General features: G+C 44.4%; 1 long non-coding RNA gene across 2 annotated transcripts; it reads right to left on the bottom strand.

The window, feature by feature from the left end:
- Positions 1–26,928: 26,928 nt before the first annotated feature.
- Positions 26,929–104,327, bottom strand: LOC308062063. 2 transcript variants are annotated; one of them, XR_013927459.1, is made up of 2 exons: positions 34,097–104,327; positions 26,929–33,578 (listed from the first exon to the last, which is right to left on the bottom strand). It is a non-coding gene; the product is annotated as an uncharacterized lncRNA (long non-coding RNA). The 2 variants fall into 2 exon arrangements; XR_013927460.1 differs by having other exon boundaries at positions 34,669–104,327.
- Between the last annotated feature and the right edge of the window lie 39,852 nt (positions 104,328–144,179).

The following is a 144,179-nucleotide window of genomic DNA, read 5'->3' as shown; positions in this document are numbered from 1 at the left end:
TGTCCCACAGACCCACCAAGCAGCAGTTAGTAGGATTGCTCTTCCCCATAATTGGCGCTTTTTTGTGCATGCTTTCTTACACCCCTGGTAGGTCTCTGCAGGCCCGAATAAGTAAGGGGAGTATAGGGGATGATGGCTATCAGGCATGCAAAGGGTTAATTGCTCCGTTGCCACATGCCTGAATGGGAATACACATTGATAGTTAAAGTCCCTGAGTTCCTCTGACCTTCTTCTCCCAAAAGACATAGCTGCCCTGATAAGCTTTTTGGGTAGAGAGGAGCAGCAAAGCAAAAAAAAACCAAGCTAATGTTCCACTTCAAAATGAATCCCCATTTTCCTACCCAAATACCAGAGAGAAAATGTCCTCAGTGTAGCCCATGTGCTTATCATTTTACAGCCACAACATACTTTGCTTTGTTGGCTTTGCCAAGCAACATGGCTGAGATGTAAATTGCTAGAAAGAAAGGAACAGCAGAAGGACTTTTTTTCCCCTTTTCCCTTCATTCAAATTTTTTTTGCTGTATCATCAACTTTAGGCATCCGGCAAAAATAGCCGTGAAATATGGAAATGTCTTGTTCATAGCACAGTGATTTTTAAAGGCTTCTGCTGTGCAAATGCAGCTGAGATAGGCTTCTATAGTCTCTTGTCATCTTCCACTGTAACAGCGCTTCCTTGCTATTTCACTGAATAAGCAGATACAACGGGAAACTATTCACCAAACTAAAACAACATCAAAAGCCCATTAAAGTTCTGATTTAAACTCTCCAAAAAGCATGGAAATTCACAGCAAAATAACAGGCACCCAGGATCTGTTCGCAGTTAGCCCTCACCCTTAATATTATACAACTGTGCTTGCATATTGAATGTTTGGCACTTGGCCATAAGTTTCCTAGATGCTCGTGGGTTTAAACCAAACTCTTACTGGCCTTTTCAATACTGCTCTGTCTTAAACACCCTGAAGCTTTCCCCTCTTCTCCCTTTCTTTCTTACCTGTTTAGCAGTACGTGGACAGAGCAGGAGGCTAAGACCCTCCCCTCACAAAAGCATCCTCAGCTTGCAGCACCAGAAGGGGCTCTGTGCAGGCAACATCAGTTACCCGCTCTGTGTTGCTCTGCCCTGTACAAACCAGAGATGAGACCCTTCTTTGCAACCCATTCACTGTTTGCTCTGTCAAGTTCATACTAGTTGTAGTAGGTGCTGTGGCTAAACACTCGCTACAGAATCTCTCCCCCAAGCCCACTTTGCTGAGACTTCTATGTATCAATCCAAAGTCTCTTTTGCCCATTCAAGCTGAATAAGAGACTAGGAAAGATACAGGTATCTGCAGGCAAATTAATACCACAGAAGTAAGGTGTGGCTATAAATTAATTAAACCTCATCAAGCCCCAAGTAGATGTGGCCATTCACAATTCAAGTGGCAGTATCATGTGATAGTAAACCAGCTGAAGACCCTTTTAATGTTTAATGAGAAAATCCAAATAAATAGTTAGTGCAGTTTCATCAAACCACTTTGCATTTACATTATAATTATCCTGGAGGAACTTTCTCTGCTGGTGCAATCCTGTGGCTGTTTCTCTAAATCTGCCCAGCTTTGCTGCTGCTCTGCCCCTGGAACTAGCACACCTGGTGCTCTGAGCCAGTTTGGTGAGCTGAAGTGGCACAAAAGCATTTTTTTTTTCTTTTCTGGTGTCTTGCTTCCCTTAACCATTTCACTGGATGTCTGCACAAGGGCAGGCAGGAACACGCTCATGGAATTGGGAAGGGCAGGACTGTGGCAGGGTGTGCTGGCATGAAGCAGCACCCTGTTCTCCCCAGGTGGTCGGTTAGGCAGGGAGCAGGGCAGAGTTTTACATCAGCCTCTCCTTGAAGAGCTGCTCCCAGCATCCTAACTGAGCCTAATGGGCCTCTGGATACTTTACAGATTCTATCAATGCACTTAACCAACTCAAACTAAAAATCAAGAAACTATATTACCAAAGCTAACCTGTTATTGATCATTGTAGAGTACCAAATGCAACTGTCAAATCAAAGTCAAAACAGCAAGCAAATCTCAGAATGAGACTGGAGCTATATTAGGCAAATCATCAACTACGCAGCAGAAATAACCTGTACTTATAAACCCCCAAAAGAATCTAAGAAATTGGTTCTATGTGTAGTTTAGCAGCAGGAAACCTGACTTTTTGCCTGGTGGTGTCCAGTGCTATTCCCCTGCCCTTTGCTAGGACTGAAAATATGCAGACTTTGAATCCAGGCACCTTTGAATTTGAAACAAGGGCAGATAATGAAAGACCAAATAAGCTTTATTCCCATCTGCTATCCCAAAGCAGAAAGAAGCTGTATTTTTTTATTCCAGCAGCAACACAAGAAAAACTTGCATGATTTCAGGTTCTCCCGCTTGGAACAAGAAATCAAAAGTCTGGGAGGTAGTTAGCTGTGTCTCCATTCCTCTTGTGCATCCTCTGTACTACGGTTTGACATCTCCAAATATCCTTGCTGTCTGCAGAGACAGCAGGCTATTTTGTGCTTCATTCACTGTAGGCTGTCAAAAAGGAGAAATCCCTGCCCTGCGGGCTCTGTCCTAGAGGATTTTATTTTGCAACTCAGTCTAAAGCAAAGCCTGTATCTGCCTCCTTTCTGCAGATCTCCTGCAGGATTCAGTGCCTTTCTCCTCTTCTTTTGCCTGTCGCTGCTCACCCTGCTGGCAGGGGCTTTCTCACTGCCTGTATCCCCATCCCTCTGAGTACAACCACAAGGAGACAAGAGCCTCATGTACTCAGCTTTTTTAAGGAGCCTGTGTCCATCATCAGTCATCCCAGCAGAAAATGCTTGGAAAGGGCATTAGTGTTATCACAGCCTTTGTTGTACTGACCTGTCTCTGTAAAGCATGGGAAAGGTGGGATGGGAAAGAGAAGAGGAAACTGCTCTGAGGACGGTTCGTCCCTTTGCCAGCACTTTTTCTGTGTGAAACCCAGTACTGCATGTGGAGTGCATTAGTACTGTAAATCCTTATAAATGTCTGATAAAAGAATCAACCTGTCAAATAAATGAAAGTCTCCATATGCTAGATACAGAAATGCAATCTGAAATCCTTTTAAAGAGAAGCTGATAAATAGTGGGAATTCAGGGTGTCAGCAGAGATAGAGCTCAGATCACCCTGCTCATTTTGATGTGATCTCCAGGAGAATCCTAGTAGGAAAGGTCACAGGGCTCACAGGCCACCGAGATGTCCCATCCCCGAGGTGAGAGGGCAGTGGTGACACAGGCATGCTGGCCTGCTGACTACAGCGCTGGGTCTACATAGGCATTAGAAAACTCCACTGTGCAGGATACATTTCAGTGAGCTAAAATCAGTTTGCCAGTGCCCAGTGACCTTCACACTGCAGGGAGACCCTTGTTACACATCTCTGGCCACAGCACTGGTGTGCAATGTTTGATAGGACGTCACTAAGGTGTATGAACAGAGACTGGGACAGGAGGACTGGAGCTGCATCTTTTCCGCCTCATGCCACGTCTCTCAGGCAACATTTTGCAACAGAGGGTAAAGTGGGCTGCTTGCTGTTAAGATGCTTGACAGCTGGCATCACAAAAGAGGAGGCATAATTTGCAGCTTGGTCCTTGTCCAACTCCATTGTCCTCTGCTGGATCAGCTGCACTGTGATGGACATCTCTGTGCTCTGGGCAGGGAGATGTCTCATCTAAGGGACACAGTCACAGCCCTGGTTTGATGCTGCCTGCTGAACGGTTGGGGCAGTTGTACTGGACCAGGAGAAAAACCAGATGAACACAGAAGGGGACCCAAATTAAAACTATATTTGGTATGTGAGTAAGGACTGGGATGTTGTAGCTTAGGTGGAAGGCAAAGGACGTGAGAAGCTTTCGCCATGAGAAGCGTAACATAGTAGTTGATTTATTTTTAAGGTTATTATACATCCAATGCACAAGGGTCATGATGGACACATGTTTCAGCAGAGTTTAGTTTTGCTTTTAGTATTTGTTGTGTTTGGAGCCCTCTGGAGTTATCTCCTGCTTCTTTCCTTGGCTGATGTGCCTTGTGAGTCCAGCCAGCTCCCCTGCTGCTCTTCTTCCATTCTTTCTTGCTCATACGTGCCCTTTTAAAGCTCACCCCCCCTCCCTTTTCCTGCCTTTCTCCTTGCCGTAGTCTCTCTGCAGGACCTCCTGCTATCAGCGCTGTGTAGTCCAAGCAAATGATGGCATCAGCCTGCAGGGCTGAAGAAGACCTCAGATGTTCATCTATCCCTCACCCTGCTAAATGCAGGGTCAGCTTTACTTATGCCTTTCCTACAAGTTTCCCATGACAGAGACTCTGCAGCTGTTGAAGGTAGCCTGCTCCAATGCTTAAATACCTGCAGGTTTATGTAAATTGTGTTCAATGGGCACAACTACATAGAACTGGACATCTTCAGATGTGCCTTTCACCTTCTTCCCAAGGGCTTGTGTCTCTCTGGTGTGATATTTTCACTGTCACAGAGCAGTTCCTCAGGACAGAAGTCCCCTGTGGCATCTGGGCATTGTCGCAGAGCCTGCGTGCCCTCACAGATTCTGAGGAGGGTAAAAATCCCATTTCTTGGTGGATTTTGAAACTGGGCCAGATACTCAGTCAGAGCAAATCCAGGAGGTGTCAGAGTTCTCTTCAGAGGAAACTAAGGGAAAAAAAAAGTAATGTCCTTTCAGGTAATTCAAAACAGTTCTCTTTTAACAAACAGAGATGTCATGCCTCAATTTGCCTTGATTTTTTGTCGTGTTTATAGCACATAACATAATGAAAAAAATAAATGGAAAGTAATTTCAAAATGAAACCCAAAAATGTTTCACTTCCAAAATGTTGAAACAGGGCATTTCAACCATTTCAAAACGATACTTTAAATCTCTTCTTTTTTTTCCAAGCCAAGAAATGCATTGAAAACAATCCTCATCTGCAGAATGTTTCAACAAATTGACATTTTTCACTGAAATCCACATATCTGTAAAGGTTGGGTTTTTTGTTTTTTTCTTTTTTAAATCCAAGGATCTTAAACATTAATTTGTTGTTAGGCCTCAGAGCACTTCTGAGAGGTAGTTAAGTGTTATGATCCTCATTTCGCAGAAAGGGAATCTGACTCATAAAGAAACATAAAATGCAATTGAGTTCCCACTTACTTCAGTAGAAGAATTGATGTGCCCAAGGTCAGAGAGAAAGTCAATAGCAAAGCTGGGGGAAAAAAACCCAGGAGTTTTGAAACCAGTGCTTTTTCTGCAACTACCAGACAGCCCTGCCCCGCAGAGTGATCAAACCCCAAAGTCAGCAACGTCTGCTCTACTAAACCCTGTCCTCAAGCTGGAAGACAAAATGGAAACTGCTCCAAACTTGGAAGGAGATTGAGATCTTCTTCTCAAAGATATTTGGAGCCGTGGTTCAGCTGCTGTGGGGTGGATCCCGTTTGGTTTCTGAGTAGTAGGAAACTCCTATTAACTTCCACAGGAGGTGGACCAAGCCCTTTGAACTCTCGTGGTTACCTGTTTCTGCACCAGACAGCTTTTCTTCTCTGCTTGTGCCTCAGGAAGAAAAAAAAGAAAAAAGCTATCAGAAGGTAGTCACATTTTATTACAATACCGAATAACTCGTTTCTGGATTAACTTTGAAATTTATAAAGCTGAAATATAGAATATACCTGGCATGGGAAAACAATATATTAGTGGGCGCAGCTGCTGCACACAAGGTTTTAAGATATCGTCTTGTCAGCCCTACATACTACTGTCCCTTACAGGCATGGCTATTAAATCTCTTCTGACCCTGGGCTGATGCACCTGTGTATGGTGACACAAATCCACCCAACTTCCCTGTGCCCTTACCTCTTCCTCTGTGCTGGTACCCATCCCACAAACCAGCTAAGGCTCATTTCTGTGCCAGCTAGTGATTGTGCTAGCCGCTTTCCCCATCCAATGGAGGGAGATGGGCTTGCAGATACCAATGTCATGTCCTGCAGAGGTAGCTCGAGGAGATGAGCTTCAACAGATAGATAGATACATAGAGAGAGAGAGAGAGAGATATTCCCACCACTCCCTTGTGTGGTCATGAGCATTTCCCTGACTTTTACAGTCCTGCACTACCTCCTCTCCATCCAGTGCTGTGCAGACAGCATTCCAATGGCAGCTCAACCCTTCTGCATTTACCTTTGCTCCGGCACTTAAATTGGTCACGGGTTACTGCAGTAAAGACACTTCTTATGCTCTCCCTTCCCCCACACCCATCATTTGGATTCACATAATCAAACGACTTGCAGCTGAAATTGTTCATAGAAAAATAATTTGAAATTGGTTCATTAATGCTCATTTACACAGAATTCTTAAATATGATAAGAACATGAGAGCAAAAGAGAATGGATCTGAATGAGAGTAGGAGGATGTTGAAAGCAACTTTCCAGTAATTGTGAAATCTGGTATCTTAATATGCTTAGACAATGTGAAAAGTCAGTTTAAGAAGCTATGATACTTACAGCGACCACAAAGTAGGAGATATCTTAGAGAATGCAGACATCCCATAGCTTAGGCTTTTTTTGTTTCCCTGGGTGGTACATGATTCTGATTTGGTGCAAAACTGAAGTATCACTGTGACAGTTTAGTACCTGCGGTCTGCAGCTGAAGAAATGGGATGAGAATGGTGCCTTTCTTAAATAAGCTCATTGTTCACGTGCCCATCTCTATTTGGCAACAGGAGAGGGCAAAATACCAGGAGGTCACCACCCAAACAGGTGGAGCTGTGCTGAATTACACCCACTGGGGTTCTTTGTGTCACCTCAAGTCAATGGACAAATGTGCTGTTGTATGTCACCGAAGGATCTGGCCTTGGAAATACATCAGCACGGAGGTGTTTGCCACTGTGGCAGCTGAGAGATGAGCTGCTATAGTAAGAGTCCATCCAATCCAGTTGCTCTCTTGTTCTATATCAAGATTAACCAGTGATCCTGTAAGTGCAGAATACTGTCCCTGATGGTGGCCATATGCTCCTCAGAAGTGCTGAAACACATCCAATTGTACAGTGTTGTAACAAAGAGCTCCTCTGGCAATTACTTCCTGAGTTAGCCACTGATCAACTTACACCGTGAAGCATGAGGATTGATAGCTCTTGTAATTTTATTTAATAAAGATCAATTTAAATAGTCTGCCTTAAAAACAAAAGGAAGGTTAATGAAGGTAGAGTCTTAAATTATATAGATCACAGCTCTGATTTTCATGCTAACAGAAAACAGATCAATGGCAACTGTGCAGTATAATTGGAAATGTAAGAAAACTGAAAACAGCCATACTGTGGAAAAGGTAATAAATATTGCTGGCTGACTGGAACGGGGGCTATCAGAGGTGGATAATACTGAACAGAAAAAGATGAACAAAAGTCCTGCCAGAGAAGAGGCAGGAGAGGTCAGACTGCAATTCAATCAATGGGAAGCATGGTCTCTTCTGTATTACTTTGCCAAGTCATATCAGGAGTTGTAGTGCACCAGAATCTACATCAGACCTGATTCTCCATTAGCGTAGTGAACCTCTGAAAATAAGCACACATATATCTTCCCCACGCATCGGAGTTAGGCTGGGGGAACTCTCTCACTCCTGGCATAATTACATTCCCAGGACCAAAACCCACAGAACTGCAACAAGGACTTGGGAGGGCAGACAGAGCATCACACTCAGGAGTGAGGAGCTGCAGAGAGCTGTGTTTTCACATGGACCTCAGCAAGGTGGCTGAGATCGGTGGTGGAGAAGGAAACGGTTCAGGTTAACATCACACCATGATGACATGCTGCTGTGTTAACGCAATGGCATTAAAGGGGCAAGTTTACAACTCGTAGATGTCAGGATGGTTCAGAGCTCGCCAACCTGCTGCTGTGCTTCCGTGTGCTGTTACCGCAATGGTGCCTGACTCCTGGGTAAATATTCCTGCATGCAGCTAATGAGGTGGCTCATTAGCAGCCTACACAGCCATTGGTCAGACTTGCACACATAGGCACAGGAACGATGCGTGTGTTTGGTCCTGTGCTAGGTTCCTCCGGCTTGAAGGATGTACCCATAATAGTTTAAGCCATCCTGCCCTGAAACGTAGAGGAAGAGTGATGGCTAATTACTAATGAAAGGAGCCTTCTGTCTGGCTGATAAACTGGGCACTGCTTATTTTTCTGGCTTGTAGAGAAATCTCATCCTGAATTGACTGTAACATTAATTACAGTTAGTCTTTGGACAGCTTGCAGAAGTCTTTTAAAGTCTTGTCGAAGCAATCTACAATATAGAGATGGTTGTCCAGTCTTTGAGTTAGAAGACACCTAAATAAATGCATTCATAAAATGAAAAATTATCTTTATCAAGGGAGCTGCTGGAGTGCCAGGTACTAGGGTGTTTCTGGCTTTTGGGGGACTGAGAGACAAATCACTGTGGGCAAACCTCAAAAGGTTAATGACTTAGAAGGGCCTGGCATGTGGTATGACTATCTCCCTGACCTCAAGGCAAGAAATAGCATGGGATCAAACCCTCTATTAGTATTTCAGCATAGACAGCCAAAACCTGACTGCATAAAAATAGATTCTAATGCTCAGTCATGTATTTTCTGATCACAGCAACCATTCATAGTTCAAGTTCAAGTTTAGACACAAGATTTGGGTTTGTCCTTATTTTATCTGGACTAAATGCTCAAGAATTCCTCTGTTTCACAACATAAAACAGCAGCCTTGTTCTTTAGCCTTTACCAATGAACACCAGCATTAGGTTCCCACTGCAGATGGATACCTGTGTAAGGGACTTTCTTTTTCTCAGTCACTTTATGATCTCTGAACTTGTGTGACATGAAAAACTCAGTTCTCCTCACTCCACAATTCCTAAGTATTTTTTGCATGTTAGCCGTCTGTAACATCCCCCATTGCCCTGCATGAGAGGTAGCCAAAACTTGAAATAAAATTAAATGTATGCTAGTTACATCACTCTGCTGCAGCTGCAGAAATACTGCTTCATCTTTTTACTGGTTATGGGTGTTGATAAAGAATGCAGATGTTTCCAAAGTACTGAGACAAGCTCAAAACACAGCTGCCTTTGGATCTTGACTCTGCCATCACTTGCTGTTCAAGGACTGTCCAGACTTAAGTTTTGGAATGTAAACTTCCTCAGAACATCCTGCTCTTTTATTTCAAGGAAAAATACATTCACATCTGAGGTGAGGGAGACTTTGGCTTTCTCCTTCCTGCTTGTTCTGATCAAATCTTGTTAAGTGCTTTTCTTCTTCCCTTTTTAATTTTTGAAACTCACAGTCCCCTGAATTGTATGCAAGCAGCCTAGAAATGCCTCCTCAGCCTGGCTGCCTCTGTAGTCAGGGGAAAGAAATGAGCACCTGCAGAGTATAATCAACACCTAGAATCGGAAGAAATGACAGAAAATGGGGGAAATATCTGCTGTTTGCTTCAGTTCACTAACAAAGGACTCTGCATTGTATCAGCTCTACTTAGCTGAATATCCCTGTTCTATCTGTGGTCTATTCTCACAACCACTAGGCAGCTGGGCAAGTTTTTCAGGAGACAAAATGTAAGCATGTAACCACAGGAGGACTTTGCCTTCCTTGCTCTACTTGATTCATCTTGAAGTTAGTCGTCTGTACCTAGCCTTGACACCAATGCACTCTTTTAGTCAATAGAGAACACCTCAAAGTGCTATTCCTTTCTAAGAGGCTGCCCAAGAAGGATGATGTGAATATCCTTAAACGGAAAAGTTAAATACACATCGAACAGGCACACATATATATTCCTATAGATATGAGGGATCCTACCACTTTTCCTGGCAGAACGATACAGTCTAAAAGATCTATTTGAGCTTTGTAGGCTAGACTCCTCTCATGCCTGCATAAATCAATGGGAATAAGTGCATTAAAGGGAAAGGAGTTATTCCAGTGTTAAGCAGTGCAAAAGCAGTACAAGCCAACTCTCTCTAATACATCTCTGTCTACTGTCCAGACATTATATATTCTTATACGGGTAAATCCTAATGGCTTTAATCTTTTCTGTCTTCCAGCACTGCACACTTCAGCAGTCCTGCCTGGAGGGTGGTGACCAGGGAATTCGGCATTTGGGCTGCCAGTTAGAAGCAGGTCCCACTCCTCAGCCAACGTGTGCTGCTGTTTATTTTGCCATGCTGGTGCCACTCGTGCCCTCTCACAGCATCTGAAAAGGTTCCTATTATTTCTTCTCGGTGTTTATTCTTTCCTACTACCAGCAGATGGTCATGTGCCATTCTCTACTCCTCTTTTTCTCTACTTCTGTCTGTCTCTGATTGTTGGCACAACTTCTCCAGCATTTCTTGGAAACTTTCAGCATTTAACTTTCTCAGCATGTCACCTGGTTTTGTCCCTTCAGAGCTGTAAAAGGAAATGATTGCTTGGGGGGCAGAGCTACATCTATCATCCAAAGTGTATCATGGTTAGGTGGATGTAGTGACAAAAATCTATCTGTGTGGAGGAGGGCTGTCTTTCAACACATCTATTTGCCAGGAAAAGAAATATGGCAGTTGGGCTTCTGAAAAGAAAATGAAGGAGGAGGAAAAGAAGCCAGTTAGCTGTGTAAGTCAGCTCTGAAGAAATAAATAAAGAAATAAAGGAGTTAACACGTGCACTTTAAATCCTGAGGCTGCTTCCTTGCTCTTACAGGTATATGTTTAATAATGCACAAATTTCTCACTCGTCGTGTTCTTGTGCTACGCCCCAAACTCGGTGGGACCCAGCAAATGGGCCTGACAGGAGGAGCAGAGGACACAGCATCTCTCCTATAACCATGCAGCAGCCCAGGAAAACCCCACAGAAAGAACTCTGAAGCATGTTAGAAAAGCCCAGTGGAACAGAGAAACACAAAACTTTCAAATTAGGGCATCGGTGTCCTTCTCTAATCCACATCGCTCCACACTGAGATATATTTGATTGCCTAACAAATTTGCAGGGATAGTCCCTCCTGAAATAATCAGCTGGTCTGGGAGATCATTTGCTGTATGCAATGCGGCAATAAGTGCATATTCTGGACAAACAGAGCTTGTTAAGAAAGACTTTTAGGTCTTCTTGCTGGCCTTGTTGCTAGGAAACTGGAAAAGCTACTGGAAAAGCTACTGAAAAGCTGCTTGGGTGTGGTGGAGTGTGTTGCTGGCACTTGCCCTAGGTGATAGCCTGCAGCCTTTAAAAATCCTGAAACATACCCCGATGCTGTCACATTAGTACTGGCGATGTTCTGAGGACACGCAGTTCATGAAGTGGCCTGTGTTTGTGTATTTGGAGCTCAGGAGTCCAGCATAAATACCACCGTTTAAAAGGCAGTGGAGGAATGTTTAAGACGGAATAGGTTCTATGAATTGCTGGCCTGGCTCATTAAAAGTCAAAGCTGATCAAGGTGTGAGTTTGCAGCAGGGTGGTAGAAATCTCTTGTGTGTTTTTGCAGTACCAACACAGCCCCCAGGCACACACTGTGCTTGGGTTTGGTTCCCAGTTGGAGCCTGGGAAGAAATTTCGAGCAGGGTGGCAGCTGTCCTCACTCAGTCACCACGCTTGCCCTTCAGGGGTGACCATCTTCACTCTTTATGCATCTCCAGGTCCTTCTCTATAGGATAGATATAAGATATATATACACTCCAATCTTATTACTGCATTTTTTCTTAAGCCAAATAAATCCCCAGAGTATTTCCAACTGTGAGGAGACACATGGTCTTGTGTGGCACTAGGAGTATGTAAGAACATGGGGATGAAGGTTTTAACGTGCCTTCAAGAGGGCGTTGGAGGAAAACTGTGAGCAGATCAAGGAGCATCCCCAATGGGCTGAACAGCCACGAACCCGCAGGAGCAGCCTGAAGGACACATACACCATGGCTCACACACTCCCGAGCCCAACACAGCTCTTGGGAGGGAGTTTTGATGGTTTGTAAGAGGACTTTTTTTGTCCTTTATGCCAGCTTGCTTTCCTGCAAAGTGGGCAAAGGCACTTTTTCATCGTAACTTTTCCATTTCTGTGGAAACCTTTCCTAAGAAAATGCTGTGGAAGGATTTTGGGGAAGGAGCACAAGAGCATATGGCACGTGGTGCTCGCTCTACCAAGCTGGGATGCTCCTGCAGCAAGCATGGCGAGCTCCAGCCTCAGCGGGGACCTTTCCCTCATCTAAAACTCCTTTCCTGTAGCAACATGTTTGAATAACTGTGTTCAGGAGTAGTAGGGGATTAACTTTGAAATGTCTTCTCTAGAGCAGAAGACATGGTTAGAATTTGTTCTTGAAGCTGGCTTCTGACTGAAAATGAGATTTTTGCCACCATAAATAATAATAATAAAAAAGTATTTTAGAGATACTAGATTTTGGGGTAATACTTGCGGGTTTTTTTATTGGCTAACAGAATTATGGCTAGAAGACACCATGAAGACATCCATGCTGTATGGCAGTATGCAAAAACTGCTATCCAGTTATACCCTGTCTTCACAGCAAAGACTGGTGGTAGGCAGAGGATGCTTCTGGTCTGGTATGGGAACAGTGATGGCTTCAGAGTCTATCCCTTCCTTCCTCTGCAGAGGTGAATCACAGCTGTTACTGCCCTAGTCCCGCTTAGTTGCCTGGAATTTAGGTTATGGCTATTTTTTCTTGCTGGGCCTTTCTTTAGTAGCTCAGACTCTCCAGGCCTTTCTCTGCACAGAAGCTGTCAGGTCGCTCTGAAGTGCTGCTCTTTTGTTTGCTAACCAAGGCAGAAGTACAACTGAAAATAAAAGCCCACAGGTTCCACACGGAAGATCAGCATTTTTTCGGACCAGCTACAGCGACTCAAATTGTTAACAAATAATGCTAGTTTGGAGATGCAGATGCTTTGTTGTGGCGACTTGCATGACCGAAGGGCTCCGTCAAGCCCATAATGTGTGATTTAACTAGATGGTGGTTTTCAGCCATTTTCACTCTGGGGATCCTGACTATTTTTCAAGCAGAGGTCTTTGGACCCTCTGTCCCCTCCCCAGGGTACACAAACTGCAGCTCGACACCCCAGAACTAAAGGAGCGTTTGATAAAAGCCATCCAAAACAGGTGGCGATCTTTCTGATGGTGGAAAACACATCATATCCATCAGCAGTTAAAACTTCGTATGGAATCTTCCCCTGCTGGTGTGGGGTGAAGGTGTCACACCCTCCCAGGCTGCCTACGTTCTCTCTGTGGCTTCTGCCAGAAAGCTTGGAGCTTGGTGGCATGAGGTGTCCTCCCTGTTCCTGGAAGGAAATTAAGGCTTTATTGCTTGTTCCAAGAAAATGAAAATAAAATACAGGTGCTATGCAGTAAAAGGAGATATGAGGAGGGAAAGTGTAGGATTCAAAGGTGTAATAAATGTGTTTACAGTTGTGCTGTCTGCTCCTAGGACTGAGTATCGACAAAGACATAGCACAAGGGGAGGAAGGAGAGAGATTGAGATGATACCAAATACAGGAAGGGATACCAGCCTCACCGCTAAAGGGGACTCAGCTGTGGTTAAGCGGAGCAAGGGGTGTAAATCCAAGTGGTTTCTATACCCAGATTCAAGCTCATGCAAGCTTAATAGACTTCTCTGTCATCCTCCAAGCAACATTGTTTGTCTAGTGAAAAGTTTCTCTCTCAAGGTCAAACTTATCCTGAAAGAAGTTGTGCGTGAAAAGTTGCATGAAGAGAAACTGCTGGAGCACTGCAGATGCCCTGCAGGAGTTTGCTCATTGTTTTTGGTGGTCCTCTAAAAGATCATGTAAAATAAAATAATAATAAAAAAATAATCAGCACTTCAGGGCATTAAGTGCCCCCATGTGCATAGCTCCTACTCCTGACGCTTTGTCATCCGAGAGGCCAGTGCCTCCTTAAGCCCTATGCTGATACTGTTGAAGGACAAGACCAGACGTGTCATTCTATCAGAGGTTTCATCTCACCCATATAAACATACTACTTGAAATTTTTATTCATGACTATGTTGCCTCTGTACCTCCAGCCATCCTCCTGGTGTTTAACATGATGTGTCCGAACTGAAATAAAACTGTCAGTATTTACTGTGTTCCCTTAGCTCTGCCTTTTTAGTGGCCAGGCTTTCCCTCACCGTGGTGTCTGGGAACCGAATGGTCATGACCAGGCACTGTTGCTGCAATGCCCCTGAAGGGAGACAGGCCAACACCGCACCGTTGTGTGACTGGGCACGTAGGCACGGAGTAGGTTTATCCACTTCCCCAGGATCAGGCAGCAAGCTGAAGTGAAGGCCAAAACACTCGAGTCCTGTCTTCCTTCAGGGCTGTTTTTCAAAGATCTGGATCCTGCAGGGATCTCACACAGCTGGGAGGGCGAAGGTGGGAGCAGAGACTAAAAACACCAGAAAGATCATGCCTGCCGTGTGCTTTTCTCCTGGAAGTAGAAGCCTCAAAGTCTGCCCCCTTTTCCACCTCCAAACCCTCAGGCTGTGGAAGAGCAATGCCTGGCTAGGCAACGGGCACACCGTGGGGACTTGCCTGCCCTTGTCTGTGTGCAAACGGACAGAGCCATTCCCCTCTCCCTGTAGCCACCAAGCAGGAGAAAGCTGGTGGCTGAATAGCAAAACTTGCCATCACCGCTTACGTTTCCCCACACGCCCTGTCCTGCTCAGCAGTTTTTCCATGAACTTATCTGAGCAGCACTCCATGCTTTGTGCTGGGAAGATCAAAGACTAGGTGTCCAGAATAAAAAGCTCACAGTTACCATGAGGCCTGTCTCTCAACATGCTGGGAATTGAAATGTGGCAATCAGACTTCAGGATGAAATCATATTGGACATGCTGGCTTAATCTCTAAAATGTGAAATTGTAAGGGAAGAATTACAGCTAAAAAGCATTTTACATTTTAGAAAGCTGCTCTGACCCATGCTAGATCAGGAAAGAGCAGGAGAAGAGGGGAAAAACCCCACCTGTGGGATGCAAAAGGTTATAGCCAATTGGGTTGGGGAAAAAAAAAATAATCCGTCATCAAATAAACAGACTCCTGCTCCTGTACTGTGAGGCGTGGTTATATCTGAAAAGGAAAGGGCTCAGTCTGGCTGATTTCAATTCTCAGGATCAGATTATTTGCTGTTTGCAAATATCTGGATGTTATTTGCAAATCTCCCCAAAGCTTCATGTATTTTAGCTCAATTTATACATTCATTTCATGATCACGTTTAGGTGGGATACAGTGCAGAATTGACTTAGCTGCTCTTCCAGTGTACCTTTATTTAGCCAGGCCATCAGAGAGCAGAAGCGATAGTCCATAGATAGCCAGCTGCAAAAGATGAATTACAAGCAGAATAAATGAAGACACAAGCAATTTGTGGGTTCCTTGTTGAAAAAAAAATTGCAACTTAATTAATATTTTCTAATGCACATAGAAGAACAGATTAAAACTCTCCTGTTCTGTGAGTTGAAAAAAAACCTTAAAAATTTTGGAAGTTTTGTGTTATTCCCATGTCATCATGAAGAAAGAACTGGGGTGATAATGACAATGATCTTGAACGATGCCACACTTGACAGCACACCTTGAACTTCTTCATTAACACAAAAGCGTAACAGATTGCTGTAACGATGTTTGAACTGCATCTTGAGTATATGGCAAAACTATCAAACCCAGAGATTAAAGAGACCTCTTACCTGCTTGACTTAGCAGTAAAAGTTTGCTCCCTTCATTGTTCAGTGTTATGTCAAGCAGTAAAAGTCCATAAATGTTAGTGCTTCTCTGCTTTCAAATATTCCACACGCTCATTATTTTTGCAGGGTCACGATTGTTTACGGGTGTCACATCAGGAAAAATTTTCCCTGAAATAGTTATAAACTACATAAACACTGTCACACGGCAGGCTATGGAGTGAGGTGTCTGTACTGCGAGCCTGGCCCTGGCCAAGGGCTGATGGACCGAGCCTTTAGGACAAGGGCATGTGAAAGCAGCATCAAGAGGAAGGACTGGGGTTTTTCTGTTCGCTTTCTCACTTTTTCCCGAATGCTGACTTCTGATCGCGGGATGATTTATCCAGCCCATCCCCATCTGTCCACCGTGCCTCTTTGCTGAAGCAAACACGCACCAGCCAGCGGGACCCGCTTCCCAGCCGTGTCCATCCCTGTCAGCACATTAGCACAGCTTCTCTCCTCTTCCTGCTCAAAAACCTGCCAGCCAGCCGGGAACCCACCTGCCTTCGGAGTCAGTGGCCTCAGCCCGACCCATTACCCGTGAAATCTGCACCATTAGGTTCCTCGCTGAGAGGAGGCTGTATTAGAGACACTCAGCAAGGCTCAGCGGGAAACTAAGTTTATTAACAAGAAGCAGGAAGCATCGTGTGTAAGAATATCTCTACACTTGCAGTACCTGGAGGGAACATTACCACTTATCAGCCTAATATTTCACCGCAGTCTTTCTTTCACAGGCTCTTGCTTCCTTCTCCTTGCACAATAGCCTAACAGACAATTGGCAAAATGTGCCAAAAATGTTTATAATTTGAATGATTTTTCAGGATTTTTCTGACCAGCCTGGTGAGAAGAGAGAAAAGAAAACAAAGGTAAACAGTAAGTGAAACACGGTCGGGCTAAAACCTGTGTATTAGGTCAAAAAAAGGAACAAATCTCTGCAGGATTCCAGGGGGAGATTGTATTTTATTGGTGTTTTTATGTACAAAGGGAAAGGTTAATAGAAGGTCTGAATAGAAAGGTTCATAGAAAATTGTCATCTGTATGTGTTTTCTTTTTGAAGTAATAGTTTGCAGGAGCCAAGGGAGGGGGTAAAACAGTAAAGGCCAGAGGTAAATTGAAGATGGAACGGTTTGGAAGAACTTTGACAAAACCACTTAAAACTGGGGAATGCAACTTTGTCAAGACTGGAATGCATCCCTGAATTATGCCAATTTTTGCCCAAATCCTGTTTTGAAGGAAAGGAAAGGGGAGAGAATTAATGCTAACATTGAAAATATCCCATTGGGATTAACATATTTTTATTCTTCTTCTCCAAATTAATTTTCGTTTAGATCTATTTTTCTAATTGAAATGACTTAATAGGTTGTCCATAAAATAACAATGACTATCAAAACAAACACCACTGATCTAGAATGTTTAAATTAATCCTAAATGAATCCCTGGGGTATGTTTTCTTTTGCAAGGAATGATGCGGTTTTTCATGCTTGGTTTTAAGGCAGACTGGAAGCAAAGCTACAAAAAGACAATGCTGGGTAAAGCACAATTTCCATCCCTTTGTCCAGTGATGGTCTCTGTGTGGAGCAAGACAGGAGGAGGCAGCTGCTAGGTCTGAGCTCCTCTCCAGTTTGGTCTCAAGAGGAAATTGCTGTCATGTTAAAAGGGCTTGTTTTCATTGTGATGTATGTTTTGTTTAACATAGTGTTTGTTGTACTGATCAGAGCAGAGGTCCACCTAAGCCAGGATCCTGTCTCAGCAGTGGCCAATAGAATGGATTTTCCAGGGAAAGGAGGTAAAAATCAATTCCTGGATAGAATGATTTTTCCTATCATATCAGCTCAGCCCTGGCAATGAGCCCTTTAGGAACTTCTTGTTTCATTGTTTTGCACATTATTTAAAAATCGGGATCTAATGGAAAGCCAGCAGATAATGGAGAAGTTCTGGGCTCTGTGGACCTCAGTGCTAAGAAGGAGCATTTTGGGCAGTCTGAGGACAGCGCTGGGCTGTCTGCAAGGCTTTTGGAGCATGGGCAGCATGAAAATAATGTTTCTCTGCCCCAGCCCTGTGGTCTGCTTTCAGCCACAGCCTCAGTAATTGAGAGTTTGTACCTGGTGGAAATTGCTGTGAAAAGACAGCCTTCTTGTCATCCCACCCATGTGTGGTGGGCTGGCCCTGTCTGGGTGCCAGGTGCCCACCAAAGCTGCTCCATCCCTCCCCTCCTCAGCTGGACAGGAGGGAGGCAATATAACAAAAGGCTCGTAGGTCAAGATAGGGACAGGGAGCCCTTATTCACCGGTTACTGTCACGGGCAAAATAGACTTGACTTGGGGAAATTAGTTGAATTTATTACCGATCGAATCAGAGTAGGATAATGAGAAATAAAACCAAATCTTAATGTTATGGTTTAACCTCAGCCAGCATCCAAGTACCACTAACTAGGACAGTTACAAACACCTTCCCCCATCTCTCCCTTCTTCCCCGGCTCTACTTCACTCCCCATTTCTCCCCTTCCTCCCACTGAGCGGCGCAGGGGATGGGGAATGGGGCTGGGGTCAGTCCATCACACCGTACCCTGCTGCTCCTTCCTCCTCAGGTCCTCTTCCCTGCTCCAGCGTGGGGTCCCTCCCATGGGAGACAGTCCTCCATGAACTTCTCCAGTGTGAGCCCTTCCCACGAGCCGCAGTTCTTCAGGAGCTGCCCCGGCTGGGTCCCCCCGTGCGGTGCCGTCCCTCTGGCACAGCTGGCCCCAGCGCGGGTCCCCATGGGGGCACAGGCCCTGCCAGGAGCTGCCCCAGCACCGGCTGCCTGTGTGTCACAGCCCCCTTTGGGCATCTCCCTGCTCCGGGGTCCTCCTGGAGCTGCAGGTGGGATCTGCTCCACCATCAGCCTGCACGGGCTGGGGGCACAGCCTGCCCCACCATGGGCTTCACCACGGGCTGCCAGGGAATCCCTGCTCCGGCGCCTGGAGTCCTCCTGCCTCCTGCACTGGCCGGGGGGGCTGCAGAGTGTTTCTCTCACATATTCTCACTCCTCTCTCCGGCTGCAATTGGCGCTGTGCAGCAACTTTTCCCCTTCTTAGATACATGATCCCAGAGGCGCTGATGGGCTTAGCGTTGGCCAGCGGTGGGTCCGTCTTGGGACCGGCTGGTATTGGCTCCATTGGACGTGGGGGAAGCTTCTGGCATCTTGTCACAGAAGCCATCCCTGTAGCCTCCACTGCTACCAGAAACTTGCCACGGAGACCCAATGCAACCATGGTCCCAAGCCTGACACTGGATCGGTTAGGCTTAATATGCAGGTGTGAGCAACAATGAGCTGCAGCAGCAGCTCTTCCCCCACTGGTGCAGGGGACGAGGACGTTGTAGAGGCTGAATCACTGCCGAGAAGGCTGTTGTCTCCAAGCCTGGCAGATCACGCTTCCCTCCCAGGCCTCAACTGAGAGGAACGTGATGAACACGGAAACTATTTCTGACGGAATGACATTCAGGTGTTCCTTAGTGCTGAACTGTACCCCTTTCTCCCACAGACCTGGTGCCCTGGGGGGGTTTATGAAGCAGATTCCATTGTGGGCTGGAGAAACTAGCGCTCCCATTTTCCTTTTTGGGTTTTGATTGATACTTAACCTGCCTTAAATCTATAGTCAAACTCTAAACTCTTCTGGCTGTGAACAATTTCCTCCTAACACAGGTGTATTAAGCCTAGAATTGCACTGAATGGCCAGGAAAATGTTTTCCTCAGCCAGGACAGCATTGCCCCAGGGTCTGCAAGGAGCACTGCAGGGTTGTTTTTGCTCATGTTTGACAAAGGCATGTATGTGTGACAAGATAACAATTAATCTTAAAAATTAGAAAGAAGCCTTAAAAATATCCGCTTTCAGTGAACGTAAGGATATGACTTGCCAATTCATTGTGATGGTGTTCTCTGTGAATGGGTACTCATTTTAGAAGCTGTGTGCTATATTTCTAAGATGTTTTATGCAACTTCCCAGGATAATGTGTTGTATCAGCAGAAATTCCACATTATGCAGCTCTTAAGCAGCAGAGTTTGACATTTCTGTTCAGCTTTCAAGAAAGTAGCATTGGTTCTTCTGATCCTCATACTTGCCAATAATTCAGGAAAAGCAGGCTTAGCCAAACTATAGATACAGCAGTATCCTAGCTACTGGCTAGGTTACTAGCTGAGCTTTTCAATATGTGCTCATGTGGAAAAAGGATGCTCTTCAATTAGTTGGCAAAGTGCCGCAAGAGGAACGGTGAAATGTTGAGCATAGATATTTATCTGATCATTATCAGGAGTGAAGGTAGCGGGAAAACCTGTGAAAAATAACGACAGGTTTGCAATTGAGTTTGAACAGAGAACACATTTGAACACGAGAACATAACCACTTTTGTCTCGGCAACATGGAGAGATTAGACAGCCTCAATAGGTGGATAGGTGGGTAGGTGGGTAGGTAGAGAGAAAGGAATAGAAAAAATCTGAACAGAAGCTGGAGAGAAATTAGGCTAGTGAAATAAAAGGTGGGTGTAAATCCCGTTTCAGGGGTTTCCTCTGCTAGAGCTCAGAGCCCTTAGAAAAAAACAGACATAAGGGTTTTCTCTACAAGGAGAGCTGCTAAGGCAGGAGAAGAAAAATGGTTACCCAAAAGGCCAGTGCTCGAATTAGGAGCAGGATCAAGACGTGCTGGCTGTGCTCAGCCCCACGGTGCTTGCCCTGCGATGGCGTCAAGCACATTTAGAAGATGGGAGCGCTCCACAGCAAAACAGGCAAAATATTTCTCCGTGAAACTGCTCTCTGAAAACCCAACACAGTAACTCATCTGGAGGGAGAGTGGTGGGGAACTGCCACTGCCAACTCACAGTGGAAAGATAAGTTGCTATGCTCGAAGACAGATCATCCCCCAGCTGTCCATTGCACTTTCTGCCTGAACTGCTGCCGTCTACAGAGAATGTCAAGTCCTTGGGGCCTCATCTCCCTGCATCTCCCACATGATATCGAGGGCCTGGCAAACACCTTCCCAATAAATTATTGTTATTGCAAGGAAGGGAACAGGCAGGGAAAGGACTTTGCAATGATCCTAGCAACATTCTGCCTCCAGAAAGCACATGTTGTGGGAGAATTTGAAAATGCTTCCAGGAGCCGAGGAGGCAGATGCAAGTTAGAAACCTTTGAAGGAGATGAATAGCAGGAAGCATCTCTAAAAGACCCACAGCGGCATTACTGCAGAAAAAACAGCTGCAAAATGAGGTAATGACTCTTCAATACTCTCCAATATGCTGGCACAAGTCCTCTGTGTTTCATCTCACTATCTATCAATGAAGCATTAGAAGATCTTAAAGTGTTTACAAGTGGACGCGGGGTTAGTCCAGTGGCCTCGTGGGGATGCTGACCCATCTTTCTGCAGAAGGCAAAACAAGGCAAAGGTCATCCTTCTCTGTGCACTCAGTAACAAAAGAACCAAACCCCACTGTGGGGTTTTCTTTTGAGAGTCCCCTCCTGGATACTTACTCTGAAATTGCCTCCTGCCACATATTTCTTTCTCCTTGGATATTAAAAAATAATTAAAGATAAAAAATAAGAACAGAGAAAGGCTGGGGGAGGAGGACAAAGGAGGGAAAAGCCCTGTCTCTCTGTGTCCCTCAAGAGCTGAACAGCACGTACAAAATCATTGCCGCTGGATGCAGAGGTGTTATCCTGATTTGTGAAGGACCTGGTCTGCCTCTCCCAGTGCAGCACGACCTTCCAGTGCTATCACGTCCCGCTCCTTTCCTGCCCCCCTGCAAGAGGGTGTTACCTGCTGTCATCCAGGGTGTGATAGTGCCCACCTGGAAAGGAAACTTCATCAGAAAAAAGCTTCAGAGGGGACTGACTCAAGCAAGCGCCTCTTCTTTATATAAAAGAGAGCTTTCTGCACGCAGGCAGCAGAAGAATAGATGGAGACCTGTCAAAAAGTGATGCATAGGCAGCTAAGTGAAGCTCAAGCATTCATAAAGAAACAATGTTATCAAAGATGAATAGCTTGAAAACTGTTTTTAGGAACATTTACACAGGGTTTCACCTCCTGGCAACACAGAAACGTCAATGCTGCTCTGGCAAGCTGACTCATAGCAGAGCAGGAGAGCTTTACAGAAGGCTCACGCTATTTTTTCTTCTGCACCAAGGTCTGTGCAGAGGTGTGCGTGCAGAGGGGTGGGGGGTGCAGCACTGAGGAATCACCCTAAATTGGCTCAGAGAGGAGTTGTTTTCAGACTCCTTGCCATGCTTTATTAGTGTGGAAATTCAATAATCTCATTAATTACAGAAAATAATGTAAGGTGGATCTGCTGGGCTCCTGAACAATTTGAGCTCTCCTTCTGTGGGTAATTGCCAATGACATGTCTGAGAGAAATATCACAAAGATACATAACAAAGGGCAGCGCAGCTTTACAGCATAGATCTTGTTGCTATGGGAACTTGTCTTTGCTCCTATCCCAGAGCTAGATGATTTATGTATGTGCAAGAGTTTCTTTATTTTAGGGCTTTTGCAAAAAAGAAAAAACCCTATCAGATCTCTATCCACATCTATCCATCCGGTTATCTACCCAGTTATCTAATAATTCTTTTTTTATTATAATTACCTGTCTATTATAATCTTTATCCATTGCCTCATTCTTCCACATATTCCACTCACTATCTACTTTTGGGGGCCAAGATACAAGACAAGCTGCGGGAAGAAAAAATGTGGACATCAGTTACTCTTTGTGCTTGCTGCATGGACTTGACCGCTGTTCGGAAGCTGAGGCAGAACAGTCAAGCTGTGTGTCATGAGTACCTACTGCCCTAGTGATGCTCTCTGTGCCCACATGCAGCAACGTGACAAAAGCATCTCCCTCATTTCTGAAGCAAAAGGGAATGGTGGAGCAGGACCACCCCCCACTCATCCCACCCCACCTGCAAGATCTCACTCCCTGTGGATGGTCAGAGAGCACAAGAATCTCCCACAGCTGTGCTGGGCATTGAAGGTGGAGTACTAGGAGGAAATGCTGAAAATCCTGGAATGACTCTCCAACAGATTGAAGCTGGAGCATAACTCTTGTTGACAGACCTCTTTGGTCTGTTCATCTTGCATAGCAAGTGTTTGGGTGGCTACCTTGGGTGGCCAGGTGGTGCTTGGCTAAAAGGTGGAAATAAAATGTCTTAATTCAGAAACAGTCAGGTTTGGCTGCAGCTGTCTGCTGTCTTTGTGTCTCGTGACTTCTTAGCAGTTTCCTGGTAAGCTCTTGGGTCAAGGTGTACCTGAATTGCATAGGACGTCTTCGAGCGGTAATGTTTCTGTTTGGGTCATTGGGTGCTCCAGTGGGACCGTATAAAAAACCTGTGCATCAGTAAGAAACTGCCCAAAGCTTCACACGGAAAAACAACTAACCTGCAATCACTGGAGACCCATCAAGGAAGACATTCAGATTCTGGTGTGCACAAGGATTTAGACGGTTCTGAGACACAAAGCTGGTCCTGGGAGCTTCTACCTCTAAATTTATTTCATTTCACATCCTCTTCAGTTATGTGAACCTCCTTTTAATATGTACATGTGTTTGTGTAGAGCATTGAGTGTAGCAACTTGCAAGTTCAAGATATGATATGGGAAACCTGGCCAGCAGCTATGTTCAGGTCCAAGTTCATCTTTAAATCAATCAAAGCAAGATCCTGAAGGACCACCTGACATTTCTGTTAAGTCACGACAGCATCTGAAATGCAAGTTTGCTCTTATTTTGCCACATGTTGTAGTGCCATTACTCAGGGCTATTTTACTGCAAGAGTGAACATGATGTGCGTGACTTTGTTCACTCTGTGGCTGGAAACAATTGTCTTCTTTTAAAAGGTATCAGAAAGTCAGTGTTTAAAATTCTCAAGGAAAAAATAATCACGTGAATCACTTGATCTTGAAACCAAAGAAAGTGAAATTCCATATTTATGAGGGTGGGTTTTTTTAGGCTGGAAATTCACTGGTCAGTGAAACCTCACTTTGCAAGTTCAGGGAGCTGATTACACTCCTGATCTAATCAGTTCCGTGCTGCATGGAAGCCTCCTCCATGTAGACCTCCAGCTTGACTTTCTCTGCCCTAGACCAGCTGTGGTCAAACTATGGCTCTGCCTACTTCAAAATGCTGAATCTCGAGATGGAAACTGCCTGTGAGGTTACCGACGGCAAGGCAAGCCTCACGACATTTGAAGCACTCTTGCTCTGTAATTTCTCAGGTCCTCATCATGTGGATGGCATACTTGCAGAAACCACTTCCCTAATTCACGTCGAAGATAAAAGTTAATCCCTCGGCACAGCTGATCGACTCTTCGTAACAGGGCTCCTGCTCCCACCACGAGTCTGTAGCCAAGAGCAACGGCTCACTCCTCTCCTGCTCCCTCCCTCCCTCCCCCTGAGTTTCAATTCCTTAAAGCTAATCAATATCCTTATTAATGTTCCAAAATCAATTATCCTAATAAAGCCTGGAGGGAGCTGAAGGGCTGCTATTCAGCACTCACCTTTTATTATCCCTGCTGTTTATTTCCCCATTGATAGAACTGTCTAACTTTATGACAGATTACGGGTGAAACTGCAGTACTCAACATACTTGTCAGCCCTAGAGATATGTTGTGTTATTATTACTATTTTGAGAGCTTTTTGCTTACATTTCCTGGTTGTATGGATGCTTTAGAAAGAGTCCCTGGCTTCGGTCTGCTGGAATATGATAGGGAGTGCTGCAGCTCTGTGCTGCACATCAAACAGATAATAATCTGTTCTATCTATTCAATTATAATATTGCCCTAGGCCATGGCACTTTGTTTATGCAGTAGACAGTGCTCTGTGATCTGCAGCAAGATTGCAAGACACATGCAGGGTAGATCACCTCCTGGTAATTCACAGCAGATTGGGTGAAGGTGCAGTCAGAGGCATGATCCCTAAAGCGTCAGGGGAAAACAGCATTTCTCATCCAGTTAAATCTCTCTTTTCCATATAGAAGTTGTGCCAAGAGCCTGGAAGAAGAAAAGAGAGAAAGACTACAACCCCTTGCAGAAGTGCAGCATCACGGGTACGTTCCTGCAGGGACAGCTCAGGAGCAGGGAGCAGGAGCAGGCAAGTGTCATGGGAGCGAAGCACTTGTAGATGCTCCTCAGTCTTCTGAGCACTGAATTCAATCCCTAGCTGCTGTACAAAGTCTACATGTATATTTTAAGGAAATTCAAGCACATGGTTGTTTCTTCCTTCCTGGGCTTATTGATCAACCATTTAAGAGCACAGAGTAGGAGCAGAGACTCCAGGTCAGGTTATTGTCTGAGATCATTCCAGCAAGATGCTGAGGTAGGAAGGGAAATGAAAGTCTGTAAATGAAATCAGCCCTTCCTAAGTGCCCTCCTTCACCTTGCGCTTCGCATCCATCCTGGCCAGCAGCCTGCTTTACTCACCAGCTCCCAGGGAGCCCCTGGCAAGCAGAGCTGGGGCTGGGAGCACTGGGAGGAGGTATTCAGTGGCACAGCCTCTCCCTGCTGGAAGACATCTCCTCCCTGCCTCCATTGTTAGACTAGCAGCTCTGAAGCTCCAGGGGAAAGTCTTTTGGCTGCCTTTGGCGGAAGGCATCTGAAATGCTTTTCTCTGACCATCCTGCAACAATTTCTATACCCCGTACAGGCAAGTGAATGGGGAGATTGACCCGGGAAGGACCAACAGCTAGGCAGACAGGGGCCTTTTTTTTTGGGGGGGGGGGGGGTGAGAGAAAAAAATGTATCACCTATTTCTTTTCAGTTAACCAGTATTAGATAAGATCATTCACACCAGTCATCAAACTGATAATGAGACAGGCCCCATTTCAGGGAGATTATTGCTTTATTATGGTGTGAGCATTGAGCAGATGTCTTAATTTTACAGAATTCATTTCACATTATCAAGATTTCTGTCTATCTTATTTGATTTAATGTTTGTTAAGAGTGATTTGTCTCTCTTTAATGCTTAAGACCAGTGCAGTCCAATCAAGCAAATTGTCTGTAATTTAAAAAGTTCCTGGGGGATTCATAACAGCAATAGGACTTTTTGGGTTTTCTTCTGAAAAAGAAAAAAAACCCCAGAAAATACATCCTGTGTTAATGATTTCTCTCATGCTAGTCTTCTTTTATCCCAGCCTTTCCTGCCAATATGCCCATATAGCACAACTCCAAATAAATCAGAAATGCAGTGAAAAGTGGCATGAAAGCAGCATCACAAAAAGAAAAAAAAAAACTTGATTGAAGTTGTGAGCTAGCGAGAGAAATGTGAGCCCATCCGAATCTGAATTAATTAAAGATTTTATTAGCATCTGATGGCGCCCCAGGGAAAAGTACTTTTTTTTTAATCCTCTCTCTGTTTTAAAGGCAAAATACCAAGCAAAAGCATCTATGGGTCATGCCAAAAAATTTGTTTTGAGGGTAACACAGCTCTCCTCTGGCTGTACCAAATTACTGGTGATGGTGTAAACAAGGCCAAGCCGGTTGGGTATTTTTCTGAGGCAAGGAACTGGCAGGCCTATGCTGATCAGGAGCTCAGCTGAGCGAGAAAATCTATGCACTTTCATATTTAACCATTTTTTTTTTTTAAAGTTTTTACAGTGAAAGTGAGCCCTGAAAACTCTGCGTAGGTAAATAGCCCCATGCCTGAGTCACATAGCATCTGGGATCTCCTGTCCCTCCATGTCTCATCACATTTAACCCACTAAGACAGCCGAGAGGATGAGCCCTTCACTCTGCCACCCCCTTAGGTACATTGCCTCAATCGCATGGAGCTGAGGGTCCTGCAGGAATGACCTCAGTTATGGAAAAGGGGGCCTGGGGAGTGCTTGAGGGAGAGGAGTTTAAAAACCATCACCCCCAAACAGCAGCACATTTTGCTAGCTCCACCTGAGTGCATCAGAAGCAAAAACACTGCCAGATTTACACAGCATTTGCCACTGAGCTGTGAAATCCAAGCCCCACTCCCTGGATATGCTCTGCTGAATTAAGTCAGGAGGAAGGGAGCGGATAACTCCCCCTTGCACCCTTCTCCCTTCCCTCCCCATCCCACTCAGAGCCTGGCCTTTATAACAAGGTATTTTCTTCCCAGGCAGAGAAGAGATTCCCCCAGACCCCAAATGCTACATGCAAGATATAGATGGCATGCTCACACGTCAGTCAGTGCTGGCAGTTGCTAGTGCAGCGATGCACTAAGGTTAATGACTAAAGCAGATCAGATATTTAAAGAAAACCAACCTATTCATAATTTATTAAAAAAAAAAAAACAAAAATAAAACATGTTGGCTCTGTGTTGCAACACTTAGCTGAGTCATTATATGTCATATTGAAAGGTGGATGCCGGTAGATGTGTCATCAGGGATCTTGCTTAAAATTCTAGCAGAGCCCTGAATAATCAGGAGGAGCAAGAGACCTGAAACAGTAGAAGACACTGCGTAGGGTATGGCCTGGTACAAGTCACAGCTCTGCTGAGACATTTCTTAGGAGACTGATTGAGTTTGCAAAGCCTTGGTGAGAGACTTGGCAGTGGGGCATGGTGGGGAGAACCAAAATATGAGTGGATCCCACGTGGGGTGTGAAATAGCAGGTGAAGATGCTCTTTAGGCCATTGGACTTTCTGGAAAAGGCAGTTTTGGGGGCTGTAAGCAGGGAAACTGCTCAATGCTGACCACGTTCTGGGAACTGTGATTTCCAGCATACTTGGTAAAGAACTAAAATCACTTGTCAAAGAAACAACTGTCTCCATTGTCAAAATCTCCAAAAGAAACAGTTTCCAAGAGACAGATCATTGGCGGACTTCTTGGGCCAAAGCATAGCAATAATCCAATCCAGCCATGCCAGCAATTGCCAGTCCCCTGGATGCACAGGTTTTAAGCCCTAGCAATGATTCATCCAAAAAGTTAGTCTTTGACCTTCCTGCTTCAGGTGCACACTCCAGCACCAGAGAAGCAGGGGACTATGCTACTTCAGATAGTCCTTCTTCAAAGCATTTCCCTCAAAATCCCACTCCTGCACTGTGTTTGAGAGCCTTGGCCCTTCGCATCTGGCGTGACTGATCCTGGCTTCGTGCAAGAAGCCTGGTACCCCATGAGAGGGATGCTGATAGCAGCTGGGGAAAAGAACCACTGTCCCTGTGAGGATGTGAAATGTGTTTCTGAATCCGGCCCAGGTGGATGGGTTTTATGGCAGGCACAAAGGGGAGGATTAAAAAGGCTGATCTGTTTGAAATGAGTAATCCTTGTAAAAAACACACTTCTCTTCCTCTAGTCAGGAGCAAAGCGAGACCAAAATCATTCTATCCACTAGTTTTAGAGAACAACAGGTAGAGACCTGACCTGGGAATTACCGTGCTGTGTTGCATAAGCTGAAGGGTCATATTTCAAAATATAGACTTTTTTTTTTCCAGCAAGTCTTTGTGACGACAGTAAACGAAAGGAGGATCCCTGTAGAGCCCAGTCCTCAGCCAAACTAACCACGCTTTCATGAAGTCCACAGCCCAAGCCTTAAAACTGCTGTATTAAACTGCGCAAGATAAAACCAACATGATAAAATTTGCTTTTGTGTCACAGGATCCTGTGAGATTCTGTAGGTGGGAGCAAAGGGTGGAAGAATAAGGAAGAGTCTTGACGTTAATTATTTTTATTATCATCTGCAAACCACACTTTTGGCTTAAAAACTGTGATCTGTTCAGCACCAGTGCTGTTGAGATATTGCTTTCATTCTTGTTTTTATTATTACTATTTTTAAGACTTTCCATCTTACTTGATTTCTGATTGTTCCCCACTTTAGTAGCCTGGCTTATTATTCTGTTATCTTCCTCAAGAGGCTTTTATCTAGGCTCTGTAGGAGGAGATGGAGGCTTCAAGGGGGAACTCCCTGCAACAAACCTTTTCCCATTACTTCTTTTCTGTATCTCATGCACTTCTTTATTTTGATAATAAACACATACAATATCAGGAGAAGCAAAAAATAAAGAAAGACCAGAAAAGTTAGTTTTGGTTCAAGAAGGCTTAAAGTGAACACCAAGATGTGAGTCTTGTTGTTTTAACTTGTGAGTAGCCAGGACAGTAAATGAGTTGCCATGCTTTTGCTGGACATCTTGATTGCTTTAGTTGCAGTGTGTCTAATGCAGGATGGCATGGAGAAGCAGTTTTGCAGACAACAGAGCCATGTCCTAGAACTTGTCTCAACAGATACTGGGGGAGGTGTCCTTTGCTGTGGGTACCTCTTTTCATGCCAGGATGGCTGGGCACATCTAACAGCATTTTTCTTTGAAGTCCCAGATGGCCTCAGTAACCAGCTCCTCTGCTGGCTGGGAGAAGGTATCCCTGGGAGAACAGAGAAGCAGCACCCCCATTTTACAGCTTAAAAGCTGAGACATAAATAGTTTATTTGTCTAATTTGAGGCAAAGCAAGAAACCTGTGGCAAGACTGGGGAGCGCCCTCAGATCCCAGCCCCAGACAGATGGCCAAGCCAGCAGCACCACTGTTCTTTCAGTCTGAGCTTTCAACAACAGAGAAGCATAAAATGAATTTACTTCTGCATATGAGCAGATGCTGGAGGGGAGATTTGTTTTCCTGTTCTTTTTGCAGTATCTGCCCAGCTCTGCTGGAGGCTGAGTAAATGAGATAAAATGCTGAACCAAAGCAGCAACACCCACTGATGCAAATTTTTCTTGGCCAGTGCTTATGGCCACCTTCATTTTCTGTAGAGAAGGGAGTGTCTGGTTCTCAGACACTAGAAAACCATGAGTTTTCTTCAAAGCCTGACAGTTTCCCACAGCCCAGCCTACACATAACAAGGAGCAGTCAACCAAAAAGTGGTTTTTCTAAACTTGCAATGCAGATGGACTCTCAGAAGAGGATGGGGTACAGTCCTACCTTCATCCTGAGCCTGGTGGCCTGTTGACCTTCAGTTGTTCTGAAAAGCAAAAATCCTCTCAGTTAGCACCAAGGCCATCCCTATGGGATAATGCAACAGTCACTCACTTTCACATTCTCAGCTTCGCATTAAATTGCAACACAGACCCCATTGACAGACAAATTAGCCAAGTCAACATTTGAAGGATTCTCACTGCTAATGATCTCTGGTCCATGAAGGCAAACCTAAAGACTTCAGGCTATACAAAACCACTGCAGATGAGGAACCCAGCTGTTGATACAGCTGGCATCAATAAAGCATTTGTAATGTAGAGTCCAAAAGAAATCTGTGTATAAAGCACACTGCTGTTGAGAAAGCATGTAAAAGTCAAGGGCTGTGCTGTTTACGTAAGCCTGGTAGTGAAATCTCCCTCAGCCCTCCTCACTGTACAGACAGGCCAGCCTACCAGGACTGAAGAGGTTGCAAATGCGCACTTGATACTGCACAAGGTTCCCTCCAGCATTGTTAAGACGGTGGGATTACAGCCATATGGAGGGTAACAGCCACAGGGAGGAAGAGAAGATGATGGTAAAAGCAGGATCCTAAAGCAAAAGCAGACCTACCCTGGGCAGGGAGGCAGGAGCAAACCCAGGATGCTGACTTAGGGGTATGTGACTCTTCAGTGCATATAGTTAAATAAAAGGGGTGGGAGCTTTCTCGGAAAATGGGTCTCATATGTTTTCAGAGCAGTGAATGCAGTATATGAGGAGGGGGGCTGTAAGTGCATTCCCCCCCAGCTGAGCTCAGGGCTCCACCACTGCGATCAGGTACTGCCAGGAAAGGGACCACTTAGGTCCCAGGACCCTGTCCAAATATTCAGCTTCACTGCAGAGCTGAGATGCTAAAGGACCCTGCTGGGAAATGCCTTGCAAAAATGAGCTTGACCTGGCTGGAGCAATTTAGAGACCCAAGGAGTGGAGTGAAGGAAACTAAGACAGGAATCAGCTCCCTTGGGTAGAAACCAAGGAAAGCCAGAGATGTGTCAACCCAAAGGGCAAGGCACAGTCAAAAACCAGAGACGTAAGGGAGATAGCTGGAGTCCAAGAAACCAGTTTGTAAGGTCAGGTGGTGGCTGTGGCAAGATTACGAGAGGAAAGGATCAGGTCTTGAACAGGGCTGGAGGAGGCAGAGACTAAATGCTGGATTACAGGGAAACTAGAGTGCCTGGGGCAAAATAGTCTTAGGCACTGGAGTCTAAAGCAACACTCTGCCAACAGTTATTTTAGGCAGTGGAAGTGCTGAGATGGATGCTGGAAAGCCTGTCTCCTCTGAGCTGGTGCAATTGTGTGCTTGCTCCTGTTTGACCTGCTTCCACCTGGGACCGGTGAGGCTGTGTTGCACTACAAGACTGAATCAGGCCCAGCAACATTTACTTGCTTAGTACAGAGAGGGATTTTTGAGGATTGATTAGCTAATATTTGCACAAAGCTTTAAATATGTCCAGGGATTGGTTTAACTAGGCTTTTCACTGCTGTACAGTGATCTGCAGGTAAAAATAAGAGGCAGATTATGTCTGCAAACAGGGTCTTAGTTTTCTGGGGCTACAGATCTGGACCTGTCCTCTTATCCAGCTTTGTAGGAAGAGTCTACAATGAAGCTTCAAGACATCATGTTTCAGGTCACAAAGCAGGCTTGCTACACCTTTGGAAACAGCCAAAGCTTTCTGAGGGCTGCAGGACCTAGGACACAGTGAGTCTGGTTCAGAGGTGAAGCTGGAGGAGCTGTACTAGGACCTTCTGGTCTCCGTAATGTGAACACTAACCCCACACAAGCTGTTGCAACCATAGGCAGCGTCCTATGCACACATGGATGGGAGGGAGCTGTATTTAGGAAGAGATGCAGAAAGAGCCATAAGAAAGCTTCAGGGCTGTTCACTGCCCTTGTACTGGCCAGACTGGATCTTCTCAGCTCTCAGTGAAAGCCTGTTTTCTCCTGCCTTTTCCCTCTCCATCTTCCACAGCCTCCTTTAGCATTGCTTTTCAGATCCCCTCCTTATTGCTTTCCTCCTGGGGCAAAAACCCCTCTCGAGGGCTGGGGTGGAAGCAGCCCTTGCTCAGCCCCTCAGGAGTGCATGGAGAAGGGCTCATTGCCTGCCCCTCCAGCTGCCTGCCTTCTCTGGGGACCTCCTTGAGCTGTTACCTGGGCAGGTCTGCATTCTGCCTTGGCCACCTGCTCCACAGCTATCAAACCAGAGATGGATGTTGCTAAACAGGATGGGAATCCCTCAGGCAGCAGTTGTCACAGCTAATGCCTGCTTTGTTATGGAATTAATTACCCTTCACCTTCCATAAAAATGAGGAACCTCTTACTGCACGCTGGTAATCAGGAAAGTGGGCCAGATTCGATGATAAACAGTGATGTCTGTGTCTTAAAGCAGAAATTACCACAATAAAAGAGGCAGTGGTGGTCTTCCAGGATGGTATATGCATTTTCCTTGCCCTTGCTGGTCTGTCCTGCATGCCTGTGGCATGGCTCCATCATACCAATGTTGCAGCTAGCAGACACGGTGAGCGGACAGTGCAGGGGGGCAGAGCACAGCAATACTGGGCTTTTAAAAGCTTCTTGGCTTGTCTTTTTCCTTGGCAAAGCCAGGCATCTTACCTGGATGCCCTGGCATCTGTCTCCATGCTGACAAACCTTCCTGAAACAACCTGATCTTCAAAGTTTGGTGGGAGCCCAATTACTTCCCCAGCACTTCCCAGAGGGACTAGGCTAGTTAAGGGGAGAGATGTCAGAACTGTTAGCAGAGGGCATTGGGTATATCTCACAGGGGACTCCTTAGCGGGGAAAGAGAGAGGGAAATATGGGCCTTTCTGTCTACAAGAAGATGTGCTGAGTATCCACTTCATCCCCTTGTCATCGGAGGGAAGAAGGGGTAGGGGAGAGAGAAACAAAGCTGGTAATTAGCTTCCTTGGGTATCCCAAGATGATTGCAGTTCAAAGTGTTTGGTCAAGACCTTGCTACACGCTTTCTTGCTGCACTAGACAGCGTGAAAGGGGACGAATGAGTGAAAAAGCAAGCAAACAGGAGAGTTCGTCTCATTGTTAATTGTCTGGTGCTTAGAGGAGCAAGTTCTCCAGCTGCCCCTGGATGGAAGAGGCACTTGTGAGCATTAGGAGAGAATGCAGGTAGCTGCATCAAGGAAAAAGCTGCATCAAGGAAAAAGAACAAGGAGGAGAGGAAAACGAAAAGAATTTTAACTTAGTGCCTCACTTGCAAGGCTAGAAACTGGCCCAGAAACCCCAGTAAAGCTATTTGGGCTAGGGCTCCATTTCCGTGGGAGGCAGCTGACAGGTGATGTCTGGCCAGGCAATTAAATCCGTTTCCTTAGAAATCAGAGAAAAGCTGTTCCATCTCCCACTCCCCTGCAAAAAAAAAAAAAAAAAACCAACCCCAAAACCTGACTGTGCTCTTGGCTTTGCCATTGTAGGTAGATGTTCTCAGGGCAGTGTAAGGGGGTAACCCTCCTGTGTCTCTCCATGGTGACAGCGCTGTGGTCTACCTACCACTGTGAAAACGGCATGGCAAGAGCGGAGCTCCCACCAGCACTGCTGTCACTGGACGATTGTGTACCTGGGAGCCGAGGGCCGGGAGCCAGCGCTGTCTGGTATTCCCTCAAAGAAAGCCACCTACCATCATGGCCTAAGTTTTGGCTGCTCTGCCTTGAATGACATCAGTCTTTTGAGACTGTCGGTGAGAGCCTGTGGAAGGCACAGAGCCCTAGCCTGGGATGGCCATGGCCATCGCCACTCTTCCACTGGCATGAGGAAGCAGTGAATTAGGTTTTTAGAGGCCCACCAGGGCATTGACCTGCCTGACTCCCATACAGGTGTTGAGCATCTGTGCAAAGCACTGGAGATTCAGGACATTGTTACCCTGAGGAGGTGATGCCATTACCGCTCGTGTCAGTTCGTAGCCTCAGCTGCCCCACTGTGCCTTGGAAAGGGGTACAGCTCCTGCTCCTCTTCCGTCTGGGTAATTGTGTGCTGCTGTGGGGCAGGATTGAAAATACATCAGTACATGTACATGTGGAGATGCTGTTACTCTGCTCCCCCCAGACCTGACCTGGGTAGGAAATGTGAGTGCTGAGCCAGCTGTGAAATCTCTCCTTCACTGCCTGCCAGAGAGCAGGAGCTGATGTAAAGTAAACAGAGAGAGGATGTCTGTAAATTAAGGGAACCCTGAGAAATGTTTTAATACAGAATAACAGAAATTGCCTTCTCCTTCATAAACCATCCTAAGATGTGTAACTCACAATGTGTGATAGAGACAGGTACAAATGCCTCCGTGCACTCTGGTTTCTAAGTGGCTCCGTAACAGGTGTTATCATTTTGTCTGCTCAGTATTTTAACATCATTCATTTGTGCCATTGCAACGTGCACAACAACACATCTAGAATAATTTACTGGGAAGAAGCAATTGCTATGAATCACATCATATTGTCATTATGAATAAAGTACATCTACATGCTGTGCCTTCAAGGAAAGCGTGGAAGAGACGTGCTCACCATTCAGCTTCTCACGGACCTGCATTTACTTTTCTCCTTTCATTTCAGTCGTTCTCAATCTGCCCCTGCACAAATAATCACATCCCAAGGCTCGAAGGGATTACTTCGCCTCCCTTTTATTCTTTCTTTTCTTTGTTTACCAGTTTCGAAGGCTGCCTGACCATGACTTGTGGGCTTTCTGGAACAAAGAGTACTGCTAGCTAGTGCTCGTAGATGGATGTTTTCATGACTGATGTTAACAGAATCACAGAAAAAGTCAGGTTGGATGGGATCTCTGGAGGTCGCCTAGTCCCACCCATGCTCAAAGCAGGGTTAACCTGCTTGCTATCAGCTTTCTAGTACGTCAGCTTGGGAAATTGAAACCTGCAGAGACTTGGAAAAGATGAGAAGAAGACAGAAAATTAGAAAAGCCCTTCACACTCAGCAGCATGAAGGTCAAGGTATTGTCCCTAGATTTGGGTATGCTGATCCTGTCTCTGCCTGGCTCACAGCGATACAGAATATGTATTTACTGATTAATTAATGAATGAATTAATTTACAGAAATCCCAAACCAAGAAATGCTGCTCTCACCCAGAATAGGAGTATGACCTTCAGACTACTAGAGCTTCAACTTCCAAGCCCCAGCCATCTTTCTTCACCGTGCACCCTGGTTTCTCAGCGCTTGGGCTTTAGTAAGAAACCAAGTGTTTTGTCCTGTGTGCATTTCTGAAACCTGTGTGCCCCATACTTTGAGTTTTCTCTGTCCCAGCTGGGAAAAAAAGAAAACCAAAACAGAACGCAAAAGACAATTTTCAGACCTCAGAAACTGACACAAAATGAAATTGCTATTTTCTCCTCCACTTTCACTTTCTTAAGTCATTGTTCAGAGAGATCCTCCAGATATTTTTTATTTCTCTCCCCCCTTCTTATTTCATTTTCAGTCTGCTCTCTCTTTCTCTGTTTCTGACAATTCTGCCTGGCTGCTATCCAACAGGCCTGTCCAGTTTCTCCTTGTACAAGCATATAACACAAAAGAATACAAAGAAGACTGGAAATGCAATTATAAAACTGTCTCTTCCACCCAGGCACAGTTTTTTTAGACAGCAACCTCCCTTTCAGCACAGTTGGAAGAAAAAAAAAATGTAACTAGAGCCCTTCTGAGCAATGTCATTATTTATTCTGGATGAAATGTCCTGCAGGAAGCTTTAATTAGACCACATGTATGATAAACTAACAGAACAGGCTGAAGGAAAAAAATTAAACAAATCAAAAGCTAATGGTGCAATTACCTATACTCCTTAAAGCCGTAACTCTTGGAGGTGAGCCCAGTTTATTCAGAGTTCAGCAGCTGAAACTGAGACTTGCACATTGAGGTTGAAAATGGTGCACACACATGTACACACACTTAAAGTTTTCACTGAAACAGCTTTTCACTGGATATTTGGGCTTTTCAGCTGAAAGAAAATATTGGAAAATACCTCTTCACAAACAAGAGCTGTCTGCAAAAGCAAAATGCTGGGGTATTCAGTTAGTACAAGAAAAGCTTGAAAATTACACAGAAGAAAATCTCCCTTGTCAGAACCACTGTAAGATGTACCTGCATGTCTGTGTGCCTGCCTGCATGTGTGTGTGTATGCCTATTGATACATGTACAGGCTTATGTGTATCTGTACAATGGAGTATTTATTTTATGAAACAACTTTTAAAACTGTCAGCCAAATTGCTTAATTGCAGAAAAGTAGGCAAAAAAATTTGTCATAAGATCAGCACGGTCTGAAAATACAGTATCAGCAATTAAAAGAAATAGCCAACCCACCAACTGCTGAGCGGCAATCTATAATCCATGGTGCAACATTCTGCTGATGCCTTGTGCCTCCTTCTCCAAGACTCATAATACAAAAAAAATATTTCAGACCTTAGGTGAATATCCTTCGAGTGTTCCGTTCTTAAATAGCAATATTTATAAGCACATATACAGCAAAAATATAGAAAATATAGAAGAAAGATGAAAAATCAGAAGGGGACTATGAGGTGGGCTGGGACACACTGGACCTATTTATTGATGGAGAGAGGAGTATGGAGAGTGATTTCTATTATATACAGCATTTCCTACATTCCCTTGGAGAAAAATGCGTCACTTCATTTTGCTCTTGCACTGCAAGCGAAGGCAGCTGCAGGGCCAAACTCATCTTCAGGTGTTCAGCTGCCTTTAGACGGGGGAGGGACTGGTGAGCACTGCAGCGTGCTCTGGCTGACTGCATCTCTCTGAGCATCCCGCATGGGCCCTGCCATGGGCCAAGAGGTCCAGCAGGAGAAGGAGAGTTCAGTCTCATGGTCCGTGATCTCTTGGAGATCTGTTGTGGTAAGATTGTCATCCAGGCACCTTTCTAGCTAGTTATCTTTCAGATGGAAAGAGGCAGGACAATCGTCACTGGATTTTAAGCTATTTTTTGGAAACAGTAAGCTTTTGAGATCCCCATTGAAGCTACTGCTGAGCTAATACAGTAATAATCTGACTGATGCCAGAGATCATTGAGGCCATCGGATTTATAGAGACAAAAGAGTAAGCTGTTACTAAAGACAAACAAACAAACTTCCACCATGACAAAATAATATCACAATTTTCCATAAATCGTCTCTGGTTTTTATTGCTTTTTAGGCATTTAGGGAATAGCAGGTAAAACCATAGCTGTTATTTCTTTCGTATGTGGCTTCTGACCATTTAATTGTGTATGGGATCGGTGATGTCCAAAGCATGTGGAGGAGTTCAGATCTCAAGTGCTTCAAATGAACAGAGGTATCTGCACCTTGGCTTCTTACTTCTGACTGTCTGCCACATTTAATGTACTAATACAAAGGTGATAGCCCCTTAGCACCCCATACGTTCAGCCTTTCCTGTAAGCATCTTCTTGGAAACATATCCTTTTGGGGATTCTATTTTAGCCTGTACAGCGCTGGGTTTTCTCTCTTTTTCCATACAAGAATTGAAGACAAAGTCATTATCATTTCCAGATGCCTCAGAATAGCTTTGTGCACCTATGGAAGTGCTTTGGAGACATCAGAGAGTCTATGCCTCTTGCAGCCTGACGTTCTTGTGTGTGCTGCACAGGCAACCTTTGTCTTTGTTTAACCAAGAGGCAGCAGTAGAGTAGAAGGACTCCAGGAAAGAAGGGCTCTGGGTTGCTTCAGATGTACTGCAGTCCTTACTCAGCACAGCATCTAAGCCTGTGCTTAAGGATAAACACATGCTCTAAGCTTCATTGCCTTACCCGAGATTTAATCCTATCAGTTTAAGCATATGCTTATGAACTCTGCTGAATTCAGTCCTTGAACTCACAAGCCTATTCCAATGGAGGAAAGGCAAAGATCACCAGTGCTTTAACAGGAGAAATACAGGGCTTCCAGCCTCCATGCAAATATCCCAATTCAAAGGGAAAAAGGGAGTTCAAAGAGAAGTTCGGAGAGGATCTGCTCTGTCAGCAACACTGGCTTCTGCTACCGTGTTTTTCAAAGTATGACATGAATGTGGTGTATTAACATACTGTTAACACACAGGCACATTCACTGGATGTATATGCAATGTGCCTTCCTACTACACATTGATTTCCATCTGATAAACATAATATGCACTGATGAAAGGTGGCAGAACCTGAAGGGAGCCTGGCTTATCAACCCCAAACGTCTGGAGGAATTAGAAGCTGAAATCAAGGGATAATAATATTTACATTTTTATATGGACCTGCCACGTGCATTAAATCACAGGCTGCGTCAATCTTGCTGCCATTGCCCCATAGTTCATCACATCTCACATTCTCAGATGTCTTCAGTTGGGGAAAGGAACCAAGATGCAGCGCGTTTGAAGGTTACTGCAATGAACTGACGTGTGCGTGCTGGGGGGGCAGCAGAGGCTGGGGCTCAGTGCAGTTTGCTCCCTCTGCAGAGGCACTGTGTTCACGGGTATGGACACATGCTCTGCAAGGTGGACCCCCCAAATCCCAGCCATCCTCACCCTCCTGGGATGACCTTTGGCTAAGCCAGCCTTCCCGCTGTGGTTGTGTCAATACAAGCATAGACCGGCCTGTGTGCCAGCATCCCTTCCAGCGGTCACAGGCACACCAGAGTGGGTGCCGTTCTGCAGCGATACGATATTCCATGTTAATCCACCTTGCAAGCACCTGAAAGGACTTAACCACGTGTACTATGCAAGCACCCCACTGAGACAGTGGGAATAAGAACAGACCTGTAATTACCAAGTAAAGACAATGAAATCACACGTACTCCCACCACCTGCGGTTCTAAATGAGGAGAAGTGTTAGTTACACTGTTGTATTTCTATAGCGTCTCAGGAGAAAAAACAGAGGGCGTAATGAGCTACTAGACCTGTGGCAAGCAGAATTAAAGTGCATTTACAATTTACCCCAATCCACCGCTCTGTGAGGAGGGATGCAGAGGGAAGCATTATTAAAATTTCACACTTCCCCTTTAATCTGGGGAATGAAGAACACCCCTGAGAACAATTCTGTGTTGTTTCACAGACCCCAGCCATTTGCCACCACCAAATGGAAAGAGGTATCATGAAAAAAGGAAAGATGCATGCTGCAGTGGCTGGAAATTTTGCCATGACATTGCAAAGGACCTGAATCTAGGCCTTAGGCTGAATTTCAATCACCAGGGACACGCTTTGCCCTAAGTGGAAAAGTTAGAGTTCACAGGACTGATAGGAGAGCTGCTGTTTGAAAAAGATCTACAGAAAATGTCCCTTTCTTCTTACATGGACTTAGGAAATCTTAAGAATATGAATATGAAAGTAGAATGGTGAGAGAAGCATATTCCCAGAGGAGCTTCCTCCATGAAGGTTCTCCTGAGGGGAAAACCAAGTTTTTTTTTTCATGTATTTTAATGCTCTATTGTCAGTACTTTTAAAAGAGTATTCATTCTGAAAGCTTTTTACTTTGTTCACTCCTTTGATTACTGTTGGTTTGGTGTTAGGTGGTTGGGAGTCCTTTTAGGTGAAAGGGTTTGACTGTTTTCTCTGGTGGGAAGGTCTTTTGTGAAGAGGATGTTGCTGCAGTATTTCCTTTGGATGCTCAAAGTTCCAAAGGAACCTGACAAGTATAACTGGAAACATCACTCAACAGTTTCACCGGGGACTCAGACTGAGGCACAGCTAATTCAAAAGCTTTCAAATATGCATTTTCTTGTGGGCAAGAGCGTGGGGCAAAATCCACATTATCTTACTAGTTTCATCAATCAGAGTGTTCATGTGAAGCACCTTCTTGGGTCAATGAGTAAATATTTTAATACTTTCTTCGGATGGAGCAGGTTAGAGAAGCCTCATTGTAAGTGCATTCTTAGGTAGATTTCTGAACAGAAAATTCTGTGGATTCAAAACTGAGCTCCTGACACTAAAGATCATGCTTTGGATTCATTCTAAGGCAAGAGACTTAATCTGTCCTGGACAGACAGGCCCCTTGGAAAACATTCACTTAAAAGGAGAAGGAAAAAACCACCCTGAAAGATATTTTCTTTATTCACAGAAAACAGAATGTCATGGAGAAAATGATGAGGGAGTGCGTGTGTAATCATGTATTTATTTATCTGAATCCCACACTGCAAATTTTCTAGGTACAGAAGATGATGAGAAAGATAAGGCACTGAAGTGATTGTTTAAACTGAAATTGAGTCTCACCCACTGCAGAGTTTGAATTAAACAAAAATAACCCAAAGCAGCAATGTAATAACCTTAAGTGAGCCACTTTTTTAAGCAGCTTATACATAATGGAATTCTCTCAGCTTTTTACAAATGTTCCGCATACGTTCAGATAATCATCGAACCGACGGGCTTTCCTCGCAGACAGCTGAAAATAAACACTGATCTCAAAATGTGAGCATGTCGTCTTTCTTTTTGCCATACATCCAGCTGCTATATGTTGTTCTTTATCAGAGTATCTAAGTGCTTTCAGTAGACCAAAGCATCCTGGGTTTATAGATATATAAATATGTTTTATAGCCACTATAGGGATTTCTGTGCTACAATACACTAATGGTTCACCCAAGCAAGATGCTCTGGCTATAACAGTGATCAGTACTGGGTGTTTCAGTGTAAAGAAGGGCTCTAGTGTCTTTCTGAACTAGGTAACCTATAAATTGTTTAACATTACCAGTGCTGACTCATTATTATTTTCTTCTGGTGAGTGCCACTGTAGAGATAATATGCCAATAAAATAATTATTCTTAATTGTTAACTACCGTTTTCAGTTTCAAAGACACAGGGTAAAAGCAAATAGCAACCGAGAAAAAAAATATTGGAAGATAAGGAGGAATGTTGCAACGGGGAAAAGGATATGAGACAGAAGTATAAACCCCATCACAGATGGGTCTGAAACGGGGCTACAGGCAAATCTGGTCTGTGTGGACATCAAGGACCTTTAGATTTGAATTTAATAAGGTGGAGCCTACCTATCATCTCTTTTGCCTATATACACAAATATAGCAGAACTATGTTGATTAGCCTAGATCTGAAAAAAACCAACACATTTTCTTTGGGTGGCCTGTCCTTCTGAGAGGCAAAGGAACCACCTGGATCTAGATGGCAACACTGGGGACGTTGCTGAGCAGAGATTTAAACCCTTCAGGTTTGCAGAACCAGGTGGGCGGCAGCAGCAGCAGCAGCAGCAGAGCTTAGAAATGTGCTCATCCATGTTCTGTTATTAAACATTTTCCAAGCACCACTGAAAGCTGCTCCTTCAGATGAGCTCACCACATCCTTGGCTTTGAATCTCACGTGCCACACAGCACAGCAGCCAGCGAGGTGCAGCATGGTGCCCGATGACAGAAGGCAAATGGCACATGTGCTGATGCAGTCTCTTTCTATCAAAGAGAAAAGTGCAGGGACTTGAAAGAGACTCCCCGTGACTGAATAAAACAGTGTCAGTTCCTCTAATGAATGCCAATCCTGAGTGCACGATGGGTAATTAGTGACTTTGATACCTGTGGGGAGCAGGCCATGATTTTGCTGTCAGGAGCTTCGGTGCAGGAGACACATCATTACTCCAGTCAGTGCTGATTATTACCATACCTTCTCAGTGCAATTTCCTATTGCTTTTGGGGTGAGAAACAAAAATGCTGCTTAGAGGTTGGAGAGTTTATCTCTCTTCCCACCCTCCCCACCCCCCTTGCCTCCCTTATTTCTGTTTTGTTAAGGAAAAGGTGAGCACCTCCGTGCTTTCGCGCAAAACTGTCTCTCCTATACGGACATGAAAATGGGGGAGGGAAGGAACCTGACAAGTATCCACTGAAAACAACTCTTTAAACCAACAAAGCACATCCGCAATGTGCCTAGATCAGTAGAGATCAATAGAAGATGATGTTACTGTGATGTCTGTGTGTGCATTTGCCCATCTTACTTGTCCAAGATAGGAACAACTCGTTCCTGTTAGATACATCCCAGGAGGCAAAGGAATTCAGCAGACCTCCCTGGTTCTCTTCATAAAATACTGAAGGAGTCAGAAAGATAGATGAAAAGAGAAAGAAGAAGTGTTAGAAGAGGGCTAAGTTACATCCTTGGGAAAGATGAGGTAGTTCCACTGGCCCCAGTTCAGAAAAACACTTAAATACGCAGGCTGCAGCTCTCTGCTGAGCCGTGATGGACCACCAAGCATCTTCTTGCCTCCTGGTGTCTGGGAAATACTGGCAAAGCTCCACCGGAGACGCACAGTGCACATAGAGCTGGGGATACAGGACACATGCCAGGCTGTGTTGGGATCTGTGGCTCTCATCAGGGTTAATGAGGGGTGGCTAGTTAAGTCACCGAGGCCAAGGGCTGAGTTAGTTATACACATAGTACAGTGTCTAATTCAGTAACTGCCAGTCAAGCTCTTTCTTCATTTTAAATACAGTAGATATGGTATGAGCCCAATCTTTTGCAAAAATGGGATGAGAGGGAGAAGGAAGAGATTAACTCAGAACTATTTGTGCATTTGCCATGGCTCACGCATGCTCGCTTTGTTAAATAGCTTTTCCTGGTGTGGAAATGCACTGGGTGATTTATTTCCTTTTCATAAATAAGAGATTTGGGATGGAAGAATGGCTATTTTCTTTTATACAAGCTATTACACTCTAATGGTTGAAGCGAAGACCTCGGTTCAGCTTCCTGTGGACAGTTTTAACTTGCTGTGATACCTGCTCTGCGGGGAGCTGCTCTTGGCACCAGTGTTTGCGCAGCCCCTGACCCGGAGGATTTGGGTACCTCAGTATCGCTGGTGATCATTTGACTCTCACAGGTCCCAGAAAATGGGAGGATAGGGTTGATTAAGTCACCTGTCCAAAGTTCAGTGTAAGTATGAGTTGGAGCTGGGAATGATACCATGATCTCCTGAGTCCCAGCAGAGAGCTGGTCCCACCAGGCCGTACTGCCCTTCTCCATACAGGAGCATGTTGTGGGCTACTCGTTGCACCTCATCCTTTCCAGCTATGCCAAAGGCAGCAGAAATGATTTCCCCAGGAGCAATACAGAGAAACAAGGAGTATCACCCCAACCTGCCTGTTCCTGGGCTGTCCCAGGGAGTCCTCACTTGGGGAGGACATGCCAGGTGAGGACTCAACCGTCCTCATATTTTTTTTTCAGTTAAAGCACATTGGTAGCAAAGTTTGACAGGAAAAAATCGACCTTCTGCTGTCCAAACAAACTGCAATTTCCAGGTTTGGAAGCTCTTACCAGGGGTACATTTCTTGTCTAGAAGAAGATTCTGTATCCCGGGTTATTCTCTGTGTGCACAGTGTAGTTACACTTTCAATTGGCTTTTTCTCCAGTGCATTCTTCAGTTATTGCTTATGGAGACATGAAACTTTTCCAATAATGATCCTAATAATTATAGCCATCTCATTCGGTCTTAACCAACTGGCGACTGTATCCTGATCAGGATCAATGGGAAGTTAAAAGAATATACTTATTAAACTCAATAAGGGTAAGTTACTAGTTAATGATGTGAAAATTATGTCACCAATAACTGTGTAATTACATTCTTATTAATGCATTCAAACATCTTGCCATTTAATTGGCATTTAACAAGCTCATTATAGCAAGATAATTAGATAGCCATTAATTGGTAAAACACTGATTGACGTGTAGTACGTTAATAGATGTCTAGTGTGTAGTTGTGTTGCTATATGGTAATTTAATGCTTTCATGCTCCTATCAATTAGGTCGTTTAAAATATACAAATGTTGTGTATTATAAAGTGATTGTATATTTATTGGAAAAGTCATCATGACTGAATCAGAGTCAATGTGTTACTTGCATACGTGTTTATCTTTCATTTCAATACAACCTCTGCTGGTACTTGTAGGAAGTACAATAAACAACTAAGTTCCTGGGACCTCCTTTAGTTGCTACGTTACAAAATGAAGCAGAAGTGGCCAACATGTGGTTGATGACCAGCGTGTGGCTCTTGACCCAAAGCTGAATCAGCTGAGTCCCCTGACCAAAATAAAGGCCCAGGTGGATAATCCTGAGCCTTGGAAGAAATAAAGCAGTACCAGTCACGGAGGATGGCATCATCAGTGTACCCAAGGGTGCAGCTATGTGTCCCATCCACGCCAGCATGGTGGTACCGTGTGCCCCATGGGGAGCTGTTGTCACCTCCCACCTGTGAGCCCCTGCCAGAGCATGGCTCTCTGACTGTGGTGTTGGCCACAGAAGGATTTTGGTATGCCACTTGTGGGATAGGAAAGTTCATGCTTCCCTTCTAAGAGCTGCAGTGCCTGAAGATCTTGTCATACATACAACGGTAAAGCCTAGGCTCCCTTATTCCGAAGTCCCAGCTACATGTGGCTAGCAAAGTGGTTTGAGGAATGATCTGAGGTCTGCCTCGAGCAGAGATTCTGTTGATGGCTGCTAAGTGATGTACAAACATACTGACCAACCCATTATCTTAATTATTCTTCCCTATGTCATGCCTGTGACAGTTTGGGGTTTTGTGACACTCAGAAGATGATCTGGGATTATGTGCTGTTCACTTGATGTTAGAGCTTGTTCACACACGCATAATACATACCTCTATTTTTGCAGAAAGGTTGTCAGATGAGTTGAAACAGGACAGATAGTTTAAAGATGTAATATTGTTATTATGTGCATTACAGTAGCAGCTAAAGGTCCAGCAAAAAATCAGTTTCTTTTCGTGCTGGGCACTGTATAGACACAGAGAGGGAGCTGCTGTTCTGAGGACCCTGTTGTCAAAATGGACTGGACTGCCAAAGGGCTAGTGGTGGAAAGTCCATGTCAGGAGGGAGGAGCAGACAGAAATTAATATTGCAATCTATGCTAACACACGGAGACAAACAAGGTTTTGAAATAGCGCTCTGAGATGTCAAAAAAAGCAGCAAATGAGTCTCACTGCTGCCCCAATTCTCTGCATCACTCTAAACCACTGCCATGAGTAGCCTGTTTCCGTGGCGTTTCTCACTTCTCCAAGTCATCCAACGCTCCCAGCCCTTGTATCTCTATTAACACCCTGGCACAGCCCTTATTGCTGACAGTGCCTCTGCAGCACAGAGGTGTGGAGGCATTCAGGTCTGCAGTGAGGGGCTTCCTGGGAATGATTTGTCTGTTCTCCGTAAGTTCATTGTGCAGAACAGGAGATCTCGATTAAGCATAGAATTGTACCAGAAATAATGAATTAACTTATAGTACATTTCCCCAGCTACCACAGGATTGGTCCCAGTAGTGTATTAAGTGGAAATGCTAATGTAAGCCTGATTGCAGTGATGACGTGAATATTGTTAATGTTGATATCCCCAAATTAGCTCAGAGGGGGAAATTTCAGTTTGAATTTTGCAAATGGTGTGTGGCTACTGTAACATTTAGAAGAATCCATTTAATTCTTTTCCCATTATTTTTAATTTTAAAGACTAGGAAAATAACAAGAATGATGGGTTCACTAAAAATAACCATTATGTGACCATGGAAATATGAGCTTTCCTTGAGGAGACAGTCAGCTCTGCAGGGTATACAACATTCTGCTATATTTTGCTTAGCTGTGCATCATTTGTTCAAAAGTAGGTAGTTCAAAAAGGCTTGGAAAACGTGGTGAGTTTTTATTAGGGGAAAGTTTTAGCAGGGTACTGAAGAGAATGTTTTGTTTCTTCCAGCCATTATGGTAAGAAAAGAGATTTAATGCATTGAGAAGTAAAGAGGGCAGATTGTTCTGAAAAACTTAGGAGTGGTAGAGTTGTGGGTCAGCTGAGGTGGTGCATGGTGCAAAGCAGTGAGGGTGGAAGAGTAGTTGCAGTGCACAGGGGTGGGATGTTCCTGTCTAGTTGAAGATTTATGGTTGTTGGGAGAGCTTTGCTTGGGTCCATGAACAGAATGGGTTGGGGCTGTGGAGCAGAACAGAGGAACATGCCCAGATTTTGGATGGTGGCCCAGGGGAGATGACTAGGTTGGGGAGGGATGAAACAAGATAGACCTGGCTGCCAGAGCTTGACCTGCACCGTATGAGTGGCCCAGGAGGGGCTTTGGCTGGCAGTGGAGCAAGGCACTCAGTGATGTGCTTAGGGATGCAGCTGTGGCACGATGGGAGAAGCCTTCTCGGCATTCTTTTCTTGTGCCCGTCTCTAGCAAGTGTAAATCCTTGTGCCATTATCAGCGGCAAGTCAGCGAGAGAGCATTTATCAAAATGCAAACTTGAGCTGTAGCAGAAACAGGCATCTCTGTAAGTACAGGTCAAATAAGCTCAAAGGACAAACTTTCCTACGGTCCAGGTAACTTGGAGAAGTGCCTTTGAATGCAGTGGGAACATGCGGTGATGAGCAGAACAGGTTGCTTACCCCTGGGCATAGTAATTCCTGTATTTTCTCCACCGAGCCTTTTTATTTTGAATTTGCAGCCAAAAGCAGGTAGGCAGCTCTTGAAATCATTTGCTTACAAGCTCTGATACCCATCTGAGATCAGGACAGAAATCAGATTAAGCTTGTTTGTGTGTTAAATGTTAGGGAAAAAATGACTTGTTTTAATAAGGGTCAAGGGCTGCAATGTGCTCCCCAAAGCGGACAGCCCTTGTGCTTATCTGCAGCCAGAGCCTGAGTAAACTCCAATCACATCAGACTCTTCCCTCATCACCATGCTGCCTTCCTACCCTCCCATCTTGCTCTTTACCTCCCACCACACAAAAAAGATGGGATTAAAGAAAAAAATAGTACTTCTAGCAAAATGCCAGGGTTTTAAATTAAATTTAAAACAGTTTAATTGCCTAATTGCTCAGCTATTTTGTGCAGTTTATTAACAGAAGCAATTCTTCGGCAGTCATGCCAACATAGCAGAAAATTGGCATTTGAGCCAGGGGGAATTAAAGAGGCAGAGTGCGGAACTAAAACAAAAAGAATGCCTCGAACCTAGTGGAACAGGCATTTGAGGCTTTCGTCTCATTTTTATCTCACTCCCTAATCTGCTGTAGAAAGATCAAGGCTTGGTTTTGCTTTTTAATGTGGGAATGACAGTTGCTCATCACCAGTGTCTTTGCGTTTGGAAATGTACTGCATTTCCAAAGAAATGAATGTCTAAGGAAGCAGCACATTTACAAAGAAAATAAAATGCAATTCTTGCCAATAATACTGGCATCTTTTAAAAGAGTTAATTTGATGGCATTTTTCATAATAAACCTTACTGTTAAATTTGCGTGTGTGTACTCAAACAAAACTAGCAAATCATCCATATAAATGAATGCATGCACTGACTGAATAGAAGAGATTAATATTCAGTAATAATACACCACAGTCATCATATGCTCTTTCCTTACCATACAGAAAGAAAAAAAGAAAAGAGAAGAAAGTAGAAGGCAGTCATGATGCAAAATATATAATCTAATATTTATTCCCTGTAAAAGAGAAATTCTGGTCGACTATAGATGCTGCTATTGCTCTGATCTTTAGGGCTGCATCCAAGTATCCATCTGTGGAGCTGTCAGCATGTCCTTGCTGATGTCTCCTCTCTTTTTTTGGGTAGGCAGCCACTTGGGAAGCTCTTGTCAGGTGTTGCAGAGCAGAGATATTAAGAGGGGAACCCTGGACAAGCTACTGGGACTTCAGTGTAAGTTTATTTCCTTTGTGTGTGGAGACAATTGACTGCTTTGGGGAGGATTTCTATAGAAACAGGTATAGCTGTGATGAACCTACTGTGTTCATCTCATGTTCTCAGCCTCAAAAAGAGAATTCCATGCACAGTGATGGTCAAGATGATATCCAGGGCGGTTTTTGTTACTTATATCAGTCAGAGTCAGAATTATACCCCAACGTATTTAAAGCAGTCCTGTTGGTCATTGTGTGGCTAACTGGCACATGCAATCACAGGAGTTACGTTCACGAACTAAATTTCCTGCTGGTGTCTGGTAAATTGGGGCAACTTGAGAGATGACACATTGCAGGTGAAAATAAGCCAGAGCAGAGCTCTACCTTTTTGTGTTGGAAATGCATTTTCAGATGCCCCTTTACATTTACAGGAAGGTCTACTTGAAATAACAATTCTGTCCTTCCAGCTGTACAAGTGCTTCACGGTAGACAGATTTTTCTAGACTGCATTCATCCCGTGCAATTTGGCAGGTTTCCTGGAGAAACCCAGAGCATCCCTCCTATTGGTACCCATCTCCGAGGCCACTGCAGTGGGGGCCAAGGCTGGGGATGGTGGTGAGCACAGCCCTGCCCTGCATGGAAGGGGAAAGACAAAACCTCTGCAGTGTAGCATCACACAAGGACTCCCATTTAAAGCTCTCTGTCTTCCCCCGTGCTAACACACACAGGCACCAGCGGCTGGCAAATGATCAGTGCATGACTACACCTGGGGAAAAAAAAAAAAGGGCAACAGTTGCTATATTTACTATAAGCAGTGTGCCCCAAAAATATGCTTCTTCAGTGAGATAATCCTGATGACTGCAGTGATGATTGCAGAGCAAGAAAGAGATGCCAGTCAATCTCACTGGGGCCAAAGGCTCTCAGAGGGCCGACTGAATGATAATGACTTTATCCAGAATACTCAAGGCCCCATTTCTACCCTAATTTTATCATTCAGATATCTCAGCTTTTTTTCCTGTGTGTAAAAAGGTGATGATCCAGTTATACACACACTATGGATTAAGCCAGTTGTAGGAGAGCTAGATACTATACAGTGACAGAGTCAGAGAAGTCTAACTTCTCCCTGCTTCAATTTTTGCAAACAACCCCACCTCAATTTTAGTTCAGACAAAATATCTTTGATATATTTTGACATATGACATTTTTATGTATTGCTTTATCTGAAAAGCTGACATTTTCCATGAGAAGCAGGTATTTCCTGTGAATAGAATTATTTAGATGTTAACTGTTTGTTTTGGAAAGCCAGTTTCAGTGGAAAATGTTCACACTGGTTCCGTTCTTTTATCACATGGAGAACAGGCAAATTTGCCTTCTCTTCTGGTGAGCTTTCATGACTCCATCTCTCATTCAAGGTCTGCTTGTTCCAGCCCTTGGCTGTAATTGTACAATGCAAGTACAATTGTACAATTTGTACAAGCAATTTAGGTGATGGTCAAATTTCCATATTTTCAGTGCAGAAAATTGGGAACCATCAAGAGCAGTGGCCCTGGTGATAGTCAAAGCAAGCGGGTGGGATTTCAATCTAGAGATAAAGGGGAAGCTCCCAGTCTTATCATCCATTTACTGCAGGTATGAAGGGATGGGGTGAAGAACTCGTTTCTTCAAGTAACAGACAACTGCAATTTCTTCTGGCTTTTTCGCCTCTCGTCTAGAAAAATGGTGAATGGAGCACTCAACTTCCTATCTGTTTGAAGCTTCTGACACTAGGTGATGGCCACACATTTATTTTCTCTCAGCCTCCCTGTTAATCTTGCTGTACTGAGATGGTTTATCTCAGACCTTGCCTTTGTTGCCAGGAAGAAGTGCATTTTCCCACAGGAAAACACATGTGCTTCAGCCAGTAAGCACCTCATGAGGGCAGAGAGATACAAGTGCAGCTAGGACGTGGCAAGTAAAGCAGCACAGGGTCGCTCTGTGCGCTGCAGGACGTCGCAGCAGCACCGGGCAGTGCTAAGAAACATGTAAAGGCATCCGCAGACCTGAAAGCTAAGCTATCTGATACCACTGACTGTCACCCAAGCTCTGTATGCTGTGGCATGTAGCACCTGTTGCCATCCTCCCCCTCCTGCGCGACCCTGCAGCATACAGTGAGCTTCCAGCTCTCCAGAGTCCCCGGAGCAGCTACTGTGGGAGATGGATCACGGATGCTTTGCATGATCAGGAATTGCTGCTGCTGCCTCAGTAGGACATGAAAGAGCACCTTGATGCACCTGAGAAGAGTTTACATTACAGTGAGCTGTGACCTACTTTTAAACTCTCTCTCTTATGGCGTAGTGCAGGTATTGAGCCTGTTCAGACCCGGTTGCTTTTGCAACCTGCACCCAAGGGAGAGCACTTCTCAAACACAGCGACAGCCTGGTCAGTGCTCTGGGGAGTTCCTAGCTATTGTATCTAGATCTATACAGCCTGCAAGCAGCCCCAAAGGTATCTGCTTCACACTGAATTTCCACTGATTTTGACTCCTCATTCACTTTGATTCTTTTAAAGATCTCAACTTCCAGCCTCTGCAGGTGGTGGCTGCTGGAGGATTCACACAGCAGCCTGGGACTCCTTATGGTCACCGAGATTTTCAGCTGAAACCGTGCCATTTGCTTTTCTGTGTTGCAGACCTTTTGCCAGGTGCATGCCCTAATTTTCTGTCCTCTAGGTCTGACACCACTCATCTGCTTACACATGCCCCACAGCACAAAGTCCACAACTTTTCTGTGCTCCTTCTGTGCTCTCTCTCCTTGGATGCAAATGCACGTTTGGCAGAAGTCAAACTTCTCTGCGCCTCCTGCCCCAGAGGGGTGACCTGGAAGAGGAACCGCAGGTAACCCCTTAGACCCAAAGCTCAGGGTATGGGTTGCTCAGATGGTCTTTATAGATCAGTGGGATAAAATGATATTTTAGCTCACTGGCAATAGCAAAGAATATTTATAAGACAGGTGTGGGAGATACATCCCACCCCTGCTCCTTCTCATAGCGCCTTTGGTGAATGGGGAAGTTGACATGCAAAGTAATATTTCACTTCTTTTTTTCAGCTTTATTTAATGTTTTAAAGCACGTAAAAAGAATATATAAACCCCAGAATTTGTATTTTTTTTTTTTTACTTAGTGATTTGAGGAAGACCTGGAGGGAGGAAGAAGGCATTACTTTTATTTATTAATTCCCCACCACCACCACTACCCGTGTTTTGCCAGCATCTGCATAGTGTTTCATTTGACCTGATATGGCCTTCTGGGCTGAAAACCACTGTGCTGGCCTGAAACATGTTGCTGGGCTTCCTCAGCTGGGTGCAAGGGTAACCACATCAAGCAGGCACATGTCTGGGAGAAGTTGCAACAAGGCATGTGGTGTCTGGGAAAGTCCTGGGGAGAAGCCAGCCCTTCGCTGTTAGTGGAAGAGGAGCAGCAGGAGGGGACAGCTCTGGAGGAGAAGGTCCATTGTGTTAGGTGCAGAGTTAGGAGCACGCTTTGCTTACTGTGCTGGAGGCACATTCAGAAGGTGTGTAGCATCATGGTGGGACACGCTAATAAGCAACATCATTAGAGTCCTCCAGAGCTTGGGAAATGCTGGGTAAAGACTGAAGCTGGAGGTATTGTCTCTCCTAACTTATGTTTTGCTGCTGTTTCTGAGTTTGTCTGGAAGGCGCTGCCTCACGTGGCCAGGATGGAACACCCGCCCAGGATGGTCTCCACCACCCAGCGAGAGGCAACAGGTGGGAGATGGTGGGTTTTGATGCTCATGCAAGTAGAGGTACAAAGAAGTGAGGTGTAATCTCCACTGCAAATCTGGCTGAATCTCTTTTAAGGATAAAAGGAATGTCAATGAAGCAGGGAAGATCAAAGTGCTGGTATTTAGATGTGGACTGGAACTGTGAAAAAGGTTTGGCCCTCAGGCAAACCCAGAATTAAGCTCTCATTTCAGGCTTGATGGTAACAAATTCCCACCAGTAGATTTGCTGAGGCATTCACTGGCCTGGAAAACACATGATCTGGTCCTGAAAATCCAAGTCTTTTATATGTGGGTTCCAAGTAAAGGATTAACACTTTGGAGGAAAAAGAAGTATTGGATCCAAGTACACAAATCTCCACCACCCACAGTCATATTAATATAGTTTATAGATCAGAGGGAGGTTACACTCAGGTCATGTCTCTGTTTTCCAATGCATCCATTGGATGCAGAACTGGGAAACTAACAGCACCTGTAAACTTCCCTGATCACTGAAATTAACTGGAAAAATCAGATGTGAATGCACGGCAGAACCCCCATCTTCCAAAGTTGCTGAAACTTCAAATCCTACCTGTATCCCAAGAGAAAATTCCAATATTGAGCCGATTTCCTAGATTGTAACATTTGTTTCTTTCATGTTTTTAAAATAAAAATAATAGACAGTAAATATGACAGCCCAGTGATTAAACATATTTAGATACTATTGAAAAGGAAATGGGTTATGACTCTGCATGCAGGCAATGTATCATTTCTTCTAAAAAAACAACAACCTCAAATGATAATTTCTCTTAACAGGAATGTTTTTTTTTTGGCTAATCCACTTCTTCAGTCTGCTCTGCCCAAATTGTTTTTCTGAGAGGACTAGCATATGATACAGATCTGATAGGATGTTTTATTTTGGACCAAGTAATTGCATTAATTAGTACAGCCAATGATCAATGTTAATTAAAAAAAAAAAGAAAAACTACAAAGGCTTACCATTTCAAAGCTTTCCAAGAAAATATTTGAGTAGTGAAGCCATTTTAGGCATACAGTTAACCCTTCCATCTGCATCTCTGTCAAATAAATCCTCTCCTATGCTTGCACGTGCACAATAGCCCCATTAATTTTAACTGGTACTATCATGGGACCAGCGAAAGAGAAGTGCAGCTTGTTACCATCCTTCTCTCCCTCCCTTCCTCAGCTGAAATGATGGAGAATGGATCATGACAGAAACACTCGTTACAACCTAATGGATGTTTTCGCGTGATACTACAGAGACACAGTGAACTGGAAGGCCCTCCTAGGAGGACACATGGGATGAGTCCTTCCTCTTGCTAGACCCACCGGCCAGCCTCCTGTTGTGCCCTGCATTAGGGCTTTCCATGACAATCTGTGACACAAAACGTGACTTACAGCAACGTGAACCGCTCAGGCCCAGGCTGGGATACATTTCCTCCACAGCTTTGAAGATAGCAGATTGGCAGATTAGCAATTAGCTGTGCTACATTTCTGATGGCCTCCACAAAGATGTGGTGCCTGTCCTGAAACACTGAGAATCTGGAAAGATTGTGGTTTGAACAGCTATTTAATGCAGACCCCTTTGAATCGGTCGTTTCCTCCCACCCCAATGACTTTCCTTGCTAGCAAAACCTATCGACTCTAACATTGTCAGGAGGGAGCGCGTTCGGTGGGAAGCCAGGGATGCATCCGTCTTCTGACAGTAGGAGCTGCTGTAGTATTGTACATGTCCCTGCAGACACCAAGATTAACAGTTTGACCTGGTTCCAAATGCAAAAAAGCGTTTGTGGCAGAGGCTTTGTCACAAAAGGCTGCCAAAATATTCTGCCAGACAGCAATAAACTCAATTTACATTATAACTTAACACTTCCTTACCCCTCGTCCTCTTGCCAAGTATGACAACATAACATGTAGGAGCCTGCAGCATGGTGTAGGGAAAAAAAGCCTCTAACGTTTTCAAGCAGAAAATTCTTGTGAAAGACCAACTCACTCTCTCGGAAAGCTGCCGGAAACTTCTGGAAAGCACCGTTAATAATGTCCTTTCCCCAGAAACTACCTCCTGCCTGGCTCAGGATGTGTACAGAAGATGCTGGGCAAAATCACTGTGCTGTGTTCCTGCAATATTGCCGTTGTATCAAGAGACATGAAGGTCTTGGCTGGTCTCATCCAACATGGCTATGGAATAGCAGCTCCATGGCTGTCGTTGGACCCAGCATCTTTAAGCATTGACCTGCTGTTGCTGGGGCCTTACCAAGGAAGACTTTTGTGCCCTGGTGTTGCCGTGCTTCTTGCTCAGAAAAGGCTCTGCCTTTTGCAGTCAAGCAAGAGCCAGCTTTTGCCCGTGCCTGTGCTGCAGAAAGCTGCTCCACCACCCTACGGAAACCTCCTGCCCGCTGCAGCCATCCACCTTCTCCTCTCGCTTTCCCTTTGCCAGCACTTTTTCCTCCTCATTGTCACCTGGGAGTGAGAGGATTTAAGGCTGTGTGAAACTCATGCTGTTTAAGAAGCGCAAAGGGAATTTCAGTCGATAATCAGTAGAGTTTCCACTTCGTTAGTGTAGGCATACACTAATGTTAAGAGCTGCAAAGCTTTACAAACTGTTTTGTTGCTTGTGATGTTAGCTGTGTTTAGATCTGACTTAACCAGAACTTCAGAGTATTTTTGAACTCGAGAATATTTTGCTCAGCTCCTGAAGAGCAAAGCCAACAGTCCCTATTAAGGAAGCACAACAGATGTCCAGAGGACACAACGAAGAGTGGTTCATGGAAGCGGTTCAATTGCTGCTGGAATTCTGCTGTCTTCACCAGTTGCTCTGCTACAGTGACCTCCAAAGTCTACTAAGGGCGTTACAAACACCAGAGCCAACTCTACTCAAAAAATATTTAACATGAAGGGAAACAGGTTCAAATGGAATGAAAAGCAGAGCATCAGCAAATTGCAGCAAAGCGCAGAATCTGCCCGTGTTTCCAGAATAATGAATGTATTCTGACTACATCAGCTGTGTGTATCCATGCGGTAGCCAGCCATATTCAATATTTTTAATGTATACAGCCATATTTTGTCTCCAGCAACAGACTAATGCTGTAATCTCTGCATTAAACCCCCAATATTTTCTAACAAAAGAGATCTGTCTTGGAACAATTCTGATGGAGCTCCTCCTTTTTTTTTTTTTTTTTTTTCCTGGTTCACCTACGTGCACATGGATTCTTATATGACCTCTTACTCCAAATGCTCAGCCTCCTCTGTCCCAATTTTGACAGCTAATGACAAAAACCTACCTGTTTCCCCCCCCTGCCCTCCCCCAGATGTGACACTGCCCCTGAGAAAGACCTGGCGACTGCTGTACTCCAGTATCTTTGAAGGAAGAACTCCTTGTCAGTATGGTTTTCTGAAACGTAGCCTGTTTGTTTATGGCCAGCTCAAAGGACAGGCAGAAAGGACACGCAGATTTCTGGTTGTGGAATAGACATACCAGTGTTTTCCAGTTGCTACTCCCAAGTTCACAAGCAGTTTGGAATGTAAGCTATGCTGTGCTATCGCGCTTTTATTTTATTATAAGCAGGTACAGAAAACGGTCTGATTTCCCAATGAGAAAATGGTGGGCACAAGCTTTCTGAGCTGGAAATGAAAATAAAGAGCATTCCCATGTGTGTAGTCTGGAACAACACCCATCAGTTTAACTCCAACAGGAAAACATGATGGTCTCCTGGGTGTCTGGAAGTGTCTCAGATAATCTACCCTTCTATTAGTGCTAGCGATTTGCTTTCCTTTTCGACACACAGATGCGGTTTTATTAAGCACCAAGGTTCAGTAACAGAGTGTAGTTATTCACTCCTGCCTCCAAATCAGCTGTCGTGGCCGTCACCAGGAGCTAACTCCATCAAAAGCATCTCTGGTGATCCAGGGGGAAGAGGTTAGCGGTGCAGCTCAGCTCCTGCTAGGGAGTGGTCTATGACAGAAAACAATATATGCCTGAGGCTAGGCTTGCATTGACCTTGCATTGACAAAGAGTAAGGACAGGCCCAGAGGACCGCGGTCCTTTCCTGCCCTGAGAGGGTTGTGGTCCAGAATAGTCACCCTGGGTCTGTGCTCAGTGCTGAACCTATGTGGGTTTGTTGGTTTTGGATTTAGCAGCTTGTCAGGCAGGCTACAGTCACTAGCACAAGAACTGCTTTTAAAAGGAATCTACAAGGCAAATATCTATCGTCTCCCTTGTTCTGGTAACAAAGGCAACGCAAATTACTGGGAAGGCTGAAATGAAAACGGAGAATGAAAATAATTAAACCCCTCTCCTACCAGCCATGCTGGGCCTGGCTTTCTGCTCTAGCATTATACAGTTAGAGTCAGCAGGAGCGGAGCTGTCTGTGACAAGGACTCTCAGAGTTATCTTAAATGGTTCTAATGTAGATAATGTTTTTCGTTATTTCTTCCATGTGCCAGCATATGACCCTGTGTATCTGGCCTGTCAGTTCAGCACAGACTATGCAGCGAACTACACTCTGGAGCCCCTCGGATCTTGTCAACCCAAAATTAGCAATTGAAATAAGCTTTGCAAAGCATGGGGTATGTGCTGGTTCCAGAAAGACAAACATATGCTTTTGGTGAGCCCAGACACTTGTTTCTTGGTGCTGAAGAGCAGTTTGGATGTGCAAACATGAAACTTAATGGTGCTGGGATACACCTAGGACAGAAAAATTCCTGCATATATTTTTCTTTGCATCTTCTTTTTAATGACTGGATGTAGCAACCCTGAAAGAGGCAAGTATTAGTGCAGATTGGAGACAGGAGTCCTGGGGGCAGATACCTTGCTGGATTCCCCACACAGCTTTGCCAAGGCTCTTCATTCCTGACCTGAAATGGCTTTCTTCTGGCACGGAGGCTTAACTCTGCCTATTTTCTGCTTAACTCTGTGCCTGCTTTCAACAACCTTTGGCATCCCTTACATCAGCTCTGGAGCACGCTGTCAAAAGCCCTCTGTCCTGACTGGCAGGATGCTGTAGTCCACCAGCCCACAGACCTATGATGAAGCCCTCCCTCCTCATCTTCTAACAGACACAGGGTGAGGCACTTGTCTTGCAGCCTCCTTTGCTATCACAGGTCTGCTTGAGCATGGGCGGCTTCTCCCAGTCCAGGATGGCTGAAGCTATTAGGCATGTGACAGAGGAGGAGGGGGGCAGTCACTCAGCTGGATATGACTAAAGCCAGGTGTGAATCCTGGCCTCACAAGATGAAAGTTGTTCACCTGTGACCACCCTGGAAAACACTTTTGTGGGAGGATTTTACAAGCACTTGGCTCTGATTCCGCTCGGCTCCCCTCAGGACTGTGGGAGCACAGCCCTTACAGAAGCAGAGCTTTACCCTTATGAAGTGTTTCAATATTTTTGACTGATGAATTTGCACATTATATATGTGAAGCCATATGTGACTCTGTCGGAACTGCTCCAGTTTCCTATCCCTTGCAATGTGTTGTGCTGCTTTTAGCACACAGAAACATACGCCTCCTATCACTCATATTGACATGCCATCAGTTTGATTGGACCATTTCTCGACCGCTGGAGACTGGAGTAGCACTGCTCAAGACAATGGGTTACACTGATTTATACCAGGTCCAACTTTTCCCTGAAATTAATAATACGTTCAAAACAGTGCCACACTGGGGTGAAAGCAGGACTGCTTTTTTGGTCAGAAGATCAGGGGTCCCTTTTTGTTTCAATGCAGATGTCTTTCAGACCTGCCTGCTGTGTTTAGCTTGCACACTGCAGCAACTGCTTTCTGTGGAGAGAAAGCCCAGAGAATGAGAGCACCAGTCTTTCTAAATTGTAAGTCTGTCTTCAGTGCCATACTAGGAGCTCTTAGCACAGCCATAGGAGTCCTAGGCAAGGAGCCCTGAACAAAACACTGTGTAGATATGCAGCAGAAAAAAGATCCCTGTCTGGAGCTGTTACAGTCAACGTGCTCAGCATCCTACTTACAAAGGTAAGTTTGGCTCTGTATTCAGCTGTCAAAACAGGCCAGAAGTTCAGATACCACAGGGAACGTGTGGTATAACCTAACAGAAGACAGAGCGGAACAGAAACCTAGAAAGCTACTTACGTCCATTAATAGTTTTCTTTTTTTTTCTCCCCTGCAAATAAAGGCATAGGGAATAATAATGGGCTCTGTGCTTGTTAGCAGCAAAACACTACCATCGTTTGCTCTAAAACTCCAATCCTCTGTCATGCAGTATCCAAAAGAAAAAGGCAAAGCAGTTCAAAGGCAGGAAGGAGTCTAAGTTCAACTTGTTGAGCAGAGTTTGATACCTTTGAGTCTCATTAATATTTATGTAGGTTGGAAGAACAGAAACTCCATGCAACAAGTATGGAATATATGTACTCAAAACTCCACTCAGTGTATAAACACACACACACACACACATCTTCCTCTGTACAGGTTAGTGGCACTTGATGCTTTACAGTTCTTATCAAATCATTGTGCCTCAGTCAGAGTCACACCTCATTTCCCCCTCCCCATAAATATATTATGATCACATAATGTTTTAATAACTTCACAGGAAAATTGAAAATAAGGCAAAGATGACAATTTATGGATATAAATTTCGACAGCCTGTTTTTTTTATGAAGTCATTAAATGCTTCGAATTGAACAAAAGGTAGGTTCGTAGTGTTGTTTAGCAGCGAATTGGAAATACAATGAAGTCTATAACTCTGGGAAAATAAAACCAACTTTGTCGACTAATTTTCCTTCCATTAGGCTCCACAATTCAACAGGCAATGATACGTTTTTAAGAGGATCAGTAAACATCTTGATGAATTCCCAGCCTGACCATTGACGGTGATTTCATCACACCTCTTTCATTCACAACTACTTGAAGCAAATATGCTCTTTACTGTGATGGATGTGATGCATTTCAGCATATGTACAAGGATGCTATGAAGAAATAAAGCCCCTTCTTCAGCTTAGCTGCTTAATATAATTCTACTTTTGTCTTAAAATTAGGGACTAAATTTTTATGTGGGCTGAGTCTGAACCTTCTGTATCTTACTGGCTGGAACTCAGTTCATTGTTCAAACCACCTTTCAACCCACTGACAGCAGCTCTGGACTTTGGGAAATAATGGCTGAACATGGCATCAGACCTGAAAACCAAGGGCTAACCTTCGGAGTTAGAACAGCCCAAACCAAACCCGTCAGGAGACTCCACATTCGAGCCTCCAGTCCTCTATGTTGGTTCATCTCCCACAACAACCACTCATCCTACAGGACAGGCTCAACAGTTTTTGGAGCAGTTCACAAGGAAGCAGGTGGCATCTTTGGACTGAGAAGCTTTCCAGGAGTGGTGTGAAAGTCCGTAGCACAAGAGAAGCAGTCAGAGTTGACAGGCTGGTGAATATGCTCAGTGTGTGGAATTACAGAAGATGCTTCGCTGCTGGCTAGAAATTTCACAGGCTGGCTCTTCATGGAAAGAAATACTAGTCACCTTAATTAAAAACAAAACAAAACAAAACAACAAAGGTGCTCTGTCAGGCAGAATGGGCATCATCAAAGTGCTAATTCTTTCTAAGACTGATTATCTGCTGAGCTAATAGATTAACAAAACAAAACACAAACAGTGGGTGTGATATGCTGGAAAGTCACCAACCTGATGAAGATTTACATGTAGTGATGAGAGGGGAAAAAGCCATCGCTTTCCAATTCAACTCATTTGAACTTGTGCCAGACACAACAAGGGAATTGTGAGGATCTGGTGCATGCATAATCCATGTGGGTACATGTGTACAACAGTTACTGTGAAAAACACAACACATGCAGGGATGCTGCATTGAATACAGGTCAATGTACAAACAGTGAGAAAAAAACCAGCAGTGGTGGAAGTTGGATGCTGCAGAGCTGGGGATGATGAGAAAGACTTTGTGTTTGCATGTGTGCCTGCATGTGTGCTGGGCATATGCTTGCAGGGGGTGTTATGAAAACAAGCTTCATCCGACAAGCTTTTTGTTACTCCCATTGAAGTATGAAACTAGGACTGGACTTGAGCAAAGAACTCACCTTCCCTTGAACAGCCCTAGGAGGCAATACCAGAAACACAGGAGAATGGAGAGCTGGTTTGGGATAGTACGAGAAAAATACCTGGGTGCCACGTCAGCCTCTCTGCTTTCATTGTGGATGAGACCCTTAAAACCCTTCCAGCCCCTCCTGCAGCCCTTTCCCTTTCCTCTTTCTTACCCTTCAGGGTGGAAATACCACACAAGTGGTGATGGGAGCTTATTTCAAGCAAACGCTCCCTGAAGTTTTATGTAAGGGTTTAAAGACCCAAGTCTGAGTAGCTTGAACAACCACTTTTGATCAAGCAGCTTCTTGAAGAGCAGCAAGCTTCATCTTAAACACAGGACCATGTGGCAAAGTCCCATCCTCAGTCAGTAGGAATAATTTCTCTCTCACTAATTTGTGAGCAACTTTTGGGAAACTCCGGCAATATTTAGCGAAGAACATGGGTGAGGAGAGACTTCAAGAAGATCTCCTGTTGGCAGAAGGCAGGCTGGGTAGGAGCACACAGAGCAATTCCTCTTCTACCTGCCAAAATACTGGCACTCAAAAAACTGCAGCTTCTCATTAGCCCCCTTCTCAGCATCACATCGCCTACCAGCCAGAGACAGCAGGAGGCTGGGGGAATGGACCCCCTTATTGACTGGCCATCATGCCTCCCCAGTGTCCCAGACCTCCCATCACTGTCTGGGCAGCTCAGTCCTCCCTGCAGCACAGCCCAGGAGCTCTACACAACACCCAGCCCAGCAGCTGAACTTGACGTAGTAGCGAGCCAGAGGGAGCTGATCACTGTATCATGCAAGTGAGACACTGGTGAAATATCTACCATATTCAGGTATATAAAGCAGCTCTTTCTCAGGCTGTTTGCTGCTAGGTCAATGTTGCTGTCTCTGTTACCCACCCACCCCTAACTGCTTTGAAACACATGCTGGCATTTGTCAGTGAGACAGATACTATGTCTTTCAGGGCAGAGATGTATTGTGGGCTGTAAGGCCACGTAAATCATCCTAGAAGCAAAAAGCAATGTCACGTTGTTTTCTCCTCAACTGCAGTCAACAGAGCTTCAGCATGGGAAAGGAGGTGAGCACCTGCACATGTACATGCCGAACAGGTCAACACCATCTTCCCAATCCCAGGCTTGGGAATTACAGGCTTGCTAGGGCAGAATTATCCATCATGTAGAAAAACAGATGAAGACTCAGAAAAGAATCCCTTATTAATCAATAGCTGATCTCTTTAAGCAAATAATTTCCAAATTTAGGTGCTGTGCTAGCACCGGGAGACCCAGTAGGGATTACAGCAGAAGTTTTGCAGCACAGAGTGGCACAAACATGAACTTAATTTACTGAGCTTTTAGAAGGAGGAGGGTGAAATCAGACTGTGGTACAAATCATGTTACTACTGTAAGTTTAGTTTGCCAGACACAAATATCCTTCCAGCCAGGTAGCCTAATGCTATAAGGTAACATATGTCAGACTGCCATACTCCCCCAATTTAAAGTTTCCATTTTGCTCAGTGGGAATTAATTGTTAGGTTCTGGCTTCTTCTGTTTTCTTTTTAATGTCAAACACCCATCCATCGAGAGCTGCAAATAATACCCTCCTAAGGGTAAATTGTGAGCTCATTGCTCGTTTAAGTCACATTGAGTGAGAATGCTCCCTAGCTGTGCTCTGTGAATCAAAGACAGAGCATATGCAATCATCTGAAGCAGCAGCTGCATTTCCCAGAAACCTCTGGGAAACCTGACACAATTACTGATCAATACCCTCTCCAGTTAATTGATGAGCCATGGAGCCAGAAGGGAAAAAGTAGAAAGAAAAGAAAGAGGCTATCAATAAATAATCTTAGTTAGGAAACTGAGGTCTGAGGAGAGATGCTTGAAGTTTAAGGGAGGATGCCCACAACCAGGAAGAAAAATGAGGATTATGGAGAAGAGGACCCTTCTCAGATGGATGTGTCTTTTGAAGATAATGGCCATGGCAGAAACTGAGTAAGATGCGATGATGAACTCTGGATAGACTGAAAACATTGTGTCCTAGAGGTAAATACCTGCTCATTGTTGCTGAATTGCTACCTGAGACTCCTATCCTGACCCTCTCCTTATTCCCACCCTGGGAAGCTTTTCTCAGTCCCTACCCACACTGAGCCACGTCTTCCTTCAATTATTCAACGCTGAAAAACTTTTTAATGTACAAAGACGTGGCTCTGAACTGGACCCAGTTTAGAAGCCCAGCTGGTGCCTTCAGTCTGACTCACAGCAGGAGGGAGTCCTGCAGCGTGGCAGGGCTGAGCATCACTGAGGGGACAGTCCCAGGAAGGCATTAGCAGAAAACTCAGAGATCAGGATTGATGTTCATCAGCACAGTTTCAGAGGTGGTGGTGAGTGATGAAAGATGGCCAAGGCAGGAGTCAGAAACTTCCATTCCTGAGGGGAATGAAACTGCAGGTTTGTGCTTTAGTGGGTACGTGTGTGAACTTTGAAGAGGAGGTCTTCACTTTTATGAGCTGGAAATTCACTCACACATGTAAAAATAAAATTGAGGTACATTTATAAAAAAGGCCTCAGGTTCCGTTAAGATGCTCAGAGACTCTTGAGGAGTTGCCAATAAATTTCTATGAGCACTATGTACAATGGAGAGAAAACCACCTCTGTGAAGTGAAGGCCAGTGCTGCCCCAAATGCATGTCACTGATATATCCTCTTGCAACACAAATGCTGTGCAGGTTAACACACAAAGTTCTTTTCTCCATTAAACCAGTTCTGGACCCCCTTAACCAAGCCCAGTTGATGAGCTAGGTGAAAAAAACTTGAAAAGGCTGGAGAACAGAGCAAGCAGGTTCACCAAGAGGCCACAGGGTGAAGCCAAGGAAGATCCTGGCAGCTGTCATCTGGCGGTGACAGTAGCAGCCCCACTGGCTGCTGCTTTTCAGCCTCGCTATGTCTAGACATTTGCAAGCTCACCAGCCATCATCCATAAAAAGTTTAGTACACTAGCAGGAAAAAGAATAATCATCAGGTACAGTTCAGGCAGACCTTGCCTTATGGACCTCTAGACTCTACCACCCACCAAAATTCAACATGTGCGCTCTTTATTTAGGTCTTTCAGAGTTGCAGTGAAAGAGTTACCAAAGGTATTTTCTTCTTGCTTTAGTAGGGAAAGCTGGGGCAAGGGATATGTGAACATCTCACACACCCTAGGCATTATCCATTTGCCCAGGAAAGTGCTAGAAGTTGCTATGCACAGGGAGAAGTTTTCAAAGTCAGAACACAGGACATGTGGTACCCATTTATTCCTCCTTGTGTCCCCAGCAGGAGGTTCTCTGGCTGGAAGACAGCGTTGTCTCCTCTAAGTCTCATGCAGTGGGGCCTCTGGGACAAAGCAATGCAGAAGGTTTGTAGCGCAGTGTTTCCAAAATTGCTCAAGCTGAGCCAAGCATCGCTGTCAGGGCAGAGCTGGTTCAAAACAGTGCCTTCTCAAACAGCCATGGTGAAAATCTCCAAACGCAGCAAGTAGCCAGCTGTAGGAAAGTAGGAGGGAGGTGAACTTTGTATTTCTTCTAGTGGGATAGTAAATTATCAAAGAAAGCATCAGGGGAGTTGTGGTTGAGGCTAAGAGCAGGGAGTTTTGCATTGCTACCCTGTCACACGCTTCTTCTGTCACCTTGTGTGACCAGCTCAGAGGCTGAGTGCCCCATTTCATGAAGTGCACTTTGTCTACCTCTTCTAAAAGAGAGCCAGAGCACTCCAGGGCAGACAGCATCCTTCTAAGGGTTCGCATACCACCTCTCTGTGGGTACCCACACACACACAATAAGGACTGTGATTGCAGCTTTGCAGAAATGCCCACCCTGAAGTTAATCTCTCTGCTCCTGTTTGGATTGAGACACTCAGCAGCACTGGCCAGAGCTCCTGGGTAAAAACCCTGGGCACCATCAGGCCAGGGCAGCTGGATCTACTGCAGCTTCGCAGCTACCAAGTGTCAGGCTTTCACTGGATGCAGCTGGCTCAACGCAGCCATGTGGGCTGAGATTAGAGCCCTAAACATATTGGTATTGCTTCAACCTTTTGCAATATCAGCACTAAGTAGCCTGGATGCTTTTAAGTCAGTGGATGAGGAGGTGATGCAGACCCCATTTTGGGGTAGGACATGGGGGAATCCCTCCCAGGGGTTATCAGATGCCTCTCCCTCCCAGCCTGCCTGCTGTTCACCCATGGCCAGAAACTCGGCTCCGATGCTTGGCTTCTGTGGAGAAGGACCGCTCAAGCAGAGGGCTGAGGAGGACCATGGCTTGCTTCCCACATTTCCTCACCATTGCTGGAACAGTGCGGGGATGGGCATAGCATTGCCCTAGCTCTGAAAGGAGGGAGGAAGCCTGCCAGAGGCAGAACATCATCGGGAGCAGGAGCATGATATTGGTGTTACATACACAGCCTCTGTCACTCCCTAATGTTGGTGTCATTGACTGCTGTGTTGGTCAGGAGTCACACTGTGTCTGTCACCCACTGCTAGCGCAGGCAGAGGCAGAATGGGACTAAATCACCTCATCGAAGGGCTGAGCCCAGAGTCCACATCATCCTGGCTGTGAAGAGACTCAAAGCCCATAAATGAGGCCAGGCATCCCTCTGTCTTCCTGAGCCTGAAGCTCGGGCTCCCTCTGCGAATACCCACTGGAGCTCTGCTCCCAGCTCTGCGGTGTCCTGTCACTCTGGCTTCGAGTCACTTCACTGCATACACCGTTATTTCACCCCCCAGAAAACAGGGCAATATTTGTCCTGACTTGTGTCTTATCGGTATCAGGACACTTCATAACTGACAGCCAGGATGAAGGTGTTGAAGGGGGCTCCCAGCCTGCTGCTTTTATTGAACACAGGGGAAAGGCTGTTTTATCAGCTGTCACAGGTACTAAAGACAACACACTCTTGTCTTTTGGCCGAGGAGCTGACGTGGTTTTGGGTAATCCTGCCCTTTTAAGGGGTTATTTCTGAGCCGCTGGTTAATACTGCATCCTTAGTCTCCGGGCTGACAGCAGGAATCAGTGCAGCACTTTACCTGGTTAACCCCTTGAATGCTGTGACTGCGGTGAGGGGTTGTGCATCCCCCCTGTCACTGCAGAGTGTAAGGAGCAGCCCTGGCAGAAGCCCAGGAGTTTCTAAAGGAAGGAAAATATGTGTGTGCACGTGTGTGCATGCGTGTAGAAACAGGGAAGGGGGAACAAGGGCACCCCTTTGAAACTCCTTCTTGTTCTTCCCTTTGATGTGATGGCAGGGCTGGTGCGCACACACGCAGCTTCGCCGCTTTGATAAATCTGTGCCTCACAGGCAAGATTTCAAAGGGAATTTTCAAGCACCTTCCCTCCCCTATCCTGATGGGCTTGAGCAGGGAAAAGGGGAAACTGGGTGGAAGTGGAGAAGCCGGGGCATCAGCTGTGGAAGGCACAAATATGATAACAATCGGTGGCACCAAAATCGCTCTTGGCACAGGCATGGCAGGAGGAGGGACCCTCGCCTTGCTTCTGCCTTGCAGTTGCTGGAAGGTGCTATGCCTACACGGCAGGGCTGCCAGATGAGCGAATGAATTCTCTCACAGGTGAGACCAGGGGGGCAATCAAATATTATTTCCATCATTTGGGGAGTTTGTTGTGGGTTCCAGCTTGTTGGCGCAGAGAACAAAAGCCTGCTGTGATTTCTATTGACTTGCCTTGTCCTTTGGAGCCCATAAATGGGGCTGGTGTCCCTTGCCTTGGGAGCGGTGCCGTTTTGCAGAGACCAGGAAGGGATCCCTCTGCCCCTGCATACAAGGAGAGGGAGGCTTCCCGCTATCCTCGGCCAAAAAATGAGATACTGTCTGGAGTAAGCAGCAGGATTTGGAGCTTATGATCAAGAAAGAGTCTAACGCAGGAGCCAGAGGCCTCCCAGGAGGAATCTGGCTTAAGAGTTTTAATGTGAAAAATGGACACATGCAGGAAGAGATTGTAACCTCTAAAATGTTCGCTGGGTGAAAATTCAGCCTCCTTAAAGTCATCATGAATTTCACCATCCCCTCCAAAGAAAAAAGGCTTGTTTGCCCTGCTTGATCTAAAAGCTCTAGCTGAAGGGAAAGCGTGTCTCACACACATCAGCTGCGCAGAGTTTTGTGCTGCCATCTCCACCAGCCACATGGACCACCCTTCCCCAAGCGATGGATGCTGCTGCACCCATTCAGGAGTGCTGGAATACACCTTCATGTGCCTGGCCTGCTAGTGCTGGGTCTGAGAGAAGAGTCAAGGGAGAGAGGGACCCTTAAAAACTACCTTTGATATACATGCAGGTAATGATCTGCATGCAGGCACAATAAAATCATCAAGCAAAACGAAATCTCATAAGGACGGCTTTGCTCTTGCTCTGGGAATGTTACCAATTCTGATACATGCACAGCTCTGTCCAACCTTTTTCAAGAGCAGAAATTGGGTGGTACATAATAAATTTAGCACACCTCTCCCACAAAGAACACCTTTTCTACCAGAACATGCGGCAGAGGTTAGCTTAACACACGTCAGCTCCAAAACTTGTTGCTTTATTATGGGAAACTCAGGGTGGATACGGACAACCAAACAGATAGATCACAGAGATTCAGAGAAATGGTGGGAAAATTCTCATAAAGTTCCTTTTTCTTCACTCAAAACATACAGTTCTTTGATTTCTCCTGTTCACATTTCCCCTGAAATTATGCATTTTGATGACAGCCCATAAAAAACCAATTTTTTTTTTTTCCAAGAAGGTCCTAATGATGTGATTTTGTGAGCTGGGTGTTTTTTATGGGATAGTAAATTACCTTCAAAAAGGATTTGTTTTTTTTATTTTTGGAAGAAATTGAGTGATTTTATCATGGCAAAGTTGAGAGTAATTTGGAAGTCACTGTCAACTGTAGAACAATACCCATTTTTTTCACCGTGTGAAACATTGCTTTCCTGATCTTCCCACAAATCTCTTTTATTTTTCTCTCCACATTTTTTTAACCACACTTTCCCCAACCAACTTACATAGAGATGAACAAAACAGTTCCTACAATATGATTATCATGCATTTATCAAACCTCAGACTTTTGTCAGGGATACAAAAAACAAAGGGGGCAATTATTTTATTTCTAACAGATTAACAACCTATCAATTTCATTTTATATTGAGGGATTTGGATTTATTTACAGAGCCGGTGGAATACTTGGCTGAATTAACAATTTTTGCCTGGTTTATAGTGAAAGCAGAAAACCTCTCCTATTTCAGCTTTTATGTGATATTATAAATCAGTTTAGGTTCATAAGGAATTCTATGGTTTTCTACTCTAATATACTGATAGAGCAGCATAAAGGGCTTTAGCATGAATTGGAAAATGGAAGTAGTCACTATATGCCATATATTGCCAGAAAGCAGTATGACACCAATGTGTTCTTGTAGCAGCAACATATGGTTTCCAAAAAAATTCATCCTCATATACACATTGTTTTTACTGAGATGGGAAATTTAGAATGAAAAACCTGTAGGAGATGTGTCGGTGGACCTCAAATCAAATATTGTAATCTGCTGAATTGAATCTAAATTTTAGATTGATCTCACAAGCAGCAGTTTCTTGCCTGGACTTCTGTAGTGATTTGAAGAAGGTGGCATTCAGGAGCTTTGCAATTACCACAGAGATACATAGCCAAATCACCTCTGTCAAGATGAGATAAGAGTTTCTTCTCTGACTACAGTGCCACAAGGCATCCTAAAAGCCCTGGTATGATAGATTATCTTGGGAAAAGGAATTCAAAACCAGAAAGTACCTGAAATAAACCAAAACAAAACATGCTGATATTTCCTAATAGAAATTATTAAACCTTCTATTTTGCCTAAGTTGTCTATTTTGCACCAAGCCGCTCTAAGCAAATGCTGTAATGTCAGAAATTCACACAGAGTTGCAGCTTGCATTTCCCATTAGCTCTGGCAACAAGGTATTTATGTAGGGCTTGTCATTGTTCTGTTCAAGTCTCCTAAACTTTAATTAATCTGTCCTTTCAGCACCCCTGCAGCCTTGTAAAGTAAGGATACAGCTGGTATTCCTTTTTGCATGATTAAACGTCTTGCCCAGGGTCACCCCAGGAGTATGAGGCAGAGCCAGAAACACAGCCTAGTTATTCTTAATCTCAAAAGGCTATCCTTCTTCAAATCTCAGCCTTTGACAAATCTTGGCAGAGGTTCAGTCAAGTCTCATCCTAAACTCCTTCAACAGTCGGTTCACATTCACTAGGAGCTGAGCTCCAGGGGCATACGATATTCAGCCAGGCTGGCTTCTGCATGTTTTCTTGGCCAATACGGCTGAGGGGTGCCATATCTGAATCAAGCCAAGGCTTTGAATTTTTTGAAATTCATCCACTGCTCATCCTTACCGCTCACACCTCCAGACAAAGGGAAGCAACTGCTCTTCTGGTACAGCTAGAAGGAAAAGGAACTTCTGCATTTATTCAATGTTATTTAGCTCCCTTTGTCTCTCTTACAAAACTTACAGCTTATAAGTAAGTTGCAATTTATGCAAGTAACATGTTAGTGCACCATAAGCGCCTGTCCCTTCGATGAATTAGACTGGGATAAATTTTTATGTCTGGGTTTCGTGCTGACATGTCTTTAGATGCTGGCTAATATGGCAGGTGCCAGCTGGAGGGCACCTGACGTATCAGCCTTGCAAATCAAGGTCAACTACCCATATAAAGACCTGACCGAAATATTGCCAAATGGCAATTTCACTGTTGTACGTTGCCCAAGGGGAAGTCCAGCCATGGCCATTTGTTCCCTTCCTGGCACTCTTTGGTGCAACACATCTGTTGCTTCAGCTGCTATCAGAGCCTTTGGCAACTCCCTGCCCCTATCTGGTCTTTGCCAGCCCGCTTTGCATGGTAATTTGCATACCACATCCTTTCTGTTTGAAACCATGGCTAATGAAACAGGTGGCTGTCATTATTAACAGCGCCTGCTAACTAACTCCACTCCAGCACCACCACTTCTTGCAACATGCCAGTGCTATTCCTTCTTTCTGCTGCATCGTGGTGGGCACAGCCTGCGGATGCCTCCCCTTTTCCTGCAGTTCTGATAGTCCTCCAAAAGGAATGAATAGGCTGCTACCAACCCACCCACCACCCCCTTCCCCCTATCATCATGCAAGATAAATTATACCCTCCCAGCCCAGCAGTTCTTAATCCAAACTCTCTGCCATCCATGGGGACGAGTAAGAACAGGTGGACAGATGGAGAGGGTTGGAAAGGCTGGACAATGGCAGCACCACAGCCGCAGGAGATCTGTTACAGCAGGGCCTCTTCTATGGCACAACTGCTGGAGCAGAGCTGGAGATGCTGGAGGGAAGAGCTGACCTGTGGGATTGGTGGCATGGCGAAGCTGGCGCCATCCCTTGCCGCTTTTTCTCACCTCCAGCCAAGTGAGTAGGATAGGCCTTGGGGGGGTTTCAGTCTGAGCAGAGCTTTGTGAAACATTGTGAACAGTGGAGAGAGCTATCGTTCATGAGCATCCTCATTCCTGCAGAGCATGGCACAGAGTGAGCTTCCCTGGGAGCAATTCAGTCATCAAAAGATGAAATCAAATGGAAGAACCACATGGTACTGTGGGTCAGTGCCACCAAGCAGCTCTGGAAAGCACCCTTATCCTTCAGCACCAAACCTTCTCCACTGGACCACTAGCTCCACTGAAAGGCTTCTTGCCACTGGGTCCTCAAAACGTCTCATTTCCTTTTGCACTTTACTCAGGTATATTCTGGTCCAGTCAAGAGAAAACCCTTGAGAGGACATTTCAGAGTCCTCTTTGACTACTGAGGAGATCAACCAACCATTTGAATCAAGGCTGGTTTTGAAAAAGCAAGAAATCGATGGCATATGTTTTAGCATAGCACATGGCATAGATACATCTTCTTTTTATCCTGCTCTACAACAGAATTCCCACTGTCCTCAGTGAAAACAATTCTGTATTAATGGAATATTAAATATTGCTATAATAAACAACCATCATTATGTTTCTTGGGGCTCCCCTAGTCACGACTCATCGTACATCATTAGCAGAACAGTAAAATAAAATTACAACTTTATAATAAAAGAACACATTCTGTATGGTGATCTGCCCCTTCAGGAGACATCCTCTCAAATTCAATAGATTACAATACCAATTTTCTACAGTTCTTTGAGGAACACAATGTTGAACATGATACGCTGCTCATGAGTCCTCTAGAGAGGAGCCATCATTCTCATTTCCATCAGTGGGGCTTACACAAACATAGATATGAAATTTAACAAGATTTTTCTCCATTATGTTTCTTCCCAGAAGATTTCTCCTAGGTCAAAGGACTGATGCAGAGACACCTCTAGCTTCTTCTCTTTGCACCTAAACATCTTGCTACAGAAGACAACTTGGTTAAAGTTTTTTAGAATCTGCTGTAAACAAACATCCTGGACGATGGAAACATCACGCATTATCTTTTGTTAAAGAGTGGTGTAAATTTGGACTTCGAGTGCCCTCAGGTAGAGATTTACTTGAAGAACCTTTTGCTTTGGTCTGAATTCACATTTGACATTTTCTTTGATAGGTGGTATGGAAGTGTTACGGTAATGAGAGTTTTCACTTGAAGGAAAGCTTCAAGGAAGGGTCTTCTCAAGCTGTATTTCACTGCAAAACACAGACAGTGTTTTTATGACCATGATTTTCTTTGTTAAATGTCTTAAGCAGCCTCAGATCCTTGAAAATTCTCCTTTTTTTGTTTGCAAGAGAAGTTTTGCAGGAGAAATACAATCCATTCTAAAACACATAAAACAGCCCTGGAGGATTTTCAAAAGTCTAAATATTTTGCTTTTCTCTTGTATTTACATTCCATTTGCTTGGGGTTTTTTTTGTTTTTGTTTTTTGGGTTTTTTTGTTTGTTGTTTGTTTTTTGGTTTGTTGTTTTTTTTTTTTTAATCTTTTCATTCTTATGTTGGAATATTATCTGAGAAACCATATAGTCATGCCTTTACACAAACATAATACAGTTAAGGAATAAGTAGTAATTTCAGAATGTTCTTAAGAGATTCTTGCATGGCAAATCCCTTTGTTTATGAAGATTAGAGAGCACATGATAAATTTTTAAACTCAGTTTACTTTGTATCGCAGTAATATTGAAGACATATTTGTGGACTCACTGTAAGTCGTTCTTAGTGTTGAATACACCCAAGAAAAAAGACCCTTTGTATAAACTTGGGTAAATACTGTGCCACCTGGGCATAACCTGTTTCCCTACTGACAAGTCAAAGTCATGGGGAGGTAAAGGATCTACCTGGAGACAAGAAATGATGGTTTCTGACACCCTTCATATCAGGTTTTATTGCACTGACGCAAGAAAACCCAGTAGTTCTGGACTTTCCGTTATGTTTCCATAGCCCATATGAGATGATAGTTCTGCAGTAAGGATGATGGCTCTCACTTAATCTATGAAGACCAAGAGCTGGTAACCTGGAAGAAAAGACTTCTGAGGAAAAGGAAGAGGAGGCAGCACCTGACTAAGCCAAACACATTACCTGATGCTCACCACACTCCTGATACTCGTTGAAGCTAGTGTATTCCTGCTCCGTGACAGCCAGACAGAGCTCCAGAGAGAGATTTGTATCTGCGTTGATTTTAATTCTTTGTATTCCTTACACAAAATGCATCCCATCCTGCACTCATGCTCCATCTGTGGAAAAGGTTAAGATATTCTTTAGCGGGGAGCAGCATACTGCTGTCAATATCTGTAGCTTTGATTGTTGCCACTTGCAAGGGACTAGGGAAGTCAGGAAGCTCTTAGCCACTGACAAACGATTTCACCCAATAAATGGTGTTGGTATTAAGCTTTTAAAGGCTGGTAAATCTTCTGCTCTATTAAATCCAAACCCACAGAATCCATTAATTGGTGTCTTTCTTACAGTGAAGCGCTGGTTCTAATTTGACATATATTTTATGGATCACTCTACCCCTTGGTTCATAAAAATGATCCGACTTCTCCTCGCCTTGCTGGTCAAGGCCACTTTCCAAATGCCTGTCCATAATCTTAGATGAAAAATTATAGCCCTGGAAAGGTGATGTGTCAGAGGAACATGAGATGCACCGACACACATGCAGATGCGAGGCAACAATCTGCTGAATTAAAATTACAGGGAGAGGAAATGATGAACTGTCTCATTAACTCAGCTTGTCACTCCAATGGCCTTACTCCATGTAAATAAATAGGGAATGGGGGGGGAAAAAAAGCATTATTAAAGCACAGCTAAAACAAGAAAGTACTTGGGTCATCACCTGCTCTAAGCAACATCACTGATATAGCTGTAGCCTCATGATGGTTTGGTCACCCGGGCCTGACCATGGCATTTCTAATTGGCATTGGTCACATCCTGCAAGAGTCTGAGCACTGCTAGGGAAGGTCTAAGCACGCCCAATTCCTTCTCAGCATGGCCAATTCCTCAGTCTGCATTGATCATTCAAGGAATTCATCCAGACAATGCTCAGTGTTTAACAGAAAAGACCCTACACTAATCTGAGCATTTCGGTTTTTTAAATCTTGAAGCCATATCTATTCCACATTGGACATTTTTTTCCTCTTTAAGATTTTTTGCAAGTATTGAAAGAGTTTTGCAACACAGACTTCTCTACCTCCTTTTAATCAGCTATTTAAATACGTAAACAAGCTGAAATTTCAGGGTGCTCCATAAAAGTGAAGGCAGCCATTCAATACCAGCAGCTCAGAATGATGAATACCATACTTCCTCCTATCTAAAATGCAGAAAGCAGCTTCACACTTTAATAAAGCCCCTAGGAAAACCAGAATGAAAAAACTAGCCACATCGTGAAGCCAAGAACAATTTGATAGTTTTGGAAATGGTGTCTGATCTCATGTTAAACAAGATCCGCAGTAAATCACCAGGAAACACTACTCTAGCGAAAGGCTATGAGCTTGTGAGGGTCTGTGTTCAACATTGCACTTCTTATAGGAGAATCTGTACAAGCCCAATGGCCTTGCTTAGTTCCAGACTTGCTGATTCGACTCCGCATCCCTAATTACACCCTGAAATTTCTTTTGGTTACAGGGTAGTTGTTTCCTTACCCCAGCTTTCTTGTACGCTTGTAAAGCAATGATAATACCATCCAGCATCCATCAAACAGCTTTATATGCAAGTGTATATGCATATGTCTGTATCTACATCTACCTATGTATATAGATACAGCTACAACTGGTCCGCGACCTTTCCTGTGATTCACAAGCAGCTCACGGAGTCAGAGGGTTGTGTTTTTCCTGTGGTTGTAGGTTTTCTCCCAAACCCTTTCTGCTCAGGCTGGCAGGAAGACTCTCAGCTGAAGTTAATGCAAAGGCCTGGGGAGAGAGTTTAGACCTAAATATTTCAGAGTGCCATATTCCACACAAGCCTGCTGGTAATTTGGGAAATGGTAGTAAAATAATGGTAACAATAATAATAAAGATTTTCCTCTTTATCCTTTCCTTCTTTACTGAAAATGTGATAGGAAAGGGAGGCATTGCAAGAGCTCTGAGTGGCCTCCTTTGAATTTCCCCATCATCTTCTATTTCTGTGGACTTTCTTCTGCTCATCTGCACATCAGCTTCACAGAGAGGGCTGGAGCTCTGTGTGAAAAGCTGGTCTTGTGGGCTCCCCAGGCAGGGTGAATGCTAAAGTCTCTCCACGAATGTTGTTCTGAAGTGCTTTCCTCATTTTATGGACTTCAGAGGTCTCAGTAATTTCAATTACGGATAACATGATCCACTTACCCGGCTGCCTGTGTAAGTTCTCAGGAACTACAGGCTTTTTGTCTTTTCTTTCTCTATTCTTTGATATATATTGCATTTCCATCAGTGTGCACTGCTATCAGCCCTTCACTCCAATACTAGAGAGCAAAGCTTGTCCCTAGAGACTGCACTCAATTTGAATGACAATAGCCAGATTTGATAGCCACATACTGCAAATTGCCAGCCATTAAAGTGGTTTCAAAAGAGATGTGGGAAATTGTTAAGTTTTGATTCTAATTTGTGTTCCTTCTTTTCTCCCAGATGCTCAGGGAGCACTGGTGGAGATGGGAGGGACTTGCTGGCAAAGGACTAGATTCCCCTCCAAAAATCAAATCAGAGGTCAGAAAAGGCTTTTCCCTGAGACACGTACGAGCATCCAGCCCTTTCAGGCCTGAGTGCCCATGCTGCTAATGGGGTTGTCATTGAAACCCACTTCCACCCATCAGTTGCAAGGCTCCAATTGAACCCAGATAAATACAGCTAAAGGCATACCGTATACATTACCTCTGGGCATGCCCCAGACCTATGCATAGCATTCATTTAAAGGAGACATTTTCACTCGGCTGCTGCAGATTTGGTAAAACTCACTTTTCTTTAATCCTAACTCCTGAAAACATGCTGTGAACCTGCCCCTCACACCCACAGCTGCTCAGTGCTCTGAGTCGCTCTTGGGTTTTCTCCTACCCGCAGCCAGAAACAGGCTGCAGGAGCCAGATGGCACGCAGGGAAGCTGCCTTTGTCCTTTGTAGCCATGAAGAGGAGTTGTCCTCTGGTAACCTCCCAGTTTCATCTAGCTCTTCTGGTTGCTGCCTTCTCCATCCTCCCTCACCCGTTCACCAGCAGTAGCAGCTCTTCTGCCCTGAGGACACAGGCTCTGCTCTCTGTGCTAGAGGGTCCCGTTAGCCCTCCGAGGTCTTTATCAAGATTTGGGGCAGCTGTAGGCTGGTGGGTGTGCTCTCATGATCTTATCCTGATGTCCCTTGCCGAACACAGCACAGGAGCAGAGGTACGTCAAGGGTAGAAGGGCAGGAAAGAGGATGGGTGTGAAAGAGGCTTTTCCTACCCATATTTCTTTCTGTGTCATGGAAACACACCTCCACCCCCTACAGCATTTAATCAGATCGCTTTAACTTTCCTCTCAGCGAACAGGAGGAGGGGGAAAGTCCCTGGCTAAACCCAGAATGCCATTTTGTGGCAATTTATGAACAAACAAGCTTCCCATCAAACCAATCCTTAGAAATGTCACTCCAGGCTGGCACTAAGCAGAGATTAAACGATGGATTGTCAACCTTCCTTTTTTATTTGATGTTTTGAATTTTGCCGTTCCTCTCTTTCATTAAAAATGAACTAGATGGAAAAAAAGCAGAATAAAATAGAAGCCTTTTACATCTAAAAGTCAAGATAATTATCTCTTATATCCAACCCACTCCTCCAAGACTCTGAATGAAGCCATCATTAAAATCTGTGTCCATCTGGTGACTTTTCCACAGCTAATTAGGTGAAGAAGCCGGTTAACAGATATGTTCTGCTGAAATATCTCTCTCTTCCTCTTTTAAAAATCTTCCAGACATGGCCCATGTACAACCTGGATGCTGTTTGTTCTGTCCCTCAGGTGCTAGAACATGGGAAGAGACATGGTGGGTGCCGGCTGCTTTGGTGATCTGCTCACCAAGGCCCTTGCGTGGCATCAGGGTTGGGAAAAAAGGAGCGGGTGGATGCAAGAGGCAGCAGGTTGGACTTCCACTGTGCGGGAAGCCCTTTTGGGAGCTGGTCGGATGTTTTGCTGGCAATATTTCAGTGCATTTCTCTGTGGGGCTTCTTTTAATACTGTGATTTTCTCCCTGTGGTTTGTCAGGCACTCAGCCAGCCTACTAAAGACTCTCTACCAGATACCCATCTGCTGCATTTGTTAGAGCTTGTCACCCTAACACCTAGGGGCTGAAAGGTATTGATTCCTCCTGCGTCCAGATGGATGGTTCGTGGGATATCCCCTCCTCCTCCCGACCCTGCACCAGCTCTACTGTTGGCACTTAGAGGGCTGCCAATTTTCAGGAGAGCCCCAAACTCACAAGGAGGGTCCTGTGGGAACTCTCCAAAACTGAATATGGTCCATACTGGAGTGGAGGAGCATGCAAGGCGCACTGACTGCATTCCCTGTACAGTACTGTAGGCAGCATCAATCTCAGGGTGCTGAAACCTTCTCCAGGGTCACAGGAGAAAAATTCAGCCACCCTTACATCCTCTGAGAGACTAGTTCTTATGTCAAGGACAGTGGGCAAGTACCTGAGCGGCAGCTGAGGGCATAAATCCCTTAACGATTGTGCCATCAAGGACCCACATGGCACATTGCCCAGGGTCGAGGACGGCTGACTGGGCTGACTGATGGGCTTTCAGAACTCTCTGTCCAGTCTGTAGCTCACTCATCCAACCTAGTTTTCCCTCTGCAGGTGTAGCTGGCAGAAGCCTGCTGCCCTTTTCCACAGAGATCCCAGGGCTTGGAGCCCCGTAGCTTATAGTCCCATACCTCATAGCAGGACACACAGCCCTCCAGTTTTGTGATCAGGCATGTGAGTAATTGCTGGCAACGCCCTGTCTTGTATGTGTGCAACACACTTCCATGACTACCTGCACATCCATCACAGGAGCGGGAAAGGCCCCTGGGATTTTTGAAGGGTTTTCCTACTATGCTCCATGGTCCCTCCTGGTTGAACAGTCTGCCCCCACTGCTTTGCTGCTCAGCAGTCTCTATTTAGCTGTGCCATTTAAGAAAATAAGCCCCTGAGAGTATGAACACTCTTCCTCACTCCCTCTCTCGGGAAAATGTCGGCCTCAGTTTGGCACAATTACATTAACGTAGTTATAATTCTAGGACTGTAACAAGTGAGTAATACAATAACTTCCCAATCTTTTCTCTCAAAGAGATGTAACAGAGACCACAAAGACTCTGACACAAGGGAATCAGGACACGCTGACCCAAAAGGTCTTGGCTGTTTTTAATTTCTCTTATTGAATTAATGAGAAGAGAAAATTACTGGAAGGATTTTCATTTTCATTTACTTCCAAAGTCTGGGTCCAAAGAGAGCCCAGAAGGGTTAACGTTCACTGGAGTTCATCTCTGGCCAATGACTCCCTGCTGCTCCTAGATTTACATCATGCAATTTTTATTATAACTAGAGATGAGAAAACTTGATAAAACGAGCCCTGCATGGACAAACAAAATCCTGCATGGATTGAAATAAAGCTTGAGGAGGAATTGTAGCAAGGGAAGAATTACAGGCCATAAATATATCACCAGAAAAGGACTTTTTAGATACAATTGTAGCTCGCTACAGCGTCACCTAAACTGCTGTACATCCCGGTCTGCACTCTACCATTCACGAGCAGCATAGGAAAAGCTGTACAATTCAAACACACGAAGAGAATGAGCAAAGACTATTTCCTTTAATGGTACTGCAGTTTTCAGGAACACTGGGTTTCCTCAAGGCCACGCAAGGAAGGTGCTGAGACAATTAAGATATTTTTCATATCTCATGATAAGTTCACTGTATTGGAGTTAACTCTGCCTTGTACATCTTCATCAACAATGCAATATCCCTTATACCAATTTAATTTTACATTGCCAGCAAGATAAAGGCAATTTATAAGTTTCAATGAGCGCAGCCTGGCTGGGCTCCAATCCAATCCAGGGAGTGTAACGTTTGCTGGGGAATTGCTTGAGACCTTAATGTCTGGCATATGGTGAGCTGCTTTCATTTCTGACCTGTGCAATTAAGGTCAGCGGCGAAAATTGCATTAAAACAGTTCTTTATTAATCATGTTCTATCTGGGGCAGATGATGATGACCTCTAAGCACAGAGATCTGGCAACCACAAAACAAAGTACTGTGAGTCTCAAAAGCCACTCACTAACAAAGCTTTGCAGTAGATTTTCTTTGGTGCTTTGCCTGTAGCTTTGAAACAACAAAGGTTGGTGGTCACGTCTTGGGGGGAATAAAGTGTGATCAGTGCTAGAGGAACACCTTCATTTAAAGTGTGGTGGATTTCAGAAGGACCTGAGAAGGGAAATCCAGGGGGGATTTTTATTCCTGTCTCCTCTACTGGTGAGACAGGTACTATTTCTTCAAGCAGGTGTTAGTTTCTGAAATGGTTCTGCGTATTTCTTCAAACATATGACTGCCCTAAAGACCAACTGATCTCCATTTTGACATGCTGTGAAAACAATGTTGTCTAGAGGCTTGTGGTTAGCAAAACTTTTGTTTTCCTAAAACTCAGCTCTCTACTTTCCCCAAAGAGATGCAAATAAAAATAAATTCACAATGTGCCATGAATTTGCATTGTGTAGTAGGGAGAAGGAAGCCACCCCTTCTTGCTTCAAAGGAATACCCACACAGACTTCTTCGGGATCTAATCCAAGGCTCTTTTAGATTCTCAGACATTGGCTTAATCCATTTTTGATTGGATTCTGTCCTATTCTGTCATGACCTTGCAATGTGAACGCTTGCAGCAGTGGCCTGTGCAGCTATTGACCCATTTGAACCCAAATGACCAACAGGTCACACTGAGAGTCTCTTCAAATCAACATGTGCTTCATCCTCTCATTGATGAGGCTGATTGTGGCAGATTTTTGCTATACAACTAATGCAGTGGTGTTGTGACCCAGTGTCATGAGCTCATACCCAATGTCTGGAAGAGAGAGAGTGAGGCAGACCAAAGGAGCAAAAGACTGAAAGTCCATATCATTAAGCAGTGCCCCAGTGATGGTTCTGACCTACAAAAGGGAGACAGTGTCAGAGTCAGTAGAAACAGAGTGATGCTGGGTCTGAAACATGAAGTAGGACAAAAACCCTAGCACATTGGAAATGAAATGTAAAATAGAGGAATCCAGTCAAAGGCAAAGATGAATTTATAATTTCTGTCAAGAGAAATGTGTAAATGAGGGAAGGACTATCTGAGCCTACATATCTTTATACCAGCATTCACAAGCATATGCATTAGGAGCTAAGAAAAGCAATACTATCTCATCACCCTTCTCTTTGTTGTACTTCACTAATGCTAAAAGAAAGACAATAAAAAATGAAAACAGGGCATTCCTGTCCCTATTGTTCATTAAAGCACAAAAAAAGATTCAATTTAAAAAGGAAACAATAGCCCCAAAGTTCTGTTTTACAGTCAAATATGTTTACGATCTCAATTAATGAAGAGTAAAGCAGGATTTCACCAAAGCTGGCCAGCCGTCAGGAAGCCATTCTGGTAAGATTCTCCCTGATAATACCAGCCTGTTTTGGTTTGTTATTGTTGGGTTTTGGGTTTTTTTTCTGTTATCTTTGCAATTTTATGGATGATGCAAACACTGAGTTTTCCTAGCAGCTTTGGTGCCTGCTTTCTTGACCAGACAAAGACACACAGAGCCTCCACACTGCTGCTTCAGCTCTGTCACAGACTGGAGAGAAGCAGATGCTCTGTAGGTTTCACATCAGTGTTCAATACCAAATAGTGATCCAGACTTAAACTAATTATTGAGAAAATCCTTTTAAAATTGAAAGTTGTATCAACTATCCCACTCTTTATGGAATCATGCTTCCAATTTCTTATATTTCAAGGTTGGAGGAAAGTCACTGTTGTGGGAGAGTTTTTTGTTGCTAGCAAAGATGCAGGAAAACTTATTTGGCAAGCAAAGATGGAGCACAGTTTTGTGTAAGCCATGCTGAAAATGCTTGGGAAAGCACCTTGGATTTGATAGGGCTCTGAGGTCACGGAATATATCTGCATTGGGTTTTCCAGTTGTTGTGTGCACTAGCAGACAATGGGATGCTGAAACCTTGGCCTCCAGAGTTAAAGGAACCCTTTCAGATTACTTCACCAAAGTCAGGGCTGTAGCTGCTTGCCACAGTGGCTGATCTTGCTGCTTGCTGTGAGGTGAACTTTCCCAGGTCGAATCTTAAGTTATTGAGTGTGAAAAATGCTTATGGAGCGGGTGTGTATTTGCTTTACACATGTAACAGAAGCAGGCGCAGCTCTCTCTCACCAACACATCCCATTGTGACCCTTTGGGAACCTCCATTGCTGGTGTTTAATGTCCCTGAAACTCTCCAAATAGGAGGCATCTGTTCCCAAACAAATGTCAAGCTTTAGTCCATCCTAACTAAAGGTAGCACAGGCCCACTATTATGTCTAATTTTTGTCAAGAAAATACCAATTCACATTACAACTGCTTTCTGGACAGGTATAAAAAGATAAAGTGGCTCATCAGAGGACACTTAGCCATGGCCTCCATGGGATCATCTGCTTGCTGAAGCCTTGTTATGCAGATTATTTGTGTACCTAGAGCTCTGCTGCTTATCCCACTGTCTACAACAGACCTCTGAAACCCATGTTTCCAGACAAAATGCGGAAGGATGCGTGAAAAGCTGGGACAGGGCTGAAGGAGTCTGCTGTTTGAACCCCTACCTTTCAGCCAGGACTAAGGAGGTTTTCCAGATTTGGTGCTGCTGTGATAGGTTCTATTTAACGTGCTTTTATAACAGAAATGTAAATCCTGGTTTCATCGGCTTCTGAGATAATACATCAGGCCACTAACATGCCTGAACGTGACTGTAACAAACGCTATAAAAATGCCATGCCATGCTTTGTCTGTCTGTCCGTCTGTGCACTGAGCAGCATGTCACTGCAGTGGTCCCTAACCTTTAAAGATGCTGTGCCTGGAGGTGGAGCACACAGCCGCATACCCTTGTCTTGCCTGCTGTCTCTGCACACACAGTCATCCTACCCTGGCTCACTGTAATTAGCTCCATAACTTTTGCCTCAAATAAATGTCTTTGCTTCTCCTCTCTCCCCTTCACCACCTCTCTGAGGATTATTTTCACTCTGTTTTGTGGTTTGTGTTGGTTTTTTTTTTTTAACTAATTCCTTTTTAAACATTAGCTGCGTGCTTCCCTGCCCTTTCAGCTCGCTGGTATGACCTCTTTCTCTTTCCATCTACCTGATATGTGTAGCTCAGGACTTCTGTTATCCCCATGATAGGTTTATTTATCACACTCTAATGATTCTTCTATCCATGCTCTGCATCTCAAAGGCTGGCTCTCAGGGGAAAGGGTGAGAGGTTGCTGTGTGGCAATCTTTGTTTATTTTAAATCTCAGTAAACCACTTGAGGTGGGAAGAAGAAACTTGTCTCGTTTTTTTTTTGTTTTTTTTTTTTTGTTAATGGAAAAAATACACCTGTAACCTGGGCTTCTCAGCACATGAACCTTCCTGACCAGAAACATCTTACTGGTTGAGAGAGAAAGAAATATGCAGCTCAGGATGTATTTTTACCCTCACTTTATGTCTTGAGCAAGTAACGATATGTGACTGTGACACACAGATCAAGATAAGTAGCTGTGCAGGCTCGCATTGCAGTGAGAATGCTGTGTGATGTATTCCAGGCACAGAGGCGTTCACAAGCCAGTGCTTTATGCTTGGTCCCAAGACCATTCACATCAAGCATGTGCAGGACCAGCTTGGTGTCAGGGACTGAACTGAACTGAACCTGGTCTGGAAACAGGGCTGCCTTTCTCTGTAACCAGCCGGAGAGGGCAATGTAAAGTTTCTTCAGGTTCTGGCTGACTGCATGATAAGATATAACACCAGGTTCTGCAGAAAGCCAACTGATGCATAGTTAGCCCATCAATGTTTTTTTAGCAAATCTGAACTACCACTGCAAGGATCCATGAAAACAGTGCTTTGCATTGTGCAGCCACAGCATACCTGGTCCAGTAATGGAAGCTTTAAATCTGAATTTATTGTATCATCAAACCAGAGGCGTAAGAGTCTGGTGGTGTGGTGGGAAGTGGTTACGTTGTCTTCAGTCCCATGATGAAGTGACCTGTATCTAGCCAGAGTATGTTATGTAGTTATCACCAGTAGGAGGTGATATTTTAGCCTGCATTGGAGACGAATGACAAATACCTATCACAAACCTTAACAGAGGACAGCTCCTGTTGCTCATTGTACAAATAAAAATCATAACAGGAGTAAAGATTGCAGATGTGAAAGGCAATTGGTAAAACATCTGCAGTGTTCAAGGTCCTGGGAATTTTTAATCTGTACAAGTTAAACAGCCCTTCATTTCTCCTTCTTATAACTTACAAGCCCATTAAAAATATATATCTATGTATTCCCTCACCCCTAACCCTCCCCAAACCCAAATCTTTAATCAGCTACACCTTTTAATGCAGAATCAGCAGCAGCAGCAATGAAGAATGACCCTGTAGCAGCAGCCCCGGTGAGGCAGGGATTTTTTTTTCTTTCACTCTTTTTTTTTTTTTTTTTTTTTTCTCTTCCTCTGCAGCTCCAATTGTGCCTTTGAAACATCTTTAAGCACTGGAGCTTTGTCCTTTCCATTTCCTCCTCTTGTTCATGTATATTCCAGATAGAGTCTCTGGAAAAAGTGTTTCCATTGTTATTAACAAGTCAGACATTTCTGCTCTTTCCTAAGGTATATGCTATCCTCCTGGGCTGTGCAGTCATATGCTGCTTTGTGTCTGGACAGTACTTGGCACGTGTACTCCCTGTCCAGAAATTAAATCTCCAGGCACCACTGCAATGCAAGGAATAGTCAGGACAGAAACAATCATCCTTTTTAGGAGCTTTTCTTATTCCAAAATATCCCCCATACATAACGTCTCAAACTCAGCTATTAAATTCAGGATGACCCAGAGATTTTCAATAGAAGAGCCGAAGGCAGAACTTTAGTCTGCTGATGATAATTTTTATTCCCCTTCATTAGAAAACCATATCTATTAGGTGACTTTTTTCTGTCTTTTGAATCAGTATTTTGCTATATCGTGAAAAGTCTTGACTCTTGGAAATGTCAGCTCTGTTGTGGCACTGGCAAGGATATGGACAGGGGCTCAGACAGGTTTCCAATGCAGATCCATCAGCCCACCTCAAACGTGACATGCCAGTCCAGCCTTGCCCACCCCCAAAACTCTGTCAAAGAGCCCCAGGCTGGAAACTGCTTGTCACCCCAAGAGATCATGAGGGGCTGGAGATAAAAGGACAAACTTCTTTCACCAGTAAAAAGAAATCGAGCTTTGAAGGCAGCTTCCAGAAAAGAAAGCTCGTATATTAATGGCTTGCTATCCTGGAACAGACCTCAGTAAAAACCAACAAGTCTTACTGTACAAGTTTTAGTATTTTCTGTACAATCCTGCTCAGCATTAGTTATAAATCTTATCAGGTGATAGACTGTTTGTTCTCACACAAATAAAATAACAAATGGAGTGGAGATCGCGGAGAGCTGACAGTCACCAGAGGCAATGCAATACTCAAGGCCCTTGGAATCAGAACTTTTCAGCTCAGGAAGCTTAACAGCTCTTCATTTCTCTCTCCAGGAACTTACGAGCCCATTAAAAATATATATCTCTGTATTCCACTCCACCCAGAAGCCTTCCTTTTCCAACCAGCTGTGCCATTTAATGCAGACTCAGCAGCGATGAAGAATTGTCCTGTAGAAGTACCCCAGGGGAAAAGCTTTTTTCTTTCTTTCCTCCTTTCCTTCCTTTTTGCAGATCCAGTTGTGCCTCTGAAATCTCTCCAAGCAGCTGGCACCTTGTCTTTTCTTTTTTAATTTCCTCCTTTTTTTGTGTTTCTAGGCAAGGTAGCTGAAAGAGAGGCTTTCATCTTCATTAGGGCCATACGTTTCTGCAGGTTCATTAGGCTCTTTTTTGGTTGCTATTGGCGTGCAGTTGTCTGCAACAAGAAAAATAGCCTCAAACATCATTAGTCTGCTAAAGAAAATTTCAGTGCTCCTTCCTGGGGCTTTGGGAATTTGTGCTGTGTTGAAACTTCAGCAAAATCAAGAATCTAACATCAGGCTTCTTCCTTTATTCTTTCTCATGCACCTTATGACAGACATCATTCCTCAGGGCCCAATCTTGCCGTTCCATAAACTGTGCTGTAGTCTTAAATATAAGCCGGGGCAAACTAAGACCCTGATGTTTTTCCAAGGCAGCAACACACCTGCAACGATGGCTCCCTGAGGCGGGAGCTGACCCATTCATCACGAGGGGTGTTGACTCGATGCATAAAAATGACAGCTTAAATGGTATTTAATGATATTAGCTGTTTCCCAGCTGATTGTTTTAGCAGATTCATTCAGCCATAAGCAAGCTGGCAAAGCTTGGGGCGAAAGGCCGCACCTGGACACTCAGAAACAGCCCCCTTGGTAGCTGAGTGCAGGCAAAATCAGGGCCCGTTTGTCAAAGAGCTTTTCATCTCCTGTCAGCTACCAGGAGGGCTCCAGGACCCCGCTCTGATGACCCCAAGGCTAATACACAGGTACAGCGTGTGCAAGTTCCTTCTAATAGTTTTTGGCCTGCAACCTTCTCCTCAGCATCTGTTTTGCTTACATTTGAGGCCAGCATTTTTGCCTAATTTGTAGATCAAATAAATGAATCCATGACCTCTCAACAGACACCCTGCTGTGCCCTGCTGAACACCAGGATTACTCCTGGCTCAGCGAATTAAACAGTCTGGAAACCCCCAAAAGAGCCAGAGTCTCAGTGTTGGCTCTCCAGAAATATTGGCCAGTGCTTGATAAAAGACACAACCTTCCATTCCTGGGTGCTAAGGGCTCTGCTCTCAAGGTACGCTCTGTCTTAATCAAACTCCTAATCAATCACATGTCAGTCAATCCCCAAAGTCAAATTTATGTAAACACCATATTAATCCAAATATTCTATCCACTTTGCCCATCTTTATAGATGATCACAACTCCCAGTGGGCTCTACTGGCTTTTCCCAGCATTTCTATCTGTACGTGCACATATACTGAAAACGGTTTTAATTTCATCTGCCTGTTTTCATCAGGACCTATGAGTTCCGAGGTTATCCTGCTTCTAACACCTCTCTCCATGGAAGTACCATAAAAGTTTACGCAATAAACAACAGATCATCCGCTGCTCTCCTGGCTATGTTTCATATATCTTCTGTAAATGACCAGTCAAATGACAAGCTGCTGACCTCATAAAATTCTTGAAGTGCCTTCCAGAGATATGGTGGGCTCTGCAATGTGCTTAGCTTGCCATTGATCTCTACATACACGGCCTAAAGAAATAATCTTATCCATGCAGTAAGAAATTGGAAGGGAGGATGTATTGTAAGCATATTTCATCAAAAAATGTCCTCAGATGTAATTGCCCGAGCTAGACAGGAAAACTAATTGGATAAAGTAACTGTGATAAGGCTTTTTGTACTTCATGGCAGAGGCAGCACTGTTGGCTAAGATTAATCTGGCGTTATGGCATATGGATTACACACAGAATTGTTTGCAGCCCTAGGAAACCGCCTGAAGCCTGGACAGGCTTAACATAACCTATCTGGCCACCAATTCAACTTCCTTGAAAGTAACAAGTGATTTTGAGAGACACAGACTATATAAGGTTGCTGTAGCAAACTATTTTCTACTTAAGTGACTACATTTTTGCTTTCCTCTTTAACAGTTTTTACTCTGCTGATTGGTGTTGTGAATACAAAATTTATGGCATCTTGAGTGAGAACAGGAGATTCAGGGAGAGTAAAATAAAATGTAATTTCACATCAAAATAACTCACAGAGAAGCTGCTTCACTGACTGTGAGATTAATGGTCATATTTAATGCATTATAAACCTCTACTTGTTAATTTATATCAAGTAACCCCGAGATTTCCAGGCTGTTGCACCAGGCAGTTACTGATACCAAGATAGCTTGCTCTAATATTTAGGTCCAGCATGGCTATAATCCATTAGGATCTTACTGCTCAATTACAAAAGGATCATTATAAAATTATTTCATCCCATGGCATCAATAATAAATTAGTTCTTCAAGACCAACATTTATTCTGCAATGGCTGACTGTGCTTTAGCAGATCAGCTTCAAAACCTGGGAATTTTGTTTCGGAAAACCTTGAAACCTTTTGAAACCTTGCTTTTGTGCACCTGGACTCCTGAGACCCATCCCCAATTCAATCACCCACGCAGATGAAGACACCACCTTTCCCCGAACGTAAGGCTGTCCTTATGCCACAAACCATTGGCCAAACTGTTGAAAGGGTTATGCCTGTTTGCCCACCCCTTCTTAAGAATGATCCCTAAACGTTTATTCTTGTCCACTGTTAAAGACAAGAGATGGGGCAAACCGGGTCTTTGATCTGATTTGGCCCCATCCCCTTTGGAGCATAACTTTGGTCCTCCTTGTAAGTCAGTCTACCAGCTTGTAACAGGAATGAGTGGCAGGTTTGGTAACAGTGGTGTAAAATGAGAGTAATATTATTGAGGCTGTATAAAGCCAACATCCATGATAGGAGTGAGGCCCAGGAATCTGTTGTTCTCACAAAGGGAATCAGACAACTCCTTCAGAATCATCTGGATTGACGTGACACGCTGTTCTGCTGCTGCTGCACGGTGAGCACGTTTTCCTTCAGACAAGGGTGGATCACAACAGGCAAAGGAAACCTCTGTTTCAAGCAAATTTAAAGACTATCCATGCATGCTTCAGAGGCACAAATTAATCCCCCCCACATACACAACCCAATCAAACAGCAGTGTCGTAAACGTGAAGACATCAGAGTGCAATACCCCTCTCTGACTCTCTCTGCACACCATACACACACACACAATGTTCATCTCCGGGTCAGTGGGAAAGTTAATTAGAAGAACGGAGTTTCTTGTGATGGAAGATGCCACCCTGATATGATTCTGAGTCCTCTCTCTGCTTCTGATGAATTACAAATGACAGCGAGGGAAGTGAAGGACACTGGCAGTGACAGTTTGTCAGCCACACTCACTCTGTGTACGTTTTTTTGGGTGGGTAACTTTGTCTCCTCTGTTCATTTCACACCACTCGCTAAGACTGCCCTCCTCCCTTCTGCCTCCTCTCCCTTTCCTTTCAGTTGCCAGCAGGTGACTGGAAGGTGAAGGGGAGGGCAGCCCCTTAGAGCAGACCTCGTGAGCCACAAAGGAAGGGATTCAGACAGGGGCAGTGAAGGAGACCTCTGGATGGGACTTTCAGATGCGATAACCGTGATGTGGAGCAAACAACATCTGCGAATCCTGCTGGAGCAGGTGCAGGACGGTGCACTCGGTTGTCACTTTCCTCCAGACAGACAAGCAAAATGGAACCTAGCATAGAAATGTTTATCAAGAGATGCTTCCTCTTTCCTCCAGCCTATACGTCCCTCCATCAATCAAGAAGCCAGCAAATAGACTTGAACAGGGCTTACTCATTCCCAGTTCCTTAATTCTTTATATTTTCACAAGTTGTTAATCTACTGCTATAAAGTTCTTGCTTTTCTTAGGTGTGTTGTTATGAGAGATGGCTGCTGTCTCCTAGTACAGCATGGGCTGGGCAGCAACACACTCTGCACAGAGTGATTTCTCCCATCACAGTATTTTTCTCCTACCAAAATACATGTCTCCAAAATACTTCTTTCTTCCACTTAAAGAGAAAAAAAAATAATTAGTGGGTTTTCCACTTGAAACATTTTGGGGAAACCCTTTTTTTTAAGTTGTAAAGGCATTTCAACGAATGTCAGAAGAAAATTCTGTTTTTACTTTCTTGCTAATGATTGCAAGATAGCCTGGTTTTGTAAGAAATAACCTCAGGGCTGTGGAAGTTTTATCAGGGCAGCAAACACTTTGTGAGTGAGTGGAGCACTTCTCCCAGGTGCTCCTCCTGCACAGAAGCAGATGAAACACAACGGATGCCCTGAGTCTTGATCTTGAAGACAGAATAGGGATTTGAGCACTTATTTCAAAGGATGGGAAATTAAACAAATAGCAATAGAGAAGACTGTAAGTTCATGAATCAGATTATGACCATGCCTGAGTGAAGACGATTGGTTGTTAACTCCACTTCTATTAAAGTTCATATTCTGAAAGACTACATAGCTGCTAAATAAAAGCTGAAATAGATTTCTGTGCTAACTTCAAGGTCATGTTTCTGCAGCATTATGGAATACATTAAAATGCTCAAATTATGCCCTGTAACTCACCAAAAATATAAATGTATCTTATATTAAATAAACCTTTGCCAGGATCTCTTCCTCTCTAACTTTCTCTCCTTTGCCCTCTATATTTAATAGAGAAATGTATTTCAGTATGAGAAGCTTTTCTTTACTATATTTTCTCTTTCCTCAGTGAAAGCCATCATTGCCCCAAGGAAAAAAAAAATTATCTTTCCAAGTGAATGATGAATCAAAGGTCTCAAGTCTTCTCTTGTCCACAAAATCCACTGACCTCAGTCCAGCTATTTATTGTCCCTAGCCTAAGAGAGAAATCATAACAGCCCTGATTTTCTTTTGCTTGTGCCTAAGCCTAAGTTTTTTGCCTATGAGTAGGCACATGCCATATTGTGCGCCAGGTAAGCTGGTTCCTCTTCCTTTACTTCCAGCTTAACCCAGCATAGTGAGGGGAACTCACCATGCAGGGATGGTAGTTTTGGATAGCAGAATTCCCAGTCTGTGTATTCAAGGTCCATATAAAAAATCACAGTGAGGCACTGGAGCACAAATGAGGACAGCAGATACATTTGTTTGTTATTACTGCCTGCTGCTGCAGGAATTAAAGGAAAATGCCATATAATTCATTAAGAACCCTTTAGGTAATGCTTCCACCACAAACAGGGCAGCACCCTGTTAAAAATGACCCCATGGCTCTTAGGCTGGAGTGGGATTACATCTGACCAGCTTGGAGCACTTGCAGAGGTTGGCCATCTTGGCTCCTGTCAGGGAAGATACAGCTTCAGAAGTACATTGAGTGGGATGTCTGCTGAGTCTGTGCTTCCTTCATAGTGCATCCATCAAAACCCTTGTAACTGAGTCCTTCCTGAACCCCTTCCATGGGAAGAAAGAACAGGAAGAAAGAACCCTTTGAGGTAGGCTCAGACTGGAGTCACAGGCTTGGCCGCCCGTGAGGTTAGGGAGGCTGAGGACCAGCTTCAAATGTCTCTGATTTCAGCTGGAAATACTTCATGCCTTGTGGCACACCTCACATTTAAACTTATTAGTCCTCTGTCATGGGTGGTGCTGAGGTGCAGATCCAGAAAGACTGGCCAAAGCCCCTTGCCAGAGCGCTGAGCACTGTAGGACAATCCAGAACCACAGGGAACTCTGTAAAGAGTGTCTGTGGGCTGAAATGCCAAAATAATCATTATTTTATCACCCATCTGTTAAGTCCTCTACTGCACAGAGATCAGCTCCCAGCCATTACATTGCTGCCTCCCCCCAGACTGAATTTGACGGGACATGTGGGCTTTACTGCTAACAAGCCACGTCTCCCTCTTTCTGCCACGTCTACAGTACTATCGATTTTGTTGGCTCTTTCAGACCTGACGATGCAGCGGAGAGGCCTTTGTTCACCTTCTTGCTGCATCCCTTGGGCTGACTGGCAGCACCGTGTCCCATGTTTTTTGCCCTGAGCTGCTCTCACAAATGGTTTCACATGTTGAAGTAGGAGAGGAAGCTGTTTCCTGCAAACAGATTATGAATTGAAATATTTCCCTGAGCTTCTGTTCACGGGATTTCTAATGTAGTGGGCATCAGCTTAGCCCTCTGATGAATCCAAGTCATTTTGTAAAAATGGCACCTTAGTGTTGCATATATATTGCCCCTCTACAGCTTCCCTGGCATATTTATTCAGTTTACTAGTCAAAACTAGTTTCATGCTACACTAAGCCCAGCAGGGTCAACACCTAACCTATGAAAATCAAGCTGTCTCTTTCCTCTCTGCTTCATACATCATCATCAACCAAAGCTGGATAATGGAAAGCAGTTTTTGATCCTGGAATAATTATTGCTACTGCTGCTGCCTGGGAAGTGGCAAGAAGAAAGACAAAAAAGGGGAACCTGTGAGTTTGCAGTGGTTTGATCCTGCATATCTGGGGGGGGGGAAAGCAAAAGTGCAGTGTGGCTTGTCATATACCATGAGGGCACTGTGTGGACAAGGCCTGTGGGTGCCTGTGGTGAGGCTGCAGGTGTGGCTGTGGCTTGATGCAGACATGCAAAACCGCAGCAGCACAGAGAAATTGGAAGAGCTGCAACCCAAGGGTCATGGCAGTACGATCTTTCATGTTCTGAGGAAATCTAGAATACAAAACCCTCTAATCAGTGGGCTTCTTGGTTGCAGACAGGAAGGAAACAAATACCAGAAGCCCTGGAGAGAGGATTTTTGTGTGGTATTTGTTCCAGACTTCTGCGACGAACCCAGGAAACTGCTGCTAACCAAGATCAGGTAATGACCTTTCAATGGATCATCTGGGAGCAGAGGTGACCCTGGTGCTTCAGCCATATCCTTCATTACCTCTGAGCTAAAAGCTTCACACAGGCTGTGAAACATCTGGGAAGGCTTCAGGAATAGCTAAAATGTTTGGTTGATGTGAAGCATGGGTAAAGGCCTGTCTGCACCCAATATGGGTGGGAGACGAAAGGAGTAAAGGAGTAGTTTAGCCTGCTCCTTCTCAGGGCTGCCAGATACTGAGCTTGCTCGGTGACCAGCGGAGAAAATCAGGAGTTGTATCTGGCTATCCAACTAAAAGTACGTAAGTCATGCATATGTTAATTAGAGCAAGTTATGCATTTTAAATTGATCAGTGTTTGCTCCACTGTTTTTCTCTGACTCTCCCTGATTCTCTCCACTAACAGCTCTAGGATGGTGGTGTGATCGCTCCCTTAGATACGGCAGTGAGCACCAGGGCTGTGGTTTGGAAATGTCTAACAGTTCATAGCTTTTCTAGGGGACCAGGAAACCCAAGGGCCCAGGACATCTGGTTCTGGCAGTATCTGCAGAAGTGGACACAGCAGCAGGGGTGGGTGAGGAAGCAGGGACCAGGGACACGTACAGATCCCCATGTAGATGCATACACTGCTAGTGTCTGCAGGTGTAACTGAGACAGTCCCTCTTTGGCTGACAAACCCAGCAAAAACAAGCTTTCCAGAATGACCAGATGCAATTCTATGGCTTGAGATTAAAAAATAAACAAACCCAAGCCACGGTAAGCAGGAGCTGAAACATCTCTCATCCTCTGCAAAGCAGGCACAAGAGGAGACTTGAAACACACACACACTTATTGAAGTTTTGAAATCATAATTAAAAGCATGCATTTCCATTGTGTGTCGTATGCTGAGATGCAGATTCAGAGCTGTGCTTACTCCTGCCCTGCTACACCTGCCCTGATGCATAGTGCAGCTCTGCAGAGCTTCGTCTCCAGTTGTCAGTTTTACGTATTGCTGTGCTTAACATGCGACTGGTGCTGCTCACCTGCCTTTCACTGGAACTCAGCATGGCCCCCCTGCTATTGATTAATTTGCGCTAATTAAAACCAGCAGTGTTTCTGCAGAAAAGAAAGATGTGTAAGTGTCAATAAATTATGGGAAATTTCACAGATTAAAGATTGCCAGCTTCTGCTTGAAAATAACTAAACAAATGTTAATGGCTCTTTCCAAAGAGCCCAAATTCACTAGCAGGGCTGCATGAATGGGCTCCAGCGCTCTTCTTCGATTTCAGTGTAGCTAACATTGACAGCGATGCTCTGTCTAGTCTGAAAGGCTTCATTTTTTTCAGCATAGGTATTTCTGTTTTCAAAGATAATTTATGCATTGCCATTTGCTTTTCTCAAACCGATGGGTCAAATCAAGATTCTTTAGTGCCAACAACAGGCAACCCTACAAAAATCCCAAGCAAATAAACACAGGAATTGTGACAAGCCATCAAGCCATCAGTGCTTGTTAGCAGCTGCTGGTAATAAACCTGCAGGAATGCAGGTGCTATAAAGGAAACTTTGCAAATCCGTAACAAACAGCTGGGGACAAACCTAGCTGTAAGGGATGAAGCTGGATTCAGGGACCTGAGGTAGTGGTAATTGAGAGCAAGGTCAGATATCTATGTCCCCATAGCTGGGGGCACAGACTGAGCGAGTAGGGAGCAGCCCGCCTGCAGGCATGGTTGCACTGTGACGGCTCTCTCGCACTTTCCTTTCCCTGCTGTGGTCTCTGTCCTGACCCCACTGCTCCCAGTTTTCAATACAGTACCTTTCCTTACTGCCAGGGAAGCCAGCAGATTGCAGGGGCAGCTTCGAGAGACACTGGTTATCAGGTGGAGCCTCCCAGTCTCTGCAGCTCACCGTGGACTGATTATCCTCAGGGCTTACAGATGCACAGTGGCTAAAATCCAAATGCACCAAAGTTTTGCAATTTGCTGGCAATTGAGGTTGCAGACAGCATCAACAATGGGCTTTTCAGCAGGGACAGTGCCCTTACTGATTTTCAAGTGGGAGGAGTGAATTCCCTGAGCACGAGAAGCATTATGAGGCCCGACGTGATGCCAGCGAGGCTGAGGATGTGGGGACTTGGCAGGGAGAGATGTGTGTTGTTCGTTACAGGGTTAGGTTTAATGACACCCTCTTGCCCTTGATCTTTGGAGCTGTGCGAGGGAGCAGGAAGGAGGGAGGAAAAGCTTAAATGTCAGCTCTGCACTGAGGTGGGTGAATTCCCCAGCATTAGTGGTGGCTGGCCAGGATGAGGTCCTGTCCTGGTGGGAATATCTCATCAGACATGCTGAGAGCAGCAATGACAATCAGGAAGCTCCTGCCAGTTGGCTTGGTGGGATTAATTAACTCCTGCATTGTCGCTGTCTCCAATTAACTCGGTGGCTGCAGGCTGGGCCCTGCTGGGTTTTGGTGGGAAAAAACCAACAGGGTGGCTTCAAAGGCTGCTGCGTGGGAGCTGCGTGGCAGCACGGGCAGGAGCTGAACTGGGGCTCGGCTGCACACATGAAAAGCGAAATGCAACAGACAGTAGATGGAAAAGTGGTACAAACATGATAGTGTGAAGTCTTGCAGTTGGGTGCTACATAAGTAAGAATTTCTACTGCAGAGCTAGGGAGGGAAAGGGGGACCCCTGCCCTTTGGAAATCTTTCCATTGAAAGACTCAGATTTATTGGTCAGTCACAACAGAAGAAATCCTATCAGAGCAAGTGTTCCCACAAGAAACAGGGAAGTATCGATGCAATTGTACAAGGCAGTAGTAAGACTGTGTATGGGATATTTTGTACAGGTTGTGATTACTCACAGTCAAGACAAAATATTTCAAACTGATAAAGGCACCAAAAAGAGGCATCTGTTGAGGAGAGGCTGTTAGCCTGGCATGATGTGTTTCAGCCTTTGATCTGTGGACTCCTGGGGTCAGAAAGTCTCTAGACCCTAAAAATGTCATCCAAAGCATTATTTGATTGCAGAACTGGGTTGCCACATGGACCAAGGACAGAGGCAGGACTGACTTCTCCCTAGGTAGTGCACAGTAGCAGACTGAGGGTGCGTTTTGCTCTGTGGCTCACACTGCATTTCACTCCTACTGAGGAATGTACATCTGGTCTGATACGTACCTTAAACTTTAATAAATTGGTCTCAAACTGTCCACTTCTATCACTGTCACCCATGAAGACCAGCATCTCAAGATACAAAAGAGTTTTCAAAAATGAGGTACGATTCAGTATTAACTAACACATGAAGTTTAACCAGTTGTTTGTTGCAGGAAAGACAATAAAACAAGATTGACAGTTGTAGAAATGTTTAGAGAGCCTTAATCTACAGAAACATCTACCACATATTTTAGATGACCATTGCCTGATTTGGCTAAAAACTCCAGAAGCTGCACTCAAGAATCCAGTTTATGAAAACCATGGACTCTTTATAACTAATCCAGTATCAAACTGTAGGAGGGTGGACAATGCTGCACTGTTAAACCCAGACATCTGGGATGGGTTCATTTCATCATTTCATTTATTCGGAGAACTGATCCACTCATAGGCTTATTTTACAGACTAGGAAGAATAAAAGTGCAGTTCATCTCATCCTAATACGGACATTAGGATGACTGCTTGTGTCTATCCTTGGCTATAATTGGAGCCTGGGGTGCCTTGCTCAAATGGAAATGTCTGCCTTGTAGAAGTGAGATGGATCCAACCTCTTGCATACAGAAATCAAGGGTCATATTTTTGCTTTCCTTCTCAAGAGAGACAAACCTTTTAGGCTCTTCCTATTCCAAATTGCTCAGCATTTTTCTAGATGAGTGCCTCTGCAGCGTTTCAGGACTCCCTTTCCAAGCGCCTGTCTGGCTGCCTGCCAGGGGCCAACAGGTATCCTCATGGCTGTCATGGGTGCTGCGCTTTTTCGCCATTCTCCCAGCTCTTGCGGAAAAAAATGTGAACTCTATTGTAGAGAAAGAGGAAGGCATGGCCCATGGAAGGGCAATGGTAATTCAACCCAGTAAGCAAGCAGCAGCACTGGAAACTCACAGGAAAGAAGCTATGTCACATGCATAGAGTTGTGTGTGAGACATTAAGCCACGGTCACTTGAATGGAGCATGAATATTCATGTTCAAAACAAAGCACATGCATTTCTTCCTTGGAAAACACACACCTGGGAGATTTCTCGGATGAAGTGGATAGTTTAGTGTGAACAAGGTATTTTTCATCCCCTCCCCAGGCCACTAAATCAAGATTTTGCTCTTCATCCCAAACCAAAAATGATCATATTTGTCTGGACTCCGAAAGACGGCAAGGTACTAGCAGGGCAGGGACAGGAGAAATGCCACAGAAGAGGCCTGAGGACAGCTCAGGCACAAGGTAAAAGAGCAGCCTGGCGAGTCTGTATAGGGGCACATTCTGAAAGGAGTTCAGAGTCCAGACCGGAGGGACAGAAGGTTGTGTTAGAGGTGAGCAGATTGTATGGTGAGCAATTTAGGTGGATGAAGAGGCAGTGAAGTGTATTCCTCAGGTGGGACGCCAAGAACTGGAACTGCAGAGGTTGACACTGGTCAGATGGGAAATGCATGGGGGTGTGGCATGAACCTTGCACAAAACCTGCTGTCCAAGACAATTAATCCCCTGGGAGCCATACATCCACTCACAAAAAAATTTAGACAAAAGAGAGTGCTGTGTCGGCATAAAAACCAGCCCCATTATGCATGGGCTGTTGGTTTCCCTTTATTGCCAGCTCCTCTGGATTCATATCAAGAAGTCTGGAAGCTGCACATCCCTAATGAAAAGCAGAAGATACTCATTATTAAATCTGAAATGTTCAAATGCAATTGGTTGCTAGCATATTTCAAGGTCTGTTTGAATGATCCCCATGCAGCAAAACCAACGCAATACAAACAACAATGAAGCGGCTCTGGCTGAACCTGGTAATACATGTGATTGTACCAAAACTTGTGCTGGATTTGCTTTTTGCTGTCTCCAATTGCTGACTCACCTAAGAGGTGAATTCTGCCCTCGGAGGCTGAGGGTAGCTTCTTAATCTGTTCTTTCCTCCTGAGCTTAGGTGGAAGCTTGTAGAAAATACTGGCTATATGTGGCTGACAATATTTGGCATCTTTGTCATCAGCCAGGCATTGAAGCGATAATGGAAGGGTAATAACTTCTATTATTGACTCAAGGAAAATTTTTGATTTTTTTAATCCCAGAGATGTCCATGTGTAGACCTGATGTGCGAGGTGCTATGTGCTTGGCCTTCACTTCTCCTTTCTGTGCTCAGCTCAGTGTGAGGATCAGGTTCTACTTCTTTCAGTGTTTCATAGCTGGAGACTTGAGGGCCTTTTTTTTTTTTTTTTCACTCCATTTTTTCCATGGGAGTCAGAGATGCCCCAGGACTATCAGACATTCTCTCCCTGGACTCCTCTGCATGCCAGGAAAAACCTTTCCTTTCATTAAGCTGGCATTTGGAAGCAGATCTTCTATGGACCTCTGCAACACCAGCTCTCAAACTATCCCACGAAGCCCGTATTTCCAGCCAGGCTGTGGGTGACAGGGAAGTTGGGTGCTTGCACAATATTCCACTATCATGCCTTTAAGAACAGCTATATTCCTGCAGTGAGACATGCCTGAGTACTGAGCCACTCATGCTGAAAACAGACTGAGCTCAAACACAGGGAAGATTAAATGCAAAGTATTTACAATGTTTAACCACACAACAGAGTGGTAGGTGAAGAAAGGCAAAAAAAAAGCTACTTAATCAACAACCAAACATACAAAGTGTCTTTCCTCCTCGGTGTATTTAAGTTTCTCTCAGCTAGCATTACTGACTGGATGGATATGCAGCAAGGGCATGATGGTGCAGCTTCTCAAAATGTGGGACTTCTGAGGAAAACATAGTGACAATACAATCCAGACAGGCAGGTCTAGAGAGCACCAACAGACAGTTTCAATATTGCCTGTCTCTGCACACTGGGAAGCTTTATTCATGAAATGCCTCTTATTTTAAACTAAAACAGTGCCTATTATCTGGTCTCCAGACATCTCAGAACAATGTTTTTCAACAAAGCTGTAATCAAGAGTGCTGCACTTCTCCAGGCCTCATAGCTTTCCCTATTGCTGGAAAATTGGGGGTTGCTTTTTAAAGCGGCAGACTAGAAGCAGGGGATGTATTTCCACTTATCCCAGTGGGAACATTTTAGGTCTGAGTTACATTAGGAGAAATATTCTGAGGCTTCTTAAATTTTCAAGACACCGACCATTTATTTGTCATGAAAATTCTTTTCATGGTAAACCAGGAAAGGCAGTTTGTCTTGTAAATATGCAGATGAAACCCTTGTAGGCTGAGATTGGAGGAGTGAGGCATGAAAGACAGCTGCCTTGGGTCTGCTGAGGAGACATGAGCAAGCTCTGACGTGATGCTGAGCTGACCAGAAACTGCATGACCGCATCAGGATGGCATTGGGCCAATGCTAATACACCGTGTTGACAGGTTGGGTTTATTTAGCTGCTTGGGCTCCGTGCCATGGTACTGCAGTGAGATGGGTGCTGGTCAGCCTCAAGCATGGGCAGAATAAGCCTGTGTCAGTGGGGAGGAGTACATGTGCAGCCCCTTTCTCCTCCCCACCACTCACTCACTCTAGGAGTGAAGAAATGTGTCTAATTTTCCTTCCCATGTTCTTAGTGCTTGCCAGTAGACTTGAAAACTGTCCATCTTTCCATTTATGCTTTGCACAACAGTTTGGATTTCATGGACAAGTAAATATGAGCTCTTTCTTACAAGCAGCAATACGTGCCTTCTTCCTCATCTTCTCAGCATTCAGCATAACAGTCCAGCAGTCAGCACTCACTAGTTGCAGAGCACTGCGTGAGGGTTAGAGCCTGGGCTTCCCTCGCCGCTCCTGAAATATAGGAAACATGTCCTGGTTGCCCATGTCTGAATCTTCAGGCTTGCATTGGAAAGGATACCTGACGTAGGTGGCTAAACAAAGATTTATGCAGAAAACATGGTCACTAAAGCTGGCTGAGCAATATGCAACTCCCTGCAAAAAGCATCAACAGAAGCAAAAAAAGTGTGGCTTTTTTCTAAATTCAGTATTTTAAAGGAAATTCAGACCCTGAAAAATCACAGCCACAAGCAGAGATATTTCATATTAATAATGTCCTTGTGGTATCTCATGCAAGTCAGGCTTTAACCACTTCAGGCTTTCACTGTGCTTGTAGGTGAGACCTGCTGATGCTCCTTCTCTGAGGGTTTCCTCGTCAGAGAGGGGAGGCAATGACCCCAGGACCTCTGCTGCGCCCCACCACAGAGGAAGCAGCAGATTTAGGGTGCTCAGTCCATGGTGGGGAATAAGAATGAGAATTGCTCTGACAGAATCCCCTGTGTGGCAGCATTTCCAAATTAAAGTATTTTAATAAAGACACAAACACACACACACACTGGGGATGGGACTTTTTTTTTTTTTTTTTTTTGGCTGAAGTATTTAGGGTTGCAGTCAAAATGTTTTCATTTTTTAATATTTGTTTTTCTGAGGAATAATTGAAGTTTTTGCTGCAAAGCAGATACTTCACACAATAAACATGTCTTTAAAAAAAAAAACAATTTAGAGGGAAAATTTTCAACCATCTGTCTGTCTGAAGGACTGTTGAAGAGGAATACCAAGGGTTTATGTAGATTTCTTGCAACTCTTTGAGACCCATTAGAAAGCAGAAGCTTTGGCTCATGTGAGAAAAGGTGAAGGGCACAGAAAGGAAAACAAAGCAACAAGGTCAAGTGAAATGCCACAGTCAAAGGTAGTTCTGAAATCACTATGAAAATTTTCAGTAGCCATTTTCTATCTTTCTAGTGTGTTTTTCCACATGCAGCAATGGGGTATTGCTGGCTCCCTTGGCAAGAGAAGAGACTACATTGCCACATTGCTGTGGAAAAGTACTTTTCTCCATCAACACTTTTGTTAGAATAAGCAGGACTATTTGTGCGGTGTGGTGCTTTTCAAAAGCAGGCATCAGCATCTACATCTGGCCCAAACAACTCGGTAGAAATTCCCCTACGCCATAAAGCTGTGGAGTTGGTTCAGGTGCGCATGCTCAGGAGAGAGAATAACAGCAACTGGTGGTTTTTCCCCGTGGCTGGCAGCCAAGGCGTTGATTATCATCATGAAAGCAAAGGATCAGCTCATCAGGGGCTTGTTTCTCTGCACAGCTAAGGAGCTTAGTGCAATAGAGGTTAGCTTGATCCCAGGCAAAACAGCCAAACCGGCTGGCAACGTGGGCTCCACCTCACCTCTCCTCCTGGGGCTCACCCCCTTTTTAACCATAAATCCTTAGCTCTGGACCCAGAGGCGGTAGGTGAAATGTTGGTAGACCCTTCTCCACCCTCTCTGCCAGGCAGCTTTATGTGGTTTAGCCCTTCCAAAAAAAGAAGAAGAGGAGGGGGGAATCACTAAACATTTTCTATTTCAAAACAGATTTCATCTTCCATAGAAAGTAATACTGTCTTCAGCCATGTGTAACTTATTTTTTATCCAACAGAGTATATGGGCTTATAACTAGATCCTGATAGGAACCCAGGTTTAAAACATTATTCACAGCAGGTTATTTGATCTTTATTTGCTGAATGCACTCAGCTGAATCCCTATCTCCAAACAATATGAGAAATAAAATGCTGGCCATGCTTCATTGGCCGGCCAGCTCATCTTGATTTGCAGAGACGACTACATCCCTCTCAGCAGTTTCAGAGACATACCATATCCCAGGCACCAAGATGCAGTTTTTCCTTCCTCTTTCCCCAGCTGAACACTTATCTTTTCTTGCTTTTCTTTCCCCCGCAATTAGGAGCTTTAAAAAACACTACAGACCAGCCTTTTCCTCTCCCTTCACCATATCTTCTGGGAAATTGTGCTTCCCACTGCGTATTTGGGGATGCTCTTTCAAAAACGCTTGCCATCTGTTCTTGAGCAGAAGGTCAGATGATGATAACCTGCTCAGGAAGTCACAGGGCTTCGTGACAAGCCTGGTCACCTGAGGAAAGGTGGGTTGTAGGAGGCTGTGAGACCCTGGCAAAACTACCAGTATATCATTTAATTAATGTGACTGCTGTGACACATCTCAAGGCTGACCTTGTCTCTACTACATCAACTTTGATGCAGCCCCTAGCTGTGCCACAGTTAAAGGTGGTCTTGGACATCGCAGGTGGCCACTGGGACTCCTTCTTTCAAGAAAACCCCTGGTGACTACAAACTAGATTCATTACCAAGCAGGATGGATAGGATAAAGCTTTCTTGTCCTGAAAGTGAAGCCAGAGCAGCCTGGGGACACAGGATGAGCTGCACGCAAGAAGGTCAGGTTCTTCATTCACTTTGGCTTTTGATAAGATATGCCTTTGAAAATCCTCCCTTAGATATTCCAAAGTAAAAGTCTCCAGGTTCCAGGACAGAGCCTAAGCACAAAATATGGTTCAGAAACTCCAGCACAGAGGGTCCTACTGTGTCAGGTCTTTGGGGATGGTGAACAAGTCCTTGGTGGACATCACTGTAGCAGGATGGTGTTGTTAAACTGATCAGCATTCTGCACTGCTATCACAGATACAGCAAGCCAGGGCCATTTTTCACACAAATATCAGTAGCTCTTATGTTTCCTTCCCTGGGATACATTTCAAAGCTCACTAGCCCATCACAGCTAGCTTCTCCTTCTTCCCTTTCGAGACACGTCAGGAAGCCATCTTGCTGCCAGCCAATGTGTAGGTTATGTTCGTTGTCCCTGGGTGAGCGCAGAGCAATGTCATTGACCCAGCTGAATGTTCCTTCACACAAACACAAATTAAAACCACCCCCTGTTGTCATTAACCAACTCGCTGTACCGTGCAATGTGGCAGATTTGGCCCTGTCCTCCTTCACATACAGCCTGGGAGTGTCACTGCGCTCTGTGGTCTGAGGGCAAATACTCAGGTTGTGTGTGGTTTTCTGGGGAAAGAGGGGGAGATCTGAGGAGGTGAGAATTACATGTCTCACTTTTCTTTCCCAGTAATTAACCCTGGAAAAGAGAAGAGAAAAAAGAAACACAAACCAAACAGTTAGGGATGCAGCTTTGCATGGCTGGATTAGAGTCACAGTTGGCCTATCCCCTTGGGAACACTACTCTGCTATTAATAAAAAGATAAACAAGCCCTTTTATTTATTTATTTTCCCTTCTCTCTCCACGTCCTTTGATTTCTCTTCTTCTGCTTCAGGGAGCTCTGCTCCCTTCCATTAGCTCTGCAGAGGGAGTGTTTGCTGCTCTAGGAAAGACAAAAATCAAGAGTGGAGGGAGTGTGGGAAAGAAGAAAGTGGGCAAAAATTATTTTAACCATTCCTAGCAATCACATCATCTAGCAGGACTGGCAGAAATGATGCCCTTCATTTATTCCTCTTCTGCTGCTGCAGCTGCAGGTCTCATTCCCAGAGGCTTCCTCTAACTCCCTGAGGCTACCCCATCTTTGCAGGTACCTGTCTATCCCTCTCCACCCCTGGGGGAAGCTGTCTGGAGACCCCTCGCTGGGCTGGAGACAGCCTTCTGGATTTACTGGGTCCATGTGGGAATAGGGGCTGTCAGGCAGAGTGTGAGGGGGAAGGGTTACCCACCGAAGAAAAACTAATTGCCCGCTTTCAGACAGGGTGATGCTCGTAGCTAAAGCATCAGCAGAGTGCAACAGATCTCAGCGGTTCAAGAAAACAGAGAGGAAAAGCATGTCAATCAGCATCAGGTTACTTGCTCTGGGGGCGAGTTTTGCCAATTTTGTGGGCAGGAATGGGAATGGTTTGAACTGTGGTAATTCTGTGGTAATTCTTTGTACAAATTAGGTGTTTGACTGAGTCTGAATTCTAAGCATTTGCCTTAAAAAAAATTCTAAATACCTGAAAAATATTTCACAAAGCTCCTAAATTAATGATGAAAACTATTTGTGAGGCTGCTTTGCTTGATCCTTAGAATGGGGGAAATGTAGATTAAATGGGAGAGCAAACACAGAACTAATGTTGGGCTACACACACACCTGGGCACACATTTGGGGGATCATCTCATCGTTTGAGAAAAATTTGGTTGCTGAAGGGGTAGGAATGGTTTGGAGATGATCAGAGTCGCTCATTGCTCCAGAGACATACCCAGCTTCAGCAACAAGCAACAGTCATGAGCATTGAGGTACCCGTGATACGAGTTGTCGCTGTGCTCTGCCTCTCCCCTTGGGCAGCTTGCAGAAAAGGAGGAGAAGATGCCTCAGTGCTGCTACAGGATGGTCGCACAATCACCCTTGCCAAGCCTGTGTACCAGCCTGACATGCTTTTTGCTGGTAAGAGCAGTTGCAAAGCAGTGAGGAATGGAGAAATATCAAACCGAACTGCCAGGTCACTGCAAGGGCACCCAAATGACAGAAAGGAATATCCCAGGGTCTCTACCCAGATACGAGGCCAGGCACTGCTTCATCAGGCACCTTTGCCTCCTGGGCCATCCCTCTAGCCTTCCCATCAATGCTGTGTTGAATTCTAAAAGATTGGGAAATTAAAGCACTTTCTGTGCCTTTTTTTCTCAGCGAGTGTGGAGCAGAGAAGGGGGAGCAGTGGCCAACACTGCAGCTGGGGTGTTAATGGCCACGTTAGGTGGAAAGGGGCAGCCAGACCAGAACCTGTAAAACCCTACCCAGGCTGCCCTTCAATTTGCTGTTACACGGAGTGAAAGATTTGAAAGTGTATTTCTGGGTAATTAATTCAAAGAGTGATTCTAATGGCTAATGCTGTCAGTTTTGACTGCAAGGGAGGTCTGGGGCTGGAGCAGGCAGTGAAGGGAAAGGAAAATGCTTTGAGGTCACAGTCAGATGTTAAAATATTTTGACAGCCCACATCCAAGAGTCTAACTTAATGAAAGGCTTTGGCCAGCACCTTCCAGAAGGTCTGAAACTGAATCCATTTATTTTTCTCCAGTATAGCATGCATGGCTTGGACAGTGGCTTGTCCATAAATCACCATTCTCCATTTCGTCAGCAATATTATCAATCATTCTCAGTGCCCACCAGCCTGCTCTCTACAGAAGCACCAAGTAAGAGGGATTCGGTGTCTTTTGAATTTAATTCCCAAATTTTCAGCGACATGTAAGGTAAGCTCTGCCTTCATCTCTACTGATTATAAAAGCCAGTGCAACAAAAGTCCTGCACTTGTGTATGGAAACATACCTGCTCTGTAGTGCTGGGGAAATGAAATTAGGAAGCTCTGTTTACGGTGGTGTTATCTCCAGCTGCTTGGAAAGATTTAATCAAACCACTGCAGCTTGCTGATGAGGATGTCCATAGCTTGTGAGTTTGGTTCCTCCTGCACTGCATATCCCTGTGGCATTTGCTAAACATCTCCATCCTACCCCAGCGGGCTTGGAGTCAAGCACAGCATTTGCAAAGGATTTGCTGGGGACCATTCTACTGAGGTTTTTCAAAAAAATTGGTCAGGAAGCTGGAAAGGCATAGCTCCTGGCAGTTGTGTTCACTGGCTTTCAGTGCTTGTTTGTGCTTCAGAGGGCACTCGGAGTAAGCAGACAGGGAAAGAAAACTTGTGAATGTAGAAAATAACTGGGAGGATATAAGATTCAAGTTTAAATTTTGAGACATGGTTTGGGTCAAGCCTTCTCCTTTTGACCTCCTTTGCCTGTTTCTAAAGATTAATTCAGTTCCTGCTATATATCAGTTCATCACTTCAGCATCTACTGTTCCTACACTTCTTGCAATGGAGTGTGTTGCTAAATTGAAAGGCACATCCTTCATTTCCTGTCCTATGCTTTTGTGCCAGACAGTAATGCACAGGAAAACCTGTTTTCAGCCTGGGGTGGCTGCACTTCAGGGTGGCTGAAGGGATGCCATGTGCCTTGACCACTTGCGGATGCAGTCACAGGGGTTGATGAGAGCAAAGCTGGCAGATTTCCACTCCAATTCACTGCATACATTTTGTTCAGCCCTCCAAAAAGCACAAAAGGAAGATGTCTATATGCAGACATGAACATACACAGCATTACAGGTGCCAAGATGTATGGTATAGACCACCACAGAATTTGGAGCACAGCCTCACCACCCTGGGGCTTCTCAAGTTTATTCTGCGTACCATGCTTGTGGGTGGTGGCAGAAGACATCATCTTCCTCTGCCTGTGTGCTTGGGAACTGGTGCATCACTAAAGAGACTCTGTCATTCCATAGATTAATTAGGTAGTGTTTGCCCTGTGGGCTAATCAGCTGTATGTGGGCGTGCACCTAGACTTACTGCAGGGCTAAATTAGGCATATGCCTTCAGAGTCCAAAAATGTCTAGAACTTCTGATCACGTCAATATAATTTATTTATTTATTTCAGTTCTGTAAAGCTTCTTACCCAACAATGAAGAAGGCTGCACACCTGCAGTCAGCCTCTCTGAACACATTTTTCATTAGAAGTGCTCCAGATTGGCAAATGAACAGCAGTATCTACATACATATACAATTACATTATCGCTTACACAATATCCATCTCCATGTAACCCAGGAAAATCAGTAAGTAACATTCCTGAATCAGCAGCAGTCATCAGTCCCTCTTTGCCATCAGTAAATAGGCTCTCACCCCCTGCCCCAGCCGAAGGATGCAGGCAACAGAAGGCAGATGCAGCCCTCACATTCCCCTTTGAGCAGCTGACAAAAATGCCTTTCTCCCCTCGTGTGATAATAGCGGCAGGGAGGGCACTGTCAGGGATGTGCTGCGTGTTCTGCCTCACTGGCCGGCGCGGGCTGCTCTTCCTTCACGCTCTGCTGCCGTCCAGCTCGGCACACAAGTTGCCTCCAGCAGCACTTGCCAGCCCCCTTGATATTTTGGACACCGAGTGCTGCATGAACAATAGGACTGCAGTGCTTGGGAGGGAGTGGAAACAGCTCTTCTGTCTCCTGGACTGACTGGCTCTTACTGGTAAAAAAAAAAAAAAAAAAAAAAAAAACAAACAAAAAAAACCCAACAAAAAAAAAACACCAGGGGGATTTCTTTTAGCACTTTATTGTGAAGGGATAGGGGGCATCTGGGATGGTTTCTCCCTCCCTGTTCTTTCTTGCCCACTTCTGCAAAGCCAGAGAAATCTTCACCTGCTGAAGGAGGAGGGTGTGAAAGCACACAGCACATTTTGCAAGTGTCCATTAAGAACATAAGGTACACCCAAGACTTCTGTGTTAACTCACACCCAGGCTTTTCACGGCCGTGGCGTGAATGCAAGTAATGTCAAGCAGAAGCACCCTCGGATCAGAGGCAGTCTGGCAAAGCTGGGTTTTACTGATGGGGGGAGCACGATGAGGAGGGCAGCTTTGATTCATTGCAGCCCCCAAATATCTCTGGGGCTTTGCCTTGCTCTGCAGAAGTCTCCCAGGTTCACTTGTTCCTGTGTGATTTCTTTCATCTCAGGTAGCAATCACACAGCAGCAGCTCCTGAATGATACGTGTTAAAGCTCAGACCTGTGGAATATCTCCTCTCCTCAGGAGCAGGCATGAAACATCAGACTGAAGAAACTAGATCAGAGGTGAAGACAGTTCTCCTTAGAGCACCAAAATCACCCAAGTTCCTGGAGGGGGTGGGTGTGTGGGTACAGAGCCTGGTATTTAATCCTTGCCCTACACAACGTAATTAGTGTAAGGGGGAGAGCACACAGTAATACAGTTTCAGATTCATTTTTATATGTTGTTTTCTTGCTAATTTTTCATTAGATACTTCAACAGCTGGTTTTTTTGTCATTTCAACAGAGGGCACTGGTATTTTTAGGCTCTTTTTTCCTTTGGGGAAACTGAGGCATAAAGCAATGAGAGGACTTGGCTGAAGTGGTCTGACCAGGGGCTGGAATCCCTATTTTCCCAATCCTGAAAACCCCAAACTGGGGAGTCCCCAACTTGTGGGCAGCCAGGTGAGGGACAGTAGGTAAAAGCAAAAAAGTGCAGCATAGCTATTAACTCCAATGCCTTTAAAAATAACCCTTTATCTCGGTGTCTGGCAGAACAGTCCTTACTTGTTAATGCACTTCCTTAAAACCACTGCCCTTAAACTTCTACCCATGCTGAAGTTAATGTACTGCCCTTTGCCACCTCAAGCGAGGCTGTGCTGTAGAAAGCTGTGCTGGGCTGATTCATGCCAAGACTGTATAATCAGGGATGGGGAAAACTTGGGAAGTGGCTCTTAGAAGGTACCTCCTGGGTTGAGAGCAACTTCTTTTTATGTTTGAAAAATACAGCATTTTTCTATTAAGAAAGGAGAAAGTTATGTCTGCAAAACTTCTACAACTTAAAAATTACTTCATCTGCTAGAAGTGGTGTGCATGTGTGAGGGCTGGATAACTGAGGCTTTGGCAGGTGGAGGGATAAAAAAGTGGCTTTTCTGTTATGTTGCAAACCCCAAAATTTCATGAGAGAAAAATATGCATGAGTCAAATTAAAACAAAGCATTTGCAGGAGGAAGGATTCAACTCCCTTAAAAAAAAAAAAAGCTAACTTGAGATACTGCATTTGAGCTGAAACAAGTTGGAATGGTTGACCCTTATTTCTTTAAAACTCTTTCTGAAGATTCATTTTGAAATGGAAAATGCCATTTTGAAACAAAAAAGTTTCCCTTAAAAATAACTTCAAAATGAAACATTGCAACATTTCCAAATATTTATTTCCCTTGAAGGTGCTGAAGTGCAGTGTATCACACTCGCCTACAGCTTTGCCCTGCTCTTTTTATTCAGCCTAAGCAATTTTCTGAATGTAACCTGAGCAGTTTTAGTTCCCTTCAAGTTCTCCTTTTTGGGATGAATTTACAATTTGCTGAAAGAATATCTTTTCAGTTTTACTTTAGACTGAAGTAAATTAGCAGAGCTGTTTTGGGGAAGGAAATACTCAGTTTAGTTCCTGCTGTTAGAACTGTTGATGGTAGCCATTAACAAAACATCACTTCTATAAGACATGGGCTCATCTGAAAGCACATAGAAGAGGAGACCTGAAAACAGAGCTGAAGAATGATAAAAGAAAACAGAACCTAACTGCATAAAAAGGCTACTTACATTTATGGGATTTTTTAAAAATAGCATTTAGATGGAAAGCTGATGCCCCATTTTTGTCCATGCTGGGTTTTTTTTTTTTTTTCTCAGGCTATCTGAAATTTCAGGAGTTAAGGGGAGAAAAAAATCTTGCATCGCACCATATATGCCAAAGAAATGCAATACAATCTGATTTCAGTTCTTTTTCTTACGCCTGAATGTTCTCGTTTTTGCTTACAAAAGAAAAGACACAAAAGAATTGTAAGAAAAGGAATCAGATGGTGCCGCCTGATACTGTTTCACAGCTGAAATGTGAAAACAAGCCCAGCTTCTTCTGCTGACACTCAGGTCTCAAAAAAAAAAAAAAAAAAAAGGTTATTATTCTTTTTAGAGGGAATACTCTTAAAGGGAAATTGCTCCAAATTCGATCAAAAGCATCATTTATTATAACTTAGCAGAGCAGTTGCCTCCTGCTGCTGAGAGCCCAACCGATGCAAGGAAGGCTGCAGAGGCAGTGTGCCTTTTGCCCGTCTCTTTAATAGCACCGACCCCCAGATTCACTCTCTGGGTCTCCTACCACTGCTACACCCTTTGCAGATGGACCCTAAGGAAGGAACTACTTGTTGGGGTCTCATCACTCAGTTATCCCCTCATTGAATAATTCATGACCTTGGGAAATTTCAAGGTCACCTGCCTGCACCATGCTGGATGATGCATCGCAGGCAGCACAGTGGATGGAGCACATGGGCATCCAAAGGCAGTGAGCACCCAGCAGCTGGCATTGCCCCTCCTGCCAGGGGTCCAGGCTCATACCACCTCCAGTTCCCCACTGAAAGCCCAGGCCCAGCTTGAGGGAAACAGAGCGAGACAGCGCATGGTGTGCTGCAGAGGCTGTACTGGGATCTATATTGCTCTCAGAAGTCTCAGTAATGAGGAAAACAAATGGTGTTTTGTGGCTTGCAATCGCTACATAAATATAAACAATTTCACCTCCTCCTGTGTCCAAGTTTTTGGATATCCGGCACAATGTATAAGCACAAATAGATTCACCCGCTCTCTCCCAGGGTTATAGCTCCTCTCAGTAGATGAGTTTCAAAGGACTAAATCCCCAAAGTGCCTCTGAGGAGAGGCTGCTTTCCTTTTTCTCCTTTGCTGTTCCCTCCTTTGCCTTCCAGAATTTAGTGGCTCTTTCCTTTGCTCAGGTGAGGGTGAAGGCCAAGAGAAACTGTGGTCCTAAAATCATCTAGTCTGAATGCTTTGTGCCTTTCTCATATGCTGGCAAAATAGCATCTTTGCACAAGTGCAAGGAGATGCACTTGAGAATGATTGTTATTTTTAAGTTCTGTCTCGGCAAACAGCCACTTGCAGCATTTACTGTCTGCCACATTGGAAAAAGCTACATTAGTCCACTGTAAGCAAACTAACATCGGCTTTGCAGCCTGGTTCAGCTAACGTGATCCATCGTTGTAGGCTTTCCTGTGGCTTCTATCATGGTTAAGTCTCATCCTCCTGCTTCCATCCTCAAATCTCAAGCACAAATTGAAACAAGGGAAAACTCGCTGCAGAAGGTTCCCAGCCGCAGCTAGCAGGGCAGAGGCCCCACACCCAGGTGAATGGGACAGCTGCCCCTTCACAGTGCAGAGCCAGCGGCAAAGCCTGGGACAGCAAGGTACACCACAACCTGCCACCACATCCCCCCTGGTGCCGAGTACCAAACCATAGCACCACCCCTGGCTGCCGTTGACAGAAAGCTGGTTTATTTACACTGCTACTTTACATCTGCTTTTCAGTTAGCAGTTTTCAACAGCATAGCAACGGACTTCAGGAATTCCAGGGTCTGGTTTGCCTTATAAGCCTTGCACTGTCTCAGCCGAAAGGGAGCCCATCCCTCACGTTCATGTATCAGGCAAAAGCACAATATCCTTAATGGATCCAGAAAACCTGATGTCTAGACTTTGCTCACCACCTCTGATTTGCTTTATAAACCTGGGTGAGTTACAGGGTGTACCCAAGAAACAGGAAGCATGTGAACGGTTATTTCTAGCCACTTCCATAAGCTCTCAGGTGAAAGCCTATAGAAGAAAACATCTCAATGAATGGGGTTTATGCAGTTTGTGGTTATCTGAGTAATTCTTAACACCAGCTCCCTCTCCCTGCCTGATTTCTGCTGTGGTTAAGAAGCCTAAATTAGTAAGATCAAGAAGCCTAAAGTAGCAAGACATATGCCCTAAAGCAGTCAGCTAAGTATCCTAACTTAATGGAAACATCTGCAAAGAACTAAGAGCTGGAAAATTAGCTTTGCAATATTGACTGCTGTGTCTCAAGGCATAAAGGGATTGCTCCGAGGCAGGAGGCAGCAAGAGGGAGCAAAACCAGCACATCCTACTGCCCCAGCTCATAGGGCAGAACCCCAGCAGTTTCAGCCAGGAAGGTTAGCACTACCCTGAAGTTGCTCTAATGCATGCCATGAAACAGGCTGTGCTTTCCCCTGTCCTACCAGCCCTAGGAAAGATATCAAAGTAGCCCAGAGCCAGCTGTCTCCAATACAAGCACAGCCTACCCAGAAGCAAGGATCTGACCCTAAAAGCCTCTTCCATCTTGAGCCACAAAAGAATCACCAACCTTCCCTTTCCTCAAGGCATAACAACAAGATACACTTTCAGCCCAGCTCACCATCCTAACACCCTGCCTTCCTGCTTTTTCCCTTTTATCACCTGCAGCAGGGCCTGAAAACTTATTGAACACAGCTGGGGGCATCCCACCAGCCCTTAATCCTTCTGTGCTCTTCTCCCACAAATGCAAAAGAACAACAGGATAAAGTAAAAGATGCACAAGTGGAGCTCCTTGAACTTTGTAGGTACAAAATACCTTCAGGAGCAGTAGCTAGCCATAGTAAATTGGGAACTTCTGAAAATGCAGATCAGAGGAAAATTCTGCTATGAAGTTCAGAAGGGCAAGAGTTACACCAGCAATTCAAAAAGTATTTCTTTGCCCAGATGGTGCCTTGAACATAAACTGTCAAAGTCATTACCCTGACTTTATTATCAGGGTTATGTTTTCTTTATTCCTTTTAATATTCCATATGCTGGTCATATAATACATTTCTTTGTATTCCTCTTCCCTTTTATTCTCTTTGTTTGTTCCATTCATGACTTATCACCTTCTGGTGGCAATTTAATTATCGGATCTATATTATTAGTATCTTTTTTTTTTTTAGAATATAATAAAAATTTTCAGTACAAAACACTGCAAGTAATTCAATTTCCATCAGTGAGGAAGGAAGTTGGATGCATTCAATGAAAGGGGAGAGAGTACCTGGCTATAACATTTTTAATAAAAATATAATAGCACTTTGTACTTTTTAGCATCTTCTATTTGGAGAACCTTGTGGCTTCATATTCATTAATATTGCTTGACTTTTCCATTGCACTTTTCATCTATAGCTTTCACAGCACTTTCTGAAAGTGAATCGGTATAGGCCTCTCTATTTTACACCTAGAGAAAAAATGTGAAAGCCAATGCAACCCAGCCAGCCAGGGTTACTGCTGGGATGAGATCCCAGGCATCTTGGAGCCCTGGACTGAAGCCCTTTCCACTTGTCTGTGATGTCTCACTGTTCATTCCTTTCTTTATGTGCTAAACAGTCCCATCTCCTTCCCAGATCTCCAGTTGTCCGCAAAAGCCCAGGGCTTGTGTCTGTTTTTGTGCATTCTACCTTGTTCATACCCAAATTAGACTGCATATTTCTCTGGGCAGGACCTGTGTTCTTGCTGGGGTGGGAGAGCTTCAGAAGGACTTGCTGCAACAGGAGACAAAAGTAACTCAATCCCAGCAGCCAGTGAAGACTTCCTGGAACATCTCAGTTTACTCCTTAATCATCTGGGACAGATCCCTGGTTTTACATCTTGTCTGAAAAGTCAGTTTCTCTATAAGCAGAGGATCCCAGATTTAGTTGCCCCAATCCCCAATGACTTGAAGGATGTGAACAGGGGCCAATGGTTTTTTTCTAGTACAAGGTGCTAAGCTATCAGGTTGCAGGTTTGATGTAAAAACAGTGAAGCGGTTCTTCAGTTCACATGGATCTCAACTGCAGAGCATGGATACTGTGGATGCTGAAAGTTTACACGGGTGCAAAAGACTGCCTGGATAAATCCACAGAAGCAACACCCCACACACACTCCACACCCCCCCAAGAGCTGTTAAATACAGAGGTGCCACCTTGGGCTCAGAAACTCCTTGAACTACAAACAATCTGGTGCAGTGTTTGAAGGAGGGTAAGTATGGGGCCTCTACCCTGTCCCCTAGGCATCAGCTACTGGCTAGCAGAAGAGATGGGATGCTGGGCACACTTCTGGGCAAGTACCGGGCCAGGCAACCTGGAGAGAAGAGGGCTGCTTGATGGCCCAGAAGTACTATGTCTTGCAACCACACCTGTGTAACTTGGAATCTACATCTCAGGAGAAACCATTTGATAGAAGAAACTCTGTATGGCAAGGCAAGATCTACCTTTTGCAGGCAGATCCCTTTGTCTGTGTAGTGGCTCCCTGACTTATCCATGGGTACAAGGATCCTCTAGACAGGGCTGATGGAACTATATCCTGAGCAGGAAGCAATTTATTTTGTTACACATTCTTTTAAATTTCCTTGCTCCCTAGTAAAATGCAAAATTACTCTCTAAGAATTAATGTCTCCAAATAATGTGTATGATACTTCAAACTGGCTTTTTTGCCACCTCTAACTTCTTCCTAAAATAGGTAGGTTCTTACTTTTCATATCCAAAAAGACAGTTCTGCTCCTAAGGCTCCAGATACACCACTCAAAATGACAGATATTTTCTGATCAGTAAAGTGTTTCGAGAAAAAGCTTTCCTTATTTTGTTGCTCCTTTAAATACCAGTCAGTTTTCTTTTCTGTAGATCAAAGCTTTCATGGCTTTGTTTGTTTGTGCATTTGTTTCTTAGGGTCAGAAATTGTTTAGAACACAATGGAGAAAAAGAAATCACCTTTTCTTTCCCTTTTGCTTTTTAAATGGAACCACTAAAAACATTTTCAGCTCCAAATTTATCACCCAAACTCAAAACAACCACAAAAAATGAGAGGGGAGAAAGACAGAAAAAAACCTCTAGAAACACATTCACAGGACTAGCATGTGTGTAGCAGATTTTTTTTTTTATTATTACTAGGGAATGATTGTATCTGCGAGCCAAAACAACAGCACTCCCTGATGCCAACTCCAGCTGTTCCTCCCTTGTAAAATTTATGAGCTGTTTTCAAGAGCCTGAATAGATCTTGTGATGGAACTTCAGTGTAGCCACGAAGATATTTTTAATTGCTGTGATGTTGTCAGGTTTCCCTGTGACACAAAGTGTGCTGTTAGTTGGCTGATTTGAAAGCATACTCCTTGAGATGCCAGCCTGCCAGGTCACTGAGCTGAAGTGAAAAGTCCAACCAGACTTCAGATCTACTCCAAATCCTTGCTGGGAACACTAGTAAACAGGCCAACAAAGGCAGGTTGAAATAGTTTTAAACAAACAAGTGCATTAGTGGGGAGATTTCAGTATCTTCCCAAGTTCTCCACAGAGCTCCAAGCGGCATCTTGCACCGTAGGCAACAGCGGATCCAGTATTCATGCCCTGCAAGGGATTCTGGCTGAGCCTGAGGTAGACACAGCAGACTGGCATCAGTCCAAAACATCTAGTTTCACTGTCTTTTGGTTGTGATGTAAAAGTGACATCCTGAGCACATTTTGCCATTAGAAGACTTCTAGCAGGTATCATGAAAGTAAGATTTTCACCTAATCAACATACAAATTTCATAATAATAATTTTATGTCTGTTTCTTCCCTAAGGAAAGACTAAATTATTTATAAAACCTTAGAAAAGAGCATGGCTTTTCTATGGACAGGCCATGCAGCAACGTTATCAGTCCCGGATAGGCTCTCCGAAGCAACAGAAGTTAAAGCTAGGTATTGCCACATTCAGCTAGCCAGAGGTTATTAGCTCAAGTACTCCACCTTCCATACATTCTTCAAGCCACCAGAAACAGAGAAGCACAAAGAGATGACATGGATTATGCAGCCACTAACTAACAAGGTTGTGTTGTTTCTCATTTCTAGTTTTATATATATCCATACCACAGAGATCTCAAACCCCTAAGCATCTCAAGACCTGTAAGACAAAAGCTGTAAAGTATCTGCCAAGGACACACAATAAAGGACATAAAAACTTAAAGAGGAAATCGGAAAGGCAGTGGGATTATTAATTGCTACCTTTTAAGCAAAGCTGTCTGTAGTATTAGGACCTTTTGTGGCTTGGCATTTGTAGCCTTGGTAAATTAGAGCCATAAAAGAAATTGGCCTCTTTGGACACAGGTAAAATCAGGTGTAATATCAAAGGTTACTAGTTAGTTCACAGTCTTTCAGCATATTGAAGATAATAAACCCTAAGGCCTATACTTCCATTCCCAGTTTGGCCCATGCAGAAGGTGTCAGGAGACATCCCCACATGAGGCATAAACTGCCCTAGCTGTCCTGGGGAGAAGGCGATGCTGTTAGTTACTAGGTCAAAGGACTGATGAGGAAAGTAGGAAAACCATGACTTTATCCTCTCTTCCCCTTTGAGATGATTTACATCCGTAGGAGTGCAAGAAGCAATCAGCCCCTCTCTCTTGTGTGTCAAACCGTAGAGCGCCTAATCCAAATCACTGTTAATATTTCATTCGAGCTTAGTAGACTTTGGAGCCAGCCCCAGGCTCAGACTTAGCATGTCTTTTTGGAAGCTCAGTATCTGATTATTATTAAGATGTGAGAGGCTGCTGTGAAGCAGAAGCCTTAGCATTCCTGTTGAAATGAGACTTGAAGCACTGAAAGGGGGAAAACCTGGGTCTGCTGGGCTGCATCTTGCCCTGCACTCAGGAAACTCACCACTGCTGCAGGAACAGAGGGAGGATATGGAAGTGATGTACTCAGGTGATGAGATATTTTAGCATGATACCATGTAGGCTGCAGTTCCCAGTGCAAGCAGCATATGGGAACCTGCTGCTTGCTGGGGTCTTGGTTAAGGATAAGCTCTGATACTGTGTATATCCTTCAGAGACCCTGCACTTGTTCTGAACTGCAGCGGTGGCAGTGTCCTCTCTTCTGCCTCATTCTGTAGACAACACAAGGCATAAGACAGTCAGTTGCATCAGATGGTGGAAGTTGCTTTTACATCCCTTTCTTACATCGTGTACAGATTGGCTTGACCTAGAGAGTTACCAGAATGAGTAGGAAGCAAATAAGAAGACTCCTAAGCCACCTCCTTTTTGAGTTCTCCATCCTCTCTTATCATGGGACCTTGTTGTGAAGGGACTGGCAAGCGAAATGTGTCAGTCATCAGAATGCTTCCCACTGCTTGGGGGTACCTAGTGTTCCCTGTACCCTTCCTAATGATTGGAGCTCTCCCAAGTTTCCTTGATGTTTGGAGTTGCTCCTCATTGTCACTTAGGTTGTCACCTCTTTGTCTTCCTACTGCTGCTGGTAGGATGTAAAGTCCAATAGCTCCAGACCAAATGGTAGCACATCTTAAAAAAAATGTAGTATTTTTGAAAATAATTAAGAACAGAAGATTACAGAGTGCATGTGTATTTCCAAGATTCTATTTTTTAAACAGATTTTATTGATATGACTTGATATAACTGATTAAAAAAATGTAGTATCCTAGAAAATTCAGTCTGGACTGCTGTTTATAAGTCTGACCACTCTACTAGTAGGGTCTAACCATAGCTGTTTGATCTTTCACTACCAGTCGAGTTTTCTCAAAGTTGTTGTAAGCTGGTTTGGAGTATGTACAGAGTGGTACTCATGTGTACTCAATGTAACATGGATCTTTATTGAACCAGATAATTACTGTATCATTGTGATGGGAAATAATGACTCTTTTCTTTATAGAAACTTGTAGAAAAATCCATTAGTATCCAGAAAAGACTGGGAAAGAGGCATGAAGTGCTTGCTTAAGACTAATGAAGTTACATTAGTGGGGTGCCAAAATGTGACCCTCATGCCATGCTCATTTTAACCCCAGGAGGACCACAAATTCTGCGTGTGCTCAGCCAAAGAGGCACAGATCTCCCATTAGCACTCTTTAAGTTACACAGGTGGATGGCAAAGCAAGGAGCAGAGAGCTATTGCTGTCTTTCCTATGAAAGAAGGATTAACAAAGAGTCTGTCAGTAGGAGCCTGCTAGTGAGAGATCCCCATAATGGCAGAGCAAGTGAATAGCATGTGTTTAAAGAGCCCATAATCCTATATTTACACAACAGTCCTTAATGGCTCATTCAGAGCCATTGCAAAGAACCAAGTAAATAGTGTGGTTAGAAAGTCTGTTACTTTATATTTACTCACTAGACCGTCTGCTGTGGGAGCTGTGAATGTCATGAAGAGCTAAAAGGAGCATTCTTTTGATTTTTTTATTATTATTACTTTTTTTTTTTTTTTTAAGTTATGAAAAGCTAACGAATAATGATACCAAAACCCACTTTCAATAGGAACTATACCTTCACTTTGCACCAGTGGAGAACAACCATTAGCACACTTTGTCAAGGAAAGGGATGCATTTATCATCACCTGGAGTCTTTTCATAGAGACTGGATGTGCTCTAAAAGATACACTCTTATTCAACAAGATGTTTTTGAACTCAATAGCACTCATGTGTGTGGCGGGAAAAAATTTATTCTCTTCACTGCAAAAACTACTGGAAAGGTAGAAAATGATCTGTTTTACAGACATATCAAATGGTCTCTTCTGGCTTTAAGATACACTGCTTTTGAGACTGGACACTAAATTTATTCTTTCAAATGTTTTTTCATGTAAACACTTAAATCTTCATTAAAGTAAAAACTATACACTCAAATCAGAGTGAAGCAGACAGCTGATTAGCATGTGAAATGAAGGTGACATTAAATATTTGGGGATTTGCATAGCAAATAATTATAATTCCAACCTTAGTGGTCAGTTACGAAATGGACTGTAAAGATCTGACGAAGTCCCCTCAAACAAGAAAAATTCACAGAATAAGCCTCAGCTAATATCTAATATTTTAGATTCCTGAAACATTATTCAAGATCCTATCTGAACCTTAACTAATTGATCCTCAAAATTCCCTTGAAGTATCAGCAAGCACTGGAATGGAGCAAATAATTAATAAGAAATCATCTATGCAATGAATTTTTCTTCTTGTTTGTGATTGCCTACACAGATCATTAAATGTATTTATTACACACAATGACTTGCACAATTTTGTCAATAATACTTGGCTTGCAAATAGTTTAAAATTTGCAGCTAGAAGGAGAAGAGAGGAATCCTCCACGTTTATTGCTGTTTTTTCATTAACTGCAAAAGACCTGTTATCAGCATGGGATGACCTATGAATTAGGAATCAAATATTTACTAACTGAATGTGTAATTTTAAATTTCAGTTAAAAATTTAGGACCTTACTACCTCCTGCCTAAAAGCAAAGTTGCTTTTTCCTTATGTTAGAAGAAATGACAAAACTTAGCTCAGGCAGTACCGTATGCTGATCGATGCATGGTCACACACCTCTCAGTGTGCCCAGGGAGGGTGACATGTAGAGCAGCTGCATCCGTATGGGAGAAGGGGATAAGGCTGGAAGCATACATCTTCCTGAGCCTTCACATGGCTGGGGACCTAAAACTTAAAGCCACTACTGCTGTATCGATGCCATGTTGTTCAAACAGATCTGATGAAGCTTCACACTGACGTAATCTGCTGTTTCTTTCTCCCAAGCACTCATGCTTGCAAAGTCTGGGAAATAAAATATGCCATGAGAATAAAGGGAAGTGGATCAAGAATATGTCAGTTTGACATTTCCTGTCAAAATGGAGTGCTTTTTTGCAAACTAAGAATATATTGTGGAAAATGCAGTTTATGTAGTAGAACTATTGATGACTGGGGAGATGGAGGCACCGGCCAGCACTGAGGAGTCGGGGATAGCAACCAGGGCTTTCCTGTTGAGAGATTCAAAGTTTGTAAGACTTCATCCAGTGCAGGGAGAGCAAGACTATGCCCTCCTCTGTACAACAACAGAGTCTCAGCAGTATCACTGATGCTTTCCCAGGATAGTCTTCACATAGGACAGGTCCTTTTCTACTGCAAAAGCGCATTTCTGCATTGACTTTTGTAACATATTAATACAGCAGAGTGGCCAAAAGTACCTAAAAAGTGTGTGATATTGGAAGCTGGGTAGCATCCATCTCCTCCTCTTTCCCACATTGTTCAGTCCTGGTTTTTTCCCTGCTCCTCTGCAAGGGGTAATTTCTGTCTGGATGTGTGGTCTCATCTCTAAGCCTGTCTACCAGGACTGAGTGGGGTTCTGTATATTTGTATAAGGGTGTCAGTCCCTATCCTTAATTGTGCCTTGCCACTCTTACAAAGTTTTCCTCTGTGGCAGCAGAGGGAATGAGGTTAGAGCAGCTGTTCTGAAGCATTTCTTTCCAGTATGTCCTTTTGCTGCTGCTGCTTTGTCTTTTCCCCCCTGAGCTGACATGAAAGGCCTCATCTGCAAGCGCAGCCGGAATGTCTCCATCAGTCCTGGACAGATGCAGGGAGCCGGGGTGGGGGTGTTGTAAGAGGCTGTGCTGTTTTCTGGAGTGATTCCTCGGGGCCAGGTGGGTGCCTGGGGATGTGGAGGGTGGGATCAGTCAGCAACATCTACCACGGGGTGAGGAGGCAGAACATTTCATCCCTTTGGGGCTTTTTGCCCAGCCGGCCCAGGGAGCAGCGCTGGGCACAGCCAGGCCCAGAGTGACAGCTGTGGTGGTGACACCCCGGCGTGGCCCAGTCCTGCATGGCTGAGGGGCTGCAGGGAGCGCCTGGTGCCAGGGCTGGTGGAAAAGCCCTAATTCAGTCCTTCCCCAGGATCCCCACCAGTGCCCTGCCCTCATGTGCAGGGAACTACCGAAAAGGCAACGAGCGCTTGCAGACAGCACTGGCTCCTGTCAGCTGAACTCCTGAGGAGAAGCACAGCACACGGGCCTGCGCGCAGCCTGTGCACGGCCAAACTGCCATTCTCAATATTGAATTCTGGAACTGTCTTAACTAAATATGCCAGTGGACATCATGCCTGGACGCTGCCGTGGATCTCCCGTACCCCAGCAGCCATGGCCAGCAGCAGCAGCGGAGCACCTGTGCTGGATGCAGCCCAGTGGGCCCCGGTGGCTTCACCGCCTTTCCCTGTTTTTTTTAGTGCTGTCAAGATACTGGCTCATCTGGGGTTCTTCATCCAGTCACTTTAGCTTAATTAAACACTTTTAGATGCCATGGTGAAAGTTATATAGACACAAGTGATTTTTATGAACTGGTAGCATTAATTTAAACTCAATTCCAGCCGAGCATGCTGCGATGGTTCGGGCTATTAGCCCATCACTAATACAGACTATAGAACAGTTAATACCAGTCCATTCAAATCCAAGACATATTTTCATTTGCTGAATAGCTTTAATTCTCTGAAAGCTGATCAAATAATAATAATAATAATAACAACAACAACAATAATAACAGTAACAAGAACAATAAGCAATTCCAGTGTGATTGGCTAATCTGATGGTTTTGCTTCCAGTTTATTTTTAATTTCTGGCAGCAGTGATATTGGAAATTAAAAAGCTCTCTTGACACTTGAGTGACTCGAATCTCAGACTGGATGAAATGAGGTGACTGAAGCAGCTTTGGGCCTTTTATTCTCGCCCATCATTATCACAGCTAATAAGAAGAAACAGGGAGGCTGCCCGGCAGTGAAGACTGAGGGCTCCCCACCCCCTTTCTTTTTTGTGCCATCCAAGATAAAGTACTAATTATCAGGACAGCTCAAGCTCATTTGTGGGAGGAAGGGAATTGAATGCTGCTTCAGTGAAAAGACTTAGCTCCTGTGTGCCCTTGGGCAGGGATTGAGGTACTTTGGTGATTTAAGCATCCAGATTAAAACACCTTGAAGTGACAGGCAGCCATCCCAGTGGGCTTGCTCCTAGGACCTCTGCTCTAGCTTTTATTGCAAGGTGCAGCAGAAAAAAAAAAAACAATTTCACCCAAATCACCATGTATGGACAGGTTTTTCAGATGAGACACAAAACCTCAGGCCTTTCTCTATTTTGGACAACCAAGATGGAAAGCTCTGAAGTGTAGGTTTACCCTAGGGCACAGGGAGGTGTGGGCAGTGGTAAACACCTGGAGACTCACACAGTATTTGCTAGCAAATGACTTGTGGAGAAAAACAATTGGATTGAAAGTCTGGGGATGCATGAGAGTTTGGCCTGGTTCTGGCTGGAAAGGACACACTTCTATTCATGCAAGACCTGACTGCACTGTCACTGTCATAACTGACACAGAAAGAACACAGCAGTGTAGGCTGACCTTGTTAGGCACAGCTCCCTAAAGCAAGGGAGAACATTTAAACACTGCACTTTGTCTGTAATGATCTAAAGAGTTGAAGAGGTTGAGGCAAAGGTAGAAGGACAGTCCAACCACAAGAGACTTTAGAGTCCATCTCATCTGTCCCTCTATTCTAGGGAAGGAGCAACTCAATCCACATCACTCTTCATGGATGTTTGTCCCACCAGTGATGGAGATTCTGCAGACTTTCTGACATTCTCTTCAATATCTCAAGCCATCTATGCTGTGACACAGAGAGGAGAGACAAAAAGAGGACTGATTTTACAATGTGTTCAGCATCACCCAAAGATCACTAATGCACTCACTCTGAAACTGTGGAGGGAGGCCACAGTGGGAATACAGGATGGGGATTTGTGAGAGAGGCCCAAGACCCCTCCCTGGTGCAAGAAGGATGCCAGCACCCTCTTTACTCCATGGGCCCAAGTCCTGCTGTGCTCTGCATATCCAGGCTGCATCCACTAAGTGAATAAAAGGAGAGTTTGGGCCACAGATCTGTCAAATGCAGGAACTAATCCATTTGAAATAAAAAACAGTGTTTTCACGCAAGTGTTAAAGTGCTCTATCAGCAGGAATCTGTGTCTGCCATGTTCTATATAAATGCCGTGAGAGGAGCACACCCTCCAGCGAGGCAGAGCACCGCGCTTGCCCACTGCCCATCATCTGTTTTGTTAATGGCTCTATTGCTTGTCTTCCTTAAGAAGACAGTGCTTACCATGCATCATGAGGATGACCAAGTGTGACTTATGGGCTTGGGTGCTAGAGAGAACCATTGTCCCTTCCCACTGCTGCACTGGAGCCCCAGGGGAGATGAAACTCAGCCTTGTCACTTCCACTCGTGAGTGGGAAAAGCCACGTGTGATTTTGCTGATTACTTATAATAACTGCCACCAGCAGTGGCAAGAATGGGACAAGTGCGGAGTGATACTTTTGCAGAGCACCCTCCCCACTGGGATGCTTGGGACTCCCCAGGACAGTGGCTCATCTTTGGTTTTGTAGTCCTCCAGACACTGAATATCCTTTCCATTAGATATCACTTAGGAAGTTTCACCCTCACAATCCCTGAAGTGTTTGGGAGTGAGGGTTCACGCTGGGAGACATTTGTCATCTTTTATCCTAAGCGAGACTAAAGCAGCATACAAAGAGAGTGTTTTCCTTGCTGGTGCTGTCAGAGAGCCTGTACTTCTTGCATCTGAGGGGTTAGGGACCAGGGAGAAGGCTTGCTGGCTGCCACAAGGGCTCCCATGCCTGGCAGACACAGAGGCCAAGCTGGTAAATGAATTTCAGGCTAATGAAGGTGGGTATTAAATATTTGCTGTACTTGAGCAGGAGGGCCTTTGTCACTAATTACCGGGAGGTGTTAAAGGAGATAGGATGTATTTAAACCTCATTGTTTGCTATTAAAGCACAGATTCGTTTGCTTCTTTTCTGGGCTAAGCATCTAATACACTTTGAGCAATAGCAGAAGGGCTTGGTGGACTAATCACTGTCCTTGAAAATAAAAAGTTACTTATTTTAATGCATGCAGATGTTTGGGAAGAGATAGAAGCAAGTGGCTACTGGCTCATGGGCTGGATAAGAGTTTTGGGTCTGGTCTCTGCGTACAAACAGGCTCTTCAGCCTCATCTCTGACCTGAAGGAGAGTAGAAGCTGGGGGACATGGCAGGCAGGGCAGTGTCAGGCATCCCTCACTGACAGCCCTCCTGGCAGCTGCAAGTCCTCCCTGCAACACCTGCCATCCATCCCCAGGGTACCTGCTCCAGTACTGGGGAAAGCATCAAGTCCTTCAGGCTTAAAGAAAAGCCTGGTAATTGCAGAGACATCTCTACCCATTTCTCACCACCTCTATCATTTCAAGATGGCCCTTGGCAGCTGAGTAGATGGGTGAATAGATAATACTAACTATACTATTAACTACAGCTCAATAACTATAAGGATCCCTTGGCCCTTTCCCTGTTGCTAAATGTACAACACAGAACGGCTTAAAATACTGCAGAGCATTTCTTCCCAGCTTTAATACCTGTGGTACCATTCAGTCTGGCACCCAGAATAATGCAGGACACCAGTCTCCATCAAACCCCATCTGCTGCCGACTCAATAAGCCCCTTGCCCAGAGAATTGCAGTAGCCTGGGGAATACGACAGGCTGTCAGCATTCACTGTTTCAAGTTTGCCTCTTTAGGCTCCGTAAGGAAATGCTGTGCAATGACACCCTTATTGGCCCTGGATGAATCAGATTAATTACTCCAATGAGAAATTTCCCCTAGCAAGTTATTTTCCTGTTCAGTGCACTTTGTAAATATGAACTGCCTCTTCCAAAATCTTCCTGTGCATGATCAGAAGATCTTGTTTTTCCAGAGAGGAAACTGAGGCATAAGAAAGCTAAATGACTTGCTGAGGGCAAAGGAAAATGTGTGTAGATGAAACAAGAAGCATTTTATCAGCATGCTTGTGGGAATTGGTAAATTATAATTACAGTAAGGTGATGGGACAGATTTTTGCCAATACAGTGTGTGAAAGAGCAATTTTAAAACATTCTCTATCTAAAATTCTCAAGTGTTTTCTGGCAGAGGAGGGAAGCCCTGAACAGCACATATAACTGTCTGCACAACAAACGTGTTTTTCTCGGTTGCATCTTGCCGATCCATTAGAAATAGTCCATGAACTCCCATAGATCCCTACTGCAGTGATTAGGAAACGCTGTAGATAGAATATTTTCATCACAGTGGAAAAGAAGATGTTAAGAAATTTGGGTTTAGTCCAATGCAGAACAGGAAAAAGTCTGATTTCATAGCTGTCCACCAAGCAGAATGCCCAGCCAATTTTGGTTTTAGAATTTAAATTTTATATTGTGATAGAAGGAGGCAACACTGTGCCAAAAAATAAAGTTATATTTCTATTAGTGCTAACAGCAACTACTCATGGGATTTTAATGAAGGGATGCAAAAAAGAATGGCAGAACGTCTCCAGCAGCACATCTGTGGTAACAAGGGCTATTGGCATAGGATATTAGTCTATGTTATGCATTTCTATATGCATGTTAAATGCAAATTATGCAGATATGAAATTTACACAGAAAATTAAAATAAAACCCTCCACATATGTTACAAGGACTGAAAATTTCAGAACTTAAAAATTTCCCAAGCAGAAGTTCCTAAAGTTTTCTTTCAGCATAATTCAGATTTTTCCCTTAGAAGAAGATGCTGACATTTCATTGATCCCAAGAAATTTTGATTTTCACTGCATAATGTTTTCCAATAGAAAACAGTAGTGGATATAGAGGTTCTAAGCAACTCCAATCCCAAATCAACATTTGCAGCCCATAATTAGAGACAGGCAGCCTACAGTGGCTTAAAGGTATGAACTTTCAAGATGTTTAACTATAGAAGGGTTGGAGAAGGCATCATGAAGCCTGATGTGACCTTGTTTGCCTACCAGCACAGATGGGTTAAGAGAAAGTGCTGGGTCAGGGATTTAGGAGAGTCAACTCAGCAGTGCCAACATCCCACCAGGGTTTGATACTCAACCAGATTCAAACTGTGGAAAACAGACGGTGTGAAGGACAAGGCAGTCCTTCCAACAGGATCAGCGTGAGTATCAGCGTGAGTAAACCATCTTGCAGGCAACCTTACCCCAGGACATGTATGACATGACAAAACTGCTCTACCCCTAGGACTAATTCACAGTGTCAGGACAATGACTGATACTGGGACTGCGTGTGCTTGTACGGGATCATCTGGAAGGGAATCAAATAGGGTGAAGAGGCAGTCCAGCACTCACTCATGGCAGTGGAGAGGTAGAATGCTGAGCTGTAATCCCCAGTGGATGCCAAAGATGTAGCTGAGAAATGGGCTGAGCTGCTAAAGATGCCTGTGTTTTTGTATGGCAAAATCAAGGGAAAGATTGGGAGAAACATCTCCCAGTTTATGTTCTTATAGAATCATAGAATTGTTTAGGTTAGAAAAGACCTTTAAGATCATTGAAGCAAACCATTAACCCAGGATTGCCAAGTCCACCATTAAACCGTGCCCCTAAGTGCCACATCTACGCGTCTTTTAAATACCTCCAGGAATGGCAACTCAACCACTTCCCTGGGCGGCCTGTTTCAGTGCTTGACAACCCTTTCAGTGAAGAAATTTTTCCTAATATCCAATCTAAACCTCCCCTGCCATCACTGTTACATTCCCCTTTCCAAGGACTTTGATCTTACCTCTTATTCCTAAGATGAACACAGGAAAATTTTATCATGCTGATGTCTGCTATATTCCTCAGGTTTAGAAGGTATTGCTGTGTGCTTCACCCCTGGGAGCCCTCCATTCACAGGAGAGCTGGGAGAGCTTGTGTCCTGAGGCAGCACTGAAATGAGGATCTTCTCCTGGATGAGCCACAAAGCAGCTTACTCCAGATGAGCCAGGAGGAGCTGAGCGGAAGCATGGCTCAGCTGGAAGTCTCTCTCAGCATCTATTACAACAGCAGGGTTATCTTTGCTGCCGAAAGGAGATGTTACTGTGAGCTATGACAAACTCATTGAGTTTTACAGCAACACTGGAAAACTTAACTGCAATGAATTTAGAAAAGATGCTCAGGGAATGCTAAGCCAGTCCCTTTCTGCTTTTAGTTTTGCACCACTCATTAGACCTTGCTCTAAGGCATGAAGCATGAGTTTGGATTACGTGCACGTGCACACGCAAACACATGCACGTTTTTTATTTTTGTAGGATTGCTCACAAGGGTATGGCCATTGGGAGATACTTTTTTTTATAATGAAGAACATGGAAGACTGAGTTGATTGGAAATGAAAGAGGGGACAAGAGGCTCCACTGGCATTTTCCTGAATTCATCAAAGAACAATATCAATAGGCATGTTAAACCCTCAGCATTTTGTAGCAAATCAGCCCACTAATGAGAAAACACACATGTGGCCAAAGCAGTGATTGCAACTCAAGTTTCTTGGCTTCAAAACTGCTCCTCAAGCTTACAGGAGAAAGAGTTGTAGTTAGCAGAAACGCTACAGCTACTTTACCAGCATGCTCCCAAAACTTGGCGAGCCCTTGACAAAAGGTCACAGGAGTGATGTCACCACTGGTTTAGGGCTGTTACAGGCAGATTTAGGCTGACAGACTTTAGAGGAGGCCTAGTGAGGGCACTGCTAGGCTCAAAGTCATGCCACCCACCAAGGGAGCTATTCAGGTGTCTGCCCACAGGCATATAGGCTATCAGAGATGCTTGTCAATGGTGGGTGGACGTGATACAGCAATTCCAGGAACCAGGAACCCATGGCACTTCTGTAGCAGTTGGAGGCAAGGTAGGATGCCTGAAGGTCTTTTAAATTTCACAGCCCACATTTCTCCCTAGGTAAATAAAAAATTCTGTGGAGAGATCCATGCCCACAGCAGGTGGTGCTCTACATTGCTGGAAAACACTAGCAAGGACATACTTTCCCCCTGATACATTCCCTTCAAAAGGACTCCCAAAAGGGGAAGGCAAGCCAAAGTCTAGCCTACAGCTGGTACCATCCAGAAGAAAAAAAAAAAAAAAAAAAAAAGGCAAATCCACAGTGGTGATGTAAGCAGCAAAAAGTGGAGGACCAGAAGAGCATCTCCATTGCTGGGAATCTTGCAATGGCTACAACTGCCCCAGAAATTGATTTCATCCCTTTTCACAATGCCTTTTTCAGAGGGCAGCTGGGGACCTTATTGTTATTTATTATGATCACAGCTAGATCTTCAGAGATTTCCTTAATTAGCATCATTAGACACACAGCTTAATCTTAAAATCCTGGGCTTGTCAGCATGGCAAATTAAAACTTCGGGGTTTTTTCTCTTCTATATGCTGGGTTGGAGAGTGTGAGAAGAAAAACTGGAGGTCTCCTGACAGTTTCAGAGAGTGTGGGAATCTGTCTTTAATCTTTGATGACTAGGGCAGCATATGCAGAGTGGATGAGTGAGAAGGGTCAGTTCTGTGCCAGAGAGGGAAAACAAGGGTCACTGCATTTAAAAGAAGACCTCCTTTTGCACACCAGATGAGCTAAGCATACAGCCTGATGCCTCCCCCTCAGCAAGAGATTTCTCAAAAACTTCCAGGAACATGGGGAAAAAAACCTGCTCCATATAATAAACACTGAATTCTAGCAGAAAGAAACCCTACAGAAGTATCTGTGACATCCACATTAACAGCAAATGAGTTAGCTGTGATTGATGCAATTCCAGTGAACACCAAAGGAATTAATAATTAGGGCCATTATTTTAAAGCATTAACACCTCCCTCCAAAAAAAACCCCCAACAAACCACCACCAACAAACAACAACCCCCAAAAGGAGAACAATTAGATGTCTTCAGTAGTTATCTTTCACAGTGTACTTACTGCAGTGATCAGATATGATATTATACCTATTAATCAACAAAATGATGGAAAAGGACATAACCCATGTATATCCATGAGACAGTCCTTAGAAGCACATACCTTATTTGCTGGTCTGCTTATGAGTCTGCTGCTGGCACAGGGAAATACATTGGGGTATTTTTTTTTGTTTTTCTAGCAGTAGAATGTGTCTCATGAGTTTGAAAACAGGTTGGAGAGTCATTCATTAAAACAAAGAAAACAAATAAAACCACGCATACTTAGGGACAGACTTTGCATTCATAGATCATGTGACCCTGCTTAGCCCCACTGGGTCTGAGGGAGATCAACCAACAGCAGATCTTCCCACTTTATGTTCTAGGTTTTTCTAGCTCATGTGCTCCAAGCCCAGAAAGATCTGTTCTTCATCAGTAAAGAAAGGTTGCGATGAGCCTTATCGCTATGCTGCAGGTGAGGAAACTGAGGCTCTGAGACATCATGAGGTTTTCCTGAGGTCACACATTAATCAGTACTGAGCCAGAGGGAAATCCTGATTTTTGGCACTCTGCATTAACCACTGAGTTAATAATCTCTCTTTTGTTCATCTCTGGTGCGTTGATTCACTTCTATCATCAATGGGTCATGACCCAAAATCATTGCTCATCTGTGTCATGGTCTTGCAATGCAAAATGAGCTTTTAGTAATTCAGCTGAGCCTGATGGGTGGGTTCAAACACACATGCCAGCTGGGAGGGGGCGGTGGGGTGCAATCCCTCCCCTAGGCTACTCATCCCATGCAGAAGGCATGGTATTTCCATCTGTGTGACTCTTGCACTGACAGCAGACCAGCATCAGCTGCTGTGAAAGGGAAGCAATGCATTCCTGCGCCCAGGAGCATGGGTGGGTGCAGACATACGTCCATCTCAAGCCTGGTTGGAGCAAACAATAGTTCATATTGTTTATATACCTTCAGAGTGGGTTGACTGGCCAGGATTAGTTGGGTGGAAAGATAGTGGAAAAGTGGGATTGGCCATTAATGTGATGTATCTGCATCCTCCCAGGCAGGGACAGATGCGATTTTACTATATCTAAAGTCACAATGTGCCAGAAGATGAATAATCACATCAGCATCTCTCTTCTCTTCCAGGGGGTAGTTATGTCCGCCATACCCACATCATAGCTGAAGAAAGGAAAGGAGGTGAGCTTGAGCACAAGTCAATGACAAAACAACATCAACTCTCAGAACTGTTTGCTTTTCCAAGTTAAATTTCAGCCGTGATTAAACTCTCCCAGACTGCATAGGCTTGGATTCCATTTTCCTTTTGAAAAGTGATCTGAAATTCCCAGCCAATTCTCTGTATCCCTCAGCCACAACTTTGATGATTAACGTCCCCAGGCTGGGCTGAGAATCCCAAAAGGATCTCTCTGTAATCAAATTCCTCATTGATTCCCATGATACAGGGTCAGAGGCACAATGATGAAGCAATCCTAATTTTGCAGCCAGAGCCAAATGCCAATTAGATCCTCAGCAGGTGTAAACTGAGCTGGCATTGTTCTCCCTGGAAGAGAGAATGCTGATTTACACCCAGGCGAAGAGCTGCCTTGCTGGCCTTCCTTGTGCTGTAACCTGCTCTCCCAGTGGCCCAATGGCCCATGTGGAGGTGGGCAAGAGTGTTTTTTCCATGACTGTGGGTGTCCAGGTCTCTAGAGTAAATGGGAAATGATCTGCTTTCTCTATCCTTATCAGTGGGACTAAGCATAGTCCTTGTTTTCAAGGTCCTTTTAGGCTACCTGGAAGCACTAAAGTTTAGCAGTAGGAATACACCTGTCCGTAAGTGCTCTTATTTCCAGCCTGAGCAAATCCTCTGCCATGGAGCTCTTTGGGGGGGATGGCGTGGGTCAGGTTCCTGCGCCCTTCTTCCTTGTGGGAACACCCTCCTGGCAACAGGTCTGGCTCTTCACAGCTTCCAGAGCATCACAGCACAGCTCTGCAAAGCAGGACATCTCCCCCCGCCTCCCCCGGCTGCTTATCGGTTGTCACTTAGCCCTTTCTTCCCACATCTGGGCTTAGTGTCGCTTTCAGAGACAAAATCCTTGTGAGGCCACTACCACAGAAATCAAAGCAGGGAAGAAAAATAAAACCTTATTTTCTGTCTTCAGAAAAGAAACAGTAGCTGCATAAGGCTTTGCAGAGCCACCCACCCATCTGGAGCAGGCGGCGCTTGTCCCCACCGCGTGTGCTGCCTGGCTTGGGAGGGACGCTCCGGAAGAGCTTAGCCTGCACCCGTACAGGAACAACCCCTGTTAGAAACTGCAGAAGCAAACCAGAATATATTCAGGGAATTAATTGTATGGAAAATTATCCAGGCTATTAAAAGCCACATGAACATGCTGAATATCATGCATTTTAAGTGTACACAGAAAAACATCATTTTGAAGGGGATTATTGTTTAAATAGGCAATAGGGGCTCTAGCAGATAAGCTTCCCGCTCCTGTCTCCTCTTATTGTCTGGAGTACATTATCTCCACCATAATATTCTCAGCTCTCTCCGGGAGTATTGTCAGACTGAAATGCTATTTTAAAAGTATATGTTTATGTTTCAATAGACTTTATAATAGCAAACACATCCGCCCAAGACACAGTAAGTGAGAGGGAAAAAAAGGAGGAGGAAAATCAAGAGACAGAGGTTGCAGCTTCCTCAGTATTGAGTATAACAGGAATAAATATTACCCAGCAAAAGGTACCCTGTTTTTTGTTTTTTTTTTTTTCTCCCTGCTGAACACAGGGCATCTCTGCATTCAGAGGAGCACTAGCTAATGTGCACTTCGCAATGGGACAGGGAGCCACCAGCACATGACACTTGGGAATGGCAGGTCTGTGCAGGACTCCAGCCCCTCTGCAGTATTCACTGTCCCCCCAGTTCAACAGTCAGTTAGTTGAATTTTCAAGCCTGAGTTTCAAAGGTGGGAAAACAGCCCAATGCGACGCCAAGTCATCACAGGCTCCCAGCAATCTGGTCTAAATTGGGGAAAAGTTTGAGCAACCCTGCTCCTGCAGCTTGCACTTGCACAGAAGCCTGGAGGCAACCTGTTGGGATGCCTCTGTTTTGCTTTGCTGTGTGTGTCCATGCGCACATGTGGATGGGCCTGGCCGTGCTGTGGCATTTATCCGTGGGAGTGGGCAGAAACTACCCCGAGCCTGTAATTCACTTTTGAAACTGTCAGACATCATGACAATGTATTTCTGAAAGATATACTGTATAGAGTGAATTTCTAACAAGCTTCCATGTGATTTTCATCTCTTGAGTGAGAGAAACCTGATAAAGATATAGATCCATCCTCACATCTTGGCATAAAATCATATCTTATTGGTTTAGATCATTCTGTGTCTTATTTTTTTTTATAGTACTAGTGTTTTCTAGTTCCAGCAGAAAATACAAACACTCAAGAGATCTCATTTTTCTGCTAAATGGATTTTCATTCCACATGAGTTATCTCTCTCTAGATATAAACATACACACACAGATATACCATGTACACCCCCTCACGTTAAATGCCAAAGACACCATTAAATGTAATGTTAAAATAAAAAATCCCAAGGCTCATACTTAAAAATCCTCTCTTTTAAGTATTCACAATTTAAAAGATACTTAAATAGATGTTCTTCAAACTTGAGTCAATTTTAGCCTCTCTAGTGAAAGCCCATAAAACAAACTGAGAGTAGTAATTTTTGGGGGGAGCTATTCTGGGAACAGTGCATGTGTAACAACTCCATTGTTATATGGGGGATGAATGTGTTCTCTACTCATGCTCACCTGACTTAAATAGGTCAGCTGAATGGAAAAAAAACTCTCAGTAATGCTAAGAAAATATTACAGAAAAGAATTAATCTGAAAAGAGAGAAGCACTTGCTTCCTCTCTGAGAAAAAAAGAGAAACTACAAAGGACAGTCTGAATGCTGAATTTATGGCAAGCTTTTTCTTACAGACTCAGAGCCAAAAATCTGCTGTCAGTTACATTAGTATAAATCTGGAGCAGCTCCACTATCATCATTAGAGTTACAGGCCAATTATGTAATGAAAAGAAGTATTTCAGGCTTGCCAAAAATCTTAAATGTAGGTCCTGCTTCAGGCCGTGCTGAAAGCCTAGATAAGTGGCCTGAATTTCAGCACACCCTTCACCAGCATTTCCTGCCACTTACCTATTATTATTGTACCTATCAACAGTGTGTGTATAGATTTAGACTGTGTAATCAAGCATTATTTGACCTCTAGTTCTGGGAGTAAAGAGGAAGCCAACCCATTGACTTTCCATGTCTTTGATGTTAAACTCTACAGACAAAATACTGTTTGGAAGAGCCTGATAGATGGCTGGATAAAATATCGAGAGAGATCTTAATGCATTCATTTGCTCTTCCTTTAAGATATAGCTGTCAAAGGAGATTGTATCACCAACAGAGCTGGCGAGATTAAGTATGACCTGGGATGTTTTAGGTGGCAGGGTCCAGAGGAAGATTTTCTCTTAACTTTGAGAAAGTACGTTGTGCTACTGACCTCTTGCTTCTCACTCTTCCCCACAGCTTCCCAAGACAGTTTCGGGGTAGCAGCCGTTGCTGAACTTATAGTGGATTGGGCATCTGTACTTTCTGGTTTAGCTAAAAAGCAAAGCCCAATCCTGGTCAGAAGACACAGTTCCCTTTAAAAGACTTATAGAACTCGTACCAGCTCTTCTTTCTTTGTCTTGCAAATTCTCACTACCAAAGCTGGTGAGCTTCCATTAAAAAAAAAAAAAAAAAAAAAAAAAGAAAAGAAAAAAAAAAAGTCACTTTGATGAACTGGTGTTTACCCAACAAAAATCCTGTTACTAAAATCCTCTAACCATATCTACCAGAATCTGAGCCCCTACAGAGCTGTCACCCTGGCACACACATGTTCATGCACACATACAGTGCACACAGATGTGTATATATCCACACAGATTTCACAGAAAGTTGGTACTAAACTCCAGCCGTGGCTGGAGAGCAGGCTTACTGATCAATTCTTATTTACCACACCGTGGAAAGGTAGATTTCACAGAGTGCCTAGTGTGGGCTCCTCCTCCATCTCCCTGAAGATGCAGAGTATGTAGAAATGTGAAGGGGGGTGGGGTGGGGGGGCGCGGGGAAAAAAGGGCAGGTTATTCCCAGGGGTGTAATTGGCCAGCAGTGGCTGGATTGTAGCCAGAAGGAAGAGAGGAGAGCACTGAGTAATGAACCGCATGCTTTTAATTTCACTTAAGAACTCTAAAGCAGGAAAACCTGAGCTGTATCCATGGGGATTGCAATCAATAGCCAAGCAGATAACAAAGAACTGGTGCTCGGGATAGAAAAGTGCCTGGGCCCATTAGTTTATTGCTCGGCCTTTCTTTGGGGACTCGCTCTTTCTTGCCTGTTTTTGGCTCCAGCTCTGAATCCTTCAAACACTAGGGAGCAGCAGCTTCCTTTGAAAGCCTCCTGGCTGCACGGTGGGGCTGTTGCTGTCAGCTTTTGCCGTGTGCCAGCCCTTAAAATAAAGAGAGAAGCAGGGGAAAGGGCGGGGTGGTGGTGGGAAAGCATTCCTGATGATAATTTGATTGCATGCATTAATGATCAAAGTGTTGCAGACTAATTACCAACACTTACCTCTCAGATATTATCATTTATTTCCCTCCCCCCACCCCCAGCCCCCACCCCCCCAGCTTTAGCTTTGTGTCTACCCCCTGTTCGGGGTGATCATCTGCACCCTGACACCTCAACCTGCCCCTGCCATGCTGACACCCCTGGCAGCCTGCAGAGCTCTCACCCAGGTTCTCAGGGAGCATCCCCTCCACACCACCCCCGTGTGCTCCCTTTGGTGGATACTCAGGGGTCTTGGAAAACCAGGTCAGCCTGGGAGGGGGAAGCAGAGCAGGTTTTGACATGATCTAGAAGGGTTCTTGGCAAAAAATAACCAGCCACCTCTTCTGCATCACATCTCTGAAGTTTGATCCCTCAGGGTGGGTACCTCGGTGCAAGGTGCCTGTGTGGGATCGGTCCCAACTGGGTACCTGCCAAGCCATAAATGCAAATAATGACAGTTCCAAACAATGTGCTTTTCAATGCTGCTTCCAGCATCCATTTTAACTAGACAAATACCAGCCTGCTGCCATCTGGTAACAAGAAGTACTAAAAGCCTCAGTGAGGAGCAGAGGGATATTACCAGTTGCGAACAGGTTGCAGAGGAGGAGATTGCTTTTTAACCTGGGCTTTTCATACTCAAAAAAGAACACAAAGGACTCTGGTAATTATGGGGACTGAGGAAATACTCCCTCAAATGCCCCCTCTACCTCTACCCTCTGTGGCAGCAGGAAAAGCATCCTCGCCTCTTTCAGTGCCTCCTTTCTCTGGGGGAAGGGCAGGCAGGAGCAAATGCTAGGTTGGATTTTATTTTATGTTTTTAATTAGATTATCTTTAATTGACTAACACCTTCCCCTGAGCCATCTTGCTCCGCTCTGAGACAAAATACCACAGAATTGGCCCCTTTTCCAAGAGCACTGTGGCATTTCCTCTCTTCCTGCAGATAAATAACCTCCATACAGACTTGGCTACCTGCTTGCAACTACTACAAATAAGCAAAAAATGAGGACTGGATTCACAACCATTGGCAATCAGCTTAATCTGAATGCTGTCAGAGGAGTTGCATCCCTTCAGCATGCTGCTAAGAAATGCTCTTAATGCCTGCAAGTGACTATTCCTGGGGATCTTTGGTCTTTTCCTCCCCGCTCCTTTCACAGAGTGGAAGTAAAGTTGTTGCTCACCAAAATCTGCTGCTAGTTCTGAGGTGGTGCTTGAGATACAAGTGGGTCCACATGACCTTACAACTCCTTCATTCCAGAGCATCACTGCATCTGGGGAGGTTTCCGTGCACGCAGCTCAGTGTTTGCAGGCAGCGGCACAATTGGCTGAAAGCATCAAGAGCACGGCGAGGCAGTTTCGTTGGAGCGCATGCACAGCAGATGAGATGTCACTCTGTTTACTTACACGTACTGTGCACAAACTGCCCATTATTGGCATTGCAGAGTTACTGGCTTCAGGAGGCACAGCATCATCTTTCAAAAAGCTGTAATGAAAGTGGGTCAGACACTTTCCCTTCCCAGGACAATCCTTTAGCATAAGCAGGGATTTAAGTGTGCACAATTCCCATTATCTGTGATTGTTAGACTCTTTCTCACAAAGAAAAGGCTTCATAATTTGACCAGACCTGTCAAATGCACACACAGTGATGAAAATGGCCTATTAGTGATAGGGGGGTGCCCTTCCAGTGCTGAGGAAGGACTCAGCCCTCCTGGGAGAGCATGATTCCAAACCTGAACTGATAAACTTGTTCAATCTTGGAGGAAACAGTTTTGGGGGAGTCTTTACATATGGGCATGCAGCTGTTCTGCTTATTTTGTCACAGAGTAGAGCCCAGCTTGTACATGGGTCTCCTCTGCAGCCAAGGGGGTGGTTTCAGGCATGGCCTAGCTGTTTCTTGAGCTTCACAGCAGAGCCCAGGGTGAACCAGGCCAGCAAAGAACAGACCCTCCACCCAGCCAGAAGTTGTCTCTGTGACGCATTTCCATGCAGAAAGCAGAAAGTGGGTCCAATGCCTGCATGCATGAGCTGTGCAACAAGGGAACATCTGGACCTTTTCCAGACCGCTGGCAGTGAACCATCAGACATCCAGAAATATGGTACAACATCACCCAAAGTAGTAAGAGAGTAAGTTAAAGTAGCAAAATGCTTTCCAGATGCAAGTCTCTAAGCCCCTGAAAAGCTGAGCTGGAAGCCATTTTAAAGATGCATCAAATATCCCTATGAGTGGCCAATCTGAGATCACTTCCTCATCTCAGGCATTAACATTTGGTGTCAGCTCTGCTCTCACTACAAACATTACAATAAGAAGTAGAAAATGGGAACAGAACAGGAAGCGGTGTAAAAAATCCAGTCCTCATAGTAGCCTTAAAAATTACTTCTGTGGTTCTCCTTCAGAGTGTTTCAAAAGCCTTTGCTAAGCTGACCTTGTTTCATGGTGCTCTTCCTCTTTGGAGGATGTAAGGCTAGTAGAGGAAAAGGGAATTTAATAGGAAGGAAGTGAGGAAGATAAAGAGGAATCCTATATTACGCAGGAAGGAAAGACTTAAAACATCAGCATTCTGTTAAGGATGGGTGAGGGTGTTGCTCTCTTTGGGGTCTGAAGGCAAGTTCTGGGTCTGTTCTAACTAAAAGATAAGGTATTGCAAATAGCTTCTGATTTCTTATCATCCCCATTTCCTGGGATCTCAGCGGTGGTGTTTCTCAGTGTCATGGTTTAACCCCAGCTGGTAATCCGGTGCCATGCGGCGGATCACTCACTCCCCTCTCACCCAGGGGGTGGGGAGAAGAATCGGAAAGGAATGCAAAACTTGAGGGTTGAGACAAGAACAGTTTAACAATTGAAACAAAACAAAACCAAAAGAACAATAATAATAATAACAACAACAACAACAATAACAGTTATAATGAAAAGGAAGGAGAAGGGGAGCGGGGAACAAAATCCAAAGGGAAGGGAGAAAAGAAAACTGGCAATGCACAGTGCACCTACTCACCACCCTCTGACTGATGACCAGCCAGTACCCAAGCAACGATCGGCAGCCCTGGCTACCCACCCCTCCCCAGTTTATATATGGAGCATGACACCCCACAGTATGGAATACTTCTTTGGCTAGTTCAGGTCAGCTGGCCTAGCTGTGTCCCATCTCAATTTCCTGCACCCCTTCAGCCCTCTCGCCGGCAAGGCCTGAGAAACTAAAAAGTCCCCAGCCACACTCTTTCCACACCAAATCCAAAACACAGCGCTGCACTAGCCACCAAGAAGAAAATTAACTCTATCCCAGCAGAAACCAGGACACTCAGTTAGCAAGGCTGTCCGGCAGCCCCTGCGACTAAATCCTCTTCCAGGGATCCTGAGGTAGACCCAGAGGGAGGACAAGAACAAGAAAAGGAGAAAGTTTGTTTTGTTTTTTTCCTGTTTTGCTGTTTCTTTCAGAACAGCTGAAGAAATTATACAAATTGGCTCTCAGGTGCCACATACTAATAAACATTTAAGACTTCCATGTTTTTGGACTCCAAGGTGGAAGCAAACCAGCACACACAATGAAAAAAAGAAGAAACATGATGAGAGTGTCCCTCTCCACAAGATTAAAGCACAGCAGTAGTCAGGGAGGCAAATTTCTAGTGATGACCTCCAACAGATCCAATATTTATTCTCCTTCCATGGGTCTCCACTCGCTACTCAGAAAGATGATCTTTCTAAATGCCAACTCATCCAACTCTACCCCTTATCAGAGGAGAATTCAGTCTGCCTCTTGCCTCCGTACTGGCAATAACGATTCTTCAAATGGAAATTAGCCGACAGATTTGATGATGATGCACGAGCCAGAAGAGAATACAGCTCACTCTGCCATAGCTCTGCAATCTCCTCAGGGAAAACAGGAGTAAAAATCCATTTGTGTTTGCAAACAAGATATGTCTTGAATGTTCACTGGGGACCTCTTGAGCAAGGAGGTGCCAATTTTGCTGTCGTTTTTCTAGACATCACATAAAACCTGCAGCCCAAGTGCATGAGGTATTTTCTTCTCCAATAAAGACCTTTTGCCCTTGTGTCCTATACCGAAATTGTTTCAATTCCTGGAGGAATTTTTGTCCTTCCTAATGTGATTACTAATCTGGGGATCTCTCATGCAGAAAAGGAGAAAGGGAGTCCACAGTCTGTGTATTTTCCTTCTCTTTCATTCAAGGCTGCAGATAAACACAACTATTTGTCAGCCACATGGCTGTAGTTACTGGGTCTTCATCAAATCTACACAGCCCACATGTAGATCAACAAGGTTTTCTCAACAAGACAGGAGGGAAGACACAGGCCTCTGAGTATCTTACCTTCCAGCAGAGCCAGTGAAATTTAGGACTTACAGCTCCAAGATGGTAGTCGCAGCTCCCTGCAAACTTAGCTCGTCTTGAAAATACCTCAAATGCACATTTTACCCAAAACCTGGGTTTTACTGATAAACAGAACGGTTTCTGACAGTGTATTGTCTTTTTCCCCCACAAGCTGGTAGTTCTGAAAATGTACCTAGCAGCTAGGATGGACATTTAAGATTAGAGGCAGAAAGCTATTAGTGCTCTCAATTTCTAATTAAGGAGTAAAGATCTATAGCAAATTAGCCATCTAAATAGGAGATAGCACCATAAATACCTTTGTAGACCTTGGGCTAAATCTTTTTGCTCCCACCATAAATGACTGTTACCCTGTGCTCCACGTTTATCTCCACAAGTGGATCTAATGCGAGAAAGCTTCATCAAATTCAAACAATGAGTATAATTTTACAGAGCAAATTAATGAGGAGCCTAATTTAAGACCGTGGATGCTAACTCAAAGGAAAATTTAGCCTCAATGTCTGAAAACACTACATAACAAGTCTGCAAAACTGGAGATGGTCGTTCCACAGAAAGAAGAAAAAAGGACATTTAAAACTAGACTGGAGAAAACATCACAGCAGTGAGAGGAAAGCCTGTGGTGAGGACAGGATCCGTAAATAAGGCTTTTTGTCCTGAATTTTTGTCCTCAATGAAGTGGGAAAGCCATCCTGAGTTTACAGTGACAAAAAGAATGTTGCTGCAATCTCTTTTCATTTAAATTAACAGGTCATCCTGGGAGACAGGGGGAGGAGGAGGAGGGAGAGGAGGAGACCTGCTTCAAATGACTAAAAGAAAAACAAGGACATCTCAAAGGATGAAGCGAATTGCTCAGAAAATGGAGTTCACTTACATATGCCAACTTAGCATAAAAAGGCACTAAAAAGCAAAAGTCCCTGAACAAAATACAGTGAATAGAGCAAGTTGGAGATATGGTCACAGGGAGTTTGTATCCAGGTGCTGGCTTAGTAATTGGGTCAATGTCTGCAGATTCATGAGTACAGGTGTCCCACAGGGAAGCAACAGAGCATGCTCGTAACCTACCCTGTATCTCCTGAATCCATCATCCATCCCCAGACAGCTTAATTCATTTAGAAGAAAAAAAAAATCATTTGTTTCTAAACCCCAAACGAGGCAACAAATTTGACAGTAAAAAAGAGAGAGAGGCTGGCTGTGTGTCCTTGATAGGCTCTTTGCTTTCCCTTGGTACGCCATGAAAGGTAGATTAAAAAAAGAAACTGTTGTTTCAGACTTGCCTACCCAAATTTTTCCCTTGTCATATCTGTTCTGCTCTGTTCTCCAAGGGTTCCTGCGGGCTGTCTGTTGCTCTCTGAAAGAGCAGCCTTTACAAGGACTGAAAGCAGTATGCATTTTGCTTCCTGCCAGCGTCCCATTCGCAGAGTCATCTTGCTGGCAGCATGTGGACAGCAGATCTGAATGTGCCCCATGGCATGCTAATAAACCAGGAGGGTTTAAGGAGGAGGGCTCTGGATGGGCCTGGGGTGCCCACAGGCTCACATGGGTGTAGGAGAGCATGACTGCCTTCAGGACACCCAACAGAAAGTCTCCACAACCCTGTTGTCCTCCTCACCCTCCTCCACCAGCAACTTGACTGACATGACTAGCATCTAACCACCGGTCCCTCTCTCCAAGAACAGAAATGCTTGTACAGCCAGCAGTTTTATTAGTGGGGGGCCTTTGTTAATGTTCAGGCTGCTTCATGGTAATAGGGGAGGGGGTGGGTAGAAGAAGGGACCCATCTGACACTTGGAGAGGGACTCAGCAAGCTTTACAGTCATCTTAATTGCTGTGGGATTTGCTGGCAGCCACAAACTGAACTCTAATATGGAAAAGCTTCCTCCTGTGGTTCAAGAGGTCATAAAGGACAGGTGTAGAAAGAGAAGTCTGTAATACTACAGAGTCTCTGGGTAGTGTGAAGACCCATAAGAAAGACCTTGCAGCCTAGACCAGTCACTGTGTTGGTCTAAATTAGAAGAGGAACACATCCAGTCAAATTAGTAGCTCAGAAGTGCAAGGGGCATTTGATACCTCTCTAACCGTGCTGAATGGGAGCAGTGTTTTCCCAAAAATATCAGCCCAGGCTAATGAAGTTGTTTCATGTTATTTGCACACACTGAAATCACACAATCGAGTCTAAGGATTATGAAACAATGACTATTGTAAATGTAAGATCATGAACAGGGTCTAAGATTTGTCTTCAGAGCACTTTTGCTATCAGAGAGGGAGAAGAAAACAAATAAAGCAAATTATATTTGTTTTGAAATGATCAGTCTCCTCATCTGACTCATTTGGCCAGCTCCCACGCTTGTCCCGTGTGACTGTCTATACAGTTCTCCATTGTTTCTAATGACCTGTTCAGACTCGGGTTAATTGACCCACTCAGACATATTTCATTAGCTTTCTTATTTTCATAAAGAGCACTTGTAAAATTTATAAATACTAAGATGAATCAAGATAAAAAATAACAGTTAAAGAAGGTTCTTATTTAGCTGTTTCCTCCCTTGCCTTTCTTCGGGTAATGGCTACAAGCGGCCAACTGGCAGTAAAGGAAGATATAGTGCAACACGAAGGTTTCCTAATTGCTCCTTCTGGTTACAAAGAAAAGGCGCAGCCAATAGCTGCATCTTCATCAGAAGGGCAATAATTCAAAGCCCATTGTGCTTATAGCTATCTTGGATCAAGCCCTGAGATAATTTAAAATCTGTTGTAAATACCTGGAAAATGTGTAATTAACAGTCCTTTACGAAGGTACAACCTGAAATCATAGGTGAAGCATTGGAAGACATGGGAGATGTTCAATATTCAACTCTCTTGCCATCTGGGAGAACATTTGAATTAGTAATAAACTCACCGGCACCTCCAAGCAAGGCCAGTGACTGGAAAGGAAAAACTCGTATCAATTTTCCTTGAAATACCTGTTGGAGAAACTCAGCATTCAATCAAAACCCCTCCTGGAGCTCATTGAAACTTTTCACCCCCTCAGATTCTACTGCAGGGGGTGGATTTGTGATGTGTGTGATTTGACTGTGTCTATAGTATTTGCTATATGCACACACTACATCAGCTCAGTGAGGACTGTTTGGAATTTCACCCAGGAAGCAAGCTGTGAACCCAAAAAGATATTTCTCTGCAGGTGTTCAAGTGATGTTGAAAGAGCCACTCACTTTGATGCCTACGCTCAGCCCTGCTCAGCTTGCCTGATGCCCGGACCGAAGTGCAACTAGGGCCGGAGGTGGTGGCCGTCTTAAAGAACCATCAGATTGAGGGTGAGGTAAAAAGATGGCTAAGACAGACAGACAAAACCTTTAGTTTTTACTAAAAGCCTTTGGAAGGCAGCACCTCAAGGGTAGCTCAGCACATCCAAGTAACTGAAGGGGATGGCCAGAACCTAGGCTTGACAGACACATGCTTAGGGCTCATTATTCATTCAGCTCCCTTTTCTTCTCATTCAATGCCTCATTCCTATGCTAAAACAAACTCTCTGAATGGGCGAGTATGGCAAAATTAGAAGGTACTATCGGAGTGAGGGAGGGAGAACCAGGTAGTGGCACCTTGGGGAGAGAGAAAAACATTGGGGCTTTGCTGGGAGGGATCTGCTCAGAAAGTCTGTGGAGAAGTCTGCAGCCAGCCCTGTAATTGTGACAGTCTTATTAATAAAGCAGGAGCACTGCAGAAGACAGATGATCCAGAAGAAGCCCAGGTATTAAGGAGAAAGCTTTGCAGAATTTTTTAGACACCATTAGATGTGTTTTAATATCAGCCAATGCCTACTGGAAAAGAGTGAACAAATAATCTGGTGTAAAACAATTCTTCCTATTTTGCCCTATTTTTCTACTCAGCTTTTAACATTTTGGGGAATTTTTGATCTTTCAAGCATAATTAAAGGGACTGGGAGGGGGGACTCTGTTTTTTTCCTCTCCACAGGTTCCAGGTTGAATTAGCTCAGTTTTCAAGTCAGTTACTTTGTTTTAATAAGATTGCAGGCATATGTTTAAGGGTTTTATACTAACATAATTATGTATATAGATCAATAGAAATGCATATTATCAAGTAGGTACACAAGTACACATTATAAAGGATACATGTTTTTCATACGGAAATCATTACACACAGCTTAGCATTTTGGTGATTGACACAACATTATTATAACTAAATTGGAAAGCATCTTTTTCTGTAACACCTGCCTCACTGTTTGTTGCAGAGAAGATGGATGGGAATTGTGAGACTTCCCACACTATCCCTTCCCCTTTTATTTTGCATTAATGCTCTGACAGGAGAGGAGGCCCCATAGAGAACAAGAGTGGACAAATCTTTAATTTGGAGTTGGGTTTTAGATATCTTTATGCCTGGACCATGTGTGCACCAAGGCATGCCAGCCCGCACAGCTTTTACTTCCTCCTTGCATTAAGAGGTTGCACATACTGGTAGAAATCAGTGAGCACCATCCTCCTGAAGTGGAGGACACTGCAGTTCCCATTGAATTGTGCCATTGGATTCTGGGCTCCCCAGTTCAAGAGAGACAGGGAACAGGAGAGGGTCCAGCATAGGGCTGCAAAATGATTAAGGGACTGGAGCATCTCCCTTATGAGGAAGGGCTGAGAGCTGGGCCTGGTTAACCTGGAGAAGAAGAGAGGATCTTATCAATGCCTACGAATATCTTAAGGGTGAGTGCCAAGAGGATGGGGCCAGGCTTTTTTCAGTATCACCCAGCAACAGGACAAGGGGCAACAGGCAACCGCAACACAGGCAGTTCCATTTGAGTTGAGGAAAAATTTCTTTACTCTGAGGGTGACCAAACACTGGAACAGGCTTCCCAGGGAGGCTGTGGAATCTCCTTTTCTGGAGATACTCAAAACATGCCTTGATGTGATTCTGTGCAACCTGCTTTAGCAGGGGGTTGGACTAGATGGTCTCCAGAATTCCCTTCCAACTTTGACTATGCTGCGATTCTGTGCCCTGAATGCTGGCAGGTACAACCTGTGACTGATGTCCACCTGGGGACAGCAGTGCTTATTTTAGCACTGGCATTAGGCTGTCTCTTGCAGCCTGCCCTCTTTGCTTGCTGCAGCTCCTCTCCACCCTATCCGTTTCCAGCCAGTAGTATGGATGGGCATTTTGGCAGGGTTATCATTCTCTGTGGTACCCTGGAGCCCAGGATACATTTAGACACTGTAATAATACTGATAATGATAATAATAAATAAAGCTGGAATCTTGGGAGGACATTTATTTTAATGATTCCAGCTCTGCCTGCTACATTCAGAGGTAATATCAGCTATCTGTCTACGTCTTCTTTAATCTGGCCAACTAATTTGAGGTAATATTTATCACATAAAGGCTCCGGGTATTTGCAAATACCTCTTCTACCCATTCATAAGACTCAAACCTTGGATTTCCTGAAGCAGAAGATCCCCAGGGCTACCTAGCCCAGGCTTGAGGCATTTTCAGTTTCGAGCTCTGTCCTGCAAGTGCTGAGCACTTCTTCCTGGTGCTGGGCTTGTTTAGTACTGCCACCCTCCAAGGACAACATAGAAATTAATACAGGGATTGAGCAGGGGTACAGTGATACATATCCAAATAATCTCCTGTCCTCCAGCTTTTTGTAGCTCAGGGATGTATTGAGCCAGAGGTGCAATGTCTTCCTGGTTAATAACCCAGGTGGACTCCTCTTCCATGAACATGCTCCTTCCCTCCCTGAACATACTCAGACTTTATGTATTCAGAATTTCCTGTGGGAAGGATCTCCACAGCTTATCCACACACCAGACTGAGACCACCACCTTTGCGCTCACTCTGTGCCTGCTGAATTCTCCCCTCATTTGGTGCTCCCTTGTTCCTCTCTCAGAAACAATGGGGAGCGCTTGTTCCCCCTGGTTTGCAGAGTTCACTGTGAAAAAAATTAAATCTGGCAGCAGGTGCCTGCACCTCTGTGGGAAACCCACTGAGCCCACACGCATCTTACAGCAGCCTGAGGGACATCTTCAGGGAAATTACCAGGCAGCATCTTATCTGTGCTGTATCTTCCAAGAAGGGTCTTGATGATGGGCTCAGAAACAAGCATCTTTCAGAGGACTGAGGCCTCCTTTCTTGCCTGACAGGTTGTGCTCTCACACTCTTTTTCTCTCACCTTGTCATCCAGTGCAGTGACTCATGCAAACGAAAAAGCAGCTGAACTTAAATAAGGGAAGTCCTTAGGGACTGTCGAAGGGCACAGAACTTGGGGAGAGGGAGGGAAAAATGTATTTGCATAGTCATCATGACAGTCACCAGAGCAACAAACAATCAGGTTCTTCCTTGCAGATGAATTACAATGCTTCAGCTGCAGATCTGCTCCATAGTCTCTATCCAGAAGAGTCAGCCAGGCCTTCAGGTGTTTTACTAGCACTTTCAAAATTCCTCAAAAAGAGGGGAAGTCCACTTTAGAGAGAGTCTGTCCTCCCTTAGGGCATCCCTGGAGAGATAACTCCTCTACTCACCCACTCGGCTAATGAGTGTCAGTGTTACCCTGTGCAAAAACTCCTCAAGGTGAAGGCATCAGATAGGAACATACACAGATACAAAGCCAAACAGAGGAAATCTTTGCTTCCTACAGAATAAAAACCAAAAGGGTTTATGTGTCTGGGAGAGTGCCCTTACTTGTTCTTCAATCCCTCATCTTTCTTGCAAGATTGAACTCCTTGAATAAAAATGGACAGTGTTGAAATGGTGCCTATAGGTCTAGAAATGTAGGCTTGTTTATCAACATGTAGCTAAATCACTACGGATACACCATCTTTGTTAATAGCTTGACCTTGTAAAAAATGGCATCTAACTGCAAGTGCTAATTCCTGTTTATTTCTAAGTCGTGTTTGCTCCCTATTCCCAGTAAAAACAAGTGTTTACTCATAACCTCAGCTCCACAGAGTGCAAAAGCAAATGATGCTCTTCCCAGTTGCACAACCTTTGTTGATGGCATAAGGCAAGAAAAAGTCAGGGCTTGATTTTTCCAAGTCCTAGGCATGGTTTCCAGTGACCACTCTCAGGGAGATTATCTGCCAGTCCAGGGCTTGGCTCTTTCAGTTCCGTGAGTGACTTGAATGAGGCTGAAGATGGCATTCCTGCTGGTTTTTCCTTGCTCTTGTTTGCAGGATCCCCAGCCTCAGAGCAGCAGACCTCCCCCACACCTGAGCAGGGGCCACGTTTGGGAGTGCGAAATGTGGGGTTCTCCCTCTGGGACCCCATGGATCTCCTGCAGTCCCAAACTGAACCCTAAGGCTCAATACTGTCTCCAGGGAGCATATCTTCCTAGAGAACCTGCTGCTCCGGGAACCTTCCCACGGGCATGCAGTATTCCCTCATTTGAAGGGGGGCGAGTGGCAGAATTGAAATAGCAAAACAAACTGAGAAATCCTTTCTGTCTCCTGGTATCTTTGCTACTTCGTTGCTTTATGATAAATGCACGTTCCCAGCTGCCCTGAGGGCCCCTCTTTCCTGCCTGGGCAGAGGTGCTATTCATTCACGGTTCACAGGGGAGGGAAGGAGTGACATGCTTTCCTTTCACAGTCATACAGCGCAGAATCAGGAACCCTCCACAGGACACTATCTCATCAAAACCAGACACTCCCTCAGGGCACCATATACATTTAGGAGACAAGGACAGGCAGCCCCCCCTGAGCAAATTTCTCAGTGAAGAGAGAACTGTCCTTTTTCCACCACACTCCCCAAGACTGCTTGACAAATAGAACATTTTCTTCTCTCCGGTTCCCTACCCCCAAGTTCCAACACAAAAGGAAACAGAAATAGCATGCCCACAGCTCACCCTGGCAGAAACACTGCTCGGGGGTGCACCTACCTCTAATTCCCTGCTCAAGACAAAGAGACGCTGGACATTACAAATACATTTCTTTCTGACTTCCCCATGGTGGGGCCGAGGGAGGACATCCACAAGCAAGGAGGCAAGTGCTACTAGCAAGATGAGTGAGATGGTGAAGGACAACTGGGTTTTGTTTCCAGTCCTCTCCCACTGTTCACTGTAGGGAGTGTGGATAAGCCATGCTTAACCTCCCTCCGACACAGTTTATTTAATGCTATCTGGGTTTATTTTTGTGATGTCTCAAAAAACTCAATGTTATGTTCACTTAGTGCCCATGTGCAAGATCACACACGCGACAAAATCTACCACCTGCCCATCTCTGAGAACGCATGATCCTTGCAGATGACAAAAAAAAGACCCCCGGGATTGCTTGTGGCCTTGGCATGCGGGCCGAGCGAGGGCTGGGGATCCCAAGGAGCAAGGTGGAAGCTGCAGTGTAACTCCTGAGGGACAGGGAAGGGTGTCTGTCATATCCAGCTTTGCTGCAAGGTTGACAAATGCAAGAGGATCTTGGGAGGAAAGAGGTATTGCTCTTCACTTCTCAGTCATCCAGGGCATCATCTTCCAGCATCTGAGGGATGGGGAATGGGTTGCCCAGGGGGTAATACTGGTAGGACAACTTGATTTCACTACTGCCAGCTATAACTCACCTTCCAGTGCTAAAATCTCCAGGGCAAAGGCAGTCTTCTTTGTTCTGTCTGTTCCATGCCTGAGACTGCAAAGGCCTTAAATCCTCATTAAAGCCTCTGAGTACACCCACAGGACAAGTGCTGCGAGGAGTGGCAGCTTTGCAAGGAGCAAAGCCAGAGTCAGACTGTGAGAAGGAAGAGCCACTGAGAACAGGGAGTTAAAACTGATGTGTTATTCCCAAGGCTGCTTTTCCTGCTAAAGCTAAGGGGTACTTAAGCATGAGCTTTAACTCCATCGTAAAGCACCATGAAGTGGAGCATGCCAGCCCTGCCACCCTGCTCTCCTTGTCCTCCGTAGGAACCCAGGACTTTCACCCTTCCCTCTCCATTACTTGTGGCTTCTGTGACACATGCTGTTTGGGGAGGCAAGGAGGGACACAGCTCAAAATGGAAGAGAAAATACTGAAAGAGGTGATTGCATGTGGGAGAAAAAGAGAAAAAAAAAAACACTTCCCTCCTCACAAAGGGAAGCTGCTGGCTGATTGCTTTAGGCAATACACAGAGGTTGCTTTGTAACACACAGTTTTCTATCCAGGGTCCTCTTTTAACTGCTGCAATAGAAGAGGAGGGACAAAGAAAGAATGGAAGTGGATTCAAGGCCTCTTCACAGAGAAATGCCCAGCCCACCTTATAAGGCTTTTATCCACTCTTGTAAAAGATGACTAGATCTGGTTTGAGGCTTACAGGGCTCCCAGTTGTCATTGCTACCAAGTACCAAGCCCAGCTGGCCACCCTGGTTCCCTCTGCAGTTTGCCAACCACATCTTACCACCTCTCTTCCTCTCAGTGACTGGGTTTGCTGTAGCTTTTCTGTCACTGTGTTGGGTCAGATCTAGGTGGCTGGATGGTGTGTCCCCACACTGTGAGAAAACAGCCATATTTTTAATGCTGCCATCACCTCATCTAGCAAGAAAAGGGCTGGAGGTGAAGAGGTATGAGTGGGAGTGTATGATGCAGTAGTAAAGATGATGAGAAAGCTGTGACCAGATCTGGGAGATGTACTAGCTATGATGATGAGCAAAACTCCTTTGTTTTTTAACTGTATGACCTCACCCCCCCCCAATGACTTCTTTCCTTCTCATGACATGAGTCACATGCTTGCCAGTCCATGCACTGAACTTGGCACCATGGGAAGCAGCCATTGATGACAGCTCTCCCTCAAGACCCTCTGTGTCTCTCCAAAGCCATGTTCCTCCAGAGCCTCTCGTTCCTCACCTCACACTGAATCCTGTATTTTACACCACCATTCTTCTCACTGACTACACATACAGTTTCTGTAAAGATTTTAGCTGCTGAGAATGGAGAAGGCAGAAGAGCGGTGGTGTTCTCACGTGCATAAACTTCTCTGTGTTGCCTCCTTTAGGAACCGATCCAGGATTTCCAGATCCCCCAGCCCGATTTCCAGTGCATAATGATTTACAAGTGTCCCCATTGTCTTACCCATGGACTATCTTCACATCCTGTTATTTATTTCGGGGAAGCAGATTTCCCTTTTGAATGATGTGAAAGCATTTGCCTGACATGATGGGGATTTATAAGTTGTGACTCCCAGCTTCTCCCCCAGGGCCCATGAAAGCGGTGCATTGCAGGGGGCGAGGAGGGGAGAGCAGCGTTTGCAGACGGAACAGAATGGACACAGCTTCCTAGTGACAGGAGATATTTATGTATTTGCCAACGGTTTAGTATAAAAATAAGGAGAGTTACTGAGGTGTGGGGAGGGAGTACAGAAGAAACAGCAAACTCAAATGCAGTCATCAGTCTCCTGCCTGGGGTGGGGAGTGGAGGACAGACCTCAGTTACCCA

The sequence above is a fragment of the Falco punctatus genome, assembly GCF_963210335.1.
Source record: "Falco punctatus genome assembly, chromosome: 4".
Classification (NCBI taxonomy): Eukaryota; Metazoa; Chordata; class Aves; order Falconiformes; family Falconidae; genus Falco; species Falco punctatus.
The sequence above is the reverse complement of the archived record's forward strand: the minus strand, read 5'-3'. Positions and strand labels throughout refer to the sequence as shown.